The 144179-nt window shown below is 41.2% G+C and overlaps 5 protein-coding genes across 12 annotated transcripts; 3 read left to right on the forward strand and 2 right to left on the reverse strand.

The window, feature by feature from the left end:
- The first annotated feature begins 1066 nt into the window (after positions 1–1066).
- Positions 1067–13059, forward strand: LOC119656788 (phosphoglycolate phosphatase 2). Its single transcript, XM_038063388.1, has 6 exons — positions 1067–1272; positions 5880–5979; positions 6040–6206; positions 6261–6395; positions 6465–6672; positions 12623–13059. Exons 1-6 carry the CDS (start codon positions 1222–1224, stop codon positions 12943–12945), a joined length of 984 nt encoding a protein of 327 aa, XP_037919316.1. The 5' UTR covers positions 1067–1221; the 3' UTR covers positions 12946–13059.
- On the reverse strand, positions 12976–71734 carry LOC119656787 (anoctamin-4). 7 transcript variants are annotated; one of them, XM_038063383.1, is made up of 15 exons: positions 71590–71728; positions 58163–58293; positions 48992–49350; positions 24532–24771; positions 24301–24461; positions 24067–24235; positions 23861–23934; positions 23623–23781; positions 23404–23564; positions 23117–23349; positions 22385–23009; positions 22117–22322; positions 21916–22044; positions 14614–14769; positions 12976–14554 (listed from the first exon to the last, which is right to left on the reverse strand). In XM_038063383.1, exons 2-15 carry the CDS (start codon positions 58185–58187, stop codon positions 14264–14266), a joined length of 2988 nt encoding a protein of 995 aa, XP_037919311.1. In that variant the 5' UTR covers positions 58188–58293; positions 71590–71728; the 3' UTR covers positions 12976–14263. The 7 variants fall into 7 exon arrangements, with proteins under 7 accessions (XP_037919311.1, XP_037919307.1, XP_037919309.1 ...); XM_038063379.1 differs by having other exon boundaries at positions 48914–49350; XM_038063381.1 differs by lacking the exon at positions 58163–58293 and having other exon boundaries at positions 48914–49350; positions 71590–71718.
- Positions 71735–71806: 72 nt separating this feature from the next.
- LOC119656789 (integumentary mucin C.1-like) lies at positions 71807–73437 on the forward strand. The gene has a single exon (XM_038063389.1). The coding sequence runs from the start codon at positions 71940–71942 to the stop codon at positions 72888–72890; it is 951 nt and encodes a 316-aa protein (XP_037919317.1). The 5' UTR covers positions 71807–71939; the 3' UTR covers positions 72891–73437.
- A 10296-nt stretch (positions 73438–83733) lies between these two features.
- LOC119657107 (fatty acid hydroxylase domain-containing protein 2) lies at positions 83734–103952 on the reverse strand. 2 transcript variants are annotated; one of them, XM_038063866.1, is made up of 5 exons: positions 103184–103952; positions 89300–89373; positions 84975–85150; positions 84401–84855; positions 83734–84288 (listed from the first exon to the last, which is right to left on the reverse strand). In XM_038063866.1, exons 1-5 carry the CDS (start codon positions 103360–103362, stop codon positions 84132–84134), a joined length of 1041 nt encoding a protein of 346 aa, XP_037919794.1. In that variant the 5' UTR covers positions 103363–103952; the 3' UTR covers positions 83734–84131. The 2 variants fall into 2 exon arrangements, with proteins under 2 accessions (XP_037919794.1, XP_037919795.1); XM_038063867.1 differs by lacking the exon at positions 103184–103952 and adding an exon at positions 89854–89995 and having other exon boundaries at positions 89300–89677.
- A 6029-nt stretch (positions 103953–109981) lies between these two features.
- LOC119657100 (E3 ubiquitin-protein ligase UBR1) lies at positions 109982–140385 on the forward strand. The gene is given in 23 exon segments (XM_038063855.1): positions 109982–110236; positions 110710–111030; positions 122097–122638; positions 129589–129768; positions 129770–129965; positions 129968–130188; positions 130190–130582; positions 130584–130920; positions 130923–131267; positions 131270–131510; positions 131577–131686; positions 131750–131880; positions 137122–137143; positions 137146–137359; positions 137361–137488; positions 137491–137774; positions 137776–138192; positions 138195–138302; positions 138304–138426; positions 138747–138795; positions 138798–139309; positions 139311–139415; positions 139417–140385. Coding segments are annotated over 22 exon segments (4917 nt in total). The 5' UTR covers positions 109982–110236; positions 110710–110861; the 3' UTR covers positions 139507–140385.
- Positions 140386–144179: the final 3794 nt, after the last annotated feature.

A 144179-nucleotide genomic window follows, 5' to 3' on the forward strand; every position in this document is an offset into this window, starting at 1 on the left:
AGGGAGCGCACGTTCCATGAGAAAATGCGCAAATCGTTAATCCGCTGTCGTTGCCGGATTCGTCGTTGTAAGACCCTGTCCGAGGCTCCTTTCGTGGTTTCGTAACATCGATTTTCCGTGTAGGGTTATCAGCCCCCAACCTGGAGGACCAGTTGGTACATTTTGTCCCGTTTTTAGGCGCGGGAGACTCGCCTTCATCCTTCTCCGTCTGTAGTTTTTCACAAAGAAAGAAACTTTTATTATCTCAGATAAATGAAAAATAAGGGATAAAAGGGAGACTAACGACCATATTTGCTTTGAATATAAAATATGCACAAAGTTTAGGAAAATGTTTCGGAAATTTTACATATCTTTGTGGTCTTAAAGTATGGTATATACTCTCCCTCTCTAAATTAAACTTAATAACAACAATATCAACACTTCCGGACGTTCATCCAAGAAAGAAGAGATTTTATTCAATTACCTGATTTTCCACAATCAGATTATTCTCGACTTTTAAAGTTAAAATTCGTGTAAGCTTTTAATACATCATTTTCTAAATTGCAAAATTGTCAACTATTCGAGCCGCTATTTTAAATTATATGCACGTAACGTGGTAATTAAACCATAGAAAACGTTTACGCTTTGCTGCTTGTTGCAAGCTATTAAACAATTCTAGAAAAACGATAAACATATTGACATCATCCCAATTCCATGTGTACATATTTCAGATGTATGACTTCCTTTCTATTGATTAATTCTGCCCAAGAAGCGTGTCCCCTGGACACCCGTTTGAAACTCCCGCCAACCGTTCTAATTGAAATCATACAAGTATGTCGTCCCCGTGGAGGGCGATGGAAATGGAGTGGATCTTAAGATCAACCGCAACTGGATAATGAGATTGTAATTTAAGAAAGTGGTTTATCAACTAAGTGCATTTCAATTGGGGGTCGAATTTCGCTCCACTGATATAATGGCATCAGTCTCCGTTTTCGAACTGTAGCTAATGCAGATTTGTATGGTTATTTTTTAGATACATGGCATGTATGAATAAAGATATTTGTAATTTGCTAACGGATTGATAAAAAATCAGATTAGTGAGTACATTTGATATTTAAAACTTGATCAGAGTCGCAGTCAGTCGCAGTGGTAGATTGTTCACTATGGTCCCAACATCATAGATATAAGTGCAGTGATTTACAGTGCAGATATTCAAAAAAACCGCAGTCCTTGTGTTTTGTTATGATCAGATCGTTATTCAAGATAATTTGGAATAAAGGTCTTAAATTCAATGTAAGATATCTTAAATTTTTGCTTTCCGAAATAGTTCTTTCTGAGAGTGTCAAATAGAAGTATGCCTTGAAAGTCCGTTAATTTCGATTGTAAAATTAATTAATAAGTAATTGTTAATATAAATATTAACCTAGAGTTCATAGATCAAATAACTTAGTAAATCATCCCCTTGGTTCTATAATATATGAAACACTTCAGTGATTCAACTACCACTCGAAGGTGGAAAGAAAATATTAGAGACCAGCCCTTCTCTGTTGAAAGTTCATCTTCCTTTAGTGATTAAAGTAAGAAGATAACGGTCCCAAAGGCGGATGTGAATACTTGCCCTTGAATTCCGATGTCGTCACTATTACTAGATGAATTGTGGTAATCAGGGAAGCAGAAGTTATTCATGAAAATTTCGGTGGTCTGACGCAGAATGTAGGCGATATGCCGCCTCGCCTATCCACCATGATACGAATTTACAAATGAGGTTAAAATCACGGTGAACAGCGTTGCCCTCAAAGGTTTTCCAATTTGAACTGATTAGTTTGTGTTTCTGCAAATTCACTAAATTTACTTGCTGATAGTAGAGAAGGTCCTTGAAGTTAATACATGGAGGATTACTTTCGTCGTATCCGTAGTTTAAATGATGACAAAATAACGGGCACTTGGTCTCCGAATTGTGCATCTTGATTTGAATCCGTGCCATATTATGGACATTTACATCTTTTAGATCCGTTTTGATAATGCTTCCGGAAAAATGTATAGCCCTTTTGGATTACCATGAGAAGAATCATAATTTATAATGTGGAAATTGTCTAGTCAGTGCTAGGAGTTTGCCTAACTTGGAGAACAAGGTAAACTCGAACTGGATGCCCTGGTCAATAATGACTTCGGCGTGAGATTTATTCCCGACAAGGAATCTCGGCGTACGATTGCGTGGAAATTTCAGTCAAAGGAAATTCGTTATCCGAATGTCTGGGTACGCAAAGACGTGTATTGCATGAAATACTTCCTTGCGAAAAGCGGCCGGAATATATGGCCTACGTCCCTTTTCAAAGGTCTGATAGACTATCTCGAAGATTGAACCGAAAAGGGAAACTGCCGAAATTTATATTTGGAGTTGTCCCTGAAGCTTTGAAGCACTGCGTCTTCCTTATGTGCCTCGGCGATTGCCGAAAAATCGACCGCGGTAGAGATTTTAACCTCCAAAACGCGTGACAAAACGTCTATAACTACATTGTCCTTGCCGAACACGTGCTATTTATCCGAAGTAAACTGGCTTATGAAGTTTAAGTGCCGAACGACAAAGGTGAGAAACTTGTGGTTCGTGAACACTGCGAACGGCCTGCCTTCTAGGGAGTATTAAAAGTATTTTATTGCCATGTACGCGACTAATAGTTCACGATCGTAAGTGCTGTATTTCTGTTGAACTGAATTCAATTTCTTAGAAAAGAAGCTCATCGGCTGGCAGATTTGGTTCACCTTTTGGTGAATGGCTGCACCTACTGCAATGTCCGAGAAGTCGACGAATACGGCTAGGGGTGCATTTGATTGAGGGAATGCCAAAAGTGTAGCGTTCGCAAGCTTTCGTTTTGTTAGCTCAAATGCCTGAACTGCCTGTGTGGACCACGCAATCACGCGTGAATCTTTCGTCTTGGGTCGAAGCAAGTAGGCGTTAAGGATAGTTTGATGTTGTGCGGCTTTGGGCAAGAAACGACGATAGAAGTTTAATATGCGGGGGAAGTCTGCGATGGCCTGAACCTTGTCTGGACCTGGGTGGATTCCCTCAGGGGAAATCGCGTGGCTGTGCATTTTTCAAGACCAACCTCAATGAGACATTGAAAAATGCATTCGAAAAGTTCCAAATATTCAAACTCTGAAGAAGAAGTAACCAAAACATCGTTCAACTACACGAAACAAAAGTTAAGGTTTTGTAAGAAAGTTTGCGCCGTATTGCACAGACCAAAAGACATTCGTGTGAACTCGAAGAGTCCGAAACGTGTTCATATTGTCATTTTCGGAATATACTATGAAGCTACAGGGATTTGATGGTACGCCTTGGCTAAGTCCGAGGTCGTGAAAACACGGCAGTTAGCGAGGTTGTGCGCAAAGTCGTGGGTGCAAATTCCTTGCTTTAAAAATGTGTCAAATTCTTTCTTAGCAACAGCGAGTTTCTGGGGTGGTCAACCAGTAGTGCAAATGAAGTCCTAGACTTCGCTAGTTTGAGTTGATGCGGAATCAGATTATGATTCCGCGATACCGGGAGTATGGAGACGTCTGCGCCTGTGTTGACCAGCTAATGGCGCTTGCACCAGGGATCATATATTGTTAAGTGACATGGAGCTGCGTTCTGAGTGGCCACAGCTAGAGCTCCTAAAGAGCTCAGTTTTTGAAGATATGAACGTGCACGGGCTGGTACATTTTCTTGCTTTGTCGGCAAAGATGCGACGGTACCCGAAAATGGCAGGACTCGACGACTATGCAATCGCCCATTTCGGTTGGCGCACCATGAACGAGCTTGGGACGTACAACCCGAACGCAAAGCCCCCACTGTTGCCATTAGGTTAGGGACGGTAGCCGCGAACGTTGCCACCGTCTACTGAAACTCAACAATTTGGCCGGTGGCTTGCCGCGACACTTCACCGACCACGGGGCGCGGCGGTGCTATTATCAAACGACATTTCCAAAATAGGCGGATTTACTTAGAACGAACGAAGAGTCATCCAAACCCCACAACGAGCAAAAAAACGTGAACGACCGAACAGGAACTAACCCCCGGAGCAGAAGCACTCGGGCCATAGTGCTAACAATAGGTGAAGCCACAAGCACCAACCTGCGAAATGGAAGGAATCAGAAGACGTGATTTTGATTCGCTTAATATTGTCCTGAAATTCCACGAAAACGGCAGCGATGTCGATGTTTCGTTTTGAGAATGTCGATGTTGTTGATGGTTTCTGCTGCCGTTATTTTGTGTTAATGGCTGATGGCTCACAGGCTGAAAGGATGCTGAACGATCAGTTTTGAATACTTGTCTGCGTCGTATCATCAGAGTACGCTAACTTAATACTGTTACAAACAGAAAACTTGCCCGGCGCACAAGCCTGGTACCCGTATACAATGTGACCGGAAGTCGAAAGTTGCAGTGAATAGGTCATACATTAAGAAGGGGCAGAAATTCCATTGTTGGCTAAGCTATGTAATGGAACCTATTCACCCGCAAATTGCCAACGAGTGGGTCGCCCCAAGGGCATTTGACGCAGAACAGTCGAGAAGTAGTATAGGGTTCCCTGGAATTATACTGCACCAAGGGGTAAATGGCAACTATAGTAATTAAATGTTTGAAAATAAATCGTTCACTGGAGACTAATTAACGTGTTTTATCCGGATGCTGACCGATGAGCAAGAATTTTTTATAAGGCGACGTTCCCCCAATCGCGTCCGTCGACCTTTTCAAGCCTTTTAATATTAAAATTAAATTTTGAAAAAAAGTAGAGCTGTATGTGTTTTCCTGGACAATATTAAGGCAAATATTCAGGAGGACACATTCACTCTACTTTTTATAAATACAGATTAAACATATCAACTAGTCTCCAGTGATCCATACATCTTCAAATATTTACTATATTTTTGGGTTACAATATCAATATTTGTCCGGATGGTTCAAATAGTTATAGAGAGCTAGGCTGTCGTAGCGGAATCACACTGGTGGCAGAGGGATTTGTTAACGTGACTCACTGGTGGCAGAGGGATTTGTTAACGTGACTGAATGTCGGATACCAGTCAACTCAGCTGCGAATGAGTATCTGAGTAAAATCAGGGTAATAATCTCGGGCAAATGCAATGCTGACCACATTGCCTCCTACAGTACACTGTTGTGTACCGTCACGGTCTTGAATGAAGTGCTCTAACACACTTCAAGGCCCTGATCCAATCGGGATTGTCTGCGCCATTTTGTTATTAAAATTGATACAATGTGTGCTTGTCCGTCTCTCTGAGACTTATTCCTGGGGCTGGAGCTGCCGTAACAAAATTTTGGCGAGAATATGTAGTCTGTCACGTGCAACGAGTTTCATCATTTTGTGTTAGATTTCAATGGGGGCTCCCTATATACACCAAAGAGGGAGCAAATTTTTTTTCGCCGAATATGGTCATATGGGATATTAAACAACGGTACTTTTCGAAAATGATCTTATTTCTGATATTGGGTGAAACGTAGTGGAGTAACTCAAAATATGTGCTCCAAAAAGTGAAACAGGTCTACTTCTCAAAACATATCCAAACGAAAACTCTGAAAAAAAAATCATAATACAAAAATTACGCTTTAAAATGAATCCCTCTAGGATATTTGCTCAAATAAAGTTAAATTAAATGTGCCCACTACTTTCACCTGTATGGGGAGTCCCCTCCTCTTAAATTCAACATAAAATCATCCCACTCACGGCTTGTGAAGAGAATCCACAGACTGCAAGTTCTCGGCAAATTTCATGAAAATCGGTTCAGCTGTTTCGGAATCGAAATTAATAAGATTTTATTTCGCACACTATCGTTACCTGTCTGTATTCTAGTCGTAGGAAGTACTAACTCTCCCTGTAATAAACTAAGTTTTGCGTATTTTCCAACAGATGCCTTCATCGTGCTCGGTTCGTCATATTCTTGAATTATCCAAGTTCGAAAAAACAAAATTTCTAAACTCCTTCGACATTGTCTTTTGCGATTGCGATGGTAAGGAATAATCTTGTAGTTATTGTGTAAATAGAATACTATCTCTCCTCATTTGGTCAGGTGTGATATGGGATGCAACAACACATAAGCCTCTCGAAGCAGTCGGAAACGGAATCAAGAAATTAAAAGAACATGGAAAGAAAGTGGTTTTTCTCACAAACAATAGCACTCGATCTGAGGAGGATTATGCTAAGCAGTTCCAATCGGTTGGATTAGATATTGATTTGGTAACTATAGATTATAAGATCTTTAAGGCGCTTTTGCAATAAATCTATCTATAGGAAGATGTAGTGCATCCAGTCCGTTCAATCATCACATATCTTAGGCAGATTGAATTCGATGGTCTCATTTATTGCATGGCTACTGAGGCTTTCAAGGATTCTCTGAGAAGTGCAGGATTTAAAGTTATTGATGGAGTAAGTAGTTTTAACTTCAATTGTATCTTATGATGTAATACCCAATTTATCATCTTTATATGACTGTAGCCCAACAAGATACTCGAGGAAAGCTTTTCTGAGCTGGCGCGAAATGTTTTCGACAAGGAGCCAGTTCGTGCTGTAGTTGTAGATGTCGATATCAATTTGTCTTCATCGAAGATGATCCGAGCTGATGTATATTTGAGACATCCGGCATGTATTTTAATAGGAGGTGCCGCAGATGTTAAAATTCCCTTTGGTCCAGCGAATACTATAGGTAAGAACATAGTTAATGCTTGTAGTCTGTTAATAATTATATGCGTATTTCAACTACACAGTTGCCGAAATAGATTGATGACTATTGCACCCTTTATGAGATTAGAAATTAGGCCGTTAGGTTGGAACCTTTTTGAATCGTTTCCTCTCTCTGTAGTCATTTTAATTTTTTTGCCAGTACACCTTCTGCAGTGTACAATATGCCACTGTGGGAAGGATAACTTTAGGCAATAATAACCTGGTTCTGTTAATAATAAGAATAAGAAATTTCGTTGACCCTCTTACGACTCCTCTTTGTTCTTGTTGTGGACAGCGTCACACGGGATATGCAACGTCCAGCGCCCTACACTTTGCTTTATGCAGATGATGTTTTCCTAGCGTCTCATAGCAAAAATGATCTCGAGCAACTTGCCCAAAAATGTAATGGTTCCGTCATGCAACACGGTCTCAGATTGAATCTAAATTTTTGACAATCGATCCCCATGAAACAGACACAATCACTATCAGCGCCAGTAACCTCCCCGGAACAGAACAGCCAATGGAGAACTGGATTGTGAAATTGCTTGTCCCATTAGTACAGCTTGGATGAAGTGGCGTTCCACAAGAACGAAAGTCTTAAATCTAAAATCTACCTCAGTGTAGTCCGCCCTGTCGCTCCCTATGGTTCTGTGTGTTGGCCGACTATAAAAGACAATAAACGGTGTCTTACGGTAATGGAGACGAAGATGTTGCGTTGGACTAGTGGTGTGACACGTTTTGATCACATCTGAAATGAGGATATCCGCGATCGATATGGAGTTACACCGATTGTGGCCAAATTCGTAATTCGCGCTAACGAGAATTCACTTACCAAGATTGGTGTGAACATCGAAGTTGATGGTAAGCGAGCAAACGGGCGACCAAAAAATGGTGTTTCGATACGCACTACGATACGATAACGGTGCACTAGTACAGGATTACAGCACCCTATAGTAGGCAATGTGATTGGCATTGCGCTCGCCCTTGATTATTACATTGATTTGACTTAGGTACTCATTCACAACTGAGTGAACTGGTCTACGAAATCCAGTTACGATACAAATCCCACTATTACCAGTGAGATTCGAACCACGACCTACCGTATGACAGCCTAGCGCTTGAACCATTGAGCCAATCGGACACTGATTCTGATGGCACGTTTATTATCCTTTGTAATGGGAACGATGTGTGAAAATGTCTTATATTTTCGCAAAAGAATAGTCTATTCTATAAGTTAATTTTTTATATCCATTTCATAGGTTAGTAATTACCATAGCAGGGTATTCAGAGTGTAATTTATAATATATTTACAAAAGTTTAGTGCTCATTTTCCCCATTTTCAAAAGGGAGGGAAAATTCGATGAAAATGAGTTTCTTCAAGTTTCTATTCCGACCTCCGGGAGAAAACTTCGCGCGGAGGGAATAACTATCTTTCTTTTCCCTCTCTACCGGTGTGATGGCAAACGGTAAACCGTAAGCCGTTTTGTGAAAAGACTGAAAGGGATTGAGGAAGGCAGATAGGCTGTTAACATTAAACAAATAATAAGTCTTCACTTTGTGGGAGACTAATGGGACAGCTGTTTGGTGAACAATTTTTGTATAAACTTAAAGTTACAAGAAAGTAGGTTGTGTTTTCTCCAGTTTGGTTAACGCCTCTGATAACTGTTCATTACCGAGACATGTCGCATGCCTGCCAAAAACAGCAGACGGCGTCATGGGTGCTAGTCAATTCGATAATGTCGCGTGCCGTGTTGAGCTCTTGACACACTTGGCATTAACAAAACTTACCTTTCTTAGACCCGGCACATTTAAACTAGCACCGAAACGAGATAGTTCTTTTCTGGTTTCAAAATTCTTCCCCGATAGAGATGGCATCAGTCTGCCAACTTTATTCTGGACTAGACTTAGTGATTCCGTTTTCTAAATTTTAGGTTTCAAGTTTTTTCCAAATAAGGCAACAGCACCTTGTAGAGAAGAGTTTCTCATCTTTTTCTAAGTGTGCTTGATGTTGTCTTGTGGTTAAAGGGTAGACTGGGGGAGTCCTTCGGATGTCTCTGCAGAAGCATACCGGTGCCGGAAATTGTCTTGGAGTGGCCTTCAATTGTAATGCGTTTGAGGCATTAGGTCTCGGAAGAGGGCCTCCCTTAAGTCTCTGGAATATAGGCCTCGTCAGTTAGAGGTAGAAAAGCTGACCCGTTCAAATTTTGGTGAACTGCCTCTCCTTGCCTTGATGTGAATGATGTGGGAAGGTGAAAGGTCCAAAACGATCCCCCCCCCATGCGTCTAAGAGCATGTCGGCGGGAAACTTCAGCGGATTTGCAAGTAGGTGCCATTGGGCTAGCACGACCAACTTTCGCCACTTTTTCTATTCTTGGAGTAGCTTTGTCTTTGAGACGATAGTCAATCCACATATCAGTTGTTCCCAGATCATGACCTAACCATCATTTTTCATCGCCATTGAACGGCGACAAAATCAAGATTGTTGGTGGTTAACTTTAGCATAGGCGTTATTCTGGAACTGACGACTTATACGCTTTAATCTTTCGGAGGTTTGTTTGTTTGTTTCTGAGTAGTTGCGCTGAACTCACAACAGAAATGTGTGATTTGTTAAAAATTTAAATTTCGTTTTTCACATGGGAACGTAATCGCTGGTTATGATTAAGTGTGTTCTCTTCGATGACCTCACTAACCAGGAGTTTTCTTAAAGGTAACATCGTGATCGTGATGAGTGATGTGAATGCCAATTTGGGCTCTGCCAACACCTTGTTCGTGCATGTGATGGGGAAGCATGATCTTGGTAACCGTAATAACAATGGTGGAAGGTTTGTAGATCTCCTTAAATCTCACCCTCTTGCCCTTCCTAGAACATTATTCGAGCACAGAGACTACTATAAGACCAGTTTAGCTTCGACTGATTAGCAACGAATATCTAATTAATGCAACCATATCACGATATGCGGTAGATTTAAGTAATGTCTTCTGAATGTGCGTAACAATCTAATATGGCCTTGAAAAGGACCATTATCCATTGATCACTTACCTTCACTGGCATGTTGCGGATGTGTTTACTTCCAAGAGGGCAGAACGTCGACCTTACATTTTTACAGAGCTGCTACTTTCACCTCAACTGAAAATTCAAGATCTTTTCCAAGGGGCGCAAACGGAGGATGACTGTTAAGAATCCGAAGAAGGGCATCCATTTTTTATGCCATCATTGGAGTGGTATTTGCATGCTCTGTTCCGTCGTAGCTGTCGCGAAGATATTGGTTAAAATAATGCTAAAGTGCAGCAAAGAATGTCTGATCGACATAGAGCAGGTTGGAATCCGCTTTGATTTCTTCTGCCGCAGAAATACTCTCATCCTTTGGATCATTGTGGAGCAGTATGGGTAATTTAGTTTACCACTCCACCTACTCTTCATTGATTCCGAGAACGCTTTCAGTGGCATCAACGGACAATGTATCTGTCTGCAGCTCTCCACGTAGCAGGGGCGTTTCAGAGAAATTAGTAGATTTTATCAGAGGGATATGTTACATTTGAAGTTCAAATTGAAATACGCTGGGATTGGATTTTCTGCTCGCTATCAGTGACATTCTTCATTCTCCCTTGGACAATATGTTGAGGGAAAGACGCGATCTTTCTCACATTGACAACGACGAAGAACCTGGGCTAGATGGGTCTGGATAGGATAGTGCTTTTGCAAACAAATAGTCACAAAATGAAGGTACTCAGTCTGATAAGTGGTTGAAGTCCTCCCATTTGTTTTAAAATAATACGCAGAATGGCGAGGGCGTCGAGTAAGCGTTCGCTTTCACTGTTTTAACCAAAATCGGGAAAAGTAACTATCTGAACACCAATATCAAGTTGATGTTGCTTCGCACCAACGATCTCTTTATACTGATATATGAGAGGAACATATAAAAGGTGATCAGTACTGTTACTCAAAAACTCCAGCTTTCATTAAGGCAACCTGCAAGTTTTGAGACCTTATTGCTACTGAAACGTTAACAACGTCTCGGACTCTTACCTCACGGCTAGAATCTTTGGCCATCGAAAACGAACTATGATCGGTTTCTAGAATGTGCGCATGCTCCTCGAAAACGGTAAAGAGGATCCTCAGAATGCTCGCTTCATCCAACCTGAGCGGGAATTCCAATGATATAAGCTGAATATTCTAGGCCTAAGCGATTCGGTGAGGTTCCTAATACATGCGGATACCTCCAAGGAGAAGAGCAATCATTTCGGCCATAAATACATCCAAATGGAGTAAACCCGTGTTGCGTGATGATGGTTCCCCCGAAAAGTTATTTATCACTGTACCTGCAGTTACTGCAGATCTGCTACTTCCACTCATACGGATATCTTGTGAAACCCACACTTTTCCCAGAAAGTGGAGGAAGGGGATAATCGTTGAGATTCAAAAAAGGACACTGTTTTGAGTGTGGCAATTGGAGGGGTATTTGCGGACTCCCTGGTGTTACAAAGATAATAGCTAAAATAGTCATGGAAATCTGGAAAGTTTAATCGAGAGAGCCTGGTTTCCGCTCCAGGTCCTCCTGCATTGACCACACCACAGTCGGATCACTTTGGAACAGTCCGCAGAGTTTAGATCTTTGCTGCACTTGCTGTTCATCGATGGCTCTGAATTGGGAAAGAGGGAAACACCAACAAAATTAAGGTTATTATTATAGTTTCACGGATCATCGAACTCTCCCTATCCGCATTAATCAGCAGAGCATTGAAGGCGCCGGTAATTCAGATTGTATATCTAGGAAGCGTGGCTTCTGCCGATGGTGGTACGGAACTGGATATTACTCGACGCATTAACAGCGCCAGATCCGCTTGTCTAAATCTGGAAATGCAGTTATCTCGACACCAATATCAAGTTAAAACTGTTCTGTGCTAGTATTGTTTCTGTGTTGCTATATGGGAGTAGCACATGCGAAGTGAACTTTACTGTGAAGCCTTCGTGAAGACCTGTCTGCATCATATCATTGGATTACGCTGACCTAATACTATCTCAAACAAACAACTTGGTCGACGCACAAGCCTGACACCCTTACGAGCTGTGATTGGAAGGCAGAAGTGACAGTTGATAGGACTAAGGAATCCACTCTCCCAAGACGGCCGACGAGTGGGTCGTTTGAAAGGCATAGAAGAGTAGAGGAGTGCGGGGGTCTCAGACAGTTGTGGAGGAGTTGTACACATCGCAATGGCAGCCATATACATATATAAATATTGTCACGCGGGATATTCAAGACGCAGCATCTTACACATGGCTTTACGCACATGATGCTTTCCTAGTGGGTAACTAGAAACGAAATTGGCAGTTATTAGCTAAATCTAAAGTTTCTGATCAAAGCGACCGGCACAATCGTTCGCAATGTTCTTTCTTCTGTTAACTGCATTAATGATTCAGGTATGGAAATGATGAACTAGGGATTCAGGGTAAACGGAGTTGGTGAAATATTATGATGTAAGAAGAGAAGAGGCTGAAAATAACTGGATGAAGTTCTAAGGTAATAGGTATGAAGCGGGACGAAATAAGTACAGGGATCTTTCTTGAGCAATGAATCAAGCGATGACCATAAGACGTGAGGGATAGAACTGACAAATATCCTTCCGGCACTGATGAGGAAATATATATTTTCTGGACATTTGTCCGGAGCAGCATTCAGTTTTCAACAATTTTTCGTCTTTAAGTTTAAAGCACTGCCTTCACTATTCCTAACAGTCAATTCAACGAAGCATTTCCCCTTTGGATTCAACATGAACCACTTTTGATTTAATGCTTTCTTACGATTCATTATTGCTGATATTTTTTATTTTAGCTGATGTAAAAAAGTTGTCGTTTTGGCTTTTCAATTTTCGATGCTATCTATATATTTCTGCCAAAGTAATTTAATAATAATAACAACAATAATGCATTTCAGGACCAGGAGCATTTCTTAGAATCCTAGAGCAATCATCCAAACGTAAAGCCCTGACATTTGGAAAGCCAGGCGACGAGTTAATCTCTCATTTGAAAAGGGAGTTCAAAGTTAACGAACCAAAGCGAGTTCTACTCATTGGTGACATTTTGGAAACTGACATTGTATTCGGTAAAATGGGAGGTTTTCAGACGATGTTGGTTCTTACTGGTTGCACCAAGAAGGAGGACATGGAGGTTATCACAAATGAAAATGAAAAACCTGATTATTACGCAGATAGTGTTGCCGATTTTATTGAATTTTTTGAGAGTATTAAGGAAGAATAAAAATATATAAAGGTTTATCAAATATATAGATACAAATAAAAATCATAATTTATTGAGCAGATTGAATATGTTTCACTTTCAACCTATTGGATAATAAATTGATATATAAAAGTATAAATAAAACTATTTTCATTAGGGCATGGTCTCTCTTCTGTAATGTTCGACTGTTTGATGTTTTCATATAGGAAATATTTAGAGTTAGCATTAAAGGCACAAAAGTGTGTGAGATTTTGATATTGAGTATAAAAAGCTATCATAACTTCGTATTTACAACTTATTTCTCCTATGGTTAATTTGTTGTTTTTCATATACACATCCATTGAACTATTATAATTTTCGACTCTCCGTAAGTACTATTGAGTTATCTGTGCAAATAAAGGATTATTCAGGAAGATTCAAGTAAGCATAACAGTGGAATACATAATAAACATGCATACATATGAGGTCCTTTTCAGGCGCTGTACACAAAATTGTTGGAGAAATATATTAAAAATTAAAACGGGCAATTACTGACAAATTAACATTTGGTAGCCGACCATCATTAATAACATCAGAACATCTTGAATAGAAATTAATGTGAATTGATATTTGAAAAAATATACGTTTTTCTAAACTATAACGTGGTAGTACGAAAGTACCCCCGAAACGAAATAATATAATTTTTAAATAAAATGATTAAAGTTCGCTTCTTATCGATTTAGAGAAAAAAAATTTCGTAACTTTTCTAACCTCCGTAGTTTAAACTTGAGTTATATTGTTAAATGCATGTTTTACTGAGTATTGAGTGTATTTTCTTTCTATTCTTTCGGAAAACCAGCATATCTCGAAAATAATTTCATTAATTAATGATTATCGCTAACCAATTACCGTTTTGTTGGAGTAGGAATCATTACATCGTTTGCCGGCAAAATGTGACTTAAATTTTTACATAACATTATGTTTTGAACAAAGTTCGGAAAACTGGCAATTCATTTTTCTTTTTTGACACCTCGTACATTATACTTACGTGTAAGTCATCAGCAGATCCTGATGTAAAGCTTAGTCCGGTTTCATTCCCTTAAATAACGTGGCAATAACATGACTTTTTCATTGTTCCTGTATACATAATGGATACTTAAATTCGCTTAAATTTTAGAATTGCTAATCTTTACATCAGGCTACTGTCTTTAGTCTACAGAGAAATATATACTCTGACCTCCTTTTCGGAAGCTCCAAATAAATTATTCAACATCAAGAAACATACATATATCTGTATTCGAATAACAACTATAAACACTAAACATCTTCATGTAGGTAGCTGTAGACATCATATTACAGTTCACACTGGAGTTGTACGATCTCCAGTTACATCAGGATTATTTCTCCGCCTGCGGAAAGCATACTTGTCATCGCTATCGTCCCCTCCACCTAAGTCAATCTCGGTGAAAACATTCCCGTTTTCCACATCATCCACGCTTACTTTTAGGTGTCCATTTGAGTTGCGATGGGTCTCATTTTCGATGATTATTTCCCGAGTTAGGAATTCTTCACGTTTGATTCGGTCACGCAATTTTCGTGGAGTATCTGGGATCGCCCATGCAACTATCATTTGCACCATTCCAACAATGTTCTACCAAAATGTCATGAATAATTTAGATTTGGATTGTTTGTAAATGTTTCTATACGTACTTGGAAAACAACGATGAAGGCTAGGCGAGCGGCAAGTATGTGCCAGTAGATTTGTGTTTTTTTGTAAGGCTGATCAGACCAAGGAGGATTTCGATACTCTTGATATCGACATGATGTTATGTTTGCGAAAGCTGAAATCATTGGCTCCGTTCCCTCCTGAAAAACAGAATTAGAATGCGGGGAAAATTATATGAGACTGCGAGAGTAGATAGATAGTAAGTGCCTACTGAAATGCAAACGTTGGGGAAAAAAGATATGTACAATATTTTGATTATAAGGGGCTCTTTCGCAAGTGAGCCGATAAATCGGTTTCATCAATCAACTGTTCGATAAGATTTTCTAAACATAATCTATAAATCATTCTGTCCAAGATGTCAAATCTGATTGAATATTACACGTCTAATTAGATTTTTATTCCCCGAAGGATTTTTAAAACAAGTCGGGAAAACGGAAGCTTGTCGCTTCAGGTATAGAAGGTCGATCACAAAAGACCCCAGCTGTGTAAAGCCACTTCATCCAGGTTGCGTTAATTCGTGAAGCAATTTCATAACGCAGTTTTCCATTGGCTGATAGCATTGACTCAAGATATTTAAATCGCTCAGTTCTGTGCAGGTTATTGCCATTGACAGAACTGAGCGATTTAAACATCTCGAGTCAATGCTGTCAACATCTTATTTGTATGGTTTAGGATGCTGTTAATTCGCACGAAATTGATAAGTTTGAACTGCTATAACTCTGATACTAATAATTGGATTTTCATGAAACTTGGCATGCATATGCACGATAGTCTATGCCGATGCAAAATTTAGTACTCCTAGGAATGAACTTAAGGGGGGTGTAAGAGTAAAATTATTTGAGCAGATATCGGAATGGGACATATTTTGAGCCCTAGATTTCATCTCAGCGCACCACCCTGATTTTTTCGAATTTTTGGGCTGTGTAGTTTCCGAAAATGAGTCCTGTCTTAATTTAAGTGCGTACATTTTGACTCTTTACTCACGCACTTTACAATTCACGCCAAAACTAGTATCAGTACTAGTTGAGACCTTTCATTTGATACCCTACACGACTATATCCGGTAAAAAAAAATAAATCCCCCCTTTTAATGTATGGGGATCCCCCTTTAAACTCCACCTAAATTTATGTCACTCACTGCATCCGTGGGATTTCATAGTTTCCATCTGTCCACCAAATTTCGTTCGGATCGGTTTAGCCGTTTTGGAGAAAAGTGCGTGTGGCAGACGGACAGACAGAGAGTGAATCGATTTTAACAAGGTTTCGTTTTAAACAAAAGGAAAGAGAACGTACGTTGAGATATAGATTCGATATTATGAGCGTGAGTCGAAGGGATACTGCCTTAAGTGGGAACGCATAACTTTCGTAAGGCGGTAAATCCAAACCCCAGCCATCTACTGGTAAATAGGTGCGTAAACTTTGCTGAGAATCACAAGGGCTCATTTCATGCGATTTACTTGAAGATCAACGAATGATCATCAGTTAATACATATTAAAATGATATGCTTAAAAAAATGAAACCTACAATTGGTTGTTTAATGATATGGCGCAAATAGTGCTAAAATGCATTCAAGATCTAGGATGAAATTCAAGTAAATTCGAACTAAATGAAATAATTTGTTGTTGAAAAAGAACCATCTAAAACAATTATCAATCCTTTTGCATAAAATTTGAGGGATAAAGTAACGAAAAGTTCAACCATTCTATAACTCTAGGACCACTATAAGTATAAGAAGTAACAAATTTATCGTTGATAAATTTAGCTCGTTCTCACGCTGATAACGAGGTTTTGCATAATCACGGTTTAGTAGTATTCCGTGCAGTGAACTATGCTGTTTAAATGCCAGTGGCGTTATAATATTGCATGTTAATACTGTGAATCTGGTGTACAATCATTGCCAAAAGGGTCTGCATTGGGATTATGACTGAAGAAAATGAGAATACTTTCAGTTTGTAGAGCCCAGGCTTTGAGTGCTCGCCAGGTTCTCTCTATTTTGAGTTATGCGCTCTACTCAAGTTTAACTTACAAACGACAAATGGTTTATTCATTTGTGGAGTAATCTTTTTAGGATTTCACAGTTGTTTATTGCAAGAGAACACTTGGTGGCGGTTCAGCAATGGTTTGGGCAGAGTAGAGTGTCTTTGAAGAGCCTCTGCAGCAGATTTGCCTTTTCTGAGTGGAATTATGCGGTGTTTTCAACGATTAATTATCTGAAATAATAAAAAACTTGTTTCTTTTTCGTTGGTGTGGTTACTTATTCTTGCAAATACCGATACCGACACCGAACTTGTTAGCACTGATGGTTCCCGAAATATCGGTATTTGCAAGAATAAATAACCACACCAACGAAAAAGAAACAACAAGTTTTGTATTATTTCAGATTTGCCTTTCCATGTGAATTTCGCCGAGTATGTGAAGTCCTTTACGGTATTGTTTACTGTTTAAGATAATGCTCGGAATTACACAAGCCATAAAATTGGTCATTTGGCTTGCTTCTGGACGAATCGATGCATTGCAGGTAATCAATGTTTACTGCATTTCCTTTTTTTTCTAGAAGCAATTTTTTCGTTTCGTTTTCCCATGACTAATTCCCATCGCGACTTTAATGCACAAAAATTATCACCGAATTAATCTCAATTTTAAATGATCCCAGTAATCCTAAAAACCCATTTAGTGTTTATTCCATTACATGAATCGCAAACTAAAATTATTATCAACCGTCTATTTTCCTTCTAATTCTTTTTTTTCTTCAGCCTTTGTCCCGTTCACAAGCGGGGTCGGCTCGTCGTGATCGGTTTCGCCATTAGGCTCAATCAAATGTCTGATATGGATTCAATCTCGAGGTTTTTACATCCCCATCCAGTGTATCAAGCCACCGTTGTTTCGGCCGGCCTTTTGGTCGTTTATCATCGACTTCGATGTTCAGACCAATATTGGCAAATGAATTCTCGTTAGCACGAATTACGTGACGTCTCTTCGCAATTTTTTCACGATCGATGCAACCCCATAACGATCGCGGATATACTCATTTCGAGATCATTTTTGCTATTAAATGCTAGGAAAACATCATCTGCGTAAGGCAGTGTATAGGGCGCTGGACGTGAGATGTCCCGGTTGACGATGTCCATAACAAGACAAAGAGGAGTGGTGACAGGGCGTTATTTTGATGAACACCAACAGAGACACGAAGCGGTCTTGATACACCCGCCATACTTCAAACTTTACTTTCCGGATCGTGATAGAGCAGTTGAACCCAGCACACGAGTTCTTCTGGCACTAAGTGTTGTCGTAAAATATACTAGATGAGTTCGTGTGGCACAAGGTCAAACGCTTTCTCTAGATCCAGAAATGCAATGTAAAGAGGGCGATACTTCTCACGGTGTTTCTCCATGAATAGTGAATACGATTGTCAAGAATGCGTTCAAAAGTCTTCATGTTATGGCAAAGTAATTATATGGGACGGTAGTTAGAACATTCTGCTGGACTACTTTTCTTTTTTCATATTGGAACTGTGGTACTTTCTTCTACCTTCCTGAATTACCCGATTAAAAAATTCACTAAGCCACAGTGTTGGGTCACAGCTCTTCGCTTTCCAGAGCTCAGATGTGTTGTCGTCATTTTATTGCCTTATCGACTTCAATTGCGCTGACAGTTAAGTCCTTGAGAGTTTAACGTGAGTACCTGTCTTGCGATCCCACGTCTTAATCCCACGGTCTTCTTAAGACAAGCAACAACGGTACCAGTCTATACCAAGTGCATGGGTTAGCATTCATACTGGTGGATGCAAGACATACGTAAATCTCTACCGAATTAAGGAGTACGGCACCCGTGTTGAAACGCAACACCACGCCGAGGCCCAGAGGTCTCTTCTCGCTTGAGCATAACCACAACCCCCATGAAACTCCCACTAGGGGGCCTACCGCAAATAACCGAGCTGTACTCACATACAACGGGAGTTCACCCGAAGTATAAGAGTCCAGGAGCTATCCCAGTTCCCATGGTACCAGTATACCCCGTGACCACGACGTTTCGTGACCAATTTGCCACTTCAGATGAGTCCCCGTGTACACTCAGGTCTGATCGCCCTGATTAGGCCTTTGGACCATTCGCCTACTGCATCACGGCCGGCAAGCCAAAGTGAATACATCGTCTCTCGGTGCCACCACTATGGAGGTTCTCCTCGACCACTTGGTTTTGGTTCAGCCGACAGGGTTGCCGCCCCGTCTTCCTCACCGCCACCCCTGAGCACCAGTTGCGCTGACAGTGAAGCCCATCGTGTTTTACGTAGGCACCTGTCGTGAGACTTAATCCTACGGTCCTCTTCAGAGACGGATTGATTTTGTGACCACAATTAGAGCCCCGCTGAGACAAGTCACAACGGTACCAGTCTATACCAAGTGCATGGCTTAGCATTCATACTGGTGGATGCAAGAATTACCTAAATCTCTACCGAACTATGGAGTACGGCACCCGTGTTGATACGCAACACCACGTCGAGGCCCGAAGGTCTCTTCTCGCTTGAGCACAACCACAACTACCATGAAACTCCCACTAGGGGGGCCAACCGCAAATAACCGAGCTGTCCTCACATACAACAGGAGTTCACCCGAAGTATGTGAGTCCAGGGGCTTTCCCGGTTCCCATGGTACCAGTATACCCCTGGTAAGGTTTCGTGACCAATTTGCCACTTCAGATGAGTCCCCGTGCAGACTCGGGTCTGATCGCCCTAATTAGGTCTTTGGAGCATTCGCCTACTGAATCACGGCCGGCAAACCAAAGTAATTACAGCGTCTCCCGGTGCCATCACTATGGAGGTTCTCCTCGACCACTTGGTTTTGGTTTGGCCGATAGGGTTGCTGCCCCATCTTCCTCACCGCCACCTCTGAGCACCCAGTTGCGCTGACAGGTGGAACTGACCCAAATGTCGGCAATGATTGTGGAGGTGAAGGATGAGCAAATTCTTCAGTTGAAATCTGCTCAAAGTATTCTCGCCATCTATCCGTTGCGACTCGACGATTGGTAATCAAAGTACCGTTCTTGTCATTAACGCAACAGAAATGTTCGATATCCTGTGTGCGTTCGTTACGGCTCTTGGCAAGCCGATGCAAATCTTTCTCGGCATCCGGAGTGTCCAGTTTATCGTAAAATGTAATGGTCCGCTCGGGTGACATCGACCGCTTTCTTTGCTTCCTGGTTTGCACTTTTACAAATTCGCCAATTGACCAGTGTTTTATCGTCGAGAAACCCTTTGAGATGGCAATGCCAACCCCATATTGAGTGTGTGGGCTACCCAAATAGAGAAGTTTATTGCCATTTTTACCGTTCGCGTTCAATGTCGCAGCTTTTTGACACCAGACCATCGGGTTTCGTGTAGAGGACAGATATCAATGCGCCTTTTCCGAAGAGCTTTTGCGAGTTCCTCAGTCTTTCCAGTTAGGGTACCAACATTTAGCGTGCAGACACGTATTTGTTTCGCTCGGACTAATTTGCTTACGTCCATGCGTCAAGAAACCTTGCCCATTTCTCGACAGGACCAGGGCGCGTCTTGTCGCGTCGACTGAGGTGGACGCCCTAGCATTTTTCCGAGGCTTGTGACTCAATCCGCTCATCTTGTTACTAACGACATGGGATGCATGCGCAAAGAGTGCAAAGGGGATGTGTGAAAATTTTCGGTAAAAAAATCGCCTTATTTTGACGTTTTCTCCCGTTGTACATTCGTGGATCTTTGAATATTGGCGAAATTCTTCATACGAAAGAAGGGACAGAGAAATCAGTTTCCCTCGCTTGTGTTGCCCGAGGAATTCCAAATAGACGAAATTGATTGGGAGCAACGTTTCAAAATGCAAGATGAGATTTGGTGTTTTTTTGAAATTTGAATGTTTTCCGAAATTCAAATTGGAAATTTTTCTTTAATTTTCAATTATCTACCAAATTTCTCCATGCAAAAGATTGAATTTCACTCACTGGTCTTTGCATTTCTTGCACCATTATATCGTAAAATGAGAGAAAACTAGTGATGTTCCACGGCAATTTGTGATTTTTGTAATAAAGTCTCGTAGTTTAGCATTATGCCACGTTGAAAATAATAGTGGTATGGTCGGATGAACTATATAATTGAAGACAATCGTATATTGAAGCACGGTTTTCAAGAATTGTGCCAGGAAAGGCGTTAACTATTGCTAAATTTAACCAAAAAACACTAACATTGCAGACCTGAGGTAAAGGTAAAGTCGTCTTTATTGAAAATGAGGTTCCAGCCAAAAATCCATAAGCAAGGTAATGAGACACGAGAAATCGTAGCGGACACCAACTCTCTAACCTATAAAAATGCGAAGTGGCTTATGAAAGAAATCAGCAACCTCGAAAATTATCACAGCAAGTATTCAGTAAAGAATAGCTTGGAGCTAGTGGAGAAACTTGCTGTACACAAAAACCTGCAGGAAAGCGACTGTCTCATATCATTCGATGTAAAAGCCTTATATCCGAACATACCAACCAAAGAAGCTATATGGAAACTCGATGATTGGCTAACGGAACAAAGTGTGGAACTTAACGAGAGGAAAAAGGCGAAAATCTATGCAAAATTAGCAGCTCTCTGCATGAATGAGAACTACTTCATCTGTAGAGAGCAATTTTACAAAACCACTTCAGGAACTGCAATGGAGAATCCGTTATCCCCCTTGATAAGCGAAAGGTTAGCTGCCCAGAATGTGAAAAAGTGTTTGTATATTGGTTAGACTAAAAAGCTAACCAGGCACCAAACGAAAAAGCGATGACCCTCGAAACATCAAGTCAATGGTAGCAAGGCATATGGTGGAAGAGGGACATACCGTAACGATGGACAACGTGAATATTATAAAGCGGATGCGGAAAACACACCTTTTGGATGCAGCGGAAAACATATGTATCATCAAAGAAGGGAGGCAAGTAACTTTACATCACGGTAAAGGAAACTGCGGAATGACCTTGCTAAAAAAGGTACGCTAATAAAATAGGGGAAAATATGGGAAGCATGGGAGAAATAAAAAACAATTACAGAGCGCTTTCTCCTAAGTGCCTACGTTTCTACTTTAGTTTTAGCATTATGTTCCAGCGGGCGATGGAAACTTGATCGTGACTACGACTCGACCCATACCAATTTATAAATTTTCATAAATTCTTTGACACAACTCACAGCGCTAACAACTGAACCCTATGTTCGGTTATGAGATAAATCATCATAAAGCAGAAAAAGGAAAGTTTCAACGCAAAAGAGTTTTCTTCCATAAGATTTTGATTGAACTTACCTGAAAATCTTTTGTATCAAAATAAGCCAATGTGAAATTTAGGAACTCCATCGGACGTTTTTGTTTATAATTGACGGCCGCGTATACAAGTCGAGGAATGAAGTTCGATGAAAAGGCAATAATGAAAGCCTGCAAAGTAGACAATATATGAATCTTGGAATTAAATTTCCTGTTGAAACGTTATGTAATCAATTAACTTACACTTGATGCGACAGATATTTTTCCGATAATCGACATAATATAGTACCATACGCCAATGTCCTTGACTCGTTGCGCTACTGGACGTCTATAAAACATCAAAAATTTCTTTGCATCCAATCTCATTTCCAGCACATTATTGAAAAGCGCGAATAGTGGTGCTAGCGGAAACGCAACAACGAACAGGGTGATGAAACCATACTGAATGACTGTAAAAGTAAAAGGACCGTTTGATAATTAAAATTAGATAATAAATTATTCGGTTGCTTACCCATCTCCAAATATTCCTCAAACAGCACCCTTGAGTCGCATTGAACTAGATTATAATCCTGTGTCCACTGATTGCATGATATTAACTTGAAATTTTCACCCCGTTCTGATGACAAACCGATTTTACTCGTCACAGAATTGAAAGTTTTTTTCAGATATGGTATCACCATCTCTATAACGGCATTTATAGCTTGTTTACCAACCATAATGATCACAAGTTGAATGCATAACTCCATCAGACAGCCGCCGGGGCTACATTCTTCTTGACGGAAGCTAAAAATTTTATTATATTTGGCTGGATATCCTACGAATTTTCCCTTGAAATAGGCTATATAAAATATGGAGCTGTAGTAGTTGACGAACTGGAACAGATATATCTTCAAAGTGAGGCTCTCATCGTATTCAGTTTGTGTCCGCCGATATTCGATATCAGTTAAAAACACAGCCAAATAGTCGTAAATGTAATTTAAAATTGTAATAACAACCAAGTTTATTACAGCTGCTGTCGCTGGTAGTACCATGATTTTGTATGACATTGAGTCTGTGTTCCCATAGATATTTTGCGAGGTATTTGTCGACATTCTGTAAACAACAACACCGAAGACGGCGGCAATTGCAAGGCATATCTAAACAAACATATGTAGATGAACAAAAAGTGTGAAATGAAATTTATGTTCATATTTGAAACATTTAATCGAGAAATAACCGGCAAAATTCGTGTATCCGTACTTACAAACAAAAACACTATCGAATAACTTATCAGATATCTTGGAAATTTGACTTTCCAGAAAGGCACGTTTGGTTCCAATATTCTATGTATTTCGTTGAATTTGGTCTTTTTTTGTGTGCGGAATTGAGCTAGATACTGCGGCCGAGGATGTTCCGCTCGATGACAATAGTCAGTCAGACCCCACCGATGTATCAAATTTACTGAGTAACGTTTCCATAACTCCAGGTAAAGAGTTGCTGCAAATATAAACCATGTAAGAACTTGGAAGAATGACAAATATCTGGAATTACCCCAAAAAGACATAAAAACGGCGAAGTAAATGGTGAGGTTATTATCAAAAAGGGAACTAATGCGCGAGTAAATGCAAGTCTCATTTAGGTACCAGTAGTCGCATTTGGCATTGCATTGTGGACACATTAATATTGTATTATTCTTACTACATATTTCATCACTGCAATAAAAAAAGATAGCGTTGAGAGCGGTTATCTAAAAAACATCACTCATATTACCTCATTTTATCCGACCCTAAATTAACCAGTCCATAGAAAAAACATATTAACCCTGCAATTGACGCTGGAATAAGCATATGTGTATAAAATCCTAACCATGCAAAATATAGAGCTATTTTCACGCCAAAGTATTCCTTTATGTTATCTAACGGCTGATGCCTAAGGAAGATACAGGGAAAAGAAAGTTATGAAAAGATCATAAGAGGTTCAAAGCTTAAGAAGTTTGCCAACCACTCACTTAATCCATTTCCTTATTGAAGCCCATTCTTTCAGCAATATATATCTTTCACTCCCTGGTGCTATGCCGTCCCCCTAGAGAAAAAAGGAATTGCTTACTTATAAAAAGCCATAATGCTTCCTTTTGAAAAAAATCAATATTAGATGATTCCATTCAAATGAAAGCTCGTAGCCGTGAAAAATTGATGATCTATTGACAAAACCTACATCATGCAAGGGATAAGCCGCTTCGTAAACCTGATCTTCAATTAATTTGTTAATTCCTATGTCTGTATGGTTATCTGCATCTTCACTAAACCGTTGTCTCTCTAGTATGAAGTTTATAATGTTACTTCGTGTTGCTGCATTGAAGAAATTGGGGTTTTCGGCGTCAAATCTAAAAATGTTTAGTAAGGGAATAAATTGTTCTCCTTTTCTTTGTGAACTTCTTCTTTGACTTACAAGAAATTATAATTTCTAGAATATTCTAACATTAGAGAATAATCCCTTTCTGGAAATATATTTCGATCTAATTTCACAAACTTAAAAGGTCGACCAAAGAACGATTTCATCTCTTTCATAATTCGCAGTTCTGGCTGGCAAATACTGTCCTGTTCCCTAAGCTGCAAACGTAAATAAGAAAATATTTGATTAAGCTCCATTGATCTGCAAGAAGGACGTATAGAAACTCACCTTTTTTATTGGCATTTTCATTTTAAGGACTTCACAGTACCGACACAAGACATCGAATGGAGCGTGAATCTTGATGAAGTGAATTTTTTGAGTTTTCTCTCGTTCCAATTGTAGTCCTTCTTTCTCTAGATTCCGTTCAAATATTTGGCGTGTACGAATGTTATCTCGATTTATGTCGTTTCCACGGAACGCCAATATGAAATCGACGGATCTTTCTCCATCTTCGAAACGCCGCCATGTCTAAAAAATGTTATGAAATGTTTGAAGACTAAGAATGTATTTAGCATTATTATAAAGGTCACAAAATAGCGAAACAAAAGCTTGATTTGCTTATAAGCTTCATTCGTAATTGTATGTATATTACTCGAAGTATTCTGAGTTACTAATATGTATATCGTTTGGTTTTGTGAAAATTTAGGCGAGCATGAAACAAAAGCTAACAATTCCACATGCTTAGAAACAAAGAACAACAAAACTTCGTATGCAGTGATTATTCGATAGCGAAGAATATATTTTTCCAGATGTCTCTCATTTGAAGCCACAATTTCTTCCTTATAATCTACTTCAACCTCTCAGAATATTTAGCTTAAGTTACTCAATTTTAATTCAAATATTTAGATTTCACTTCCATATTTTTATAGATAAAAAGTATTACTATTGTTCTTCAGCACGTGACCATAACACCTAAATCGTGACAACACGTCTGAAATTAAATGCAATTGTATGTTTGTCTGAAAAGATTGATGAAATTCTTTTTTATCCTTAATTTCTCCATATGAACTGGAAACACTTTTATCTAGATTTTGCATCAAATCTTAACTAAACCGAGAGTTTTGTCGCGATAAATATTGGCTTCTTTCTAACTTTCTTTTATATAAATCAAGAAAACGTGGTTTTATAATATACTTAAGATTAAGATTACATAACTCGGCCTCCTCACACGAACTACCTGCGGTAGCTGACAAAAAAGTGTCTTCGGACGGGCCAAGAGTGTGTAGGGCCGCCCTGGCAGTAAGCTCATTAAACTGGCGATAGAAAAAGAAGAGGTGGTGACGCTACGTCTATTATCGGATGACCAGCTGTTGGTATCCAGCCAGAAGGTTGTAGCCCTCAAGGGCAGTCGGTTCCAGTTGCAGAATCGTTGTTCTGCAACCAACAACAGTGACTTTCCGGGGCGAGGCGGCAGACGAATTAGGGTTGCTTGGAAACCACTGTCATCCAAGTGGACGTGTATCAGCTATAGTACACCAATCCCGAAACCGAATGCTGGCCAACGCAACCGAACGAAGAAGCCTAGGTCCGCAGGAGCCCTACTTAAGGGCCAGTACCAGAAGGCCATACATATTTTAAGTAAGACTGAGAAGAGTAAGGCGGCCGGTACATTCGATCGGGACGATCGACAACGAACGTTTGGAAAACGAAGTGGGGAGTGTGCAAGAGCTCGGACTCCAAACAACCCCTTTCAACAGCGAAACAGCAACAGAGGGAGTACGCGCTTTCAGCGACGGAGCAGGGATCATTTATGGGTGGCCCTGGTGCATGGTAATTCCGCTAGCGGTAAACCGACGCAGGTGTGGATATGGCCATCGGACATTTCCTGGATGGTAATTGGGAACGAATGTATTTCTTGCTTTGATTTCTTCCAGGTGGTCCGTGGGTTCTACGCGATAACATCCGAGCACCAGACTTTTTCGGTTAGGGTGTCGGTAAGATTAGCGAGGTTTGGTAGAACGTAAAGCTTAAGATCATCCCATACCACGAGATTCTTAGGAGAATGGTTGCTTGCATCTGCTTGCCAAAGATCCGCAGTTCAAGCTCATTCAATCCTTGCGTCTACAAAACCTCAGGATCCCCATGGATGGCTGGGCGGTGAGCAAGGAGGAAGAACCCCTAGTGAACAGCTAATCTTTTCTACTCCGAGTAAATGAGGAATGCTTGGAGGTATCCGGTACCTCCGGCATTCTTCCGGTAAGGCGGAATATTAAGTGCCATTTGGAGTCAGATGATCAAGATCTAATCGACGCCGCCAACGAGCGGAGGAGGTACTAATCGACGGTCCACTGGGGACTGAGAACAAGCAGGTCATGCTAAGGGTAGCGTACATAGATCTGCAACACTCGAAGTACGCCTCAGCTAATCTGTTGGTCTTCCTCCGAAAAAAAAGCATCGACGTTGCATTAATACACGAGTCCTGGATCGGACGAGACCAAACCACTAAAGGGATTCAAATTAAATATTAAAACTTATTCTACAGCACAAGGGACACTGATCCGGACAGACCTAGAACATATATTGTCGCCAGAAAGAGACTGCAGGTTTTCCTGTATCCGGACCTGAGTTTCAGAGACCTTACCGTGGTCAAACTGGAACAGGCGGGAGGGGAGAGTGTATACATCTCCATAGCTTACACGGCTCACGACCGGTTAGTTCTACCAGAAGAACTACGACGTTTGACGTCCATCGTCACAGTGAAAAAAGCCAAGCTATTAATAAGCTGCAAAGGAAATGCGAGGCATTGTAAGTTTTTTTTTCACTTTATTATAAACGCAAACCTATGGGCCTGCAAGAGGGGTAGTGTACAAAAATTCGATTCAACCAGTTCGGAGAAGTGCGACGGTTTTGAGAAGATACTTGATATCACGCTACTAACCAATAATGGGACTTTCAGTATGAAGAACTGGAGAGTGTTTGGCTAGAGATCCTTCTCAGATCATATTTGGATATTTTTCATTTTAAATTTCGCTGTAGAGTTCCTCCATTCTTTCAGGGACTCCAGAAGGATCGACTGGAGGAAGTTTGATCAAGTTATTAAGAACAAACTCTCCGATGCGCGAAATGCTAACAAACGAACTGGAGTCGAAAATCTCGTGCCCTGTAAAATGCAGCAAAAAGACATTGCTACCGTCGTGGAGTGAAGATTTGTCCAAACTCAGGAAGCTTACCAAGGAAGTTTTTAACATATGCAACAGGCACAAATACTGGAAATCATACAAGGATCGCCTGACGAGCTAAGACTTGGCAATTGAAGCTGCCATAAAGCGGGCCTGGCTGAACTATTGCCAAAACATTGAAAGCACCAGCGAGTTTGCGAGGCTCAGTAAGATTCAGGCTAAGGAACGTAGGGGCCAATCCTTTCTTACAAAGTCGGAATCTTTTGGTAAGATCCTGGAGTCCCTAGTCCACTTCTCCGCCAGCGAAGAGGAGTCAAAAGTCTCCTTGGAGTGTAGCCTTGGAGCCCCAGATGCGTGGGATTATAAAATCAACTATACTATAAATATCTTCTCTGCATATAAATCTCAGGGTCCAGATAGCATAATGCCGGTGATGCACCAGAAACAGGGTTATGTCGGGGCTTATAGAGACTTAACGGTCGCTACACTACAAGCAATATACCTTAATTGAAGTAATAAAAAACTTGTTGTTTCTTTTTCGTTGGTGTGGGTATTTATTCTTGCAAATACCGATATTTCGGGAACCACTTGTTCCCTTCATCAGTGCTAACAAGCTTGTTACCACCCACCAACCCACCCACACCAACGAAAAAAAAACAACAAGTTTTTTATTACTAATTTTATTATTAATTAATCGTTGGAAACACCGCATAATTTCACTCTGAATATACCTTAGTTGCCTTCCTGAATATAGAGGCAGCATTCAACAACGTTAGTACAAAAGCAATCCAGGAAAACTTAATCAAAATAGAGTTTGGAGGGAAGCCTTTGGATTGGATAGTATCTAAGAAACAATCCAAATTCAACCTGATCTGGAAAGAAGTTACGTAATCGGAGCTGTGAACAGAGGAACGTCGCAGGGTGGCGCCGAAGTATTGGAGGGTTAAGAATGCCTGTATAGCTTTCTACACCCGCAAAAGAACCTTTGTAAGAAAAATGGGTCTTCTCTAGATGTACCATATGTTATGGGATTCTAGCCGCAACTGGATAATCGCGATTTACGGGTTAGAGCAACGTGGGGCGCTATAGCTCTAGCCAGGTGCCGTGGCAAACACGGGAACAACGGCGAGCAGCTAAATAGCTTTGACTCGGCTTCCAGTGCAGCGTGAATGTTGTAGCACTGGTCTGACCCGTCGAGAAGCTCAACAAGCTAAGAAGCTACCCTCCTTTTTCCTATTATGGAGAAGCCATGGATCGTTCCATCTTAATGTACAGCGACAGACTCTAAGCAAGAAATATAATACAACTAAGTTCTCTAAGATTCAAATTTTCAGATCAAAACTGAGGCTTTGCAATCCTGCTTCTACATCTCGTTCCCCTGGATTTCCACCTTAAACACGCTGTACCATCCAAGGCCGTTAGACTTCGTGAGTTCGGATGTTGGACACCTTGCGGTCAGATTAGCATCGTAGACGAGGTACCTCCGAAGCTCTGGGCATTTCCAAGGGACTATGTGACATACAAACTGAGCTTCAGGTTGAATTTGCTGTGGGCTACCCAACTAGGACAGAGCGCCCTGCGACTCTGTGTGGACATTCCGCAGGTTGGCGAGATAGTCTAGTGATGCAGTAAACAGTTTGGACGACATGCTCGAAGTTACTCTCCTCTGGATTGCCAGTCATAGAAACATAGAGGGGGATGAGCGGCCACACGAACTGGCCAGCCGCATAAAAATGCGTACACTGGCACTGGCCTATACGGGAGAGCCGACTTTGTCCACTATACAATTCGAATTGCGGGGAGGAGGGGGATTGCCAAGCTCTGTGAGTTGGGGCTTAAGAGTACACTCTAAGTCTCCCCTACTTGTCCTAAAACGCAAACTCACGGCAACATGTTCTTCGACAATGGTATCGAGGGTTCCCAGAATGTTCGCTATCTGTAGCTCGAGCCTGAATACCAGCGATATAAGCTGTCCATTCTGGGCCCAAGAGAGCTGCGACCCGTTAATTGAATATCGACCGCTAATAAGTTTCAGATATTTCTAGACTGTGCGAAAGCCATCTTTTTAATTGAAAATATCGTTGAACATTCGGCTGCCACCAAAAATGCTCTTTTCCGGGTGCTAGGTAGGTCGCCCGCCACGTTCTGAATGGGCGTCACAAGATCTCTGACTGCAGAATTTTGGAAGCAGATCGATGAACGGAAGGGAGTCAAGGCTTTATTGATCGCTGCGAGTGCTGGCGAGCATGACACGCTCGAGTTCCGATGCCGTGCAGAATCCCGGGAAGTTCAACGTATTGTGCGCTATGATAAAAGTGAATTTTCAGATCGCAATGATTTCAGAACCATACCATTCTTAGCCATATTTCATCTGGTGGAATTCAGCCTTTTGTGGATGAAATGGTTAGCCAACGTAGCAAGCGAGTGCGAGCTGCTTCTCTAAATAGAGAAAAAATCAACTCGGACTCAAACGGAATTAGGCTGCTGGGCTCGACGATCTACCCGCAGAGTTATTCATCGCTGCACTCGTACGGAAATTTTGGGAACTCGAGACTTTTCCCAGAAAGTGAAAGAAAGGGATGATCGTTAAGATTCCAAGATTGAAAGGTATTTGCGTACTCAATGCCGTCGTAGGGATATTAGCTAAAATTACCCTGGAACGCATCAAAGAACATCTCGAAAGCTTGATCGGCAGAGAACAGGTTGATTTCCACTCAGGATCCTCCTGCATTGATTACATTAACACACTACGAATCATTTTGGAACAGCGCGGAGTTTAGACCTGCGTGCTGCATCGAGGTAAAGTCCCAGAAGAATTAGCGACGTAAAGAGGAGTCCATCAGAGTTGTATCTTGTCACTAATATTATTTGTTCTTGTTGTCGGTGAAGTTCTTCATGCTGCCTTATCCGGAGGACTTAAAGGATTCAAATGGACTGCAGGATCTTTCCACAGACATTTCCACTGCGCTGATGATATCTGCTTGCTCTCTCAACAGCTCATGGTACCTTGACCACATGGCTCTGGACCACCGCACCAACAAAACCAAGGTTTTCAGTGTTCCTATCTGCATTTATAAGCAGAGCATCGAATGTGTTGAACAATTTGTTTATTTAGGAGGCGTTGCCTAAAACGTGAAAAGGCAGTTATCCCATAACTTGCTGGCTAACTTAGACGGTGGAGTCCACTATCACATAACATAAACCCGTGGAGGAGTGCAAGCGTCCCGGGAAGTTCTAGGGGGAGGTGAACCATATTTCAGTGAACCACATCGCCCCATTAGGAGTAAGTGGCAGCTATAAAAAGTTACACGATAAAGGAATTGAGGACAAACGTAAAATAATATATCAAACCGAAGGCTTCATTATTAATTATAAGGAACTGATGGGCATAGTCGTTAAACAGAGGTGACTGAGGCAATGAATTCGGGAAGCTAAGGGTCCGAAACGAACTGTAGTCTACGACGAACAGCATTACTTCATTCATAACTAATCTTGAAGTGCAGTACAAGATGAGTTCCAAAGTAAAAAATATTAAATGTTACTTAATGCACCACGAACGTGGAACATATTTGAATCGTGTTCATACTTGTCTCGAAGCACCTTGAGATGTGTAGGAGAGCACAATATGATATGTGAATTGATAATAAGGTGTGAATTATCTTTTGAGTGAACAATAGAATCTGGGATTCTAACCCGCACCATCTAATGGACTTGGTAATTTATCGCAGCTGAATCAATTCATATTTATCATAAATTTAGCAACCCTCATGAGTAACAATTCATTTAAAACGCCATAAGAAACTCAAGTATTACTTTACAGTCAATATTATCAAATTTCACCTGTTCTAAGTTTGATATAAAACAACGTGTGGAGGGAAACATCGAAGTTGTCGCAGAAATGATGTGAGCAAATTTGTTTGCTAAATTGAATGGTAAACATAGGTTGAATGCTGGTTCTAAGAAGACTACGGCACAGGGTGTTTTTTTTTATAATTTGAAGAAATCCCCTTAGGAATATGGTGAACGGTTGGATTAAGATTGACGATTCCAGCTTCATCAACTCTACACATCACAAACCGGCATTTGACAAATTTTAGGACGTAATAGGGATATTTTTTAGGTAACACTAATTTGTAGTTTCCTAACTAACATTACATTTTTTAGATCGCATCCACAAAAGCAAGTTACTAGACACATATCTACATGCGCTTTATTAAAATCTTCTTTCCACATAAAGATGCGGCGAACCATTTAGTCAAATAATGTAGAATCTTTGTCTGTGTCACATTTCATATGCTGAATTTACCTCTACGCAAATAGTTAACTAAAAAGATCCAGAGATGACGAATCGGATAAGAAAGCACATATGGGAGAGAACTCTCTTAGTGAATCACTTACACCGGTATGATACCTTCCACACTTGCACTGTAACTCTACTAAATTATCATCTTTCATAAATGTATTGTCTCCCATCGCGGCGCAGATACTTTCTACATTTATTCACTAAACACTATATGGAAATCTAATTAACGACATGTTTTCGGCAACGCGATCAGATAAGCACTGTTTCCCTTCGGCCACTACATTTGAGTGGGAACTTTCTTGCCGGTTAGAGCGTTCTATAATTAGGAAGACGTTGCAAAAGCATAACATAAATAAATGTAAATTTTTTTACAATATGTTATTGTTATTCCATTTGACGATATGGTGTTCGACATTTCTGCAAAATTTTCCTTCTCGCACGATGCATTTAGTTTTCATTATGAGGTAAATGGACGGTGATATTCTGTGGTATCCAAAACATGGAGCTGAGTTATTCATACTTAATTTCGTTATTCGGATTCATTCAATTTCTCGATAAAATGAAAATTTATTTTAATATTTGAAACGTAGCTATCTGTAGTGTTTGCCGTGAGTTGCAGTGTTTTGAGTGTTCTCTATGTCATTAATTCGTTGTTTTTCAGTCAATTTCAGATTAAGTTATTATATTCTTCTAGTGGGAAGAAGTGCGAACGATAAGAACCAGCTACTTTTCTATCATAAATATGATTCAGTATAGAATATTAACAGACTAATTGAATAATATAAAGTTTATTGCATAAAAATGGTACAGGGGTCACCCGCGTAAAGCGTTTCTGGTTGTGGTCAAGATTAAATGGTTGCACTCAGCGGATAATACTAATCAAACGTTTGATTGCGGTCAATTAATCTGATGTGGCAAAAATAAAATATTCTTCAAAATCGTATTCGAATTTGAAAATTTGGTGACGATCAAAAAAAAATATTCATACCTAAAGCTTCAAATAGCTTCAATTAATAAAAGATACGTAACAAAGTACGGGTTGTCTATGATAAAGACCTTTATAGAAATCTGCAGTACATAAATGATTGATGTTGTTATTGCTATCATTCTGAAAACTCCGATGCCAAAGAAACAATTCAATGTGGCAAATTAATTATTGAAAATAAGTCACGGGCTTCGTGGAGACAATTTAACCACATCTTTATATAAAAATTTGAATCTTTGGGAGGCACACTATCAGAACAATATATAGATCACATTCAAAATGCACGGAAGTTGTTGAGTTTTGATTGAGTCTGAGAATCTACAAATAATAGTTAAGGTTCCCTTGATTTCAAGACAAATAAATCTAAATACTCAGTCAGATAGGATTAGAGTTGTTCATTGTGAAGGTTTACCACGTGGCTATTTATTCTAATCTCTACCTTCAACACCTTATGCGAGAAAAAATATAAGTACTAACGAATATGAATTTTCAATTTTTTGGCAGAAAAAGAGAAAGCTTTGCCAAGAAATTTTAATACATCCACCGCGTAGTTCAAGATCACATATCATCAGATCCGTATTTACTGTAATCTTTGCAGAATCGAAATATAGCCAAGAAATTAATTAAATGGATTTGCTCTTGGCTATTGCTGGTCTACAGCGATAGAATGATATATTATCCAAAACAAGCAGTTTTATAGTGTTGACTTCACTTTAAAGGCACTTTTCACACTCAGAGCGCATTTAGTAGTGTTTTTAAGGGGGTCATCCCATGTGAAGGTCGTTTTTTCGCTTTTTTTTAGAAATTTTTTGTGAAGAACTGGATAAAGATATAAATTTTTCACCATATATTTAGAGCGCTAATTGGGCTCCTCGGAGCGGCCACTGATACCTACCTACCTACCCCTCGTTGAATAGATTTTGGACTATGGTGGCAGCACATTTTCAGTATGCAGTTTTGAGAAAAACGCATTTAAAAAGTAGAATATGATTTGTAGCCATAAAATTTTAACTGATTATTAATCTGTTATACCTAGTCCATAAGCCTTAGGTTTCTACAAAAACACATGCACAGCCTTGGCTTCAATTCTTGTCCTTTTAGTAAAGTCATTCGAACGTCATTCGGACCGACAAATACCCGCTTTATTACGGCGATCGACATAAATTTGGCATATGACTTATCACGTGTTCAACACTATAATTTCCGAACGACTCCGAATATCAAAAAATCACTTTGCCCATATATTCTACACTATAACTAAATACAATTGACAAATGCGATTCCGCGGATCCGACACACGGGATGACGCCCTTAAAATTGTGATTTTTCAGAACTGAAATAACATATTCATTTGCGATTTCTTTTATTTTGAAGATAAAATCTTCTTAAGTTTAAATGTAGTGTCTCAAAGACAAATCTAGGGAATAATAACAAACAAGTCAGGAAACCGGAATCTAGACGCTTCAGCTATGAAAGATTTTGTTTGTTTCTTATGTAAGTGTGAGTTGAGTGCAGAACTATCCCATTAGTGAATAGCCCGAAATGTATATGTATATTTAGCATTTCAAACTATACAATTTAATGTGATATTGATATTTAGTATTTTCAGTTGCAGTAAGTTTGAGCTACTGTAACTTTATTAATAATAATACGATTTTGATTGGGGTATCATGCTACCACCATAGTCTAGACTATTGTAAATCCTTGTGACTCTAGGATAAACTTAAGGGGGTTTTTAGTCAATTTCTCCAGAAACAAAGTAATGTACTATTATTAACTTAATTTGAGTAGATATCGATATGGAGAGTATTTTGAGACCTGGACACCGTATAGAGGCAGCTTCATGATTTTGTTCAGATTTTTCAGTTGGGTATTTTCCGAGAAAGGGTCCGTTAAAAAAATCATTCTTTTCAACCCCCCGCACTGCCCGCCTTTCTAACAAATATCAAAACTAAGAATGGCTTCGAAAAGTACTAATCGATACCTTTCATTTAGTACCCAACTCCCTTTTGCATGTATGAGGACTCTTCCTTAAACTCAATGTAGAAAAATGTAACTTACTGTAGGCGTTCACAGTTCCCACCTTTTCACAAAATTTGGTGTCAATCAGACGGGTAGACAGACATTGAACCGGTTTTAATAAGGTTTTGTTTCGCAAACAAAATCTTAAAAAGAATCAAGCAATTCAAATTATTAATGGCCGAGCAACTTCAAAAAAGTATCCGAAAAAATGTGGTGACACAAATACAATTCATATGAAAAAGTGCTGTTTTGCGTCTTCTTGTTAGTTGACCTGTATGAAATTTACTGACTTGCTTTCACAAAAAAAATTTTTAAAGAAGTCGGAATACCAGAATCTGGCGCTTCAGGTATAAAGGCTTTGTGTTCATCTTATGTGAGAAACTTTCTACGCACATTTTTCCATTCGTATATGGCTAAAAACCCCAAGTATTTCTTCATATTTTTTCCAAACTACAAGAAATATTTACATATTACAGGCGTAGATGTTATGCTCACCCTAAACAAACATTGCCTATTACCGAATACTATACTTATACATGCACGTACATAAATTGATCGTACACCTATTTTCGATTAACTTCAAGCATAAAAGTACACATATGTGAATATAAAGTACATATATTTTATACCGCTTGTTCAATGTACAAATATATTTATGTGAATTAGGCACTACCCCAAACTTGACATACATATGTCTGTCTCGAGTAATTGATATTAACATATAAACGATTAAAAAGCTAAAATGAAATGTTTCCCCGCGATCCCCCATTCACGTAAGCTCACTTTGTTGTGGTATTGACGAACTGATGTGTTATATACGTCATACTCGTTTTAGAATGCATGAAATTCACACAAAATGTAAAAGTTTCACCTTCAATAACTTTGTTAATAATAGTTGGATTTCCTTCAAGCTTCGCAGAGTTATGCCTTATGTTATCCACACTGCCGTACTTATAGCATGACTTTAATTGGCAAAATTTCTAAAATGTGGAAATATACCATTATTCACTTTATTTGTGCAGATATCCGAACCGGATGTATTTTGAGGTCTAGATTTCGTTTGGATACACCACTGTGATTTTTTCCAGATTTTTCGGTTGGATAGGTTCTGAGAACGAGACCAGTTACACTTTTTCAGGGTCATATTTTGAGGCCCTCACTCCCCTAAGTTTCACCCACTATCAAAAATATCATCAGTTTCAAAAAGTACTAGCTGAGCCATTCATTTGATACCCCACACAGCTACATTCTGTGAAAAAAAAATGCAGACTCACAAACACACTTGCTGTACGTAAAGGGAATAGCAGACCACACGCTCTAACCAGTTTTCGTGACATCTGTCCAGCCCTTAGCGAATAAATCGGATGTGGCAGACAGACGGACAGGCAGACATCGACTCGTTTTAAAAAAATAAGGTTTTGTTTCATACAAAGCCTTAAAAAGAACTTTTGCAAAATTCGACATGGAACTTTGAGAGATGAGAAAATTGCAAATGCTGACTGTGGAAAGTCCTCTTAATTTCTGAAGTGTAGCGCTACCGGTAGGATCATATACGAGAAATATTCTCAAGCAGCAAGCGAGTAAATCCTGCAGATCAAAAAGATTCCATTCATTTGTTGTAAATTTTTCCATGATCATAGTTTTAGGAGCTCAGTGCGTTGCTTTTGTATTGGCTAGACTGTGATTTTGGTGTTGTACTTAGATACTCAGCAGGCAATAAGTAGCTCCCGAAACGAGTACTTATTTGCGAAAATAAAAATTTTATTGTACATCGAATTGAATTACAGCCGAATTGGTTAAATAAGGAGGCGACCAATTACACCAAATAGTTCATCAACTTGTGTTCAAGGTGTGAGGCAGCGAATCAATGCCTGACGACTAGCAAAGCGGTATTATCTGTCCCATACATAAAAATGGAGATACCACACAGTGCAGCAATTATAAAAGTATCACCTTGCTGAGTACCACCTATAAGATATTCTCCGCTATCTTGCTAGATTGATAACCCCATACGCCCAGAACATTGGCTCATACCAAAGAGGCTTCACTCACTTCACTCAAATCAGCAACAGATCAGATTTTCTTTCTGCGGTGAACGATGGAAAAACTGTTGGAATATGGACATCAGTTGCACCATCTCTTCATAGACTTTAAAGCCGCCTATGATAGCATAGCCACGGTAAAACTGTACACGGCCATGAGAGAATTTATTATCCCGACGAAATTGATAAGACTGGCTAGGCTGACCCTGATCAATGTGCGAGGCGATAAAAGCAGCAGGGTCACTCTCAAGACCATTCGACATCAACAACGATCTACGACAAGGGGATGCCCAATCATGCATGATCTTCAACCTGGCCCTGGAAAAAGTGACCCATGATGCTGAGGTAAATGCGAGAAGCACGATCCTCTTTAAGTCCACCCAACTAGTGGCCTGACGATATCGACATCATGGGAAGAACGATCCGAGACGTACAAACTGCCTTTATCCAGATGGAGCAGGCGGCACATTAATGAAGGCAAGACAAAATATATGGTGGCAACGTCAGCACCAAAAACCAACCAACCAACAACATCAAATCGCCAAACGGCCAGACGGTCAAACGGGAAGAATAAAGATAGAAGAATACAACTTTGAGACCGTTGATAATTTCTCCTATCTAGGGTGGAAAATTACAACTGATAACAGCTACGATGATGAAATCCGCGCACGGTTGTTGGCAGCCAACAGAGCCTATTTCAGCTTATAAAAACTGTTCCGCTTGAAACTTTCACGATAGGGTCAAAGCTCTTACTGTACAAGGCAATGATCTTGCCAGTTCTCATATATTCCTCGCAGCCTTGGGTTCTTAGCAAGAAGAATTGCGAATTCTTGGCCGCGTTTGAGAGATCCCACCCGAAAAGTCTATAAGGGAAATATCTATGGTAGAAGAGAAGACGAGGCAGACCCTACCTGAGATGGGCCGATGGCGTTGGCCAGGACGCCAGGCAGATTTTAGGGATATCGAATTGGTGGACCTTGGCGCAAAACCGGGATGTTTGGAGTTCCTTATTAAAGCAGGCCTAGACCGGATACCGGTTGATGATGATGATGAATTTGTTTGTAAAAAGGAGTAGCTATGAGTTCAAGCTCTCCCTACGGCCTTACAAATCATGATTTTTATAAACGAACTTTATTTATCACTTAGAAATATATGCATTTTCTATTACTTTGCTCGGCATTGTAAAGAATCCAAATATTTCAAAGCTATCAGTTCTCGCCACTTGTACTAGGAAGAATGGTGTGATGTATTGAACGATACATTACCATATTACTCGGTTATGTTTTGTAATGTGGTATTAGATAGTTACGGAATTAACAAAAGATATTACACCAGAGGAGTAATATCATTATCACTTTTCTAGTGGGTGGTGATGCGGTAGTGTTGTGATGTTGTAATGTTAAGTGTGTTGTGATGACTAATTCCTAGCGTTAATCACACCTTCACATCGTCCTTCACGGGACATGGCTATTACCTTGTGAGGTCGATATCCTCTCTAGGTTTATCAGTGAATTTACCAAAACATGGAGTAAGTCTAGAAACATTCAATACTCTAGCTAAGAATTTAAGAATATGCATTTAGCATGTCAGATTTAGTACTTCGGGTTGTAAATTTACACGGTAAAAACAACTTTGAGCTACTGTAACTTTGTTACTAATAGTATGATTTTGATCAAACTTGGGGATAATATGCTTCATATTATATTTTATACTACTACCAACTTTTATAACTCTGAGATAAACTTAAGGGGGGCTTTATTCAATTTTCCCAAAAATATGGTAATATACTATTATTACCTTAATTTGAACAGATATCGATATGCAGAGTATTTTGAGGCCTGGGCACCATATACAGGCAGCTTCATGATTTTTTTCAGATTCTTCTGGTGGGTTGTTTCTGAGAATGGGTCCGTTAAAGAAATCATCACTTTCCACCCCTCCCACTCCCCGCCTTTCTAACAAATCTCAAAACGGCTTCGAAAAGTACTAATTAAGACCTTTCATTTGATACCCCACATGACCATATTTGGTGAAAAAATGATACATGTATGGAGACCTCCCCCCTAAATCTCAACGTAGAAGGATATCACTCCTGCATATCTGGGGGTTTGCAGGTCCAAATTTCGTGTCAATCGATATAGCCGTTTCTGAGAAAAGTGCGTGTGACAGACGGACAAAACCTTAAAAAATGAATTACAAATTGTCCTAGAGATTATCATAAGCTATATATATATCATATATTTGATTATCACTACCCGTATTTTACTCTGAATACCTGATCAATGCGCGAATAAGTTTGGTCCCTACTGTATTAAAACATGAGAAGACATTTCGCATATTCGTATATATATCTAATATCTCATTGGCATGCAATCTCAAATAGAAGAATGTAGTGAATTTCCCCCAAGCTAGGATGACTGCTCCATACTTCCAAACCGATAAATTATATATGATGTACATAGCGAAGTTATGTTATCATTTTTGACTGACAACCGTTCATGGCATGATAATATGCATATTATCATGCCTTGCGTCACCATAGGCAGCACTTTCTTCGAAATTCATGTAAAGCAACACAAAAACATAGCCAGATAAAAAGTTCAATTATACTCCCGCTACTGAAAATATGTGAATCATTCTATTTAAGTTGTAAAGATATATACTTAGAGCACTATGGGTTAAAGCAAACTTTCAGAATATAATAATGTAATCCATTATGACATCAATTAAACCTAATTACACAATTCTCGTGACAGGACGTTCGCCCCATTCCAGTTTCCTCAAAGTTTTTCACAGCACCAGAGCCTCCTAGCAATGAAAACCACCTTGCCACTACCGAAAGTTAATTATCTTTACAACGTTCAAAACTGTTCCATTCCGAATACACCTAACTCTACACGGCCACTGTTCTTCAACTAATAACACCATCATTCAACAGAGAATCTAAATGTTTTGTCTACATAATTCCTTATCCAACTCTGCCTCTACTGCTCGTTAGAAACACACCCTGGTGATGCCTACCAGAGTATGTATGGAGTTTCCACTATCGAAATTCAAACTGGAAGCTTGAAAAGTTTGACTCATAGGAAAATATAGTTCTTCAATCCCACTGAGATAAAAAAATCCGATATTTAAAAAGATGGAAAAGTTTAATGCAATTGTATTTGAAGTGGATAACTTTTGAGGAGGATGCAATATTCATGCTATAGAAATCAGAGGGTAATGCACAGAACATAATATAGAAGTTGATGGGCTACGAATTAAAAGCGAACCTAAAGGGAAGTGATTATAAGCAAGGTTATATAACAAGAAAGAAAAGATCTCTCTTTCTTAAGATATAAAATAAAAATAGTTTCTTTTTGGCAGAAGAATAGAGGAAGAAGTTAAGATTAATTTATGGCTTCTTATGTTCGTTGAAATTCATACCTTAAACTGAAATAGTAAAGCAAGTCGGAAACCGCCGCTCGCCGCTTCAGCTGTGAAAGGTTTTGTTGATTTTTTATGTAAGAATATTTGGATACACTATGGTTTCATCTATAAATAGCCCGTAGTGTATATATGTTGAATATTCAAGTCGATCTGGTACTGACATTTTATCTCTTAGGGAGTAGTAATTTGATGCAAAAGAGGCAACTTTGACTTACTGTAACTTTGTTAATAAGAGCAGGATTTCTACCAAACTTTCCAGTATGCTGCTTCATATCAAAACCTTAGTGCAAACTGCAGTAAATTTTCAAAATACAATAATATACTCTTATTAACCTTATTTTAGTGGATATCGTATCGGCGAGTATTTTGTGACTAAATACCATGTACATAGATCACCATAATTTTTTTCAGATTTCCGATTGGGTGATTTCTAAAAATGGGTCCTTGAAGTAATTGGACCCTTTCGAACCCCCACACTCCTCCCCTTTGCGAACAATGTCAAAACTAATATTGCTTCGGAAAAAAAAACGAATTGAAACCTTTCATTTGATACCACACTTGACTAAATTCGATGAAAAAAAATGTTGCAATCCGCCTTAAGTTCAACGTGCAGGAATGCAATTCACTGCATGTGTGGGGGTTTACAGTTTCAACCTTTCTATCAAATTTGGTATCAGTAGACCTAGCCGTTCCTGCGAAAAGGGCCTGGGACAGATAAATAGGCAGATTTATCAGTGGCATTGGTAGATCCAATCGATGCTATAGGGGTGGTGAGAAAGGTTGTATTGCCAAAGAGTGCAATAGAAACCCCAAATACCTACTACACGAAAGGAAGGAGAGACGGATAACCGGCATATTGTCGGAAGTGGTAAATACCCCGAATTTTGGAAAGCGTTAACTGCAATAAGAAAATGAGGTTCATTCAAAAAAAGGATTCACTTGAGCAGACTACCTACGAATCGAGATCGAGTCAGAAGAGTGGCAAAAAGAGCCCACCTATTTACATTTAAGCTGCCAATCCTACGGAGCAAGAGGGAATGCTTTAACGAATTTTGTTCGGAAGCGGACGTAAACCCTTAGAGGAGCGTCTATAGGATCGTAATGGGACGATTCAGAGGTCGCTAATCTCCGCAGATCATGCCACACTGTTCTCTTGTTAAAAATCATCTAGTGGTTATGACCCTTGCAAGAAGAAGAAACTGATAGCTTCCAGCGACCATTGAATGTAACAGCAAGTCCCCCAGCCAGCAGAGACAGCTGCTGAAGATCTAAGGTAAAATAGGAGATACAAAAGCCTCGGGCTTAGATAAGATACCAAATAGGGCCTTTAAACTCGCCGGTAAATACAGACCGGGCATGTTCACTGAAATGTTCGAAGCGTGCATGTCAGAGGCTATATTTGCTGCGATATGGATACAGACGTACTTGGGCTGCATATCAATGAAGGCAAGACAAAATATATGGTGGCAACGTCAGCACCAAAAACCAACCAACCAACAAAATCAACTCACACTGGTCGAACGGGAAGAATAAAGATAGGAGAATACAACTTTCAGACCGTTGATAATTTCTCCTATCTAGGGTCGAAAATCACAACCGATAACAACTACGATGATGAAATCCGCGCATGGTTGTTGTCAGCCAACAGAGCCTATTTCAGCTTACAAAAACTGTTTCGCTCGAAACATCTCACCATAGGGTCAAAGCTCTTACTGTACAAGACAATGATCTTGTCAGTGCTCATGTATTCCTCGTAGACTTGGGTTCTTAGCAAGAAGAATTGCAAACTCTTGGCAGCGTTCGAGAGAAGAATCCTCCGAAGAATTTTTGGCCCCCTACATGAAGATGGACGATTCCGTAGCCTCCATAACGACGAAATCTATGAGCGATGGTTGTGGATAGAATCCGGCTCAATAGGTTACGGTGGGCGGGTCACTTAATCTGTATGGATGAGGATGATCCCGGCCGGAAAGTCAATAAGGGCAATATCTATGGTTACTATGGTAGAAAAAGAAGACGAGGCAAACCCTGCCTAAGATGGAGCGATGGTGTAGGTCAGGACGCCAGACAGCTTTTAGGGATATCGAATTGGTGGATCTCGGCGCAAAACCGGGATGTCTGGAGTTCCTTATTAAGGCAGGCCTAGACCGGATACCGGTTGTTGCGCCGTTGATGATGATGATGCATACAGCAGAAGTTACTATTGTTGCCTAAGGCTGGTAAACCTCCAGCTGAACTACCCTTCTATGGACACTGTAAGGAAAATGCTAGAACGTGAAGCCAGATCAACTATTGATGCCATCAGGGTGATTACTGGCTTAGGCGAAGGCAATTCACGGAAAGGGCAAATATTGTGCTGTGGTGACCCTGGACATCATAAATGTGAATGCATTCAGCCAGTTGGAACCTAATACGGTATCCCCACCTATCTCACAACTATTGTCAACAGCTACTTACAAGAACGTAGGCTCTGGTATGACATGGATGACAGATTCTTAGAAGACTCTGTACTGGAGATGCTGCTGTGGAACATCATGTACAATGGGATGTGGGGTTTTACTTCTTTTGATAAGAAAAATCAGAGCTACGCACAAGAAGGCAGATTAGTAAATTACGATTTAATATTTCATGTCGATTCTTTGGATAAGAATGCTATAAAAGTGGAAAACTTGGAAAACACGCGAAAAGGGACAAAGGAAGAAGATGGAAGTGGGGAACTTTGACATTTCAAAGTATTTGGAATTCAAACGTTATTAAATGCGTTCTCGTATTACTATCTTGATATAACAAATATAATATATGTATGTAATAACAATTTAGACTTTTATTATTTCTTCCGTTTTTTTTTTCTGTATTATATTTCTTACTTCAATTATAGTTATTCTGAGTAGTTATTATATACATAACTATTGAAAGTTGTTAATTTTCAAAAATAATATAAAAAGCATCCCATTATTCTGGGGTTTCCTATACGGCAGGTAATGTGTATTAAATTCAATCAAATCAGAAATTGATATTTCGCTCTCGTGGCAACAATGCCTTTCAGGCAGTGACTTAGATCATTCTTTCACCAGGGATACCGTAACCTTTCCTTCAAGACAACTTTTGAATTCCTTTCTCCGGCCGGAATCATGCTAATCGGTGAGCACGTGAAAATTGTAAAATGAAGTATTGGGAGCAGAACTGTTAAGAAACCCGCCAACATTTCCATAAGGGGTCCAGTAGCATGCAAGCATGTGGCAACAGTCACTAATGCACATGCCTAGATGTGGCTAAACTTACACGGTGACTATTTGCCTCGACTCGAGATCGTCTCTTCACCACTCCTAAAAGTCCAGGTTCATTACAAGTTCAACGCGTGAATAAGGTTTTACACGATAACCCAGGTGACGAAAGTTTGATTGCTACTTAATAAAGCCTTTCAAAAACTGCTGGCATTGCAAAGTCCGAGTTGATGTTTCTTGTCTTTCTTCCATGCCTGAGTTCAACCCAAAATGGTCTGTTGTCAAAGCAGCGATCCTTTCTTTTCAAGAATTTAGTGAGGAGAGCACTGGCTACTGTTGCATATTACCTCTGTGTGAATCAACTTTTAGAGGGTCTATGGCACATTTTGATTCGCTATGGACATGTGTTTTTACATATGTAGGTATCGAGCAAAGATGGTTTAGTGGTTAGAGCACTAAGCTGTTGCATGGGAGATCGTGGTTCAAATTCGTTGGTGGCAACGGAACTTATATCATGACTGAATGTGTACTCTAACGGGTACCATAGTCCTGTAGTGCAAATGTTATGGTTATGTTATGGTCGTGAAAAAGTGCTTTAACACACAACAAGGACCTGATCCAATTAGATTGTTACGTCAACGATTACTTTGACTGTTACTATCACTTTGCGCAATGGGTGAAAATAATGTGTTTAACGCCCGTAAGGGTCAATACCACTGTCTAAGTATTGGCTCCGAAATCTATTCAAAGTTGCAAAGATATAGACATGAACATTTCCATCGATATTTTCAATGATGTATATGTATCCATAATGCAAATATTGAACACTATGGGCATGAAAATCAATCGAAACACTTACATATATGTGCCGCAAACCGACTACAAACTGTATAAGCAATGCGGTGGGATCCTTGCCCGACGCTGCGGAACCGACGTGAAACGGTTAGAAGGCCATTTATCTATATTTTTTCGATGCTTAAAACTAAAAGCAGGGTTTTCTGAAAACCACAAAATCCGAGTTGACCAGACAGATATCTTGAACAATTTTTGTTCGGTGGACAAATTTACATATGTATATTCAGAATTGCTTCATCCTCGACACAACGTAGGATTTTTCCTTTCCTTTTTCATAATATGCACATACTTCCAATTTACTTCGTGCACAAAAGCACGATATGCACATATACAGTATATATATTGAATACTGCTGGTTTAATGTACAAATATATCTATTTGAATTAGCCACTACCCCAAAACTCCATTAGCATATACATATAAATATATACATATGGCTGTCTCGAGTAATTGATATTGATATATAAATAATTAAAAAACTAAAACGAAATGTCTGCCCTCACCAATTTTCGTGACAATCGGTCTAGCCATTTCCGAATAAATCGAGTGTGACAGATAGACAGACATGCAGACAGACAGACGAACAGGCAGGCATCGACTCGATTCTAATAAGGTTTTGTTTCACACAAAACTGTCCCCTTTTTATTTTGAATAGGTTTGATAAATTTTCTAGCAGTCCCGACTATTTACCGATTATGGATATGTTGTTTATTCTTTTTTTTAAATAAATTATTTTTCGACCTTTTTAAAATTGTATAAAATCCAGATCTTCACTATCCTAAATGATATCTTTAATGATGGCAGCAAGTGCAAGCCTTCAAAGCATAGAAATTTGTACTTATTCCAGTCAACGGAATTCTGAAGCTTTCGGTTCTAATTCAAGGAACTCCAATTGCTATAGTGAATTCAATTGTTTTTTAGAAAACATTATGAATTACAATTACGGTCGTCTCATTATATTGAAGTTTAAGTTTATAACATCACCAAAGAATGTACATATTACAATTTAGTTAAATAATTTTAGTGATACTAGGCTAGGCGTTGGCGGTTTTCTCGCCGTAACTTTTATTAACTGTCTAGATATTTTTACTTCTTTATTACTATGAAGGACTACTCCAATTTCTTATTATTTGCAAAATAAACCCTTTTTTAAGTATAGTACGAATGTAATTGTATCTAGTTTGCGCCGTGACGAAAGGGAATATTTTACTACGCTGGTCCAGGAAGCGCAAAACGCCGCAGATAGCAAGTGTATACTGCATCACGAAAGAACTTGCATGGGGTCCTAAATCTCTCGATGGTCCTGTGATGGACGTTAACGGTCCAATCATTACCACAATAAGAAGCAGCTGAAGAGATGGAAGAAACACTTCACCATGATTCTTAAGCATATCACATCTTATGAAGTCCCCCCTATTGTGGACGAAATAACTAGTCACCGTAACATACCCCCAAACAGAAGAATTCACCTCGCAGACCTGTACTTCCACTCGTACCGAAATCTTGGGAATCTGAGATCTTTTGCAGAGAATGGAGGAAGGGGGTAGTCGTTAAGATTGCAGAGAAAAGAACCCGCCATGAGTGCGTCAATTGGAGGATATCTGTGTGCTCCCTGCCGACGCAAAGATAATAGGTAAAATTATCTTGGAAGGCATAAAAAAATACCTCAAAAGCTTAATCAATAGAGTGTAAACTGGTTTACGCTTCTTATTCTCCTGCATTGATCAAATCAACAACGGATCTTTTTGGAAATAATGTTCAAGAAGGCTTGCAAAAGCGTGAACACGGAGTATATCTGGCGTGCTCTACATTATCAGAGCGACATATGATAGCGCAAAATGTCACGTGCTGCCTCGAGGTAAAATTTTAAAAGAAGATGAGGTCCAAAGTGGAGTCCACCAGAGTTGCATCTCGTCACTGATATTATTTTTTCTTGTTATCGGTGATATTCTTCATACTGTGTTATCCGGAGTATGTGGAGGAGTTAAATTGCCTTTCTTCTTCCTTAAATACTTCAACTACGCTGATGACACCTGTTTGCTCTTTCACCGGGCCATGGATCTTGACCAAATGGCTCCGTATTTGGAAATAGAAGCAAGTAGAGTTGGATTGAAGATAAACAGCAACAAAACCCAGGTTCTCAGTCTGCTGGCCTTCGCTTTCTTCCTATCTGTAATAATGGCCAGAGCATCGAAGATTTTGTATACCTAAGAAGCGTATTTTCAGCCATTGGCACCGAATGAGGCTGCCTTGTCTAAAATATGGAAATCCAGTTATATTAATACCAAACAAGTTGAGATTGTTCTATCCTAGTGTTTTTTCTTTGTTGTTGTATGAGAGTACCCTATGGAAAGTGACCACCACTATTATTCGAAAGTTCTAAGCTTTCATAAACGCTTGTCTGCGACATATAATTGAAGTATGCTGGCCTGATATTATTTCAAACAAATAGCTTGGTTGGTGCACAGACCAGATACCCGCTTCTTATGTGATTATAAAGTGGAAGTGGTAGTCACACATTAAGGAGGGGCGGCTACAGCATATAGTGGAAAGCATTGTCCCAAGATAGCCGACAAGCGGGTCCCTCAAAGGAGTTGAAGCGCATTTCAATGAACCGTGTGTGATGGTGCGTAGATGTGGTTGACGCGGTATGTCCCAGTAAGGGGTGGATAGCAACCGTATATTGTTCCACACAAAACCTTAAAAATAAACACTGAGGAAAAATCGATATTTGCAAAAGCATACCGGATTTGTCCCTAATTAAAAACGGTCAACCCACAAGTTGAACACTCAAATTATGGATTTTTAAACTTTTTTTTATCTGATTTTTATGTTTTAGTATTTGTTCCTGCTTTTTCAACTTGATTATTAAAGTTCATCTCTGCAAATTTGCTGATGCACACTTAACGTGAAAGTAAAACGTTTGTAGGCGTGTGTGAATGCAGCTACTTCTCACAGAGAATTAGCTTCGATCACAACTTAAATTTATTAATGGTAACATATGCACCAAATTTTGCACTTTTGTTACCTATTATTCGCTATATATAAACATAATCGAGAACCTCAAAAGAGAATTTATATTTTTTAGGCAAAATTGTAGATATATAGGAAGCGAAGTTATTTTTTATTGTTGGTTTTGTTAACGCAAATCATTAATGAAGAGAATTCTTGTAGATAGTAAATCGATTGAAACTAAAAATCACAAAGTTGAATCTACAGATAATGGCATGGATAATCAGCAAAATGTAACAGAAAATATGAATTACTCACCTGCATACTATCAATGAAATTCTAACTAAGCCTAAACGCACGTTTTAAACTTTTCGCATACTCTCAAGTAACAACATGCAAAAACTTTGAACAAACGAAATCAAGCTTTTATATCGAATTTGTTAGAGATTCGTGTATAAGTATATATCAAAAAATTGCCATTACCCAATCCCGCAAGCTATCATAGTGAATGAAAATCTTTTGTTTTAAAGTTATACGTTGAAATTAAGAACTTGTTTAAAAATTTCAATCAAATTAACTTTTGAAAGCATCACAAATCAAAAATATCAAATCAACGTAATAAAGCCATCCCAAGTGTAACTGTGTAGAGAAAAACAGAAAAGTATTTTAGGATCAATTTTGTAAATAAAAGGAGGAATGTCTGTATGAAATTTTGCTACAACGTGAAGATATGAAGGCATATTGCAGAAGAGTTACTTAAAGACAGGAAGCTGCATTAGCTTTTTAACTCGTGATGGAATTGAATTAAAATTCGCAATGACTAGATTAGGGTGATCTCAGTACCCATCCATGCGTATGCGCTATTTTAACTGGATACATTCAAACTTGAAAGAAGCAAAAATGAACATTGCTCTCACGTCAGCACCTTTATGACTTTACATTTTTTATCTACATGATGTGACTAGATATTGTTTTAGGTAATAACTTGATAGATGAGCGTTAACTTTTCATCCATGAAAGTTTTTTAGCTAACCAGGGTGCGATGCTAATATTCTGCTGACGTCAATATAGGTGCTCTGTCATATCTAATAGTAATAAATATATACATATGAGTAATGAAAGATTTTGGTTATTAAAATAATTAAGATAAGAGTTGCTCCAATATGAAACAAAATTTTCAGTTTTGTGCCAGTTGTAATGGAATTGCTACGCTTATCAGTGCATAAGCTTGACATTGAGAAAGATTTGTGAATAAGTACTTGAAATAAACTCTAACGATCTTCCCATTTGCTTAAATTTGTTCATTAAATTCTTGCTGATTTCGGCCATGAAATATTTTCGAATATAGAATCGTACTTTATATCAAAATTTATTTACTAACCGTTCATTCATTTGAAAGACGTGTTATTTCTTTTCAACCGTTCACTTTTTAAAGAGTTGGAAACACCTTAATAACTGTTGTTGTTTCATAAAAAGTTAATTTCAATCAGACATTCCTCCTCCTTATAGGGAGTGTACTTAATAGGAAAGTTTCGTGTAGTTTTAAAATGAGTACGATAGATAGAAAGTGATTATAAGTATTCAAAACAAACAGAAATAGAAAAAAATAAATACAAAACTAAAATAAAATAATTCGGAAGAACTAGGAAATCATGATCATATAAAATTATTTGCGTTACCCTAGATTTCCACTGGGAATACGTAATTGGCAATTTCTTGTTAACTCTATTATAACTATCGAGAAGGCTGGCAGAGACCTCATCACATTCCGACATTGCACGTCCTCCGCCTCCTCCAACTCCACCTCCATCGCCATAATCACCGCCAGCCAAAGCAATATGACTATAGTAAGGTGTTGAGTTGATATCATTTGATTTAGGATTACGGGAATTCTTAGTTGGTGTTAAAATTGATGAATAATTTCGATTATTAGTTGCAAATCGAGATGGTGTCGGATCATATCCTGGAAGATCATCGGCCGAATGATAGATGGTTTGACGAGATAATGACAAAGATTTTCGATTCGGTTCTGATCCAGCAACAGATATTGTATCGTAGTAGACACTCTCTCTGTCGTCCATTTCGGTGTCAGTGTAGTCGTGATCAGTGGTATTTACTAAAAAATTCAAACAAGCACAACTTTTAGAAAAGATGCATGTTGCAAGTTCATAAAGAGAATAATTTAAAACATTCATAAACACAAGAAAATGTATCGTGATGAACTTTATGGTGAAGAAATGATGAAATGTCAGTTGATATTTACAATATTTTCCTAGCAAAATCACTGTATTTCATTTTTGATACTTAAAAGTGTTGATGTTTACTTTTTTCGCAAAATTATAAGAGCTCACGGATATGTGCAGAAAAGATAAAACATCATCGTGCCAAAGTCATTAAATACATTTATTACCACATTTTCAATGATAAGTTGTCAGACCGAGGATAAGATTTTTACCGCAAACCTTCATTGAGATAATCTTCATGGTATTAGTTACAAAGGGCGTAAAAGAAAGAATTTTGACAACCTTACGAAGCTAAACACCTACTGAAAATGAGTGATTCATGGAGAAGGACTGCACAACACATGTTCACAGGCCGAAGCTGGGTTCCACATTTTTAGTCGATGTCGCTATTATCTGCGACCAATAAGAAATCGCAAACGTTTGGGGAATAGACGAAAGTGGAAAGACTTGAGTGGAAATCGAGATATGTAGCGAGTAGCGAAGCATCATAAACGAAACTTTGGATGTCTTAAGTTCAATTATGTGCAAATTTACGGCTGCCACGTCGCATTGAGAGAAGAACTGTCTGCAAACATGCTGCATGGACTAGTGGGAGGTGTCCAGCATCAAAACCTGAACATTATTGCCGGCGACTACAACGTATGAGAAATAGAATGGGGGAGCCAGGAAAGCAAACGAAACAAGTTAAGAAACAAGAGCTGGACGCTTTAGCTTTCATACCTGTGTATTTTTTTACATAAAAGTATTTGAGTGGACAATCGTCCTAGCTCGTAATGTATATGCATATATTATGTCAGACTATTCACTTTAGCGTAGTGTTGACATTCAAATTCTTAGATTGTAATAAGGTTGCACAGAAGTGACAACTTTGACCCATTATAGGTTTGTTAGTAATAGTGCGACCAAACCACCAAACTTGGTGGGATCATTCTTTATATTATAGCCTATACTCTGACTCTATGATGAAGTCAAGGGGGATTAGCAGTTAATTACCAAAAAATAATAACATATTATTATTAACCTTATTTAAGCAGATATAGGTATGGAGGGTACTTCGAAGCCTAGACACCATATAGTGGCAGCTTCGTATTTTTTTTAGATTTTTTGGCTGATTAACTTCGGAGAATTGAAAGAAATGATCACTTTTCAGTCCCTGCACTCCCCCCTTTTGCAGCAAATGTTAGAACTGAACTCAGAAAAGTACTAATCGAGACCTTTCAACTGATACCCCACATGACCATATTCGGTGAAAAACTGTTTTAGCCCCCCCCCCCCAATTTTCCGGGAATGAAGACCCTCTCTTAAACTCAATGCGGGGGGGGGGGGGGTCCATAGTTCCCAGTAATTTTCATATCTATAGGAGTAACCGTTTCTGAGAAGAGTGTGTGTGACAGACACCGATTTCGATAAAATTTTGTTTTACACTAAGCCTTAAAAAAGAAGGATCTTACTCGAGGCCTTATTCCAATTTAGTCATTATTTAGTAGAGGTTATTGTACATTCCCTACACCGGAATGTCAGCAGAGAATGTACGCATAGTGATGACTAGGCAGTAGGTGCTGCCTCGAAAGAACAAAATCCACATTCTAGACACCCAGATCATTTAATGAGAACCTTTTTAGAGGTGTTGTTACAGTGTAATGATTTTGCTGGAAAGGCTGCATATTCAAGGCCCACACCTAGCAGAGTGGGAAAATTGCTTATTGATGAAAAGGTGAAGCCAATGTCGAAAAACGTCAGCTGCAGTAGGTCCTCACTAGCAACCGGAGAATGAGTTCTAAATCAAACCAAATGATTGCATCTCTTATTAGGTGTTAAAATCGGCAATTAGGACAATATCTGAACAGACATACGCTCAGAAACTAACAGATGGTTTGAAAACGGTATTTTTTACCATAAGAAAATGGAAGTGAACAGGATTTTCTCCGATCCCAAAACCGGATAAGCTAATAGGAAAACCATCATCCTACAATCAACAGGAAAGCATAACATACATATGAGTAACGATAAGGAGTGGTTAGTGTCATACTGATAGTTTCAATTTTGGAAGGCTTACTTATTGAAGTGGCCAAAATAATACACGATGTAACTAAAAAAATCTTCGATGAAGCTATGCGGACGTTCACAAGCGGGGTCGGCTCGATTTTTAATAAAGTGATATATCCTCTAGTTGAAATAGATACTCAAAATTCAGCTTTTCATTTGAATATATCTAATAATTTGTAACAATTTTCTTCAAAGTACCCTTCTTTCGTAGCTCTATTTTGGAATAGATCCACTCCCTGCACCAGCTCGGTCCAAACTTCGTGCCTTTCTGGCTTGTTTAAAGAATATATCTCAGTGTTTCTATGCTCAATAGTTACTAAAGAAAACGATCGCTTCTTCGCAATTATACAGATATCTGCGATCACGCTCAAGTAATTAGGAGAGAAGCACCTTCCCCTAATCCCCATGGGCAAAACTGGTAACCAGGAACAGTGGTAAACCAAACGAGCCGACTTTACCATCCAACAGGAAAATTGTTGAAGAAAAAGAAACGAAGGAGCATTGTGTAATTATGTCTCGATTATGAATATTGCTATGCAAACTAGCCAATGCCAAGAGACAAGTGCAGGAAAAACCAAAGAGAATTTACTGTCTTTTATAATACCGTTGGGCAGTGCCGCAACCACGTACTTGAGGAGGACGATCAAAACCGAGTCTATAAGGGCTCACCCGAAGTGGCTTTTGCTACGTGGCCTTACAGGAGGTACCATAGGAACCGAGATGGCCCTCTGAGAGGCTGTGGGTGTTCAGAGAACCATTTTTGGCCGCAGACCGAAGAGTTTCTTAAGCTTCAGTGCTATGTTCAGTCTCTAATTTAACTTAGTATCTTTCAGCCCACAGGCACACCATTGCCTATGCGCCGTTCATGATTTCGTTCATACCGGAGGGGAACATCCACCAATATTAGTAAGTCATTGGCATACGCGACCACTTTGAACCTTCACCTGACAACACGTCTAGAAAGTGGCAACACGTCTAGAAGGTGACAACACTTTGTTCAACGGATGAGAGGATCCTCATCTGGATCGAGAGGTTTCAGCTGAGGAAAGGAATAACATCAGAAGCTAGTTCCGGCCAATTTAACGTCTTCTTTTTCATATATGCGGATAATACGAACTTCCAATCATATATCCAGAAAGATACTTTCGAACAAACATCTGTTAAAAATGATAGTAAACGTGAAATCAGCGAATTTTACATTAGCAGCAGAAATAATGACGAAGAGCGGGAATTGCAGCCAGAAGAGATTGAATTCCCGTTGCTCAAGTGAACCTTCTTTGCTCTCTAAACATAGAGAATACGCATTTCTGATTAAAATTTTCGTAGACGTAAGTAAAGCTATGAAGCAAGCCGCCCTTCGATTAAAAGAGGTGAACTAAGCCGAGAGAAGGATTTTCCAGAATGTCATATGTTAGGATGCTAAAAGCGTTTGATGGCATAATAAATAAATTGCTGAAAAAAAATTATTCATGGTTAAAAAAAGTTCACAATATGAAAGTTGAATTATGCTGTCGTGGCTATACCTTTGAAAATCAACTTCAAGAAGGGATTGTATGCATTGAGTTTAAGATAAGACGACTCACTAGGATGATTGTTAAAAATACCAGGTTAGGTCAATACCAAATCGAGGAAGTGGTTATTATGATTCCAATTAACGTTGAACAGGAAGAAAAGGCATAAGATGAAAATGGGAAGAAGTCATATGATTGTGTTCGATAGGTAGACAGGGAAATTTTACCATCTAATAAGAGGAAGATTGAAATCACCACAGAGAATGAAAGGCAGGCCAGGATAACTGAGGAACATACATGAAAGACCTCTTCGGCAGGATAGGCTGGGCACGAACAAGGAAAGTAAGCGACTGAGACATTATTTGGCGAAAAAATGCAAACCATGAGGGATTCGAAGGAGGAGAAACTTCTGCTGATATTAGAAAATTCATTTAAGAAGGCCATGTGAGCAAATTTACCACAAGGCAATTTAATCCGCGAGGCGAGGCGAACATGAGCGAAAAACTGGAAATGTGATATTGGAAGACACAGTTCTCTTCCGGTCTAGGCCTGCCTTAGTAAAGAGCTCCTTCAGGGCTTTCCGTTAAGGTCCACTAATTCTATATTCCTAAAAGCTGTTGGCGTCCTCGTCTACGTCATGGCTCCATCTCAGGCAGAGTCTGCCACATCTTCCCCTTCTGTTCTGAAATTAATTTTTTTAATGGACCCACTTAGGGGTCGTTTGCGATCTTTAACGGGTCGCTTACGATACGGGATGTGACGTCTCTAAGGTGCCCGAGTAAGCAGTTGAGACCCTCTAGCTGGCAGTATACGTGTGTCCTAGGTAGTAGCCTCGAGAAAGCTTCTCGGTGAAGAGCGAACTGCGAATGACCGGTACACGTCGGGACACACTGGGAGTCTCCGGAGCCGTCGACAACTCTTTGTTGGGTTCGGGACGACGTTCGACTTCGTGTTCTTGAGGAAGGCCAGGGGAACGGCCTTGTCTGGATCCTTCGAACGAGACGATGCCGGACTTTTGGCGCCGTCTTGATGCTCTGGAGGACGCCATGTGCCATGAAGGCACAGTATAGATCAGCAAAAAGGAGACTCCGCAGCGCTATGAATAAAAGCGGAGCTCGCGGCTGGCGGGTGGCATAATGAGGTGAATGAGGACACGTGGGGACTTGGCTATAAGTTTGTCACCGGGAAAATCGGGGCTCTACGGAGGCCCTGCATACTAAGTACCGACCAGATGGACCACATTTTGCGGGCATTGTTCCCCAGACACCCTGTACGGGTTGATGTAAATAGCGCGGAAAATATCGCGGATTGCCCCCTTTTCACAATGAGAGAGCTCGAAGAAGCAGTTCTCACTATGAAAAACCAGAAGGCCAGGCCAGACTTTGATGGCATCCCGGCGGAAGTTTAGAAACTATGTTCAACGCTTGCTTGAACGGGAGTTTTCTTCCTTGTCGCTGGAAATTGGCCAGAATCGCGTTGATCAGTAAGGGCAAAAGAGACCCGGAGCTCCCGTCTGCATACCAACCGCTGTATGCTTGACACGGCCGAGAAGCTCATTAGGAGGGAGTAGACTCGCTGAAGCGATCCACGCTGCCGGGGACTTATCCGCAAGGCAATTCGGGTTCAGAACAGGGAGATCTACAGTGGATGCTGTTATGGAGGTCGTAGATGCGGTTCATTGAGCCAAGGCACACAGCCACCGATCTCGACGGATAGTGCTCCTCATAACGCTTGATGTCAGAAATGCCTTCAATTCCGTAAGATGAACAGATATGCTAGGCACACTAGAAAAGTCATTTCACATGCCAAGCTATCTCTTGCGGATATTGAGGGATTATCTGAAAGACCGTTCCCTGCTCTATGAGACACTAGAGGGCCAAAGGAGGATGGAAATCATGTCGGGCGTAGCACAGATCCATCCTACGGCCGGACCTCTGGAACGTTTCCTACGATAGGCTGCTGAGGCTCGATATGCCCGAAGAGTCGCGCCTGGTCGATTATGCAGACGATGTTGCGGCACTTGTTGCCGGACACACTGTTGAACACGCGCAAAGCAGATTTGGCATATTGATGCGACAGATAAGCGGATGGATGACTGCTCACGGTTTCAGCCTTGTGCTGGAAAAAACCGAAGTAGTCATTTTGACCAGAAGGAGAATCCTGACCCTGCGTTCCATATCGATCGGCGGGTTGACTATAGAGTCAAAACCTGTGGTTAAATACCTTGGTTTAATGCTCGACTCGAAGATGAGCTTCTTCGAACAAATCAAAGCATCAGCGAGCAGGACTACAGCTGGAGTCACAGCCTTGAGTCGGCTAATGGCAAATGTCGGGGGCCCTATATCAACTAGGAGACGTCTCCTTATGGGAGCAACGCAGTCGGTTCTGCTCTATGGTGCGGACGTATGGGCTGATGCCCTTGACAAGGAGGTGGATCGTAAACGCCTTGCTCAAGTGCAGAGGCGGGAGCCTCGCGAGTGGCGTCTGCTTATCGCACCGTCTCCGAACCGGCTGTGATCCCCGATGCCCTCCTTGCCAAGGAGCCCAAAGCTTTCTATCGCCGTAAGGGCGAAAACTTAAGAGAGGTGGTTGCCCGTAAAGAATGTCAACGCACCCTTACGAGTAGAAACTTTCTTGGCAAAATGAGCCAAGGGGCAGATGGACTGCGCGGCTCATCGACAAATTAGACCCGTGGTTGGACAGAACGCACGGTGAGATTGATTACTTCCTTACCTAACTTCTACGTGGGCATGGAGGTTTTTAGTGTTACCTGCACATAATTGGGAAGGCGCGATCGCTTGATTGTATGTTCTGCAATGGAGTGGTGGACGACGCTGAGGACACCTTTTTCTCTTTTGAGTGGTGGGACGGCTTACGTCAGCAGCTTTATGTAGACGCAGGGAAGCTCTCTCCAGACAACATCGTCAGAGAGGTGCTGAAGAGCGCTGGCAGCTGGAATCGTATGAGCCATTATGTTCGGGCTCTTCTTATTGCGAAGAAGATTAAACTCGACCGGCGGAGGGATCGGACGGTAAGGAGTTCCCTGAACTAACAACTCCCTTCCTCCCCTCCCCTCTTGTTGATGAAAGGAATTCCCTGACTTGAAGGCTCCCAAAAACGGAAGGGCTAGCCCGACGTAATATGTCAAACGGTTCCAGGCTAGTTCTCTGATGACAGGGTGTTCAGTTGGTAGTCCAACAGCGTGCTGTTGCGGGTGTCCAACACTCTGTGCGTAAATGCATTCACGTACCCTACTCCCGAAAAAAAAACCATTATAATTAACAAATGAACATTCTGAATTTAATTTTTTTTAATGGATCTGGTAATTTGGCAGGTAAAATTACTATGTCGGCGCAAAAAAAACATAGTCATTTTCTAACGCGGGAAGTCTATTGCCCAAAAAAAGACTGGCGTCGCTTGGTGCACAGAAATGCTCAAAAAATACAATCACGTGCATCAAATGCTGTATACAATATCTACACTGATGATGCATCATGGATCTATGCATATGATCCCGAAACAAATAATCGAATGTATGGATCTTCCGAGACGAAAAAAAATCCAACAAAAGTTACTTGAGCAAGGAGCACCGCCAAGCAAATGGTCGTCTGTTTTTCGGAAAAACTGAATATGTGGCTACAGTGCCATTTGAAAATCGTAAGACTGTCAACTCCGGTCTTTGGTGAAATAAGAAAAAATAAGCGCAATCGGAGCATAATTCTTCACCATGACAATGGGAGCACATCACATGAAGCAACTGAATATTTGACCAAGCAAAACATCGAATTAATGGGTCATCCGCCGTACAGTCCTGACATAGGACCCGAATGTGAAGGAAAAACCTACGCGGTCAACGATTTTCTACGCTCGAAGAACCAGTTGAAGTGTTCAAAAAGCATGTCTATAAGAAATTCCTTTCGGAATGAAAAAAATGATGTGGCAAATGGTTTGAGCGAATCCAAAGATGTACTGATCATCTAGAGGAATATTTTGAAAAGCAATAAATCTATTTTCGATAATAAATTACTGTGTTTTAATCATTAGGCTAAATACATATGGAGCAGCCTATATATAACCAAATTTGACGCAATCCTAACAAGGAATATTTTAACAGATGCTTGGTGCAGATTTTTAGTTTCCGATCACCAAAAACGCCCTTTTTCTAAAAAAGAATAATTTCTAAAAAAGAATAAATAAATGACGTTCAGCATTAGAAAAATAAAAATAATTAAAAAATAATATTCAAATTCATATAATTTCAAGGATTATAGCGGATTAGAGTGTAGATATGTTGTCGATATGAGAAAGTTCGTAATAAAACGTGATAATGTTTGATGATAAGAATAATCATGAAAATGTTATAAATAGAACTCAACCAGCCTCCGAATTTGAATACAGTCATATTTACAAATAGCAACGTGTAGACATCCCAATTATATCTGGATTAACTTAGCGATTTAAAAGCTGAACCGAAAGTTATAAAAAGAACCCTGAAATGTCTATGAAATGGAATATGATTTATGGATTAAAATCGTAGCTGCAATTCACTTTTCTGCATGAGTATCACGAATATCTGATCACAAATGAATAAGCCTCTCGAAAGTTTTTTTGATCCATTTTATTATTTGCCGCCTTGTTCTCATTTGCAGCTTATTAATGGTGATCATACACAAGAATCATTTGCATCTGATAAACCAAAGCTTAATCACGAAGGCTCCCGTCAGTGTTTTTACTCATACATATATGCACCTATATGGAGATAGTCCATCAACGACTTGTTTTAATGATGTCATCAGCTTCTAACCCACATAAAAAGCGTATCACGTCCGACTCAATAAAAAACTTGATCCAAAAAAATGAACAAATGGTACCAAGCTCATCGCTGCTTCCCCATTTCCCACGAGAACTCACCGGAAGTAACAGGTTTCAGTATGAATTCAATAAATTCTGAATAAACGGAACAATGAATTGTTCTGGGACGCTGTGGATGCATAACATGAACAAGGTGGGACGACAAAGTGCACCGACAAACGAATAAAGCGCAACAGAAAAAACGCACAAAACTATTGACATAAATTTATAGGTAACGAATGATTACAACATGGTGTCATTACGAGTATCTATTTACCGGCTGTATAGCTTCTCGAAGCCATGCTGTATTAGCTTGAATGCCGCCTGCTTCTAACTTGTTGCCGATTCCTCCTCCAGCTAGTTGTTGGCGCTGGTCTATATCCCTTTATCCATACTTTTATGTTTATCCTTGGTTAGATTGTAAATAAACAAGATTAGAAAACAAACTTTTATTGGAGCACAAATAACTTGTATTCAACAATATATTTTGAAGATCAGACTAAAACTGTCTGAAATTTCAATGAAAGTGTGTGAATGTTTTAATGGACGCATAAAACGGCCACTTTAAGGGGGTCATCGCAGTTGGTAAAATGTTTGATGGTAAAATAAAATTGCGAAACTCACAAATGTTATAGAAGGCAATCCTATACCAGCTCGTTTATTCACTAATAACTGATTTTAAAATAAACCAATGTTTTATAGATTCATTTAGCATTGATTCTTAACTTGATTCTCTACAGTAGAAAATGGTCTCCTTTAGCAAACGAACGTTGTAGCTCTGTAGAACTGGTTAAATTTTTTAAAACTTTCACAACCCACATTGATCTTAATAAATATGCGCATATTTAGCGCCATAAGAAATCTTTGCAGTCTAGGCTCTGAATTTCTCGTTTTTTCAACTGTTCTTTGTCTGCCGAATTTCCCTTTAAGCTAAGATAGCTTCTAGCACTCATATAGGGCGGAATTAATGGATGCAGGTAAAATTAATTTGGTTGATTGATTTTCATGAAGTAGATTTTTCGCAATCTATGATGAAAAATTCAATGAAATTTGTATGGGAGTGAGTGGTGGTGAGTAGTGGCGTCGCAATATGTATGATTTCAACGCGAAATTTCGCATAGGAATAAATGGAGGGCTGAACTTTCAATAAAATAAGACACCTCTCTCGCATTTTTTCCACGATCGGTGCAACCCCATAACGATTGCGGATATCATCATTTCGGATGTGATCAAAACGGGTCATACCACTCGTCCAACGCAGCATCTTTGTCTCCATTACCGCAAGACGCCGTTCATTGTCTTTTATAGTTGGCCAACACTCAGAACCATAGAGAGCGACAGTACGGACGACATTGCGGTAAATTTTACATTTGAGACGTTCGTTGATACGGCCATCACAAAGAATACCCGTTGTGGAACTCCACTTCATCCAGGTTACGTTAATACGTGAAGCAATTTCATAACGCAGTTCTCCATTGGCTGTTATCGTTGATCCGAGGTATTTTTTATTGAATGTGAGACCCTGTTCCATGAGGCAATCATTCCATTTTTGGACAAGTTGCTCGAGATCATTTTTGCTAATAGATACTAGGAAAAAATCATCTGCATAAAGCAGTGTGTAGTGCGCTGGACGTTGGATGTGTCGTGTGACGGTGTCCGTAACATGAACAAAGAGAAGTGGTGAGAGGGCGCTTCCTTGATGAACACCAACAGAAGCACGAAGCGGTTTTGATACACCCACCATACTTCGAACTTTACTTTTCGGATTGTGGTAGAGCAATTGAACCCAGCGCACGAGTTCTGCTGACACTAAGTGTTATCGTAAAGCATACCAGATGAGTTCGTGTGGTACACGGTCAAACGGTTTCTCTAGATCCGGAAATGCAATGTAAGGAGGGCGATGCTTCTCACGGTGTTTCTATGAGTAAACGCGCAGCGTGCATTGCGTCAGAAGTTCCGCAGTTTTTGATAAATCCGGCTTAATTCATGGTTATTTCAACGATTCCGCGAATAGGGTTGGTAAGAATGCCTTCAAAAATCTTCATGGTATGGGAAAGTAACCGGACGGTAATTTGAACATTCTGCCGGACTAGCTTTCCTTTTCCATATTGGAACAGTGGTACTTTCTTGCCACTCAGATAGTGCTCTTTCTTTCTGAATAACCCGATTAAAGATTTCACTGAGCCACAGTTTTGGGTCCCTGATTTCATTCGATTTATTGTCTCCTCGACTTCAGTTGCGCTGACATGAAAGTCCTGGGGGAGTTCAACGTGAGTACCTGCCGTGTAGGCGTAATCCCACGGTCCTCTTCGGACACGGATTGATTTTGGGACCACAATCAGAGCCCCGCCATGCAAGCACAGCGGTCCTGGTTTATACTGAGTGCAGACTCAGCATTCATACCAGTAGATGCGAGGCCTATCTAACACCTCTGCCGCAACTAAGGGGTACGGCCCCTGAGTTGTACAGCGCAACTCCACGCTTGAGCTCCGAGCAGCACTGCCCGCGATATAGGCATAACCACAACCACCATGGAACTACCACTAGGGGGCCAACCGCAAATAACCGGGCCGAGAACACATCCTTCAGGACTTCTCCTGGAGCATATGCTCTCAGAGGGCCATCCTGGTTCCCATAGTACCAGATAACCTCCGGTGAGACTTCGTGGCAGAACCACAGATAAGCCCCTTGCAGACCCCGCCCCGCCCTCCTCGAGTACTTGGGGACGGGACTCCCCAACAGGGGAAGTTGCGCTGACAGGTGGAACTGGTCGAAATGTCGGCAATGATTGTGGAAGTGTCGGATGAGTAAATTTTTCAGTTGAAATCTGCTCGAAGTGTTATAGTGTAGCTACAACCGAAGTCAATAGAACTTTTCAGTCAGACGAGTTTCGCCGTATCGGTTGAATTTCACCAACCGAACTAAACACTCGGTTGAGCACGCACTTCTTATCCTCAAGACTGATACTCTTCTAGGTATCAATCGGAAGACACCCACCATAGCCTGCACCGCTGAGCGGAGAAAACTTCTTCTACTAGGCATGCTCCATGCTCTGTTTAACATGCATGCTAAATAAACCAGAAGGGCCTGGTTTTTACAGCGGATGTGAAAACGATAAGGATTTTTTTTTTATTCTACCACCTTAGTATTGGGGTACATTATTTGAAATGAAAATATGTAACGAGCAGAAGGTATCGGAATGTTCACAAGACTATTCCGAGTTGACTTTTGTCAACAAAAAAGACAGTGGCAAGAGGAGTCCCAGGAAGTCCCACAGCGCAAAAGGTCAGCAAAAAATGTCGGAATTTTAAAAAAATACCCGGAGCAAAAAAATTTCTCAGCAATGATAGCAAAATACTGTGAGTTCGACATCACTTCAAGTGGCTTCCCAGACATCAAAGAAAATCAATTGGTCTCAACCTAACGACGTTCAGCTAAACCTACTATCCCGGAAAAAGTTCAAAATGATTGGTGAATTTATTGTTACAAACAGAAGCTGACAAATTAGGGTCTGAAGTACAAATTATGGTTTCTGAAAAGCGCTGCAAAGGAGCTGGAATGTACATATTACAAAAAGTTCTGAAGAAGAAAAAAGCAAGGATTCTCAATTTCTTCTAGGAAATATGGCTTTAATTTCAACGCTAGCCTATTGCCCATAGAGGATGGTCCAAAATCCCAGCACAATTCACAGGAATTATTAATCCGATTCTTCTTCTTCCGTGGGGCTACAAACTAAGCCATACCTTTACCTCGTCTCCACCATGTTCCACCTTGTCCTTTCCCGATTCAATGATCACGTCCCCCCTCTTCGAACCGATTTGTTATCTGCATAAATTGATTCTTCCCATGGTTTATCGGCTGGCCTTTGACCTTTTCATGCTAATATTTCGGAATTCTTTCTTCATCCATTTGCTACAATGTCCAGCAACATTTTGAGAATGATGAGCTTTTTTAACAACTTAATTTATTATTGTGTCGTTTTGCAGGGGTAAATCAAATCTAAGCAATTAAAAACAAGGCGGGAAACCGGAAGCTACACGCTTCAGGTAGCCCGCAATGTATACTTTATTAGGCATATCAAATTACCCATTTTCATGTGATATCGATATTTTGGATTACAGAATGAATTTACACGGAAAAGGCAACTTTGAGCTGCAGTAGCCATGTTAGTAATGGTACGATTTTGGTCAAAATTGGGGATATCATCATACTATAGTCTATATTACTGTAAATTGTTGTAGCTCTCGGATTAACTTAAGGGGGCTTCTAGTCAAAAACATAGTAATATATTATTATTAACTTAATTTGAGTAGATATCAATATCGGGAGTCAGAGTGAAATTATGCGGTGTTTCCAACGATTAATTAATTGAAATAATAAAAACTTGTTGTTTCTTTTTCGTTGGTGTGGGTATTTATTCTTGCAAATACCGATATTTCGGGAACCACTTGTTCCCTTCATCAGTGCAATCAAGTTTTCTTGTTTGCACTGATGAAGGGAACTTGTTTGCGCTGATGAAGGGAACAAGTGGTTCCCGAAATATCGGTATTTGCAAGAATAAATACCCACACCAACGAAAAAGAAACAACAAGTTTTTATTATTTCAATATCGGGAGTATTTTGAGCTCTGGACACCGTGTAGAGGCAGCTTCATATTTTTTTCCGATTTTTCGATTGGGTAGTTTCTGAGAATGGTTTCGTTAAAAAAATCACCACTTTCGACCCCCTACCCTCCTCCTCTTTTCAATAAATGTCAAAACTAATACTGTCGGCTGTATAAGGTGAAGGATATTATGGCATGTCAATGAAAATTATGTAAGAATCTCCTGGCAAGAATATTTGGGTGGTCTTCAAGTCTTTCCCGATAATATGACTAAATATTACGGGTTTGTTGGAGCAGTTTGATGTTGCAAATTTTTGGTCGTACCCCATAGCGGATTTCCGTCCGTTCAGATGAGTTAAACTAATGACTTGTCCAAAGTACCTAATTGTCAAGTTATCAACTGCAATTTCGCCTGTTCAACCAGTAGGTACGTTTTACTTTTTATTTCACTCGATGTGTCTTCTACGTAAACTGTTAATCGAGGCGGAATCCAAGATATCTAATGTTTTCACTTTGTAGAATATTGATTCCATTTAACAAAACGGACAGGCACGTCCTCAGAGTAAACGTAACATAACAACTATTGCTCTCGTTTACGCAAATCCCCAGTCACTGCTCACTGACCGTTTATATAGAACTTCAAGGTATCATACATATTTGCCGGCAGTTTTTTCTAATATTGTACAATAGTCCTTTGTGCCACATTCTGCCGAAAGCCTGGGCAATGTACAGAAAGACGGCGGAACAGTATTTCTTTTCGTTGAAAGCTTGTCTTATTGCCGAAACGATATGGTGAACCTGTTCTGATGTGACATACTCTCCTTGGTCAGTTTTTCAAACACTTGATAGAAAATAAAGTAGGTTTATTGAACAATATGATACTACTTGCGTTAGATCATTTCCCAGTTTCCCCGACCGTAAGTATAACAGAAGATCTCTGTGCGAGGAGTAGCCATTCCGTGCCATTCCCTTAAAAATAGCATAAAACATTTTCCAAGTAAGATTTATGAGTAAAACTTCCTGATTGTTAAAGAGGGCGTAGAGCAGATTGTTGCTTGATTTTTCCATCACGGGTTCGAGGATTCTTCTTGCGACTCTTCATTCGTTTAGTTTTTCTACTTGGTATTCGACATCCGGTTACAACACCAGTGAGATTTGAGCCGCCATCTGGAAATCTGACATTCAGCCCATAAGATAGCCGAGTTTTAACTTGACTATTAAGAGCTCCTTATATTGTCGCCCAGATGGACGATGCAGACAATGCATATATTTAATGCTATACTAAAGTTGAAATTTTTTCCTAATATTGAAATCAATGACGCAACAACAGGGTGTCCGATCTGGGCTCTACGCTTGTGATATCGTGATAGATTTCATCGTTATATAGGCTAAGGAATCATCCCTCCATTTGTAGGGGGTCAAGAATCCTTTGGAGGACTCCTACTCCGGGTTCGAATTCCGATCGCTGTGCAAGTTTTCTGTTCGACTTTGTGTCCGTCCCCGATTCTGCTTATAAGCTTGTCAGTTGCCTGGCATTAAGTGGTTGACGAACAGTTTCATTAAAAATAAAAACGTGGGGTGGGGGAAGGAAAAAAACAGCGAACTGTGCGAATGGTCTATATTCTAAAAAGGAGTGAACAGGAAAGAAACATAGGCCAGTAATTTGGTGGATTTACAAAGGATAGTGCCCCTGGCATTTACATCAGCATCGTGGATATCATTTTCCAAGGCCAGGACAAAAAGGAAGAATGATAGAGCATCCTCTTTTATAGTCACAATTCGATAGTCTCGTTCGCAACGTTAAACAGCCATTGCTTGCGAATGTGCACATCGCCCTGGAATCCCACCTTACGGAAAGAAAATGCATTGTCTCATAAGACGATTTCATTTCGCGTGAAGTTTCCAAGATTATTTTCAAACTGGACAAGTGGACCGTCCCCTCCCCTCCCTCCCTGCTAAATTCAATAGTATATCCGTACCGCAGTCTACTGGGATTTTAGAATTCACTTAATGCTACAATAGAATTTTGAAATGGTAGTAAGAATCTGCTTTTCCATTTTCCTCTCTTCTTACGTATTAATCATCAGTAAAATAATCATTCCAAGTATTTGAATCAGAATGGGTTAGCTCCCCTTAGTGGCAGAGAGTAATCAGTGTATCTGCACAATTACGCGCTCAGCGTGAGGTGAGTACTATGTTTGTATTGTAAGTGAATACTGTAATAGTAAATTCTTTCAATGTTTTCGATATCTGATTTGATTAATTGACTGATATTAAGTTATTAATAGATAATGTTTGAATTTATGCATTGAGTTCGATATATTTTCATTGATTCCATTTCTTTAGAAGTCTCGATATCCTGCTTTTATTGTGTAATACCATATCAAGGAATCTGTGATTTCTTTTAATTTACGTTAAAAGTATCGACTTAAATCTGCTAACTTGTTTTTATTTTTAGTTGAATGCCAATTCACTTTATTCTTAGTCATTCAGATATGATCAAAATAGCAACTTATTGTCAGGTTGCTTCAGATATGGATAGTCATCGGCAGGGGCTAGTGTCGATTACTCATAAAGAATGCAAATATGAAAAGATAAATCCAAAGATAATCGAAAGTGAAAGTGATAAGCGCAACCAAAGAAAAAATGAAACTGCATAAAGAAGGTAGAAGATATCATTGTTTAGCAAATTGCCTAGACTATTCGGTTTTGTTTCGCATCGTTCTAAAAGATTTAGAGAGTCTGTAAATGGTAGACAAGCTCAATGATAGTTGAATCATCAATATGAATTCTAAATTAACAGTCGTTTTGCCTGGAGCTTACTAGCAATGGTCACAGATAGTGTTTAATTTAAAGCGAATTGCCACCTTAGTGTTAAAATAAACTTCAACATTATCTCGCAATTTCTCTCTTAACTTACTTGTCTTCAATTACTTATTAATTGCCAATGAATATTATATTTAAGCTTAACCCGCCAGTTGGGAGGTTTCAATCCCATTTTTAGCTGGTTGTTGCCAATTTCTTACAGATACAAGCGTATTCCGAGGAGGAGTGCGGGAAGTCCTAGAATCGAAGCACATTTCAGCTAACCCTGAAGGTATGGTTGACACACTATACTTCATCAAGGGGCGAATGGCAACTATATATAAACAGTGTTTATAGGCTCATAAAGCTTGTTCATTATCCCCATACCTTTTCTTTTAAGAGCTAAGAGCATACTTCCCTTCTTCGAGAGTGTGCGGTGGACCAGGTATGTATGGCCTTTGTAATGTGGCATTGAGTAGATCTTCAAAATATTGGATTGCATGGCATTGTCCAGAAATAAGCAGCATGGAACTAGTAGGATTTGATGATAGGGCTGAAGGTATTAAATCTGCGTGCATTTGAGGCATTCCACAGAAAGAGAGGTTTTGGCCTGGTGTAATTCCAAAATATATTATGTTTACTTCCTCTGTCTGTCCTCTATATTTCTAAGCGATCAAGCTTACTTTTTTCATGAATCGTATTACGGCGATCTTGAATTAATACCCAATCCTTTCCCCTTCGACTAGGTACTAGTAATTCTCAATTCCAGTCAGATTCTGTCACATAGGGTGTCCTCATTTTTATCCCTACTGGTTAATAATTTATGATTAGCGTACCCTGGGATGCTTGCTCTAGTATTTGTTAGCTTTTCAATTATTTCTTTCACTAGTATACTTCCCACTAGCAAATAGAATCCCTGTCTCCTTTCTGTGGATAACCTTAAGCTGTGTTTATGATAATAGAGTTGGAACCAGTTTGTTCCTCTACTTTACACATCCAGAAGGCAAGGAACATCCCGACTCCCTTTCACGTCAGTGCATTCTGTATTTTCGGAAACGGAGTGTGGTTGAAAGCATGGATATAGCACATAGAGTTACATATATCAGTCAACTGATACAAGGCAGTTTCTATTGATCATCCTTCTTGCAGGTATGTAGGCATAGATAAACGGGATTGCATGCTAGTTGTAATTTTTTTTGTTCCTGTACGGGGGTGTAAAAATCTTAGAAAGGGGTCTAGTATTCATACCCACTAAAAACCACCCTCGGTCTCTCCAGCCCGAAATCTGCGAGACCACCAAATGGGTATTACTTTGCAAGGTGTGTTTGGCTTCACGCCCTCGGCTTCTCGTCCTTTGAGCTTTCCCCCTCTTTACTTTCTTCCCCATTTCCTTATGTATTTTTACAATTACGGAGGATACCACTTCTCATTCGAACACAGCATTTCCGAAACTATACTATTCGGGCTCATGTTGCTTTCCAACGCTTGATTTAAGTTCGTTCTCTTCATTGTGAACTTTGGCAAATGAAACACCACATGCTCTGCATCCTCTGGTGTGCTACTACATACATGACAATTCGGCGAATTATCCAGCACAAACCGGTGCAGATACTGCCTGTAGCAACCACTGTGTCGCGTGAGGAACTGGATAATATGGTAGTTGGTTTCTTTGTGTTTCCGCTGGAGCCATACCCGAATATTGCGGATGAGCCGCGTCGTTCAATGACTTATCTGTTTTGCCAGAGATCATGCGACTCTTATCTTGCCACATTCCTGCATTCTGTATGCCTTTCCATACGTCATTCATGATATATTGTGGAATATACTCCATATTAATAATTTTTTATTCAATATGACGAGTATTTTAGCTTGTATGCTTGGTATTTTATTTTGCTTCTTTTACTTTGTGTGGAAACAATCCACTCGCCTTCAAAATTTCTCGATTTGTTTCTGTATTTAACAATTTATAATGAACCGCTAAGCTCTGAGTGCTCAGAGGCGTTGCCTCTCCCCACCTCAAACACAAATCTCGCTCGTGATAATTCAACTCTGAGCGGCAATGCTAAGTTCATCGATGGAAAACCCGCTAAGGGCAAATCGAAGCCGCAGCGAACCCCGGATAATTCCAACTTTTCGACACAAAAGGTAGCAAAGATGGATCGGCCGACAGCGGCTAAACCTTCATTTGCAGCCAAGGCTATCGAAGCCGATAGATGGGTCTTTTATGACGACACCAATCCATCCGATTGCGATACTGAGCAGTGCGAACAGCTTAGGTGGAGACTCCTCGTACCTGTAAGGACTGCATCCTCGCAAGGTGCGTTGATTTCGTAATAGGTATGGACCCAAATCCAACAACTCCATTTCGAAATCCACAGAAGACAAGTTGGGCGCCGTATAAAACAGAACTGAGCGCCCGAGTTACGATCCTTAGGTAATGCATCAAATCCATTGCTGGAATCGAGAAAACCCAGATGACCAGAGAGAGGAGGATCTTTGACTGGATTTGTTGCAGCAATTTGAAATTTGACATTTTTGTTGCAATCCACAACTGAATTCTGATATTGATCTGATTTATAGAAATCGACAAGCACGTTCTCCAATAAAGAGAGAATATAACGTGGCAGCTTTTGCTCTCGTTCGTACGAATTCCCCATGTCATTAGACACTTGTCAAGTTTTCTCAAATAAAATTCCACAGATTTGAAGGCATCCTCATGGTATTTATGAGAGCTAAGGAGCGCAGTGTCGTCCGTGAAGGTATATATAATCAGATTATCGTCAACTGGCAGATCGGAAACATATATCACATACAATAATGGCCTTAGTACGCTTTCCCGGGGAATACCAGCTTTGATAGGATGATCGAACGACCGACCTTTTATATAGAATCCCAAGATATCATACATATTTGCCAGTAAAATTTTTCTAATCTTATATAATAGCCCTCTGTGCCACGCTCTCTCGAAAGGCTGGGTAATATCGAGCAAGACGGTGGAACATTATTTTTTTGCTGAAAATTTGTGTTATTGCTATGCTTTTCTCAGAAGCCGAATTGATGGTCGGGGATTATATTTCGATTTGTTAGGAATGACAGGATCTTCGATGCCAGAAGTTTTTCAAATACATTTAATAAGGTAGGAAGCAGGCTTATCTGGCGGTTTTGCGACCTTGATTATAACAGAATTTCTCCACATGTTTGAGAAGTGACCAGTATGAGTCATCTTGTTGATGATTTCAATCAGATTCTTGATAGCATGGGGGAGGGGGTTTCTTTAACCATTGCGCCTGTAATTTTGTTGTGGCCACATGTTTTTTTAGGATCGAGTTTTCTGATAATACGAGCTGCATTTTTAAGTTTCAAGCGGTGCTTCGTTTTGGCAAATGAGAATGAGCATCGCGAAAGTTGAACTTGGTTGCGTGTAAGTGTAGCACCTCTCCAGCATCACTTCGGGTCTAGTCAAGAATTCTTAGGCGCAAAGGTGGCGAATGTTCTTTCGGTCTTCTACACACTGTCCAAAAAGAATAATCGGTGTCCGCTGTCGAAATTAAACCTCTGAGGTAATTATGCATACTCTGCTGGTTTTTATCGTACAGAGCTTTTCGTAGGCCTTTTGTTGCCTCTGACATTTCGGTTCTTAGTCTTGGAGAACAATGTGTTTGCCATACACGTCTCAGTTTCCGTTTTTTGTGTATCATCTCTAGAATATGCATTGCGAGCTTGTATCGATTGCCTTTCCTTTGGTGTGATTTTGTGGATAGTCGTGAAGTCAGGTACAAAGTGTTGGTGGAGCTTTCAATGCCTAGGTTGATGTCAGGCTTCGTATTCAGAGGTATTCCATTGGCTAAGTGAGGACTTATATATTTCCGACATTTCACCCAGTTTGTAGGTTTGTTCGTTAGAGCTCCCGGTTTATTTCCTCTGGAACACTGTCAACACATGCGAATGATGGCAGGAGAGTGATCGGATGAGAGTTCGTAACTTGCTTCAGCTGATATCGTTATATATTTAGATATTTTTCGTAATTCCCAAATCGATAAGATCGGGTATTTTGCGGCGGTCGGTCAGCTATTAAGTTGGGTGCTCAATCGTATTTCGTTATGCCGCTCAGAACATTCCAAAGTTCCTTACCTTTTGGATTGACTAGTTTGGAGCCCCAGTGAGTATCTTTCGCGTTGTAATCTCCCCCAGCTATGAACCTATTGCCCAAGTTGAAAAAAAGTCCCATGTGAAGGTGAAATTAATTCCCAAGTACGGAAATCCATTTACATGGACGCAAAAAGTTTCCGACCGACCAGTCTAACGTCCTGTATTCCAAAAGGACTGGAAAGACTAGTAGATCGGTTCATAAACGATACATACATTTCTAAGTGACCATTTCACTATAAGCAACATGCCTACGAAAAAGGTAAATCCACGGAGAGAGCACCTCATGAGCTTACTCCCAAATCTGAAAAGACGACGCGAAAAAAGGGTACGCCTTAGGCGCATTGATGGGCATCGAAGGTGCCTTCAATTATACCTCATTCCCGGCAATTTGTTGCGCGACAAGACAGCATGGAATCCATCCGCTATTAATCAGTTGAATCGTTCACATGCTGGAGTGGAGATAGTCTATTGAGACAGAAAGTCTTAGGGGCTGTCCACAGGAAGGGGCTCTCTCCTGTGTTAAGGCTCCTGGAGGACATAAAGTATTTGCGGACAATCTAGCTTTAATAATTACCGACAAGTCTGCGGATACGATATGTGACCGGTTAAATGCGACTCTACATGTAATCCACACTGGTGCCTCCGCAATGGGCTCACGGTGAACGGTAGGAGACTGGACTAGTTATGTTTACCAGAAACTTCAGATTACAGGAGCGGAAATCCAGCCAATACAAAGAGTCAAGTATTTAGGAGCACATCTCGACTCTAAGCAAAAGTGGAAGCACACTACCCAAGAACATTACCAGAAATGCTATGGTGCTGCAGGACTACCTTAGGTAAGACCCGGGGACTTTCACCAAAACGGATTCAATGGATGTATAGATCCTTAAAAAACCCCATTTTGATGTATGCATGCATCTTCTGATGGTCGAAACTGAACTTTGCTAAAAGCAGGAAGCGGCTGGCGTTGATAAGTTGCCTAAGTATTACTGGAGCAATACCGACCATAGCGCTCGAAGCTATCCTAAATATATCCTACCTTGCCAATGGAAATCCTTTTGAAAAGACTCGGGGCCGCTAGGACAGCAATTTTGGTGAGACATGAAAACTCCAGGAAGGCTTTTAACGAAACCCTTGTCCCCAAACTACCATATGGAAAAAATGGTTTGGCGATTTCGGCTATATGCAGCCAATTTGAGAAGCAGGAGGCGGTCTTGCACTTCATATGCAGCTGCCCGACCTCCTCAGATCTTAGACGAAGACAAATCGGTAAAATTTTCTTTAATGAACGATCCGCGCATTCTCAACGTCTGGATAATGTTCTTAGAGCTTGCGAATGTAGCATGCGGAAGGCCATTGAATAGGCGATTTGCGGGGTAGTACAGAGGACTTAACAAAGGCCTGAGTGCTTGGAGCTGCGACTCCCCTCACCAGACTAAATTAGCTTCATTAAGATATAAACGATTTTTTATTTTCTAAATATTTATTTATTAAATGAAGCAAAATATTTAAAAAAAGCAAAAACCTGAACAATTGGAAATTGGTTAATCCGAGGTGGATTTATTCAAGCAAATAAAGTTGCTTTCCAGCTGGTTCAACATCGCTGAATCTTTTAACCCAAGACCAAAATCTGCGTTCGCGTATATTTATGGCAAACTACGGACAGTAGTGAGGAGCGACCAATTTGGTTCAAACTTATTGTTTGTCACAGAACTTCATTAAGCATTCAATTTATTTATGCAGAAAGAAATTCCATTCCTTACGACAGCCGACAACGAAGGCTACACAAGGCTTCCGACGCAGACAATCCAGCATTTACTTTTTGGTCGAACTCAAAGTGCTTTGACCACAACGAATGCAGGTCAAGGACCGCGACCGATTTGCCCGACGTTATCAATTGAAGGTTATCGCCAATTGGTGGGTCACGTCGACCCCAGCAGGGGTCCCTTGCAAGTTAAGAAATTCAATAAAGCCACCACCGCCCTGCCAGTTTATTATAAACACTTTGACCTCAATCGACACAGTGAAGCATTCATGAAGGCCGCACGGCCAGAATTCGATGAGTTGTCCGGCGCTCGGTTCCGGTTGGATTCGCAGACAACGCACCCACACCTTTTGTTAGTAAATAACGCGGGATTGCAACTTACATCGGCACGCAGAGATGACATCCGAACGACGATAACGGAAAGCTAAACGGGAAAATTAGAAGCAATTCGCTACGCAACTACTAACTACGGTCCCCGCACTTTATCACTTTTCACTGCTGTCACTCAAATCGGCGAATCTTCCAAATGTTTACGACTTTCCAGACTGACGTCATCGACTGGAACGCACCGAGCACGTTCGGCAAGTGTGCAAGCCGTGGCGCAAACCACCCCCACGGCTGAGCTTGATGATTGGGCAATGGCCAGCTGATTGTCAAACTCTCGCGGAGCGGAAACAACTGCAAAGACTCGAAGAAAGAAAGTGAAATTGTGTTGCTGTGAAACTCCTCACGATGGAAATCCGTTCCTTATTCATTTTGGTGGTATTTGTGTGGTGTTTGGGATGCTCCTGCGTGAATTCTGAAAGTGAGATAAAGCACAATGTGACTGTGCCAAAATCGCCAACAACGCAAGAAACCAAATTACAAGTTCCTGTGGAGCCTGTGCAGAACCACACAACAGTGAAAGTGCATCCCGCTACTGCTGCACCCAGTGCTTCATCCTCGCCGGGGGTTGTTGTAATTACTCCCAAGCCTAAGACTACTACAGCCAGCCCGCCTGTGGTTACTTCTGCCGCAGCTTCCGCGGTAACGACAGAACAAGCTGAAAGGAAAGTGAAAGGACGAGAAGGAGTCGTAGACGATAAAAAACAATTGAGCGAAAAGACTGATGCGGGAGCCAATAAGACAATGCCGGCAACTGCTATTCCTACGAAGCAAACGGCTGAAGACAAGACTGCAAATGCCACTTCCATTACTGAGGCTCCGCATAAAGTTGCTGTGAATGCGACGACCCCTTCGCCACCAACGAATGCAACATCAACTACACCATCCACTACGTCAAGTACCACCCCGTCTACAACGACTACGACAACTACCACGACCACTACTACCACCACCACCACAACAACAACAACGACAACAACCCCGAAACCCAAGAAACCCACAATCACTTACAGCATTGAGGACGAACCTTCCATTGCCAATGTGACCCGTGGGAAACTGCACGATCGTCCTGGCAAGTTAAGCGTCGACGAACCTGACCTTCCGATCGCCCAACCATCTATGGACATGGCCATGCCCTCGACCAAACGCAATTACTTTGTTTCGATCGTGGCCCTGATCTTTGCTCTCCCAATACTAATGGGAGCCATCATCGTGATCGTTCGTCGCTTCAAGGACTACTGGTCTACCCGGCACTACCGAAGGATGGACTTCCTGGTCGATGGGATGTACAATGATTGACGATTTCGTTATCGCAGCTGACCTACTGGTATCCGGAAGTATCTCTTTCAATATTTTTCGTTCCATTTCATTGTTTTTATCTAGGAGGCTATCACTTCCAGTAGATTTAAGGGGTGCAATCGTTGGTCAATTATTATGTTGCCAAATTTTTCGCGTAATTTCCAGAGTAAAGGAACAATAAAAAACTATTTTTCATATTAGGTAGTAATGAAAATTCGTACAAACGCAAGAGAGAATGAATTCCGCAAGTTTGGAGACGAAAAGTCATTTTGCAGCTCCATTTTTGTAATGTTTAACTTTTTGGACGATGTTTTGTTCACCTCATCAGTTCTCGAAAATCTAAATTAGAATTCAAGATACACAACAGGTTTCATTGCTAATCGTGATTTTAGGGCGACAATTTTTCATTTCAATATTAATATTCTCTTTTCTACAAAAAGCAACAGGTTCTGTTTTCAATTAAACCTAGTAAATTTCATTTAGCCGCCTATGATAGCATAGCCAGGGTAAAACTACACGGCCATGAGAGAATTCGGCATCCCGACGAAATTGCTAAGACTGACTAGGTTGATCCTGACCAATGTGTGAGGCCAGGAAAGCAGCAGGATCACTCTTTGTGTCCGGATAGCTGAGTGGTTAGAGCACAAGGCTGTCGTACGGAAGGTCACGGTTCAAATCCCGCTGGTGTTAGTGGGATTTGTATCATGATTTGACGTCGGATACCAGTCGAGTTAACTGTGAATAAGTACCTGAGTCAAATCAGGGTAATAATCTCGGGCGAGCGCAATGCTGACCACATTGCCTCCTACAGTATCCTGTAGTGTACCGTTACGGTCTTGGATGAAATTCTTTAACACACTTCAAGGCCCTGATCCAATATGTATTGTTGCGCCAATAGCATTCATTTTTATACAGATTTCTACAATTTTTACAGCCATAGTTGGACAAAATGTAGTTTCATTTATAATCCTACAACTACATCATAGTAGTTCCAATTGGAACATTTACAAGCGATTCTGGGTATCAAACTGATACAGCAAGTAAGCACCTACCAACATCAAGATTTTTCCTATTGATACTGTAAGTTGAACTACATGTTGTACAGCTCTGTTTATATTATTACTTACTGCTTCTTATCAGCGCTCTACGTTCATTCATTTGATCCTTACATCTCCTGCAGTGTACAATTTTGAAAATAGGTTCGGGACAACAAATCAAGCGTATAAGAGGTCTGAAAAATTCAATAAAGTTGAGCTGTATTGATTGGTTCATTTCTGGCGAACAGTGACCCAGAGTGTCTAGATATTCCGAACGAGCCAGGCGTATTCAATTTGTTACGAGATTCTCATACAAATCGAGAGCCGTTTGACCCTCTGTAACTTCTTTGGAAGTGAAGAGAGAAAAGCACTTTAGAAGGTTTTCAGAATCGATGTTTTTATTGCATTAACTTATCTATCCCAAAATCACCATCATCATCAACAACGACATAACAACCTGTCTTAGTATCGACCTCCAGATCGGTTCTGTGCCGACGTCCACCAATTCGATATCCCTAAAAGGTGTCTGGCTTCCTGGCTTACGCCATCGCTCCATCTGAGGCATTGCCCTTATAAACTTTCATCCTCACCCATAGAGATTAGGTGACCCGCCCACCGCAACCTGTTGCGCCGGATTTTATCCACAACCAGACGGTCGTGGTATCGCTATATTTCATCGTTATAGACGCTGCGGAATCGTCCATTCTCATGTAGGGGATCAAAAACTCTTCGGAGAATTCTTCTCTCGAACGCGGCCAAGAGGTAATTTTTTTTTTGCTAAGTCTCCGAGGAATACATAAGAACTGGCAAGATCATTTTGTTGTACAGTAAAAACTTTGACCCTATGGTGAGACGTTTCGAGCGAAACAGTTCAGACTCTGTTGGCAGCCAACAACCTTGCGCGGATTTCATCGTCATAGCTGCTACCGGTAGTGATTTTCGATACTAGTTAGAAATTTTCAATGGTCTCAAAGTCTTCTATCTTATTGTCCTCGTTTGACCAATGCGATTCGGTGTTGTTCGTTCTTTGGTTTTTGGCTCTGATGTTGCCACCATGTACCTTGTCTTGCCTTTAATAATGTGCAGCCCAAGATCCCGCGCCGCCTGCTTGAACTGGATGAGATAGACTGTACATCTCCGGTTGTTCTTCCCATAATGTCAATATCGTCAGCGTAGGCCAGTAGTTGGGTGGACTTGAAGGGGATAGTGCGTCGCAGATCAGTTTTTCCAGGGCCAGGTTAAAGAGGGCGCATGATAGGGCATCCCCTTGTCTTAGACGGTTGTTGATGTTGAATGGTCTCGAGAGTGATACTGCTGCTTTTATCTGGACTCGCAAACATTGGTTACGGTCAGCCTAATAAGTCTTATCAGTTTCGTCGGCATATCGAATTCTCAAATGGCCGTGTACAGTTTTACCCTGGCTATGCTAACAAAGGCAGCCTTAAAGTCGATGGAAAGAGTTTTTCCATCGCTTGGCGCAGAGAGGAAATCTGATCTGTTACTGATTTGCCTGGAGTGACGCTTCTTTGTTATGAGCCGATGATGTCATGGGCGTATGGGGCTATCCAGCCTAGCACAATAGCTTGTAGATGGTACTCAGCAACCTGGTACCCCTATAATTGCTGCACTGTGTGATATTTCTCTTTTTATGTATGGATCAGTTAATGCTTCGTTGCGAATCGTCAGGCATTGATTCGCTATCCCACACCTTTAGCATCAGTTAATAAACCGTTTGGTGTAATTGGTTGCTTCTATATTTAACCAGTTCGGCTGTAATTCCATCAGCTCCTGGTGACTTATGCTTGGTGGTGGCAGCATTTGTCCGTCATCTTCAGTTGGCGGGACCTCCAACTCGCCGATATTCTGGTTGTTGATCAGTTCATCAAAATATTCACCCCATTGCTCCAATATGCCCATTCTGTTGGAAATCAGATTTCCCTCTTTGTCTCGGCAGGATGATCGACGTGTATAAAGTTACATCTTGCTGACTTGTTGGGAAAACTTGCGTGCCTGATACGGTTACTCCCTGCACTTTTCGAGTTCACAGACCTCCTGGTTCTCCCAGGCTTCCTTTTTTTGTCTGCGAAGTCGTTTGTACGCTCGAGGGAGTTCGTGATAGGTGCTCGCGCCCGTGTTCTATCCTAGAATATGCCTAGAACCGAGCGGTTATTGGGTACAGGCTCAGGGCTCGAACCCCCAGGAAGTAATCACTTTATCTCCTTATGTCATCTTGTAATTGTATTTTTAATTACTTGGCATCAGTCCCTACTACGAAAGCAACTGTATTTCTTGTAACTGTATTTTATTTGTAATTAAGAGCGAGTAATGTCTTCTCATTCGGAAGGCAGCTTTGCAAACATTTTTTTTAAACGCCTTTTTATCAAAATCTTTTTTCACATTAGTACTGAGAAGATATATGTCATATCTCAGAAAGCCAGGCGGGGTCCATGAACGCAAAAAACTGTGGCTTTTACTCATATCATGCAAAACATCCCAGTCAGCAAGCCAGAGGGGAATTAAAATCGTTGTTAAAGAAGATATTAAACACGGCGTGGAACATAAAATTGAAGACGAAAAAATACAGCTTATGACTATTGGTGTGCAACTGAAGATCTCCTCGATATACTACCCGCCCCAATCTATCTGTTAAGCAAGTCAGAATATCGGAAGCTCGGCATATCGTGTATAAGGTTTTGTGTTCATTTCATGTGAGCAACCCTCTATGCAATTTAGTCTTTTCTTATTGGTCTTTACTTACTCTCTATGCACGTTTTTCCATTCGTATATAGCTAAGAATGTAAAATATTCCTTCACATATTGCTAAACCGTAAAATATACATCTGAACATACAAATAATACTGATATATACATATAACATATGGATTTCACCGTGTATCGTTTATCCTAGGACCACGAGTAGCTCTCGTTGCATTCTCTTTTACCGTTAATCTGTCTAAAATTTTAATCTTTCCCGCAATAGGAAGCACTTTTTTAAGTGTGACTAAAACGTTAAAAACAAATATCCCCCCATTTGTGTTTACGAACTGCTTCGCGGAATTTGTTTTGTTTACGAGGCTTGATAACGAGTGGAGCCCAGTGCCAGTGGATTCAACTACATACATATTTTTAAGAAGCGCTTCGTTTTCTGTCTTTCCTTAAAACAACAAAAAGTGAGAAAAGAAAAGCTATATAAAATAGAATGCCCTCGCGAATGTTGAATTCGTGAATGCCAAACCCGCCAATGTTGAGAGTTTACTGTATACATACGCATGCCTGTTTCCAGTAATTGATACTAGTATACAAATAATTAAAAAAGTTAAAAAAGGAAATGAAAATATCCCCATGAACCACGTCGTTCTCATAAATTCACTTTTCTGTAATGATGACGTCTTACACGTCTTAGAATACGATAAATTCACGTGAAAAATGTTGACCTTCTATAACTTTGTCAATAATTGTTGGATTTCGTTTAAAGTTTCCAGAATTATGTTTTATATTATTGGCTAGTTTTGTAATTCTAGGATAATGAGGGTTTTCGGGTAAATTTCTAAAATATGGTAATATGTAATACTATTATTAACTTTATTATCGTAAATATGGGAACGGGATGTATTTTGAGGCCTAGATTTCGTTTAGATGCATTACTGTGGTTTGTTCCAGATTTTTCGGTTGGATAGTTTCTAAGAACGAAACTTGTTTCACTTTTTGGGATGAACATTTTGAGCCCTCCCCTATGTTTCACCTCATGTCAGAAAAATAGGTTCAATTTCGAAAAGTATTTACTGCTACTCTAATATCGCACATGACCATATTCTGTAGAAAAAAAACACCCCTCTTCCTTCCTTCAAACTCAACACAAAATGGCATTACTCGCTGTATGCACCACACCTAAGTCGTAACATATTAGCTTCGCTCACTAATTGCAATCCTAATAGATACAGGAAAGATGCGCAAATCTCAGACTTTGTGCTGTTCATTTTGATCGCCGCTGTATCACCTAGTGACACTTCGATTTTCTTCAGTAAGTCTTCACCTCTAAAGCGAGTAAAGCTTTACTCTAGCAGCAGGTCGTCTTTCTGTGTTCGTCTTATACGTGTAACATTTCCACTCAGACCAGTCAGGGAGTTTCGACTTTACGTAAGATCTTTGTGTACAGAAGCTCACTCGTTTTCGTTAGGTTGACCGCCTGTTTCTCATTTACAACCGCTTCTTATTTACTACCTTTTTCGAAGTGGAGTCTTCGGTGCGGTTAGTAGCTTTCTCCGTATGACCAGATAAGTTTCCGTCTTGGAAATTCCAAGATTGTCCCGCCTTTGGTTTCTCCTTTTTCCGTTGGGCGCTAGGAAGATTGTGCCTCTTCGTTAGGACCTCTTTGTCGCTTATCGCTCATTTCCGAGATGTCGTTCACTTCACTATGAAAGACTTTTTTGCAAAAGAGCTTCTGAGGAAAAGATGTCTTTTGCATCGTTTATTTTGTTGTTTGTTTAGCATCAGAAACGATTATACCTGTGGGCTGAAGTTAGACAGGTTGGAACTATGAACCCCCACGCATACGGTGAACTACATTGCTGCAACCTAAAAAAGGGTGCAATATGTTATGTAGGGTGTCAAATGAAAGGAAGTATATCTTCAACTATAGGGAATATGAATTTATCAGAAGATTTAAACTATGTTCTTAGATATTTTCGTATTTCTATAAACAAAAATGTGAAAATTTTGCAACTTTATTGGGAGATTTTTTCCCTATGTTTTAACCAAGATAAAAACTATCACCTAAAGCTTATGCTTATTCAGTCTTGAATATAGAAGTAACAAAATCTTAAATGAGGAAAAAGTAGAAAAATTGCTCTCATTGTATTGCAAACTAATTAAAATTAATTTAAATAAAAAACGAGTGTGACTCTTCATAATTGATAACAATCAAAGCCAAATTGATTAGCAATGATCCTACTGTGTATTTTAGATTAATTTTGACAACCTGTATATAGTTTTAATATTTAATATCAGATGGTGGTTGTTTTCACCGCTGGAGAAAAACAGCCTATCAATTCGTTTGAATATCGCGACTTCCATTCTATTAAGAGATCGAATTACATATATCTATCCTGCCAAAATCTTGAAAGCTTGTAAAAGTTGATATGGTAAGACTGTTGCAAATAGAAGGATTCCGCGCTGTTTTACGTAAACTTTTAACTGCAATTTAGAAACAAAAAATATTTTAAAGGATTTCAATAGGAAACGTATAAAAATATTGTCATAAGTCTCTATTTCAATGTTTATTCAAAATCATTGTGTAGGAAAAAACATAGTTAAGAGCAACAAAGCGAGCAGATACTACGCATACATTATTTTCGTATTTCAAACTGTATGTTTCTATCGAAAAGTAGAAATACATTTTTGCGATCAAGTGCCTTACTACATATATTGTAAAATAACTATCAGTATTCAAGTGCAATGAAATGAGATTGAGCGAACAGATTGCATTTTATTGAAAAAAATATGAAAACAGAATTGTTGTTGATGAAAATTGTAGCTTAAGACATTGAAGTGAAATTTAAAAAGTAACGTAAATGATAATCGTAATTGTGATATGAATGAACAACAAAAATTAGCATGTCGTCTATTTTAAATAGAAACTGATATGAGTTAATTAACGTGTCGAACATTTGAATTTTTTAAAAAAATTTTATTCCTTGAATATGTTTTTTATTTGGTTTTTTGTGTTTTATAAATCTGAAAAAATGTATATTATGAACTCAATAAAGCAATATCGTAGCGATAAATGAAGTGTTTTTGTGTAATTATCTATTTTGTTTTCTGAAGATCATATGTAATATAGATTATCAATACAAAAGGTATGGGATCGATTTTTCCTGGCGGTCCTTGCAATCAAATATATTTAACGGCAAAGCTGATAGCTAACACTAGGCTCCATTTCCAAACTCAATGACATATTTGTTGACTTCAGTGTTTAGATTTTTGGTCACTGCGCACATAGGTCGCTTCAAATCGACCAAAATAATACATCATCCGTACTCCTTAATCTTTTAACATATACGTGTAGGGGTAGTTGAAAATTGGCCCTCTAACAAAGTACACGTTTTGTTGAAAGGCTCACAGTATGGACATTAAAATAAAGTTAAATTTTGAGTTGTCTACCTGATATTTTAGATTTTGATAATTTAGGCAAAAATCAATGTTTCTTGATATATTTAAATAATGTTTAATGTTCTTTAATACGATTCATAGAACTTCAAAAATGAGCTGTTTTGTAAAAAAATTTTATTAAATTTTTATATTCACGAGACATTTTGTAATATTATCGCCTCCGATCCGACAGTGCTTCTTGTTGTATTGTATAGCTCACATTTTGGACTACACGATGACGTAAAAATTGCCTGCGGATGGCAAAGGATAAAGCAACAAAAGAAAAAATAATCGAATTTTGTTTCAAACGCAATGAAGTGGGATTTTCTTTGTTTAAAGTATACTTGGTTCTTCTGGTTTAACAATAGTGACTCGTAGATATCCTTACAATCAGTGGCGTGGCAAAATGGCAATTTAGGAATTCGCCGTTCATTTCAGTCGCAATCAAATTTGGAAATTAAGCATTCGTAGTTCATTCAATCGAATCAACACACCACACAACTCATCCAGTAGCCAATTTTACTACTCCGGAGGTAAATCTGAAAACAACTCCACAAGAATGCATTTTATCGCATTGGCTACAATGTATAAATTCGCGATGAACATCCTTCGACAACGCAATCAATTTTTCAATGGACCGTGGGCAGCAGATGCTTTTTTTTCAGGTTCAAAGAAAGCCGACTGCCACCGGTCTGCACCCGTGCCTACCCAGGGAAAATTCACACTTCTGCTATCAACTGCCAGCTTTTAGGACCGGAAATTTCTATTGCCGAAGGGACTTTGTGACTCAACAAAATTTTAAGCACTCTGTGCCGACTAACTTTCAAAATTAAGTTTCCTTTTCTTTCATAGACTAAGAAAAAGCCTTTTAAAAATAGATTTTAGCGGCCCTAAGCACCGCAAAACTACCAGTGATGCCCAGCGTATTAACGACGTTTCTGAAGATGATGTGCCGAGTTACCCATGGCATCCGATGATAATAATAATAATAATACTCGTTGGCGCAACAATCCATATTGGATCAGGGCCTTGAAGTGTGTTAGAGCACTTCATTCAAGACCGTAACGGTACACTAGGAGGCAATGTGGTCAGCATTGCGCTCGCCCGAGATTATTACCCTGATTTGACTCAGGTACTCATTCACAGCTGAGTCGACTGGTATCCGACGTCAAATCACGATGCAAATTCCACTGCCACCAGTGAGATTTGAACCGCGACCTTCCGTATGACAGCCTAGTGCTCTAACCACTGAGCTATCCGGACCACACGATGATAAGGACTTCGAAAAACAACAAATGCCTACAGATGCCAGTGAGTTCGACGAAATGCGAGCTAAGTTCGAGTATGTCCTCCAGAAAAATGAGAACCAGCGTTCTCAAATCGAGCTACTGACGAAAACAATGAGCGAACTTAGGGACGCAGTGAAATCCCTGCAATCTATGCTCGCGACAGTTTTTCCCACTATCAACATGGGACAGCATGCTGCGCTGACCAAGCCAGCAGAAATTCCAGCTAACTATCCTCCAATGCGCGACCCACGTCAAGCAGCGATCTCGTCAGTGCGTCCAGCGCAAGTAAGCCAAAGCAGGGACTCGACGAGGAGCAAAAAAAAGACCCTTTAACTTTGTCTGTCAGCGGAAAAAGTTCAAAAAAGCAACAGGTGAGTACTAAAAGTGCAAGTGCCTTATCTGCTAGTTTCTTAAAGCCCAAAAAGGAGAAAATTTCTCCAATTACGGTATATAATATTAATGTTTCGCAGCTACCGAAATCACTATAAGACAAAGGCCTATAGACGACCTAAAAACACGATGGGTGATAGAACCCCCATTTTTGCGGAGTCTACAAGGGACCCCGCCATTTTTTTTCGCTCATTAAAGAGCTTAGTGCCACTATAAGAACCCCTTCATCACTTAGAACTCAGTCCATAATTATCTGCGGTCTCCACAGGGAAGCTGAGCCTGAAGAAACTATGGCCGAACTCACTTCAGAGTACCCACTTCTGAAAGTTCGCTCCGTTGCAAATTTTGTGGCCAAACAAGATAAGGCCCTCCCCACAAGGAGAATCCTTCACTTCCTATCAAATCTCAATCTGGTCTTTGTATAGCCAACTTCGAGCCCTCCCAAGAGCTAAGTGAAGTTTTCAAGGTGAAGTACATCCTTCATCAAAATATTACCTTCGAAAAGATCAAACCCATGGAGGAAGTGCAGTGTTACAACTGCCAAAACTTCGGGCATATCGCCCAAAATTGCTTGATAGTGCAGAGATGCGGTAAATGCGCAAAAAGCTATCCGCGTGGCGAATGCTCAAAATAAACGACGGAAGTTTAGTACCGCTGCAACTGCGGCCAATCTGAGCACCCTGCAAGCTATCGTCGGTGAGATGGTAAAGACATGGTAGTCAGACGGGAAGCTGCCAAAACACGGAAACCAACTGAGAAATCTTCAGTAAAGCAAACAGTGATTAAACTTTCACAGAGTTTCACCAGCCAAGGCGTCCCAAGCTGATCCACCAAATTTGGTGGAAAGGAAATAGCACTATTATTAACAAAGGTAGATTAGGTCAAAGTTGTCGCTTCAGTGCAAATTCTAAAATCCTGAATGTCAGTAGCACGCGAAAGTGGATATTCTGACAATAAATGCACGTTACGTGCTAGATACTAATGGGACAAATGTCCACTCAAATGTTTTCATAAAAGAAATACACAAAACCTTTCATACGTGAAGCATCCATCTTCCGGTTCCTCCACTTGTTTAGCTTTCGTATGGTATAAATGTGATACCACGAGTACAGTGATAATTGACGGCCCAGATGCTCAGTGGTTCCAATAGACATGTAAGGTGTGTTATTTTGAGTGGCCCCCACAGTACCCCGGGTCCCGTTCGCGGTACTTTTTACTTCTAATGTCATTTTGCCGTCGACATGGGTGGAATAACACTTTAGATTGGCGTTTTCCGAATTTACTTGCTAAGCCTCTGCCAGGACAGAGTAGATAATCGTAAGCGGTATCATGGCATAAATTTTTATTGAAAAGTGACGAACATAAATCATAATTCGGGTTATTTTAAATTGTAAATATTAGGGTTCCATCGGTGAGTTACACTATTGCTAATATGTAAAATGATGTTTAAATAAACCTAGTAAAAGGGGTATTTTCATTTTGAATATCTAGGAAATGCCAAAGTAGAGTGGGAGCTTCATAGGCGGGGTTTCATTGATATCTGAAGTAGAAGGCCGTTAGGATCGCACCAGGATGGATCGGAAATTCAGATCTAAGGAAGATCCGCGATGGTTTACATCGGGCGGGGATGCTATTCTCGATCGCGGCGCGGAATTTTTCGGATCTACGCATTATTTTTTTACTTTTAAGCACGTCGAAAGTTTCAGCAAGTTTATCTCTTAGATTTGAATTTTCGATCGACCCCATTTCTGTATATGATGTGAAAGGAATTAAGTCTCCAAAAGGACCTTCCCATAATCGTACGACTGTCTTCGGATGGTCAATTTAGTATTTCCCAACATATACGCTTATTACATAGCTTGTATGTACGATTTATGAGTCAACAGTTTCAGAGTCGCAGATTAGTTTGAATGGATTTAATTATATGTGCAGAAAACATGAAAGATTTACTTCCTTTAAAAGTGAAAATTGGCACAAAAATTTGTATTATTCAATAAAATTTATTTCATCAGAAGTTACAAACTGAACTAAATTAATATATCTCAATGACATGCGATGATAATAGCATTCATATATAATATAATCCTTCCATGTCCTGAAGATTATTCAGTTTCCCACTCAAACTTCAATTTTCCTGTTCTTCTGTATTCTCTTTCATTAGAAAACAGAATTTCTCGTCTTGTGACACGTGTACTTATAAAACGGATGAAACGTTTGTATAAATACACCAGAAAGTATATCCTCTGATTCCAACAGTAGATTGCACGAGCCCATTGATTGCTTTAAAAATTTTTGGATGCGATTATGTGATTGTTAGTTCTAGAAAAATGTGTTGTATCGGTGCTATCTCTTAAAATTTTCGAGAAAGTAAATAGCAGTTAAAGAGTTTTCTTCTGTGGGTCGGGAAACGCCTCACGGGGTGGTACGAAACTTAACATCATAATGTGTCTTGTGTAGGCCTTCGTTGAGCGGAACATTGAATCAGTTCCGTGTAGGCGATCTAGGACTCCCAAGACTCCAAAGCAATAGTTGAATCTGAAATGTTTCAAAAGAGTTTTCTTAGAATTGTTTTTAAGATCGCATAGGGCAATAGGTGAATATGAAAATGTTCAAATTTAAATTTGATATTAATTTAAATGTTACTCACTTTAAATGATGAAAGTCATGGGCTTCCGGGCTTGGGAAGAATGGTAAATGGTAACCGGAATGTGCATTCAGTGTCGACAAGATAGCCAGCGCAAACCACAGCCAAGCGGTCGCAACATGACTACCCATTATGAATACGCCCAAAAACGGCGGCAGAATGTTACTAAATATATGCTCGATTGGATGGCAATAGATAGCTGTAACTGCTATCGGGGCAGTCCATTCGTGATGTTGCTTGTGTATATATTTGTAAAGGTACTTATTATGTAGAAGTCGATGTGAGTAGTAAAATCCAGTCTCCTCCAATAGAATGAAAACAGCTAGTTCAAAGCACACCCAATGAAATGTCGGTAGTTCACGTATCGGGGCAAATCCACGAAGGAGCATTGCTTTGTAGCTAATGTATGCGAAAGGAATCCCAACTACCAACTGATTGAAAATAACGGTTTTGATCACCTGTAAAAGAAGTGGAACTTTTGGTAGATATTCAAAGTTTTCACTGATCTACGAAATGATGGCTTGCAATTTGCATCATACCTAGTGCAGCTATGGAATAGCGAGAACAATGAACTTACCTTCATTAGACGCGCATTTTCCACAGGCTCATTGGTGCCTGGCTGAATTTTATATTTTCGCAGGACAGCTGGTTTGTTTGTTACATCCATGAATGTATAAATTCCTCCAAATATCCAGTAGACTAGGATCGTGAAAATTGTTGAGCCCACGACCCAAAGGAAATGTGGGTCTTCGCCTATAAAACAAACATAATGAGCATTTTGAGCAATAGTATAAAGGCTAAATAAAATATCAACGTATTAAAGAAATCATAAATCATATCTGGCCGTCAAAATGTAGTTTAGGTTCTAAGACGAATTATTGCCCACGATAGAGCACAAAATCTGGAGAACACCTGCTGAACCAATACTAATAGCTCTTCTATCAACTCCTATCTCTATCTGCACGTGGTGATTGCTGGGAGTTCTTTTTTAAGGAAAAACTGCAGGCGGAGAAGGATAACGACGAATTTTCCGCACCTATGAACCATACAAACTCTGCCAACTCGCATAGAAAAAGGACAAATTATTTGCGCATTTTTTTTGTATGAAACGTATCCTGTCGTAATATAAGGCTCATGCCACTATGCTTCATGAAATTCACTGGAAAGGGATTGATTTCTTGGAGGGGACCGGCTATATAATATATAATAGTGATTATCCAGTAAAGTATGTACTCGGAGTAGGTTTTCTGATCAGTCGACGTTCTCGTGTTCGAAGAAGCAACCTTATTAACGTTCAAGCCCTGCAGAAGGCACTACAGAGTCAGACAAGGAAACCTTATATAAGGTAGTAGAACGAAACGTGGAAGCCTGCCCCCGGTATGATATTAAAATCATATTTGGAGATGTTAACAGTCAAGTAGGAACGGGGCCTGTATTTCCGCAAAACTACACACCGCATATGCGGATGGCTGCGTGACCAATGGGGAGCTTGATCTCTGACATGTGGATTCTGAATACCTGGGCACTTTCAGTCCCGATTAAAAGCTGCAATACTCCCACCCAGAAATAGGAAAAGAGTCGAAAAGATTGCCGGTTACCAGAAGCCACAGAAGAAGAGAACGTCTGCGCGAATCCTGTTGAAGAGCCAGTACCAGAAAGTCGACTATATTCTGAGCAAGGTTGCGAAGAAAAAAGAAGCCGGAATTGCCAACGAGCGAGGTGAAAGGGACCGAACTAATACCAGGCGACTGTCGAGGAATACACCAGCAAACACCTGGGAAAGTAGCACAACCGATCTCACGATGAGGTCGAACAACAAAACAAGAAGAGCCCAGTGTGTAAGTTTGCAAATAATAAAGTAAAAACGGGCAGCCGACGTGGCACACACTTCGAAAACCTTCAGCGATGTGGGCAGGACTCAGTTACAGATGGCACTGCCGGATGGCAATTCCACTAAAGGCAAACTGCCGCCGGTAGTATGGAGGAACGTTTAGGCCAAACTGTTGGAGATGGCCATAGAGCAACTCCTGGGCGATAAGCGGGAATTGGGGGACGTATTTCCTGCTTTTGTTCTTCTCAGGTGGTCCGTAAAGTTCACGTCTTAGCACGGAAAGACTAATTCTCCAGGGACTTTCTCGGTTCGGCCATCGTTAAGATCGGTAACGCCTGGAAGAGCCAAAAGTTCTATACGATTCGAATTCCAGGAGACCTGTGGTTCTGATTGCTCTTAACCTTATCCAAGCTTGTCCATGCGTATTCAATGAGGAACCCTAATGAAAAGCCTAAAAAACTTCGTATAAATGGATAAAGTCTGCAGATCCTAGAAAAGGCGAACTATAAACTGCGGTTCGGAGGCAGAAATGCAAAATTGAAAGTGTTCCACTCTGCGACACGAGACGACGATTTGGACAATTTGGACACAGTCGACGCCGCAATAATACACAATCCCTGTATCAAAGGTGGAGGTCAAACCATCAAGGGACTCCAAAGTAAATATTGTAATTTATTCCACAGCACATACACACCCAATGGATCGGGACAAACCTAGAGCATGTATCACCCACAGGAAGAGCCTATCCGTATATGAACCTGGGTTCTAGCGACCTAATCGCGTAGAAATTAGTGCAGGCCGCAGCGGAGAACGTTGTATGTATGTATATTCCCTCGGCTTACATGGCTTACAACCGATCAGCCCCTTCAGGGGAACTATACATTTAACGTCCATTATCGCAACGAAGAAGGTCAACCTGATATTAGACTGAGACACCAACGCGAGGCATATGTTTTGTGGCAGCTTGAAACTCACACCTATAGGTACGGTACACAAACCTTCTACTTGGAAAACCGTGAGGGTTAGGAGGAGGTTATTGATATTACCCTACTAACCGACGGCTTTTAAGATGGAGAACTGGAGAGTGTCTGGCCAGAGATTCTTTTCAGATCAGTCTAATACTCGCTGTAGTGATCTCCTATCCTTTCAAGGACGGATCAACTGGAAAAAATTTGATCAAGACATCAAGCTCACTGGCATGACATACAAACTAAAGTCAAAAGTTGGGGATCTATAAAAAGCATATGAAACCGTTTCCAAAGTCTCGTGCCCCCAAAAAAACAGCAAGGAGATGTTGCCACGGTAGTGGAATGAAGAAGTTACAAGTCGGCCATTAAAACTGTCAGTAAAATTCTCGCCAAGGAACATGGGAGCCCTTCTTAAGGCTCCTGGACGGAATCTTTTGTTGAGATATAACGACACATACTTGGGAGTGACTTCCAACTCGAAGCTGCGCTTTAAATCATATTTGCCGGCGATTACTTCTTTCGCGAGTCATCAGCTTTGTTTTCTTAGCAGTGTGGGTTAAATATCTTAAAAAATCGCAAACAGCTTGCCGCTACATATCAGATAAGGACACTCTGTGCATGTTGTGATTATCGGATAACATCGGATGAGACAACATGCATAATTTCGGTACATATATTAGCCTATGAGGCAATATCGCCTATATGAGAAGCAGGACGCGGGCCTAAATAAACAAAAAGGGCGAATGAGATCTTTGGGTGCGTGGCAAATGGCATGTGCCCAGGCAAAGAATGGTCGATGGACGCTTGCCCCCGATTTGAAAGCTCAAGGAGAAACTCCGGACTGAGCCAAAGATCCGTTTAAAGGTGGAAAATCTGGTAATGAAATCGGATATACTGTGGAATGTGGTAGTTGCAATGATGAAATGATGAAAGAACAGAACCGAAATGGAGGCATAGACGGGAAGCTACTGCAATTAGGACCGCGCGAGGCAGTAAGTGCGTCATCGAAGGGAGTAAATTATCCATTTGAAATGCACCAGATTTCCGTAGCAATCCTGCAAAATACTTTAGTTGTTTTGGTTGGATAATTCAAATTTAAAGTATCCAGAAATGGACAATTTTTACAAACTCGATTTTTGGAAAGGTATCCTAATTGGCAGTGAGATCTCAACTTTATGTTGTGAATATTTTTCATGTGTTTGCTCTATTTAGGTTGCCTACGTGTGAAATGCATGGTGCAAATAAAACATTTAAAATAAAAGAATCAAATCAAATTAATTTCTGCTATTGATAAAAGGAATCGTTGCGAAAGATCACGCTAGACTTGTAGACTTCTTAGATAGAAACAATATATTGCGCTTATCACGACACATGACTAATTCTTGCGTTGTATCCAATTCGACCCTGACCGCGTACTCGTTCGGCGAAATTTCGTTTATCAACAAATGAGTTCCGACAGTCCACGCTCCATTAAACAAAGCATCACTATTCATGTTTTTAAATACGTGCACTTGTCGCGCTTGCAGTTTACAGTCATTAATGGATATTGCACTGTTTAGCGAACAAAAGGCAATAATTTAATGGAGAGCAATCACGAGTTTAATGCAAGTGATTGCGGCCAGAGAATAAGCTCATTTATCCACAATAGTCATGCTCACTTTTCTGATTTTAATACTAGCAAATAAAATGGATCAGAAGAAAAACCTGCCATGCGAATGCCTGCAGCAGATGAGTAAGTGAGCTTCAGTGTCTGAAGCTTATTTATCTGATCTTGGAGGCGACCAGCAGATACAGAACAATTTTATGCATATTCTACAACAGAAAGTGGGCTTGAGGTCGAGGAAAGTACAAAAATTCGATGTTTGGCAGAGCCAAATGAATTCAGTAAATTTGCTTTCACTTTTCGGTCGAAATCCGGTGCATACAACAGACATAAATGTGTACTCCAGGCAACCTGGGAAAATGCCTAGGAGTACTACTATGAACATTCTGATGGGGCTGGTAAAAAACAACACTACCGGTTACGTACACCGTGATGCACCACATTTAACGCTCGATTAATATGCAAATGTGCAAAGCAATAAAAAAGTTAATGTTACTCACCTGTTATATCCAAGAATTTATCCCATTGCGATTGCCAGAAGTCTCCGGATGCACCCCAGAACCGTTGAAGATGCCTGCCGGGAAGATCAAATGGTACAGATATTGTGGCATCCATTTCGTCAACAGTTATGAAACTTATTTCCAGTAACTAGTGAAAGCAGAATAGGCACACCCGCAGATTCGTCTAAGATTAATTATTATTCAACCTCGACGTAGTTTCATAGAGCCCACCAATTAAATTAGTTATCAATTTTCTAAAATAGCAGAATATCTTCACGAATGTCAATGGTCTATTCCGGGTCGAAAGTCTATTCTCAGGCCACTATCGGCATCGAGCTTCACCGGCGCCGTACGTCCCGGGCAACCATCGTCGCAGTTCTTTAATCAATCAAAAGAAATTTACAATAACAATGATTACAAAAATGATAAGTAAATATCAGTCGCGAAAAAAAAATCAACAAAAACTCGGGAGAAAATAAACAACGCGGTTGACCCAACAAAGAATCTTTTTTCGCGATACTGACACACCAAGATTTTGTGCAAATTGGTTCTACTTCTCAATATTGTCGCTGGAATTTTTGTCACAAATTTCCGACGAGCTCACGTTCATGCACGGTTTTGAATAATCTCACTTTGTTTTCGCGGTAGTTCTACTTCGTTTGCAGAACGCGCAACCAGCCGTTATACCCAGAGGTCTCAAGTACTTACTTCACGAGACCGCGAGAACGGCTGACTGTTTTGAGAAGCTCATGCTTATATGAAGAATGACCTGAAATTGGTGAGAATGGTCCGGAACTTGCAAATAGATATTCTAAGCTTTGCAGTCGTGTATCTTTCAGACTCGAAAAAAAGATAGCCTCAATTCAATGATAAACGTGTGGAAGTTCGAACAATTATCACGATACCTAACTCCTTCAAGACGTAACACAAGTTTCTACAATTCTCTTAGCTCTGAGGGTGCGCGTTGTTCGGAGGATGACAATTTGGAAAGACAAACAAGTGGAAAACCAGAAGCTCGATGCTTCGAATATGGAAGGTTTTGGGTATTACTTGTGTAAAAATAACTCAGTGCAGAACTGCTCCATTTGCACTTGGCTCGTAATGTACACGCACTTATTATGCTAGACTATTGACTTTAGAAAGATAATTTTGATGGCTCGAACATCGCCACCTCTCAGCCTTGATGAATGCCAGAACTTATGGGGGGGCTAATATAGACTCGGATCACCATCTGGTTGGCATGGTGGTCCAAGCTTGAATAACACCACCGCCCAGAATCACCTCTGACAATCAGGTGGCAGTTAACACTGAAGCAATCCACAACACAGTCCTCCGTTACACCTATAAGAGGAAATGGATGCCTTAATAATCGCAGTCAATAGAGGCTCTGGAGATGAAGCATCATCAAATGATCTTCACAGTCACCTGAAGAACGTTATCATAAACACGGCCACAAACATACTTGGCCCAATCCGCAAAAGGAGTCGAAACGGCTGGTTCTACGATAAATGTAAATTAGCAACAGAACGGAAGAATGCCGCATACCGGAATCGACTTCACAGACGGAAAAAGGAAACTTGAGAGAACCAACAGGTATGGAGGCGACCAATTACATCAAGCGGTTCACCAATTTATGCTCAAGGTGTGGGACAGAATATCAATGCCTTACGACTGGCAAAGAGGCTGTGCAGCAATTATAGAGGTATCATGTTGCTGAGTACCATTTATAAGATATTATATTCTTTATATTCCCCGCTATTTTGCTAGGTCGAATAACCCCATACGCCCACATCATTATTGGCCCATACCAAAGAGGCTTCACTCCAAGCAAATCAGCAACAGATCAAATTTTCTCTGTGCGACAAGAATACTGAAAAAATTGTCAGAAAAGGCTCTAATCAAATGATTACAAATAATTAATACAGTTTTCAGATTAAAATACGTCCCTCGACAATTGAAAGTGGCCGAAGTTATGATGGTCCCCAAATCAAGAAACGAGTCTAGTAGTGTCGATTCGTATCGACCAATATCAGTATTCTCTACTACAGCCAAGTTATTTGAAAGGGTTCTCCTTAATAGACTGCAGGAAATCATTGTGGATCGAAAATGATATTACACCTCACCAATTCGGTTTGCGTGAAAAGCATTCCACAATACAACAAGAGTACAGGTTGACGAATCCGATAGAAAATGCAATGGGAAAAGCAGCTCAGCCATTTTTCTCGAAATCCAAGCAATTGGTAGGGTGTGACACCATGGGCTAGAAATTACATAGGACCCTCCCAGAGGAAGAAACTTCACAAACAAAAAAGAGAATCCGGCTAAAATCATCATAACATAAGATGTCCCACAGGCGAGGTCAAATATTTAGGTATCGATGATTGTTCAGCTGAAGAAGACACATCCTAGGAAAGGACGAGCTTAATACTAAATCATCATCAACGGCGCAACAACCGGTATCCGGTCTAGGTCTGCCTTAATAAGGAACTCCAGATACCCCGGTTTTGCGCGGAAGTCCACCAATTCGATATCCCTAAAAGCTGTCTCGCGCTTACGCCATCACTCCATCTTAGGCAGGGTCTGCCTCGTCTTCTTTTTGTACCATAGATATTGCCCTTATAGACTTTCCGAGTTGGATCATCTTCATCCATACGGAAGTGACTCGCCCACCGCAACCTGTTGAGCAGGATTTTATCCACAACCTGACGGTCGTGGTATCGCTCATAGATTTCGTCGTTATGTAGGCTACGGAAACGTCCATCCTCATGTAGGGGCCAAAAATTATTCGGAGGATTCTTTTCGCGGCAGTTTTTTGCTAAGAATCCAAGTCTCCGAGGAATACATGAGAACTGGCAAGATCAGAGTCTTGTACAGTAATAGCTTTGACCTTACGGTGAGATGTTTCGAGCGAAACAGTTTTTGTAATCTGAAATAGGCTCTGTTGGCTGCCAATATCCGTGCGCGGATTTCATCGTCATAGCTGTTATCGGTTGTGATTTTCGCATCGCAAATCACTTTCTCCAGGACCAGGTTGAAGAGAACGCATGATAGGGCATCCCCTTGTCGTAGACCGTTGTTGATGTTGAATGGTCTTGAGAGTGATCCTGTTGCTTTTATCTGGTCTCGCACATTGGTCAGGGTCAGCCTAGTCAGACTTATCAATTTCGTCGGGATACCGAATTCTCTCAGGGCCGTGCACAGTTTTACCCTGGCTATGCTATCATAGGCGGCTTTAAAGTTGATGAATAGCTCGTGCAACTGATGGCCAGTTTTTCCGTCGCTGGCCGCAGAGAGAAAATCTGATCTGTTGCTGATTTGCCTGGAATGAAGCCTCTTTGGTATGGGCCAATGATATTCTGGGCGTATGGAGCTATCCGGCCTAGCAAGATAGAGGAGAATATCTTATAGATGCACTCAGCAACGTGATACCTCTATAATTGCTGCACTGTGTGATATCCCCCTTTTTATGTATGAGAACCGGCTGTAATTCCATCGGCTCCTGGCGACTTATGGTTTTTAAGCCGATGAATTGCACGGACTATTTCTTCTATGCTTGGTGGTGGTAACATCCCGTCCGTCGTCTTTAGTTGGCGGAACCTCGAACTCCCGATATTTTGGTTGTTGACCAGTTCATCAAAATACTCAACCCATCGCTCCAATATGCCCATTCTGTCGGAAATCAGATTTCCCTCTTTGTCTCGGTAGGATGAGCATCGAGGTGTATAAGGCTTCATCCTGCTGACTTGTTGATAAAACTTCCGCGCCTGGTGCGGTTGCTCCCTGTATTTTTCTAGTTCACAGGTTTGTTTGTTCTCCCAGGCTTCCTTCTCCGGTCTGTGAAGTGGCTTCTCCGCTCGACGAAGTTCTTGGTAGGCCTCTGCGCGTTCTTTGAGAATGCAACATTACTCGATATATAGCATTCTTCCGAGATAGTGGTCCGAGTCTATATTGGCCCCCTATGTGTTCTGACATTCATCAAGGCTGAGAAATGGTGGCGTTCAATCAGCACGTGGTCAATTTGGTTGAAAGTGGTCGCGTCTGGAGAGGCCCATGTATGTTTGTGGACTGCTTTCCGCGCAAACCAGGTACTTCCAACAACCATTTCGTGCGATAATGCTAATTGAATAATCCGCAGTCCGTTATCATTTATATCCCTATGTAAGCTATGGGAGCCGACGTATCGCCTGAATACAGGCTCCGTCCCTAATTGACTGTTGAAATCTCCAAGTATGATTTTGATATCATACTTAGGACAGGCTTCGAGGGTCCGCTCAGGTGCCTCATAGAAGATATCCTTCTCCGACTCTGCAGTCTCCTCTGTAGGGGCGTGGAAGTTTATGAGGCTTATATTTCTAAACTTGCCTCGCAAACGCAGAGTGCATAGCCTTTCGCTTATATTTCCAAAGCCGATAACAGCAGGTTTCATTTTTTGGCTGACTAAAGAATCTACTCCTACTCCTACATGGTTTACTGGATGGCCGCTATAATATATGGTGTAGCGGCTCTTCTCCAGGAAACCGGTCCCTGTCCATTGCATCTCTTGCGACGCTGTTACTTCAGCCTTATATTGGGACAGGGTATGGGCTAGCTGCTCAACAGCATTCGGTCTGTACAAGAAGCGCACGTTCCACGAGAAAATGCGCAAATCATTAATCCGTTGTTGTTGCAGGGTTTGTCGTGGTAAAATTCATCCTGTTAAAGGCTCCTTCTGTGGCTTCGTAACATCCCTATCCAACCCCCAACGTGGAGGATCAGTTGGTAAATTTTGTCCCATTTTTAGGCACGGGAGACTCACTTTCATCCTACCTGCAGTTTTCATGAAGAAAGAACTCGCAAAGATCACCACGTGGAGGTGGAGATAGGGTTTGGTAGCAAAGCTGCTGGTATTGGTTCAGCAGGCGTTTACCAGGTTTTATGCTCCATCGTGGGTACCAATCCACGTTTTGCCCTGGGACTTATACTACCTTTTGACCGCAAGTATACTGGCTCACAATAAGCTGCTAATTTATAAGCAGATTCTAAGGCCCATATGGACGTACGGTATCCACCACTGGAGCTGTGGCAAAGGATCAAACTTGAAGGTCATACAGACTTTCCAAAATAAAGTGTTTAGAAGTATAGTAGGTGCTCCCAGGTTCATTCGAAAGTACAGTTGGATGGTGAAGTCATCAAAGATAAAGCAATTAAGCATAACCACCAACTACGATCATACGAAAATAACGAAGTCCGAAAATTGACTGATATCACTAATATGATGAGACGACTGTAAAGAATAAAGCCAAATGACTTGTTAATCTTATAACCAAAGTGCTGGGGTTGACCACAGGGTTTTCTCTCAATAAAAACGAAATTTAAATATGCAAAGGAAGCTGCTGGATGGCGCAATTTCAGTCGTAGCTTGGCAGGCCTGGCAGTCAGGAAGACGTATATTAGGACACTCGCTGGAGCAATACGTGCTACCAGGGGCTTATCCTCAAGGTAGTTCGATTTTAAAGTAGAGAGATCTGCAGTGCATGGTGTCATGGAGGTTGCGTACAGCCACCGACTCCAACAAGCAATGTTTCTCGTATGGCTCTTTAGCTCTAGAAATCTCTTCAAATTCGAATGATGAGCCGATATGCCAGACTAGAAAATGATTTCAATGTGCCGGCCTACTTCTTGCGGATATTCTTCATGTCATTGTCATTTTTGCTAGGCCGACTAATATTCTATAGCAAAAAAGCGGCACAATATTCTTGCTCAACCCTCCTTGAATTCTCTTTATGCATTGATGCCTTCTCTTTCTGATAGCACGGATTTTTCACGAGGAATTTTGGAGATATGTATTTTTTTTAAATAACTTTCGTTTTTTTGGGACTATTGTTTGCCGGGGTCCGGATGTTAACCGACTGGTACCTCAAACATGAAATTGAGACGCAGCTTTTTGGACCCTCAACATTGCTCTACTAGCAGGACGTTGGATTGGCAAAAATAACGTGGTTCTTTAAGGAATATTGATCAGTTATTCGAAAATCTTTCACGAAGCGTCATTTTAGAACCTTTTGCACTAAATTGACCTCAACACATTAACTAATTTACAATAGAAGCTCTCTTCAATTTGCTAACCCATCCATGCAATGGAATATTTACCGGTAGTGATCTACGTAAACAATTCTCTCTCCTTGAAGAAATCTTATTGACCAAAACACTCTGCAGAGAAAGATTTTAGAACGTAGAACCCTATCGTTGGGGGGAACATATGAAACCCGTTTGGGAGCAAAACGCAGAAGAACATGGAGTTTTAATTCTATTGCTCACTATTCCCGGGGCGGCTTTCGCTCTTCTACTGCATATCAAATACCAGTTGCTTGAATAATAACGAAACAACTTAAGATACTTTAGCCTCTAACTCCGGGTATTCATAAAAGATCTGCGCTCCGGTGCGCAATTGAAATTAAGTACACGTGAGTGACGTAGGTGCATATCTAATCACGCCAGAACAAAGAGGGTTTTAAGTTGGGGACTGATTTAAGTAACCCGAAATTGATATGCATGCTATGTATATATAAAAGCAGCTAATGTGTACATTTATCTAAATAGGTTTCTCGCAAACATCTGTGAAATAATAGATGTTTGATAGCGAGAGAAAGAAATTGATGGTTTTAATAATTTTGTTGGGGGTTTATTTTGTAGTACTTGCGTGATTTAAATTGAGAATTATAGATAATCTGGCTTGTTTTCATTCCGCCTTAGCTCATTACTTAACATATTAGGATGTTTTTCGATCGACTGTAAAGTAAGTTGCATCTCAAACTAGATAAAATTTAAAGATATCCAGCAATTATAATTAGCCTGCCTATCTCTACGAGCATTAGTGCAGCAATTTCAATGAAGAATAGATTAATACTTTTTTTAAGTGTTTGTGTTAAACAGAACCTTATTAAAGTAATTTTACCATCTATTTGTCGTTCAGGTGGACTCTTAAATGAAGGACCCATTCTCAGAAACTAATAAACAACTAATACTAAGTAAACTTTTCATTTTGACGTGAGACTAAGATATGGTCCATTGGGGTGCAGTAAGTTTGGGGGAAAGACGGACTTCGACCTACCATAACTATATTAATAATAGTAGGATTTCAACCAAACTTGTCAGTATAATAATATTGCTTACATTACTGCAATTTTATTATTTATTATTATTATTATTTATTATTTAAGTGATCCGACTTGGATCGCTTTTAATACTCAAAGTAGTAAGAGACTTGGGCTAAAGTAGTGCCCCAAACATCTTGAAATGTACGGAAACAGAATTGGAGGTCAAAGGCTGTTCAACAAAAGCCTGTCTTAGAGGAGGCATCCTTGATTTTGCTTCGAAGTAAAATTGTTGAGCTAAAGGCAAGCACAACGTGCACTAAGCAATCAAGGATTTAGTCAGGGTGCTCGGAAGATGCAAAAGTATTGAAGGAAAGGCCTAAAATTACTGTAGTCAACGCAAATAGCACTCAATCGTATACTCGTAAATGGACGTACTAGGGTACGGGGAAAGAAAGATCAATATACAGAAAACCAGCATGTTTCCAAAAAATATATAACGCCCACTTTGAGGAAAGGGTAGGTGGGAAAAAAGCAATGCCAATTTCGTCTATCCTCCAAATATTGGGTTGGGAAAAAAGAAATGTCGTATTAGTGATCGAAATTCGACGCTTATTTAACATACTTAGAATTATCTGATTTAAGTCAAATATGCGCCGTTTAGTTCTCAAACTTGTTGCCATTTAGAAGGCAACTACATTGTCCTCTCCTTATAAACCCCCCCCCCCCCCCTCCTTATTTGCAAAAAACTCAGACAGCCAGTTTTCGGAAGCTTCTTTTGAGGCCAATTTAGTAGCATGGACCGGAAGAGATGGTAATCACTTGGTGCCAGGTCCGGACTATACGGTCGGTGCGATAGGACATCCTATCCGAGCTCCCGTAGCTTCTGGCGGGTCATCAAAGATGTGTGAGGCCAAACGTTGTCCTGGTGGAACATAACACCATTCCTATTGATCAATTCTGGCCGCTTTTGGTCAATCGCTTGCTTCAAACGGTCGAGTTGCTCACAGTAGAGGACCGAATTAAGAGTCTGGCCATAGTTGAGCAGCTCATAGTGGAGATGATTCCCTTCCAATCCCACCAAACACAAAGCAAAACCTTCCTTGCCGTCAATCCGGGCTTAGCGATCGTGTGGGCCGGCTCGCCGCGCTTCGACCACGATCTTTTTCGGTTAAGGTTGTCGTACGTGATCCACTTTTCATCACCAATCACCATCCGCTTAAAAAATGGGTCGAATTGTTTCCATTTCAGCTGTGCATCGCAGGCGTTGATTCGGTCCAAGAGATCTTTTTGCGTCAATTCGTATGGCACCTAAACGTCCAGCTTTTTTTGCAATCCAATCTTCTGCAAATGGTTCCAAACGGTTTTATGGTCTATACTCAGTTCCTGGTCAGTCGAACGAATGCTCACATGCCGGTCTACTTGGATGATTTTGACGATTTTACCGGTTTCTACGACGATTGGCGTACCAGTACGGGGTGTATCTTCGACATCCACTACATCAGAACGAAATCGATTGAACCAACGCTGTGCTGTGCTGTGCCCATGAACTTCACAAATTTTTTAGCCGCCTTCGTTACATTTTTACCTCTCAGGCAGTAAACACGTAAAATATGACGAATTTCTTGCTTGGTGGACTCCATCTTTGATGCGCTATAACTTGAGACTGAAACGCACGACCACAACACTGCCAAAGAGACATTTTTAGCACAGATTGTCGTCTTCAAATCGCCGTATAGTATGACCCGGTACAATAAGTACAACACAAGATATGTTTAAGTGCACAGCAGCATACAGCATTTCTTTTTACCCAACCCTTGACTTGACCAGAGAGCATGTGATCAAGTCAAGGGTTTTGTTTAACCAATTGCCTATCGATTTTTAGAAGGAAATGAAACTCTGGCCCATCCTGTGCTCTGCCTTCATTATTCTGTCCGAAATTTGCAAATGAAGATATCTCAATAGGATTTTCAAGTTGAGGCTGTTCTGCGCCAATGTTCTCTGTGTTGTAATATGGGAGCAGCACATTGTAAGTGATCACCACTGTTACATGCTCTTATGTATATGTGGTTGACAGTATTCCATGAAGGGGCAGCCCTCGCCACGTCTTCCTGAGGAGCCTAAACTCCTCATCTACTATTCGGTGCCAAGTGTTTCTAGGGCGACCACGCCGGAGTAGTCGATAATATAGCCAGCAGCGGAGTTGTTGCCATTTCTCAAAGTGTGGCCTATTCACCCAATTTTCAGCCTTTTAATCAATGCGTCTATCGGTAGCTGACATCACTGGCAAGCGTTGGCGAAGGCTTGGAGTTTTCGTATGGGAGATGCCTTTCCAGGACTCTGATCAAAAACCAGGGACCAGCAAGAGAACATCTGAGGTGAAAATATCAAACGTCAGAGAGGAGATAGGCCTCAGTAGGCCAGGTACTAAATGGTATCTGTGTTATCTGAAGCAAGGCCTGAAACTAGAAACTAGGGGGGAAATGAAAATTGGAAATGAGCAAAGACAATGGAAGCCTTTAAACCAATGAAACAATCCGAAGAAGATAGTATTTTTCAATCAATAATCCAGAGGTCTAGAAATCATCTTAGGATCTCTCCAAGGGTATGAAGGCGAGTGGTCTTTATTTGGAAAGCGGGAAAAAAGATTCCTTTCACAATAAATCTTGTAGACTAATCTGCCTCACATCGTTTGTACGCAAAGCGGTGGAGAATGTCATAGATAACTATTTAGAACTAATGTTCTAATACATAATCCTTTACATCCACGTCAACAAGCTGCCGCGGTCACCTTACAGCCATTAGATTATGAAGGATAAAGGTGAAATGAGTTACAAAGGTTAAATATTTGAGAATTAAACTAAACCGAAAGCTACTCCGGAAGACATGTTGGAGGGCCGGAATGTACGGGAACAGCAGTGAGGCAGGGAGTTGCCTAAATCGGAAGAAGGTTGATATTCTTTCTCGGTAGTATCCGGAATTACCGATAGCAAAGGATAACATGACAATGAGGTTTCATCCCGAAAAGAAGTTTGAAACAAACTCGAGCCATATTGGGTTAGAAGGCAAGGAACTAACGCACGAGCTGGCCAGGAAAGGAGCAGTAATGCCGCTATACAGACCAAAGCTTTTCTGTGGAATTGGAAATGGGTTCATGGCTATGGCGTTAAAAAACGAAGAGGAGAGAGAGCTGTACTGGGTGACCCTACCAGGAATGAGCCTATGCTCGATGGGGGATATGAACCCAAGCGCTCGAAAGATTGTTTGTGTTCTAGAGCCCATACCGACTTCCCTTGACAGTATTCCCGAGTTGTCACAACTTCGGCAGATGCCGGAATTTATATAATACTAGCACTAAATGCCGAACAATTAGACTCGGACCATCCTACTTACTTAAAAATAAATATAAAGGACCCTGGTGGTGGAGGCCGATAGTAGGTTAGCGGGAGAATCCGTCAAGAACTCCTTGCAGCATCGAACACGTATGCAGACTAGCGTCCTTCTACCTGGCTTGAACCAGACTGTGTGAGACTCCCATCAACAAGGAAAGCCGTGATGGATCTAGGCATAACACCTATAGTTGACAATGTTATCGGAACTACAACTACCCTCTGGTTTCCCGAGCCAGCGGCTCATAATTCATCTTCTTCTCCACATATTTCCGTTCAATGTTACTATTATGGGGGATACCAACATCAATGATATACTCGGACCGACCAGTCTTGCCAGACATGCTGTAAGTGCTGCTTGTAGTTGATATCGGTAAACCGGACATGCTCCCGTGGTTGGCCTATGCTTGTATGCAAGGTGTTGATGAATCACCTTACATACAGCATTATGCCTGTTCGTGTATTGCACCGGCGCCATAACAGTGCAACCCGAAATAAGATGATCCAACGGGTCTAACGCTGAGCCACACGTTCAGCACAAGTTGCTCTCTACTTGTTCTTTCATTATGAGCTTCTAATAAGTTCGGGTGGCGACTACGCCGTCTTAAATGGCACGCATAAATCCCTCCGTCTCAGCAAAGAGCTCCTCAGTAGACAATCATCTGGTCGACAAATGGCTGGCAGAGGCAATGCACGTGTTTGTTGTGCATTACTTTCACCTTTATCCATCCGCTCCTGGTCTGACTCCGCTCCACTCAGAGGATTGAGAAATCAACCTTCAAGTTAAGCTGCATGCAAGGGACAATTTGGGCGTAGTAGTCCGTATTCGCTGTTGAACATTTTCCAGATCGGTTTTCGTCCACGACAATATTCCGAATGCATAAACCAGTGATGGGATAGCGAATACATTCAATACGATCCGATTTCAGTACCAACTTTACACGTCACAGTAATTCGGACAGCAGAGCATCCTTCAGACCACCAACGCAAGCATGGGTTCCTTGCAGAATTCATAGATACTTGTAGAAATTTGTCTCGGTCATAGCTTGGATCTGGAGGTCACCAATCCCCTTTTCCGTTGGCTTGGATTCCACCCTTTTCTAAACTAAGTTCCATCCGGATATTACGAGAGAAAAGGGGAAAATTCCTCACACCAATTTATGACCTGGTTTATGCTATGTGCCAAGCGACCATATATACTGGTAAACTTTTTATACCAGCAATACTGCACCACGATCCAGACCTTGGTTTGTCAAACCTCCTTTTCGGTAACGGCCGCAGAATCCATCCCCGGCATATTGGCATGGCGGGTGCCTTCAGCGGTAATCCACTTAGCATGATCAACATGCAACCCCAAAGTCCATCCCAATATTCTTTCGCTTCTGTTACTGAAAATTGCGCTCTTTGGACGTTCTGTTGGGATTCGTCTAGTGATCTGAAAAAACTCCGCTGGTTCATCGCGTACCAAAATGTCTTCTGAACACGTTTGGAGTGACTTTCGCTATATCGTCGTAATCGGCTGCATACGACAGAAAGTTTATATTTTAGTGGGTCTACGGGTGTTTCATGGCGAATGACATAGTTCCGATTAATCTTCCGAACTTTATTCGTCATCCGTCTGTTGGGATTGCCAGTGCTGATTTGAGTCAGCCTAGCAATATCCTGCCCTATTGAGTAAAGCCGACTTTCCAGACGAATTTTCAATGGTGGATTTCTTCGATCAGTCAAACCAATAATGTGAAAGCGAATCTTATGACCGTGCAAGCTGGCAGCCATTATTGCATCACAATGCACAAGTGATTGTAATCGCAGCAGCGGCATATCAGCGCACAGGCAAGACGCAATCTCATCATTGATCTGAGATAGAATTGTCGGAGTTGTTGGAGATGCATAGAGTCTGGGAATGCCTTGTCTATGGGAAGGCATCATTTCAGAGAATTCTATTACGCTCTTTGAAATTCCAGACGGCGAAGGAGACTGCTTTGGTAAGTACTGAAACTTTGCCCCCAGTGCGGGGTGGTGTTGTTGATGCCGCTGCCTCTGCTGCCTTCAACATTTGGTGACTAGCTTCCGCGATCAATTTAAGTCGAACGCGTTTCCTGATGACGGGCGGGATTGTGTCGCTGCGAATAATAAATCGATACTGGTCTGTGACTCGCTGCATAGCTACGTGGATGTGTTGCGGGAAACGAATGAAGAACCTCTGGTGCAACAGGGGCGGTAAGTTCTTGTATCTGGTTCATATCCGCAGTCCACTTCATCCGCTGCCAACGCGAACCTGCTGAAGTGTTCGCGATTATGGTAAAACAGTTACAGTAAACGCAGCCATGCTCCTAGTTGTCGAGCCGCGGTATGATTTCAGTTCATTACGGCAGCGCGAACCGAAGGGGGGTAACCAGCGGGAGTCGTCTGACGACTCGTTGCAAAAGACTTGACTAGCGTCAGAGAAAGAAAGTGCTTTTGATGTTGGCTCCCCGATCAAGAGGGAAATTCGCCAACTGCTAAGGAGCAGTCGGATAAAAAAAGCATACTGTAGTGAGTTTGGGTGGTAAGCTTCTCGCTCCTGCGAGTAGATGTGGATGTAATACGCAAGCGAAGTCATGTGGCCATCAAATGATGATCTCGCTCGAGACCGATGCCAGCGTCTCTTTTATTGCGCATACGCAGAATACAACTCCTAACTCGACTGCTGATCTCGATGTAGTTCAGTGACTTAACAACGAGACAGTTGAAGCTGCAGGGGGTCACAGACCTCCCTTCATTAGCCTTATGGTTGCCAAGGTTATACTTTCCTATCAAGGTGTTCTTAGAGCTCACCTTGGCATTCAGATCACACATCACCATCGCAATGTTCCCTTAACAAAGGCTCTCCTCGACTGGATTGAGCTACTTATAGAAATCCTCGTTATCCTTTATATAAGAAGTGGTGGGCGTTACATTTTTGCTCAGCCGACAACTCCACCGTTACCGAACAGTGTTCGCAAATTAGGGATCGAATGATCGCCGCCGAACACTCAGTCCGATTCCGAGGCATGATAGTTGCTTGGAAAGCATAAAGCAAATAGGAGTCGTTTTTTTACGTCATGTAGGGAATGCTTCAGTGAACTCCCAGGCAAAAACTCACAGAGGAGTTTCCACTTCATTAGGACATCAACTTCCCGGCCTAACAGTAAATACTATCTGCCCTTTACCCTATCTTTTCTGAGACGCGTAGGTGTTGCATCGCATCAGGCAAAGATATTTTAATGAGTGATAAGTTATGATGGGACCCGAAGACCTTTCGGTTCTAATGATTTTTTATGGTTTAATTCCAAGATTTCTAAGACATTCCTTGGTGCCATTCAAGATTTGCTCAAAGTTAACGATTTCGTCAATTCGAATCTTAGACTTAAAATTATATTTTATCTTCACTCGATATTTACCATGTGAGAGTGTTCCGGAATGCAGCGAATCCCACTAGGAGCCATGTAATGATGAATAGAACGCTGTACAGGGACGAAAGCCAACTGGGACGCTGCACATCGGACTGAGATCTTGACGTCGAGGCATGCTTTGTTCCCTTAGCCTTTGTGTCCTCCGCCTTAGGCTGGGTGTCGGTCATCGTTCGCGCTTGTAAGTCCTATTTATAGCAACCTCAAGCGACACAAATGGCTCAATGCGTAAAAAGCAGCGAATGGAACCGGTCAATATTTCCGACAAACTCTCACCTCAGGCTCGTCTCCTTCAAGTACTTGACCTTGATAACGAATTTCGATTTTCTCAAACCGGAGCGGATCGAAGACAAGAGCTGGGCCCACACATAAGAATTCCCCGAAGAAAACCAGTGAATTTTCCGGCTTCCTGTCTACAACGCAAAATATGAAAACTACTTTTCTTATTCGGCCACCGACCGCGCAATTATATTCACTTCACGGAGGAATCGAATCTGTGTCTTTGTTCGCAGCTGCGATACCGAAAACTTTGTTTTTCCTCCAAACCCTCCGTTGCCGTAGGGACGGAAAATCATCAACAAGTCGATTTCCGTTCTGAACGTTTGCAAGCCGAATCGGCCGAACTGTGAACTAAGCGGAGTCTGCCGGACAAACGGTTTGCAATCGTCCTATCCAAATGTCAACTAAATTTTAGAAGGAAAACGCGAACGACCTCCCGCAAATCCACATGTTACGGAAAACGCAGCTGCTGTTTTTGTTTTTGTTTACATGCAACGAAAACGTAAACAGAGGATGCGCCTACCAGACGCAAAAAACAGACAATGACATCTGATGGAAGCTTTTAGTGGCTTCTGGAACAGCTGACTCAAAGGATTGGAAAATGGATGGAAGCTTTTATGTGTAGAGAAACTGTCGCGGAAATGCAGGGACTGCACTTCAATGTTACCCTTGGCTGGAATTATTATCGGCTTTGCTGCCGTTCATCATGTGTTTACTAGTTCGACCGAGTAGCCAGAGGAATACGCTTTAATGCTTCGAGTTAGGAAAGTGGAATCATCTCTTGCCGCGCGCCTAAAATGTAGTAAGAAAAATTGAAAAATTGAACAATTGTACAGCGACCCAAAAAAGTATTCGACATGTTATTGTGTTTGCAAATATCCTTTAAAATATCAAAAATTAAATGCAGCAATAAAAGATGCTTGTCGACGTCACAAGCCATGGCTTACCTTCCCCTCTAACACTTTTTGTAATTATAAATACAAATTACGATAGCAAAGGAACTATTATTATTTGCATATGCACAGGTTAGCGAGCAAAAAATTATTCGACATCACGACAGAATTTTGGAAAGCAGGTGATAGTTTTGAATGTTATCACGAAGGTAACATTCAGCTTATGAGAAGTATTGTCAATTTCTTCGACCAGTGGTATTCTCCCGCCACTGATCATCGTGCAACTGGAATTTGAACTTTCTAGGATTCTGGGAGCACAGGAGATATTACTTATAGCCATTATATTCAATTGGTTACAAATAGACAAAGAATTATAACCCTTACAATGTCTTACTCACTCTACAATTTATTTCCATTTTTTAGAATAAAGACATTTGAAACTTCAAATATGGCGTTTTTTTTCTTTACTGGTTTTATCGAAATTTCGGTAAATGTTTCTTCTGATGTGATTGGAATGTTTACAATATAAAGAATGGTCCAATAGTTTGGAATTACCTTTACATTAGAAAATTCTAGTGCCTCCTCTGGAGACATATAAGTGCAGGAACTTTGCAGTCTTGCAGATTACTCACTGAGAAACCTATCAACACTCTTAGTAGTTAGGGATAAAATGCTCTACTAAAAATGAGAACACGGAGAATTTTAAGGTCCGGTATGGATAACCGGCGGGAGTCGTCTGTCTTGGTGACTGGGTCGGGCTCCCGTAATGAATAGCACGGTGTCGAAAACGCTAGTCGTGGTGCGATTTGAAGTCTAGGCGCCACGACGACCAGCAGCTGTTTCGCTACAATCAGGGGGCGACCACTTCAGCAGGTTCGCGTAGGCAGCGGATGAAGTGGACTGAAGAAATGAACCTTTTCACCATCTGCTCCTACTACGAAATAACGGCGGGGGCGGGTACAACATCTTACCGCCCTCGTTGCACCAGAGATTCATCGTACGTGACTGTGCAGCGAGTCACAGACTAGTACCGCTTTATTACTCGCAGCGACGCAATCCCGGCCATCACCAGGGAGCGTGTTTGACTTGAGGTCAAACTGGTAACCAAGAGTCGATGGGGGCAGAGGCGGTGGCATCAACAACACCACGCCGCACTGCAAGCAACAGTTTCAATACTTGCCCAAGTACTCTTCTCTACCGTCCAGCTAAGGTTTCCGCTGAGGTTCGGGACGAATTCCAAAGAGCGTGTATAGAATTCTCGGAAATGGACTCTTTGCATAGACCAGGTATTCCCAGGCTCTATGCATCTCCGGCAATTCAGAGGATTCTATCTCAAATCAATGATGATATTGCAGTTGTGTATTTCGGTGCAGTTATGGCTGTCAGATTGCACGGTCAGAAGATTCGCTGTCGCGTTACTGGCTTCAGTGACCGAAGTGATCCACCATTGACAATTCGTCTGGAACGTCGACGTGACTCACTAAGGCAGGACATTCCTAGGATGACTCAACTCAGCTTTGGCAATGCCAGCAGACAGGTGAAAAATGAGGTGCAGAGGGTTTACAGGAACTATGTCATCCCCAGTGAAACACAGGAACTTTCTGTCATATGCAGTCGGTTACGACGATATGGCGGAAGTCATTCCAGACGTATCCAGAATGCAACATACGCGAGGAACCAGCAGAGCTTTTTCAGATCTCTCAACGAATCCCAACAGGGCGTCCAGACAGCACAGTTTTCGGTAAGGGAGACGAAAGAATACTGGGGTGGACTTTGGGGGTTAGCCGTCCAGCATGCAGAGTGTACCATCGCCGAAGGCGCCCGCCATGCCAATACGCCTGGCATAAATTTTGCAGATGTTACCGAAGAGGAAGTTCAACGAGCATGGTTTTGCAATAAAGTATGGCCTACGTGCTAAGTGGGAACTGACATACTTGATGTACTTAGATGACATCAGTCTGTTGCGAATAATAGACGTGTTCAGCGGTGATATTTGGATAGAGTTTGGATTAGACAAGTGTCGAATCCAAGTCACCCGCATCACGAGCCGCATGTCGAACATAGCAAGCTATGCCAGAGGCAGACTTCTACAAGCATCTAGGAATTCTGCAAGGAACCCATGCTCCAGTTAGTGATCTGAAGCATGCTCTGCTGTCCGAATCCCTGTGACGTGTAAAGCTGGTACTCAAATCGTATCTCGCGGGGAAGAATAAAATAAGCGCATTGAATGTATTCGCTACCTCTTCACTGGCTAATGCATTCGAAATATTGCGATGAACGGAGCCCGATCTGGAAAATGTGCGGCATCATCCAAACTTTGCCGTGGAGCGGATGAACCACAACAGCACAACATCATCGCAAGGTCGACTCGTTGGGCGCTTATTTTTACAGTAAAGAACAGGCGAGTCCCTTGAATGCGGTTGTCTGTAAGGCAGACTGTGGACTGATTCCACTTAACTTGAAGCATCGATCTTTCAATCTTCTGAGTGGGAGGAAGTCGGACCAAGACCGGATCGATGATTGGAAGTCGAAGGCAATGCACGGTAAACACGTGTCATTTGTCGATTTGTATTTGTCGAACAGATAGCTGTGTGCTTGGGAGCTCTTCGCTGAGACGGAGGGGTTCACGTGTGCCATTCAGGATGGCACGCTCGCCACCCGAGCTTATAAAAAGCTCATCATGAAAGAACGGGCGTTCAAAGTTTTTGAAAAGATTCCTCCACTTTCTCAATATTAGCGGAGATACGGGCATTTAAAGTTTTCCAGAAGATTCCTCCACTTTTGAGCCATTACCTCAGCACCTAGGCCTGCAACTTATATACCATTTCAAAGGCCCAATCCCCCTATAAACAAGTGATCACGAATTAAGCCCCTTTCCTCGAAATTCTCAATATTAACGGAGATATGGGCGTTTAAAATTTTTCAAAAGATTCCTCCACTTTCCGGCCATTTTCAAAGCACCAAGACCCTCATCGTATATACCATTTGAAAGGTTTAATTCTCCTCTAAACAAGTGATATCAAATTTGGAGAAAAGGTGCTTACCCTAGGAGGCAACGCTGATTGGTTTTGCGGACGACCTGGGGCTAGTTGTAATTGCAAAGCATCCCGAGGATGTGGAGCTGTATGCGAAGTCATTCATGCCATCAAGTAATGGTTACGAATGGCCAAGTTAGACCTGGCGGACGAAAAGACGGAGGCGGTCCTCATTGCCAACCGCAGGAAAAACAATACGGTTAACATGCGGGTTGGTAATCGTGAGGTCGTCTCAAAATCAATTGTCAAATATCTGGGGGTGATGATCGATGCCAAGCTGAGTTTCAAGGTACACTTGGATTATGCGTGGGAAAAGGCAGGAAATGCTATGAGCAAGCAAGGATGATGCCTAACGTGGTAGGACCGAAGTATAGTCGAAGGCTACTCATCGCGGGAGTGGTGAAGTCGGTCCTGTTGTACGCTGTCCCTGTCTGGGCGGGAGCGTTGAACCACGCTGTAAACCGGAGGAAGATAAGTCCGGCATACCGGCCAATTGCACTAAGGTTGTGCAGCGCATTTAGGACAGCGTCGACGGAGGCAGTGTGTGTCATCGCGGGAAAGATCCCTATAGATCTTCTAGCGAGCGAGGGACACTGGCTCTACGAAAAACGGAAGGCAAATCCAGCCGAGGTAAATGCGAATTTTCGAAAAGCCATCAGGAGAGAATTGTGTGGTAAGTGGCAACAACGGTGGGATAATTCCGACAAAGGCGGGTGGACCCATACATTGATCCCGTGTATCGAGAAATGGGTCGACTGAAAGCACGGAGAATTCAATTACTACCTGACACAGTTCCTTACGAGACAAGGGGGCTACAGGAAGTTCTTGCATCACTTCGAGTTGGACGAGTCTCCCAACTGTCCTGAGTGCGGTGCTACACCCCAGGACCTGGAGCACATTATGTTCCATTGTCCCAGATTTCAACAGCAGAAAAGGAGGTTGAACAGCATCTGGGACATCAAGCCCTCCAACCTGGTGGAAGAGATGCTGAAGTCGGGGGAAAGCTGGATGGCGGTAAATGAAGCAGTAGCCGTGGTGCAGACAAAACTCTTGGAGTTGGATCGAGCTTGGAAGGCGGCGCGACATGGACGTGCTGGTGTAGCAAACCAGAGTCTCCCCGCGAAGTTATACTTCACGATGGTCCCGCGGGGAGGGGCGGAAGAGAGGGGGTAGTTTTAGTGGGTGCGAATCCCACACACTGCTGCAACCTGGCGCAGCAGCGTCTTTGTAAGATTACCACCTCCATCCATAAAAAAAAAGTTATAGTAATATACTATTGTTAGCTTTATTTGAACAGATATCGGTATGGAAGGTATTTCGGAGTCTAGGCACCATATAGTGGCAGCATCTTGATTTTTTGAGATTTTTCGGTTGGGTGGTTTTCGAGAATGACCCCGTTAAATAAATCATCACTTTCGACCCCCCACACTCCCCATCTTTCCAACAAATGTGAAAACTAATACCGGCTTCGGAAAGCACTAACCGAAACCTTTCATTTGATGCCCCACATAATTATATTTGATGAAAAAAAATTGCACACCTCCCTTTTGGAAAGTATGGGGACCCCCCGTACTTCCTTAAAGCCTATGTAGAATTATGTTATTCACTCTATGCGTAAGCGTTCACAGCTCCCACTTTCCACCAAATTTATGACGGACAGACAGACAGTAATAATAATAATAATCGTTGGCGCAACAATCCATATTGGATCAAGGCCTTGAAGTGTGTTAGAGCACTTCATTCAAGACCGTAACGGTACACCACAGTACACTGTGGGAGGCAATGTGGTCAGCATTGCGCTCGCCCGAGATTATTACCCTGATTTGACTCAGGTACTCATTCACAGCTGAGTCGACTGGTGTCCGACATCCAATCACGATAACAAATTCTTCTGCCCCCAGCGAGATTTGAACCGCGACCTTCCGCTACGATAGCCCAGCGCTCTAACCACTTGAGCCATCCGGACAGACAGTAAACCGATTTTAATAAGATTTTGTTTTACACAAAACCTTAAAAATGACAGACAGTTGCATCCCATCCACGTTACAGCCGCCGGCCAAATGCAGACTATTCAGACGTAACTGGCAGCAAAACTGTACGTGGATGGCACGCTTTAGAGGGGTTCGACTGAGATATACGCTATGAGCTTTTACAAGTGGGACGATGGTGGGCTCAAATATTCTTAGTTAAAAATTGGGAAAATTTTCCATACCTAAAGCGCTACTTTCGGTTTCTAATCAGTTTCATAATAAGATTTAAATATTCTTTTGAAAAGATTGCCGATAAGATTCTCGTTAATCTGTTGTTCGGCGTTACTATTGGGCATTATAAGTGAGATCTGTGCCAGTGTGGTATGGAGGATGAAAACTATTCGTAACGCGAACTGGGTGGATATACCGAAAGACAATTCGAAATTTTTCGTATTAATCGGAATTAAACCAATTGGATTTGCGGCAGTCAAAGTCTTAATGACAATGAAAATTTCCTTGCGGATGTTCTCTCAGAGTTGCCGTCCTTCGAGCAGAAACGTCCCATTGGGATTTGCAAACTCACCACATTCACCAACGGTGTCGTAGTGAGCTGCGTACAACGTGAAAGCTAACAAGAAGAAGAAGAGGAAAATTTCTCGTCGATGGAAAGATGTACTTTTCATCGTCGTCTTAACTGCAAAATTCTCGAGTTGAAGTCCGCTGAGGCGAAATTATCAAAAGTTGTCCGTTTTTAAGCGTTGTGCCATCGTCGAAGAACCAGGTCGAGAAGCGCAAGTGGTCCAAATTGTCGCGAGGAGCAAGCAATTGGTGTCCGTGGTTGCTGTCAAAACTGAAGAAAGCGAGTGGGTTCGTATCTTGATTTTGGTCTATGTGTAGTTTCCCTTGTTACGAAGGAAAACAGACGGAGTTTCCGCGACCTGCCTTTGTGAGTGATATTGGTTTGTTCACGCGTCGGGACGTCCTCTCGCCTGGCAGCAAGGCTCCCCGAGGGAGTGAGTTGTGCTGAGCCCGTCCCGAGATAACGACACGGCGGGGCCTCCAACGACGACGTCGGATGGCAAAAAGAAAATACAAAAGCAACGAGTGACGACATTGACGGGCAATTTCATTGACGTTTCGCGACTGAAATAGCCTCCAAAACGCTCGCCCGAGAACGCGACACGGAAAAGGCAGTTTTCTTTCTTTCAATGCGTGAAAAGTCGGGGACTCCGGACCGTCATTTGGGTTAAAGAACTGCGCGTCAGCCTGCTCGCCAGCATTTCGCCTACATTTTCGGAATTTTCCCTACTCATTGTGGCCTTTCCACTTTTTTCTTGCAGTTCCGCGACAGTGCTCGTGACGTGATAAAGAAAAGTTTTCGAGACTTTGGAGAAAGAGTGGAATCTCGCCGAGAAAGGGATTCGTGGGACCGTTTGACCAGGTTGCTTGGCCGAGTGATTTCCATGCCTAGCGAGCGTCCAACCACCTGAAGATGATCAACTTTGAAGACTCGACGACGTCCGGCCAGGATGCGGCCGAGAAACCCTTGAAAGACTGGTGCGCCAAGTTCGAGGCAGGACTGTTGACCAGTCCCGAAATGAAGAAGTTCTTCTCGGAGAATGCGCCACTTTACGCCGAACTGGAAGCTGACGGGGATTCTGGTGAGTGTGTTGTTTGGTTTCTAAGCTAACTTAAACTAGGGAAGAGTCTGGGGACCTTAATTCCCCCGGGGGACAGGTTTTACGCTCATTGTCACAACGTCACCTAAATCTAGGCGAGCAGAAGCCCTCACGCCCTTTTGCAGCACCTGAAACAGTCACGTAACCATCGATCTCCATCAGCAGCTTGGAGTCTTCTTTCACATGGGCCTCGTCTCCCACTGCACGCAGCGTTTCTTTGTTATGTACTGGCTCGCATGGCTCAAGAGCCGCGCGAGCGATGAAAGTGAAAGTAGCCGCTGACCCGACTGCCGCTCGAGCTGCTCGCTACAGTGGATTCACTTATGTGCGGCTTTCATGCTGTTTTTTGCGACTTTGTGCTCTTCAGCGTTACATATTGACTTTTTTGCGAGTTAACTGAGGAACTCGGTTGACTGTAATTTCGAGATAAATTTATCTGTCGTGAATTGTTGAGAGATACACGCGTGGCGTGGCGACACGGGTGTTTTGATCGCGAGGCCAATGAATGTGGACTCATAGTTACCTGATGAGTTGTTTTGTTGTTATTGATCATGAACACTGCGTCGCAGAAGTTTTAAGACATTTTTGAGATATGTGAGTGCAAGCTGGGATTCGCGACTAAACTAATGATGCTGACACCCAGATAAACTCCATACCAAGTAAACGGTATTTCATGGCGTAGATGGGGCTTAAAATCAAATTAAGAAAACGCATATTTCAGGACAAATGTTTTATTGAAAACTAGCTGACCCGGCGAATTTGGTATCGCGACAGAAGCAATGAATGTTGTGTTAACTTATTTGGGAAGAATTGGAATTGGGATTTTTAGTTTGATTTTTTTTTTGATTGATTAGTAGTTGGGCCATGATGGTATGAAATGATTGCAGCAGATTTTGTAGTGTCCAATCGGCTATTGGTCTGTGGTCTGTACTGTAGTGGTTAAGAAGACTAGGGACCAAAAGAGGGTTGGACGAGTCGTCCCTCGTTCCTTAGCATTCCGTGGGGTAGGGTCGCGAAAACGATAATTTGATAATTCTTATTGGCGCGATACTTCCTCTAAGAGAAGTACTTGTTTGCGCGGTCCCCGTGGCTCAGCTGCAGGGTGCGCGGGCCCTACAACTACTCATTCCCCAGGAACCTTCTCGCCTCGAGGAGAGGCCATGAAGATAATTCAGTGGTGTCTATATATGCTGGCTTAAGGGGGTCAGTGGAAATGGTTTTCTCAATGCCATTAATATTGATTATGATTAATCGTTCATCGAAGCATCATGCAACTCGATGTGGTCCACTGTATGGAGACTCCAGTGGTTGCTTTACAGAATACACCCTCTTAAGGACGTGCGAACACGGTTGCAAATCCTTAACGGTAAAAAAGCAAACTTTTTTATGATGAGCAATCGGGCGGGGTCGAAAGGTTCTAGCTTGCTCTCGAAGCTGCTTTAAGAATATTTGTATATGGCAAGGTTGATCCTATGAGGCGAAAAATCCTCTGGGAATTCGGATCAGCTCACCGTAAAGTTACTCTGCAGGAGAGGTTTTGGTGCAATCTTTTACAGCTGCGAGCAGACCTAGCATGACTGTTTGAAGAAGATATATCACATGAGCGCTGTCTTAGACAGCGGTGCCTGCGCTGTAAAATGCCAGCTTAATCAAAGCTGAGAATAGCGAATCGAGTTGCATGCCTTGGTCCATCGTTATTTTTAGTGGAGGACCGTAGTGGCCAGTCCAACAGTCGTAGAATGCGAATGCCACGGTATCAGCTTTGATGTTGATAAGTAGGACGGCCAGAGGCCATCTGCTGCATCTGTCAATTAGTGTCAGACAATATCTGAAGCCGTTGACATGAGGTGGGACTATTAAGTCCAAGTGCACATGATTGACGGTGTATTTCGATTGTGTCTGGCAATCTTGGATCGTTGGCAAGCGATGCATTCGCGGGTTGATTGCAAGGCATCCTTGCGTATGCTGGACCATACAAACGTTTCACGTAGCATGGGCAAAGTGGCCTTACCACTAGGGTGCGAAAGCCAATGTACGTCATCGTCATTTCTCAGAGCATCTGGAAGGAAGCAGCGGATGTGCCCGGTCGATATATCGAAAAGAATGCTGTATTCATTGACTACCAGTGGCTGCAGCTTAAGTGGGGTTTCGGCCTGAAGAGTGGCGCTCGAGGTGGATTGCGCCTCGTGGATGGTCGCAGCACTTAAGATGGTTCTCATCGTGATTGCTGAAATGCAACAGAGGGCGTCTGCCATCGGATTTTCTTGACGTCGGATACGTGTGAATCGAAAATTGAACTGGGAAAAGTAACTAAGATGCCGACACTGACGTGGTGATGCTTTGCCAAGTCGCTGGGCAAAGGCGAAAATGGGCGGACAATGATCCGTTTTTACTGTAAATTGCGAGCAGCTCTTGATCCTAATTTTGGTAGCATTTTTCAGATAACGCTAACTTCTTCGAAAAAAAACTCGATTGGTTTCCAAACGTTGTTCACTAATTACTGCAATACTCCCCCGACGGACGTATCAGAAGCGTCAGTGATGAGTGAAGCTGAGATGATGGTATCTTTACATGCGTCCTGCAAAGTCCAGGAATTGCTGTTTTGTACTTCTTCATTTTTGAGCCTTTTAAAAGTTGCTGGAACGGTGCTTGAACGGAAAAGGCGTTTAAAAGGCACGATCTTCAATAATTAATAGGGCCGAGAAACCGCCTCAGCTGTTCAAACTTTCTAGGGTTTTTTTGGAGAAGGGTAGGCGGATGCGTTTACGCATGGACTTTCGAAACAGTACGCCGTCTGACTACCAATGAAACACCTGCCATCAGAGAACTAAGCTCGAACCGTTTGACATATTGCTTCGGGCTAGCACTCCCGGCTTAGGGAGCCTTCAGGTCAGAGATTCCTTTCTCCTACGAAAGGGGAAAGCAGGCAGCTAGCTCAGGAAACTCCTTGCCATCTGGTCTCTCCGCCGGTCGGTTCTTCGCAACAAGAAAAGCCCGAACATAATGCGCAACATAGCTCCATTTGCTAGCGCTCCTCAGTATCTCTTTGACAATGGTGTTTAGAGAGAACGTCCTTGTGTCTACATAAAGCTGCTGATGAAAGCTGTCCCACCTTTCACAAGAGAAAAAGATGTGTTCGGTGTTGTTCACCACTCCATTGCAGAACATATAATCACCATGCATTCGGTTCAGCCACGGATCTATATTGTCGCATCTGCCTCTTGACTCATTTTGCCAAGAGGGTTACTACTCGGTAAGTGTGCGATCGCGGGCAATAATCTCTCTTAAATCTGCGCCCTTGCAGCTGTAGATCGCTTTACGTTCCTTAGCAAGGAGGGTAACGGAAATCACACCCACGATCACCATTACGGCCGAGACAGTACGATAAGCACAAGCCACTCGTCAAGATGACTATTCCGGTTTTTTTCTAGCGGAAGGCTGAAACCATGAGCAGTCATCCATCCGCTCAGTCGTCGCATCAATATGCGAAGTCTGCTTTGTAGCTGTTTAACGGTGGTCCGTCAACATCTGCCGCAACGTCATCTGCACAACCAACCAGGCGCAGACTGTCGTGAGAAGCATTCCAGAGATTCGGCCCTAGGATGGATCCCTGTGTTATTCTTGACGTGACCTCCATCCTCCTCTGGCCCTCTAGTGTCTCATAGAGTAGGGAGCGGTCATCCTCGCCACGTGAAATGTGGTTTCTAATGTGCCTGGCATATCTGGCTATCTGAATTGAAGGCTTTTTGGACATCAAGCCTTATGAGGGACACTATCCGTCGGGATCGGCGGTTTTGTGCCTCGGCTCAATGAGTCGCATCCATGGCTTTTATAACAGCATCCACCGTGGATCTCCCTGCTCTGATCCCGAACTGCCTTGGGGATAAGCAGCGCGGATCGCTTTAACGAGTCTACTCCTGATGAGCATTTCGAGCATTTTTCCGCATGCTTCCTCGCAAGCGTGCACTTTATGGCGCATGCTTCCTCGCGGGCGTGTAAACATAATACCAAACGGCGGTGCTTATGACACTTCCTCCGTAGGTCGACAATTTCTGCCGTCCACTAGTACATAGAATGCTTGTTACGGCTAGAGCGTGGATCTGCTGTTTAGAAAAACTAGTCCGGTTCTCGCTGCCACTTCCAGGATCGGTTTCCTTCTGGAGTCTGGCTGAGGTATTCAAGGCCATTCAAGGCCCCTAACATTAAAATCATCTCTTACCAGGATTCGACTCTCCGTGTCAGAGAATCAAGCGGCCTTTGTCAAAAACACGAAGTCGAATGTTGTCCCGAACCCAGATGGCAGCGGTACCCGATAAGTCGAGATGCCATTAAGCCGTAGTAATGCTCGCTGATTAGCACTAGATCAAGTTTTGCAGCAAACTTTGCTAACAATGAGAACGGTTGCACTCCAGTTAATGTTAATTTGTGTACACATAATCCTTGCAGAGAACGGATTTCTTGCTTTAATTGTAAGTCGTCGCTTTGGGTTTCTTGTCGGGTCCCAATTAAGAGTTTTAAAAGAGTAGTAACGAGAAAAGATGTAAGGGTACTGTTTTTTTAGAGGTTGGACTATTCTGGCAGTACTGCCTTTTTCGAACTATTATACTAACCCCTTTAGACAATCACAAATATCCATAATTGGTACCAAGATTCGAACTCCGGGCGTAAAATCTAGATCGCGAAACTGTCGCTTCAACCACTTTTGGTGGTCAGTCACCATTGCAATCTAAAGAATATTCCAGAAATTCTACCATTCGCAATGCCATAATGTATTTCATAAACAGATGAAAAAGTTGAACAATGCACAGCAACATCTATCATCAACTTGAACCTCGTTTGAATAGCATTTTGCTGTTTTCTTTTTTTTTGCTTTGAATCAAGCAGTAACTAAATAGGTGTTCAGCTTCTGATCTTATCACTGAAATATTGATTGTTTTGATTCACTTGGACAACGTCTGCAACTTCCTTATCTCCTACTTTTTTTCTCAAAATCCAATTATCAATCGGCGTTAAGTAATTAATCTTTCTAATTACGTATACTTGATTGCACGGAGATAATGTTTATGATTATTTTTCACTTGCATTGCTATCATTTCTACTGCTGTCGGTTATCAAACTCCAAATTATCAACGAATTATATTTCTAGAATGTTATTAGTGATAACAGTGGAGAAATAATTACTTTGATTTATTTATAAACTATTAATATATTTACGGTAGAGTGGGATGGAATAGAATTGTATGCAATGTTGTTGTTGCTAGTTTAACATAGTGAGAATTTTCAACATTTAACGGAAAATAGAAAAAGAAGGGATGAGAGATGCCATAAATCTCTACGTTCAGCGTAGCCCGTCAATCAAACCTGCTCCATTGCCACTGCTTCTAGGCATTATGTTCCAGCTCCCCCATCACTTGTCGAGAAACTTGCCCTCCACTGTTCTGCGCCATGTAGCTCTAGAGCGACTCACTCGTAGGCCATTCTGTAGCAGTGGATTCAATTGCATTGACTTTTCTTAATGTGTGAAGTATTCACTGCCACTTTCGCCTTTTAACGTACACGAGTATCTGGCCCGTACGCCAGCCAAGTTTTTCATTTGCTGTCTCCGATCAAAGTAGTACGATGATACGAAAGCCGTGAGTTGAAGAAAGCGCAGATCTTTCGGCGGTCCCTTTCCTTGTGTTATTCCTATGCACAACAGAAAACATTAGCGCGGAAAAACTTCAACAATGTTGGTAAAACAGACGATGACAGTACCTAAAGTTGAAGAAAACAGACGAGTACGGTTGTGTGCAGGGCAGAGGCAACAGACGCAGCTTCACCTCTGCCCTAAGGGATCAAATAACACCTTTAGACTACTTCGGTCACGCTGATTCCAGGGCAGAGGTGAGGCAGTGTCTGATGAGTTGCCTCTGCCCTGGACGGTTTTTTTTGTGTAAAAGGAAGTCTGCGTCTGTCTGACTGTCACACGCATTTTTCTCGGAGGCGGTTATAGCGGTTAACACCAAATTTTTTGGAAAGATGAGAACTGTGAACGCCCACGCATATAGTGAGTTACAAAATTCTACATTGAATTTAAGGGAGGAGGGTGTACATTTTCCTTCATCAAATGTAGTCATGTGGGGTATGAAATGAATAGTCTCGGTTAGTACTTTTCGAAGCCGGTCTTAGCTTCGAGAGGTGTGGAGGTGTGGAGTGCGGTGGTCGAAACCGGTCATTTCGTTAACGGACCCATTCTTAGAAACTACTCAACCGAAAAGTCTGGAAAAATCAAGAGGCTGCCACTATATGGTGCCTAGGTTCTGGAATAACCTTCATATCGATGTCTGTTCAAATAAAGTTAATAGTATATTACTATAATTTTTAGTAATTTGCTACAAAATCCCTTAAGTTCATTCTAGCATCACGGAATCGATTCAGCAATTTAGGGTATAACATAGAGCATGATCGTACCAAGTTTTGTGGAAATCGCAATATTGCTAATAAAATTGTAATTGGTCAAAGTGTTCGTTTCTTTACAAATTCAAGACTGAATGTGGATAGTCTCACATAATATATGTATATATTGGGTTGGGGAAAAAGAGATGTCGTATTTGTGATCGAAATTTGACGCTTTATTTAACATTTAAGTCAAGTTATTTAAGTCAAGTTATTTAAGTCAAATATGTGCCGTTTTATTCGCAAACTTGTTACCATTTAAAAGGCAATTTCATTATCTCCCCCTTATAAACCCCCGTGGCTTCTGGCGGATCATCAAAAATGTGTGAGGCCGAGCGTTGTCCTGGTGGAACACAACACCATTCCTATTGATCAATTCTGGGCGCTTCTGGTCAATCGCCTGTTTCAAACGGTCGAGTTGCTCACAGTAGAGGACCGAATTGAGGCTCATAGTGTATGATTCTCTTCCAATCCCACCACTTAGCAAAACCTTCCTGGCCGTCAATCCGGGGTTGGCGATGGTTTGGGCCGTGCTTCGACCACAATCTTTTTCGCTTGAGGTTTTTGTACGTGATCCACTTTTCATCATCAGTCACCATTCGCTTCAAAAATGGGTCGAATTCGTTCCATTTCAGCAGCGCATCGCAGTCGTTGATTCGATCTAAGAGATTGTTTGCGTTAACTCGTGTGGCACTCAAACATGCAGCTTTTTTGGAACCCAATCTTCCGCAAATGGTTCCAAACGGTTTATACCCAGTTCTTGGCCAATCGAGCAAATGCTCACTACTACCGTCTACTTGGATGATTTCGACGATTTTATCGGTTTGCACGACGATTGGCCTACCACTACACCAGAACGAAATCGATCGAACCAACGCCGTGTTGTACGAATCGTTACAGTATCGGGCCCATAAACTTCACAAATTTTTTCGGCCGCCTTCGTTGCATTTTTACCTCTCAGGTAGTAAAAACGTAAAATATGATTAATTTCTTGCTTGGTGGACTCCATCATTAACGCGCTGTAACTTGAGACTGAAACGTACGATCACAACACTGTCAAAGAGGCACTTGTAGCACAGATTGTTGTCTTCAATTCGTCGTATAGAATGACCCGATGCGATAAGTACAACACAAGATATGTTTAAGTATCGCCATCTATTGACAAAATACGACATTTCGTTTTCCCCAACCCAATATTACCCGCTCCGCAGCGTCCAGATTCCGGTTTCTCGACTTGTTTTCGTTCAAATTTTGGTGTTAGCCCAAAAAGGGGGTCTATGTAGGGTGAAAGTTTCTCCCCAATTGGTCAGGTCCGCCATCAGCGAATTGCGGATTCAGGACCCCCTCAATTACAAAAACAAATAACTTAATGTTGCTTTTGAGATAGGGGCATTCTAAAATGTTGGGTAAAACAGCGAAGGTGGATTTAGAACGGAAACGTAAAAACAAATAGGAGTGCGATGATCAGTCAGAGTGAGAACCTAGACTTTACTGGTATTTATCTTCAAAACGACTGTCCTTGCCTGGTCCAAATCCAAAGCCATCTGGCCAGGGTCCATGACTCATAAAAAGTGCAAAAAAGCAGATGTTAGCGTAGTCGAAGCGCTTGCGGAAAGAGGACATCTTTCATTGAACATCCACGTTCTCCACCAAGACAGCATAATGGACGTCACCGACAAAGAAAAGAGAAAGTTGGTGACAAAATGCAACCCTGCCGGTCTCCGCTTTGAACTTCAAATATCTCAAAGATTTTTCCGTGGAATTTCATACGAAAATATATCGCTCTAGTAATAGTTATTATTTTCTCCAGAATACTCCCCCTGTACGCTCCCTGTTAATGTTGTCGGAAGCCTCAAAATCGGAGAAAAGCTCTCATCAATGATCCGAAGGCTGTTTATATGGTCGTTAAATAAAATGGAAATCAGCCGGCTCTATGTCAGCCAAGCTCTCAAGGTGTTCTTTGACGCGTTCCAGGATTATCTTAGAACAATTCTTCCAATTATGGTACTCGAGACAGGTGCCCTTCCTCAAAGTTTTAACTATCGATACTTGAAAATAAAATTAGCCTAAAAATAGTTGTGTAATGCCTCAATGATGCATTTACTAACTAATTTTTTAGAGGTTGGATTCAAAGATAAGAAAATAAAGTGAAACAATAACTCAATATGTATGCCCGGAATCTCGGCCACGTCAAATTATCACCTTGCACCCGCTGTCAAGTGCTACTTTGATATATGAGATAAATATACTTTTCTCCATACATTTAACACCATTTTATATTTTTTCTATAAATTCACTGATAATTTTGATGTGTTCATATTTACTTTGTAATGTTAAATTTGCGAATGTTTGCTATCAACAGTTGCGTTATAATCTTCATTGGAGCGATTCCGCAAACATTGCAAGGCAAAATTTTATTTTAATCCCAACTTTAATCGCATCCAATGATAATTTTAGGAATGGGTTGTGGGAGCGCTTCAAAGTATTGTAACGTCACAAAGCCATTGCGATGACTTGCATAAATGCACATGAACGAGTGCATTTAGCGCAAGTAAATAAGTTCGTCAGACTTTATGTAATTAAGATTGAAAAGGATTTGGTTGCTATAGTCTGAAGAAGAAGGACCCAGGCCACTCAACATTGCAAATGCATTTAGAACTAAATAATTCTACGTAATTCAGACTAAACTCTGCTGAAGTATATCTGGAGAACCCGTGAACAGTTTCGACACTATTCTCTTTATCTAATATCTGCTCCGAGGCAACCAAGGGAATAAAATAAGTAATGCAGAAAAGTGATCTTGCCCCGACACCTACAAAAAAAAATATCAACTTAAACAGAAATTAGAGTTTACAATAAAAGCTACTGTAGCTGTAGACGGAAGCAATCAGATCAAAAAAATCGAATCACAATATTATCATGGCCAATTACAGAATGTTGCACTCAGTTCAAGATGCTGGATGATGGAAGTTAGATGTTTTACAGATTATGAGTAAAATCATCCAATATTGCCTTTCGAAATATCGCCACATTCAGCCTATGTATAATATGTCATAATTTGAAAAAACTTTAGGTCATCTCTGGCGATCCAGAAACGATTTGGTTCAAACATTGTGTTCGGAAAGACTAAATTTAGAGATAAAAAGCTTATGTAGTCGAGGCTATTTAATCTTCTATGCTCCAAAGTCTCCTATGCTGACGATATCGACATCATGGGAAGAATCACTCGAGACGTACAAACTGCCTTCATCCAAATCGAGCAAGCGGCGCGAGATCTTGGGTTGCACATCAATGAAGGCAAGACAAAATATATGGTGGCAACGTCAGCACCGAAGACGAACCAACCAACAACATCAAACCGCACTGGTCAAACAGGAAGAATAAGGATAGGAGAATACAACTTTGAGACCGTTGACAATTTCTCCTATCTAGGGTCGAAAATCACAACCGATAACAACTACGATGATGAAATCCGCGCACGGTTGTTGTCAGCCAACAGAACCTATTTCAGCTTACAAAAACTGTTTCGCTCGAAACATCTCACCATAGTGTCAAAGCTCTTACTGTACAAGACTATGATCTTGCCAGTCCTCATGTATTCCTCGGAAACTTGGGTTCTTAGCAAGAAAAATTGCGAACTCTTGGCCGCGTTCGAGAGAAGAATCCTCCGAAGAATTTTTGGCCCCCTACATGAGAATAGACGATTCCGTAGCCTACACAATGACGAAATCTATGAGCGATACCATGACCGTCCGGTTGTGGATAAAATCCGCCTCAATAGGTTACGGTGGGCGGGCACTTAATCCGTATGGATGAGAATGATCCCACCCCGAAAGTCTATAACGGCAATACCTATGGTAGAAAAAGAAGACGAGGAAGACCCTGCATAAGATGGGGCAATGGCGTAGGCCAGGACGCTAGACAGCTTTTAGGGATATCGAATTGGTGGACCTCGGCGCAAAACCGGGATGTCTGGAGTTCCTTATTAAGGCAGGCCTAGACCGGATACCGGTTGTTGCGCCGTTCATGATGATGATGAAGTCTTCATAAAACATTCCAGTTCAGAAATAATGTAAATAACCCGCACACACACTGAGTAACGACCGCTTCAAAATTATTTAGTTTGGATAAAAGTCTTCTTAAAGTTTTTCAAACAAGAAGAGTGGAAGGATAAATCGTTCCCACATATCATCTATTTGAGAGTAAACGTTTCATTGGCATATGACGTCACTCCATTATCATTTTCTCAATCAGCTGGACCTTGAATAATTTTTCTAAGTAGATTCATGCTCTGTACCCTGCACTCTTCGTGTCAAATGTCTCCAGTTAATATGGTGGCTTCCCTACTTTTAGAATGAATCCATTTCGGTATAAATTTGTTACGTAAAGGCCCTGCATTTCACTGATCCTCTTATTGGTGTTTTATTTCACCCTTTAAGGCCTAAATATTCAAGCAAAGTGAAATATTGAAAAGGTTAACAGCTTAGACCAGTCAATCTACCCGATTACGTGTATAATTTTATTTATTAATAAATCATCAGTTGGAAACACAATACATGCTATTTACCAAATTTCTCAAAATTAATAATAATTCCGAAATTTCTTCTTTTCAGTTCGCTATGTTTACAACGAATCAACTGCAAAGACCAAAATAATCGAGCCACTTATCGAATTCATATGTGGTAACGATCCGCAACGGTTAATAGAAAAGCTAAAATCCGAAAGCAATGCCCCATCAGTGTGCGGTAAAGTATTTCGAATTGGCGAACCAACATATAGCTGCCGTGGATGTGGTATGGATTCAACATGTGTTCTATGTGTAAATTGTTTTAAACAGTCAGCGCATAGATATCACAAATATAAAATGTCCACATCGGGCGGCGGTGGCTGTTGCGATTGTGGCGATGTGGAGGCTTGGAAGAAGGATCCATACTGCGAGGAACATATACGTGGAATGAGAAAACCGCCAAAAAATTCAATCATTACCAATAGAATGAGAGAACGTTGTGATATTGCTTTTCGCGCCATACTTATGTACTGTGTCAAGTTTTTGGAGATTGAATCTCATGCTAGTCTTGAATGTTTGGATGGTGGAGCTGATGAGGAAACATTTTGTACAGTACTTTATAATGATGAAAGTCATACATTTGAACAGGTGAGTTTATTTCCATTGTTGATTTTGCAGCCGTAAGACTAAAATTAGTCGGTCACCCAAACAAACAATCTCCTTTGAGCCGTAGTACATAGTATTTCAGCTTGTTATTTGTAAAGTATATTTGCAAACTCATCTCTTATTCATTCGCTCTATGTTTGAAATTTCGAGTTTTATCAAGGGTGGGAATTTTGAGGGTACGATTCCCGTTATTTGTTGTTCAAAAAACCCAAAAATTTATCTTTGGATTCGATGCTAATGTTCTGCCATGAAGTATTGCTTGTTTTTAGTAAAGGAGCAAGCCCATTCTATAAGTACCCCTGAGGTGCATGCTATTCTTCTCTTACATTTCTTCTTCCTTAATAATATAAATTTCTTATTGCCAGGATAACAGGGTTCTACATAAGGAAAAGAGTACTCTAAAATTTAACTTTTATTCTAAGCTCCTATACTCTACATAATAGTATCGGCATTTTTTTCCAAGAGTTAAAAGAAGAAACCATTATGAAGATCATTGAAATCGTTTTCTAGAAAATTACATATGTATGTTTTATACATATTAGCATTAGCTAAGTGTAATCAATAGTCAAACGTGCTCTGGCTCTCACCCCTTATCATAGTTTCTGTAGTATGATCGTTCCAAAATCTGCAATTAGGTGACGTATAACTTTCATTTTTTGTGTATTTGGTTCCGATCGTCAATATAGGCCCCATTGTCCTTCTAAACCATTTTGTTTAAAAAAGAACGAAAAAGTGGTTTCGTCCAGGGCAGATGCAACTCATCAGACGCTGCCTTACCTCTGCCCTGGGAGCAGCGTGATCGAAAGTAACGACAGGTGGTAATCACTCCACTTAAATATAATCGCAAATACGTAAGGGGTACGAATTATATTCAAGTGAAATCCCTCAAGTTCAGACCTAAACCAGGCCGAAAGTTTAACTCACAAAAGAGGAGTCCGTGGACTACAAAGAGGAAGTAAGTTGTTTCCCAAGTGGTCCGGTTCGTCACCAAGTGGGTGCGGACTCAGGACTCCAAGTATCCTCAACATTTTATTTATTTTTCTGGCTAAGTATTGAGTCCATCTCACAATGACAGCAAAATTTGTTTTTCGGTGTCAGTTGGAGTTCGAACGTAAAGCAAAATCGACGAAGAGAGGTGACACCTCTCAATTCAATTTATATCGTTAATTTTAAATTATGTTAAACAAAAAATAAAACATAATTAATACTAAAATTAAATTAAACAAAGTGTTTAAATTACAATTGGTGACCCCGACTTTATCTGAACACGTAACCTTCTGATCTGAAGTCAGTCAGTCGGTCAATCAATGGCAAATGGAGACCTTGTGGCGACTACAGATGTCTAAATGCTCAGACGATTCCAGGCTGTTATCCCATCCCACTCATCCACGACTTTGCGCATAACCTCGCTAACTGTCGTGTTTTTTCGACTTTGGACTTAGTCAAGGTATACCATCAGATCCCTGTAGCTCCTGAAGACATTCCGAAAAGGGCAATATGCACACCTTTCGGACTCTTCGAGGTCACTAGGATGACTTTTGGACTGTGCAACGCATCGCGAACCTTTCAAAGATTAATCCACTCTGTCCTGTGAAACCTTAACTTCCGTTTCCTATATTTGGATGACGTTCTGGTCGCGCCTTCCTCTGAGTCCGAGCATTTAGAATACCTCGAGTGCATTTTTCAACGTCTCCTTAAGGCCGGTCTTGTTCTTAACGTTGAGAAATGTAAATTCTTGCAATGGTTTTTTTGTCTGATTATGTGGTTCCCAGGCGGTTGAGACCAACAAACAACAGCTGGTGAATGCTACACTTCTGGAATTTTTCAGCAAGATTCGTCGATGCCTCAGACATGGCCGTGGGTGCTGCTCTTCACCAAAAAGTGAATCAAATCTGTTAGCCTTTTCCAAACAGCTCAATCCCGCTCAACGGAACTGCAGCATCTATGATGAGTTACTCGCCGCGTACCTAGCAATTAAATACTTCTGGTATTCCCCTGAAGGCAGACCCGTCACATTATTCACGAACCATTAGCCACTCCCTTTTACTTTGAAACAAAAGCCCGACAAATCGTCCTCTCGCCAACTCCGGCACTTGAGCTTTATCAGCCCGATCACTAACGACATTCAACACATGTCTGGAAAAGATACGTGGTTGCTGTCACGTGTTGCAGAGGTTAAGATCCCCGCCACGGTCAATTTTTCGGCGATCGCTAAGGCGCAGAAGTTCAGAAATAACCATTTAGGTTAGTTTCCTATTTTCGGCTCAACATCCAGTAAATACTGGGAGACTTCAGACAAGGGACCAAGGTCATATATTCTGGTCAATTTACGAAAAGAAGTATGTCATGCCGTTCACAATCTGGTGCACCCAGGCATTCGGACAACGAATCGGTTAGTCACCGCAAAGTATTTCTGGCCGTCCATGAACAAGGACGTTAATTCTTGGGCACCGCATACCAGAAGTGCAAAACTACAAAGCGTGTGGGGAAAGAAGTAGGAGTGTTCCTTCGGTCCACCAAGCGTTGCCACAAAATCCACCTCGACACCATTGGCCCTTTGCGAGACTCATACGGTTTCAGATATTGCTCCGCAATGATCGTTAGGTTCATGCCGTGGTTTGAGGCAATACCTGTGAAAGACATTACTGCACAATCTTGTGCAGAGGCCCTCTGTCAAGAATGGATTCCTCGCTTTGGTGTGCCGGGAATAATAATCACCGACCAGAGAATGCAGTTTGAGTTCTACCTTTTCTCCCACTTAGACAAACTCCTCGATGCACGATGCTAAGGACACTCAAGACCGTTATAATGACCCAAGACGACCCTTCTTGGTCGTTCTTCTTGGCCCCTCCGAACAGCCAAAACCTAACTGAATATTTGTCTCAGTTGTGGCAACTCACTCATAGCTATAAGAACCTAACCGATATTCATACTTCACTGAGTTAACTAGGGCAAATTTTACCAGCAACGCTTGAAATTGGTATTAACCTTGTCCGTATCAAATATTTTTCGCCGAGAAATTTTGTTGTTGCAGCCGTCCTCGTTTTGACTTGACGTGTTATCTTGCTGTAGACTCCAGGTCTTCATTATTTCTAGGAAATAGGGATGGTTTTTGTGAGATTATTTCACAAATATCCAATTATTTTCAACAGTAATAATTTTTACCCTATCAAGATTACTGTCTTCTTCGTCAACGATTTCCTCAAAGCAATGAGTGATTCGCGCAAAAAATCTCCATTCGAAGAACTTCAGAGGAAATCTGCATATTTCAAGCTTCTCGGCGCAATGATAAGAACTTTGGGGCTCTGGTTTTCCAGCGATCTTCGCTCTGAGTCATCCACAATAAAATCAAGTTATAGCGACAAAATTAAATAAAACAAACAATTTAAATGAAGTCACGGCAATGTTTTTATTGATTTACTTATTCGCAAAAAGCTTGTAATGATCATCCAATATCAGTACCGGTTGATAGTGAACACAGTTGTTTGCGTATCTTGAAGATGAATCTCTCGTGGATTTTCTTCGCTCTAAATCCTCTGGTAGGGTGGTCGAAATTGTTGAGCATCGACCTTTCAATCTCGTTACTCCGGATTTGAATTGTGGTCGTCGTGAATGTTTGTATTCTTTTTTGTGTCGCACCACTGCTATAAGCTTATAAACTTGCTCAACATTTAATGTGATAATAAAACTGAAGCACAGTCTCATTGAAAACTGGGATTCTGTGCATGCCCTATACTCCACAGGAGAGTGAACAGGAAACCACAAATTCTGTAATTTGGCTTGTTTGCCAAGCCATTTACCCAGAAATAAGCCTAATCATTCAAGATGATTGATTGCCCGTCGGGTTCTGTCGCTAATTTTTCTGAAGCCTAATTAGCGAGCGCGTTGGGTCTTAGTTCTTGGATGAATTGACCTTTAATTGGATGAAAATTCGACGTTTAAAGGAAGCCCAAGCAAGTGCATACGACGCGGAATAGATTGTTTAGGATTTCCTCCCATACGAAAATATTCTTTAATTACCTTATGTTTCTCTGTCGTGTAAGCACATTATCGGTTGTTTATGGATTAAATCGCCAAATTTTACAAATGAAGCTTTGGAAAAAATAGCCGCTATACACTGTCAAAATTCGAAAATGCCTCTTAAAAAACTCTTTATATAATTGCCATTCACCACTAAATGGGCTATGGCATGTCATTCATCGCTATGCTGTTCCCTGAAATGTGTTTCCGCTTTCTCCAGGACTTATCGAGAAGACTACCATCGTTCATTGTTCTACACCATGTACCTCTATTCTTTCGATCATTCAATAAATTCTTGCTATATTATAGCAGTCTTCAGTATTTGTCCCGTTCAGATCGGTTGCGCCATACACTGCCACGGTTGATTTTTCTGCAATCGCCAAAACACAGAAGGATCACGCAGCGCTTCAGAACCTCAGGGACAACCCAAAAATAAATGTCAGGAGTTTCTTCTTTTAGGTTCAACTTCCGAAATAATAGTCTGCGAGACCTATGAAAAGGCGTAGTCCATATATTCTGGCCGCTTTTTGCAAAGAAGTATTCCATGTAGTACACGATCTTGCTCAAACAGGCATTCGGAGAATGAATCGGCTGGTCACAAGCAAACATTCCTGGCCCTCAATCAGTAAATCGCGTGCCACGAGTATAAAGTTACCAAGCACGTATAAAAAGAAGTAGGCTCATTCCTTCGGTCTACAAAGCGTTTTCATTCGATCCACATCAATATCATTGGCCCCTGGCGAGATTCGCATGGCTTCAAATATTGTCTCACAATCATCGATAGGTTCACGCGGTGGCTTGAATCCAATGGTATGCTGAAACGCTGGTATAGGACATTGAAAGCCGCTATAACGGCACAATGTGACTCTTCGTGGTCGCAGGTCATGCCTTTTGTTCTGCTTGGCCTTCGTACAGCCCATCGTGAAGAGTTTGTCGTTAGCTCCGTCGTGCTAGTATACGGTGAGAATTTGAGACTCCCCAGTGATCTTGTGTTCGTTACCAGATTAGCCCTTTCTACCACTGGGCTTTTGCACTTGCTCTGGGACGCCGTAGCAAAATTAAAATCACCCCCGGCGTCTCGTCATTCTCCGACGAAGGCTAACACCCCCAAGGACCTGGACGTCTGTTCACACGTCTTGGTTCTCGTGGATACTTTCCGAAAGGCCTTGCAGCCATCATATGAGGGCCCATATGACGTATTGAACAGAGGTGAGCACTTCTTTAGGCCTAACGTCGACGGCAGGCCCAAGAACGTCTCCGTTTCCAGGCTAAAGTTTTTTGTTTTCGGGGTTGAGGTCTCGAGAAACAAAGGTGCATGGCGCCTGAGATTCGATTTGCGCTTCTAGAATTGGCGTTTGGTTTTGTTGCTGACACCCAGGCTAACACCTGCGTGCATGCGACACACAAGTTGCTTTCAAATCACTATCGAGCGTATCAAGCCACCTTTGCTTCGGCCGGCCTTTTGGTCGGTTCCTATTGACTTCAATGTTCAGACCAATCTTGACAAGCGAATTCTCGTTAGCCCGAATTACGTAACCATATCATCAAAAACGCTTCTGTCGCAATTTTTTTTCACGAGCGGTGCATATCAATCACGAATATTGGGTGTCCCGTATGACAGTGTCCATAAAAAGAAAAAAGCGGAGTGGTGAGAGGCCGCTTCCTTGATGAACACTAACAAGGATACAAAGCGGTTTTTATATGCCCGCCATCCTTCGAACTTTACTTTTCGAGATGTTCTACCCTCAGCCATAGTGTTGGGTCCCAGCTCTTCGCTTTCCAGAGCTCAGATGTGATATTATCTGGTCCTGTTGCTTTCCCTGATTTCATTCGTTTTATTGCTTTTTCGACTTCAGTGGCGCAGACAGGTGGAATTGCTTGTGGTAGTGGACGTTGAAATCTGCTCGAAATATGCTCGCTAACCATTCGTTGTGGCTCGTCATTCTATAAATAAAGTACCGTTCTTGTCATTAACGTAACAGAACTGTTCGATATCCTGTGTGCATTGGTGTCGGCTTTTGACAAGTCGATACAGATCTATCTCGGCGTTCCGAGTGTCCAGTTTATCGTATACATTTTTTTAATAGACCCCTTGGGTAACAGCGATCGCTTTCTTTCTTTCTTCCCGATTGGCATTCTTGTAAATTTGCCATTCAGCCAATGTTTTATTATTGAGAAGCTTATGGTAGAGGTGTTTCTTTTCACGAACTTTTATTTGAATATCGTTATTCCAAAGACAAGTGTCTGGGTTCATGAAACGCTTACTAGGCTTGGTAACCCCGAAGGTTATATTTAATGTGTTTTCTTGGTCGCATTTTAGCACCATTGCATTGTTTTTGTTTTGCTTATGTACAAAGTACATTGTCTCAAACCGTCCTCCTTTATCTGGGCTTCGGACCAGCATGCTATTTAAATAACATGGCCAAGTTAACTTCTTACTATATTATTATTGCGGCCAGTGAACTAAGTCTTGCTATAACTTGGTCTACTGCATTACAATGAGCAAGTCAATAACTTTAGACTTATCCGTCACGTTCAAACAGAATTCTCAAGGACCTGCTTTTAAGCAATCATATTTAATAACCAGAAGCTATAAATTATCTGAATCAGGTTCAACATAGGTCTAGGTTTTATGAGGTTCATTCGTTTTTAGCTTAGTTGATGTTTCCCTTTTTGAAAACTTCAATTTTACTCCTTTCAGTCTTCATCGTTTCAATCCAGTTTAAATAGTTTTTTTTTTTAAATTTGGACTTACTCAGGCACTGATACGTTTTCAGCTTTTCTAAATCGTTGGTTCGAGCAGTTAGTACGCGAGGGTTGAAAATTTATCTGTTTTTGGATGTCTTATACATCAAAGGAAAAAATATCAAGTTTGTAGTGCTACTTTGTTCACCTGCATTCTTTTTTTTCAGGTAATACAAACTCTAATCAAGATCTGCAAGTGCAATCAAAGAGACGCCATGGAATTCGTAACGAGCATTGATCGCGAGGGTCGTGCTGTAGTAAAAGTGGATTCATTTGAAACTTGTGTAGCACTCAAGGAGGCAATTGAAAAACAGCCGATGCGCCATTCAACGAGTGTTAGTAAGTCACCCTCTCCGAGTTTCGGTGTTAAGCATCCGCGCAGTATCGTGTCAACAGTTCGCTTTGCAACTATTGACATGGTTCCAAGAGTTCCTCACACTCCACGTAACGTTTCGTGAGATTTTCGCCACAGCCGTGAGTGACAAACTTTGCCCCCAATATAACATAGGACATATTTTAGAGTACGACTGGAAACTCTGGAAAACTGCCGTAGTTGTTGGCATCGTTTGTTTATTTCCAGTATGCTCATGGAGTATGAAAACAAGAAGATATTGGCCATCGAATTTTCCAGACATTATGCCACAATCATTCAAGACTTTATACGTGATGATCATGATCACTCGATCTCAATAGTGTCGTTGAGTGTACAGTTGTTTACAGCCCCAACAATCGCTCACTATCTCATCGCTAATGAGGGAATCTTCTACAAAATTGATGCACACATTTTACTGCGAATCTATATCGAAATATGTGCAGAACAAGACCCTCCAATTCGCAAAAAATACAGCGAACTTGAACGTATTCAAGAGAGCGGCATATATTTTATATGATCTTCGTTACATTTTGAGCTTTAAACCCGACTGTTGGGTACCAGAGCTGCGGTACGGTTTCATAGAGGGAGTGAAAGTTTTATTGAGACTTTTGAACGTCATGCAAGGAATGGATGCAGTTCAGCGTCAAACTGGGCAGCATATGGATTACGAACCGGAATGGGAGTCTGCATTCAACTTGCACATAAAATTGGCACTGGGAATATCACTCGTTCTGGATTGGTGTTCTGTCGATCGAGAATGCCTAATGAAAGTGTATCAGCTTGTCATGAAGCATCCTAATGGAAAACGAGTTTATTGTTAAGAATACAGTAATCGAGGAGAAGACGTTGGCGGGTCATGTTGCTTCCTGCATTATGTATGATGTTGCATCAAAACCTGTTTCAATACATTTGCCATTAACCCGCTTCTTTGCTGGAATTTACTTGCATTTGGGAAAGTTTGGATTGAACTTTGACAACGCTACAACGATCCAGAAACGGACGCCCGAAGAGATTATTGAGCCTGTGCTTTGCACCCAAACTATGATAGCCCAAGTTCATGCTGGAATGTGGCGTCGCAACGGATATTCACTGTTGCATCAATTATACTTTTACAGAAATGCCCGATGCGATCAGAAATGCTTGACCGCGATATTGCAGCTCTCCAGATAGGAGCTGCGTTGATTGAAAGCAATCAGTATTTGATTCACATACTCAATAAATTTGCCCTTCTCGAGTGGGCTGATCCCGGCTACGAATCAGTCTGCAGAAACTATACAGACGACGAATACATGCGGCAGTTAAATATGATCGATGAATTCTTGGAATTGCTTATTGTTATTATCGGTGAACGCTACGTACCTGGAATTGGTGATGTTACCGAAGATGATCGTATTAAGAAAGAAATTATTCAGTTGCTTTGCATTAAAAACTTTTCGCATTCGGAACTGAATCGTTGTTTCCCAGATTCAAATAATGAAATGGCTTGGAGGACGTTATTGAATCAGTTGCCACATTCAAAAAGCCACAACAAAGCAATGCCAAGGGCGTTTACGAGCTTAAAAATGAATTCTTCGATGATTACAATATGTACTTTTATCACTACACCAAAGAGGACAAATCGAAGTCGGAGGAGAATCAACGCTTACGGCGTAAAAATAAAAATCAGCTAGTTTGCTGCCCGCCACCAAAACTGCCAAAATTAGCAGAAGGATTTGTGTAAGTTTTTAGTTTGCCTTTATTTAGAGTTGAATGTCTGTTCTCAATCGAGGTTTTCCTTCACAGTTCCATTGCAAACCTTCTTCAATGCGATGTCATGCTGTCGCTGATGCATACAATCCTAAGTCGGGCTTTAGATTTAAATGCAAAGAGCTTCACGGAAAGTCATTTACAAAGGTGAGGGTGTTTATTTGAATTCACCACTCGAAAGTTTATTGATTGATCTCTGATTTCCTTCCAGACTTTACATCTTATTGGCTATGGATTACAAGAGGAAGAATCAAGTCACTATCCATTTTTAACGTTCTATGAAAGAGCCGTCGAGCAAGGTATATTGAGCCTTTTGGAAAAATTGACTCACAGTCCCAGGGTAAGTAAAATCGTATCAGATAGTCTAGTAATGATAGCGGGTTGAATAAAAAAGTTGCATGTGGGGGCACATTGGAGATCAGATTTCTAAATTGACGAGCTGCATTCGCTGCTTTTATATCTTTAATCTATGACCCCAAATGAGAAACATAATTTGCGATAGATTTTCGCCCATTGGAGATAGAATTTTGACAATTTGATTGGTATACTTCCAACCTTTAATGAAACCTAAAAATCTCTCCACGTTATCTTATTGCATCTTCTTCTTGGAAGTGATGTAATCCGCGAAAATTTTCACATCAACCTGTTTTTGTCTTTAGGGATCTCAATTATTTGATATCCGCGTTTCGAAAGGAACGTCAAAGAAAGAGTCTTTTGAGTGTAAAAGAAACTCCACAGCTTATACATAATTTGTCATCGTCCTTGGATCGCTTTCCGATTTTGCACATAATGGAACTTTTTTCCAATGGTTTGGCATTAATCAGCGAAGGGCTGATTGAATTTTGAGGTAATTAAATCCGGAATGAGTGAAATCATGGGTTGATCAAGTTGGTTGAACGTCAGTCTCTGATTTCCGCCCTCTTGGCTGGAATCTTTGTTCTTCATTGATGTTGTCCGCCTTTATGCTGCCCCGCTTCTGATTACCTGCACATATTTACAGGGCTGTTGAAGTATGTCATATTGTCACCTGTTACTTGGGTAAGCGCTTTATCTGCAAAAGGATAATCTGGGAGCAGGGGTCAGGAGCGGCCATCACCGAAGACTTCTTGGTGGTTTGGATAAAAAAGAAAAATACAAGTCTACGAGATTACCAGAGAGTTACGAGAGACTAAAACTTCGATGAAGTTTCTCCTGAACATGTAAATCGAATTTACCGTCTCAGTCATGGTTCTTGAGGTCCTAACCATCGGAGGAAATGTTATGCGCTATCATTTCTCGTGTGAAGGCCTAAGCATTTTCGCCAAAAAATACATTATCATTCGAGATGATGGTGCTGCACTGGATGAACGACGTGGAAACAATAAGAAATTATATTTTCCAGCAAGGCTCGATGCCCACTCATACGTAGCATAGAGAGTCTTGGCTTTGCTCCATACTTACCTGTCCTACCACTAGTCTTAAAATTTGTCGCGATGGTCAAGCCAATGGCGCAATCTCCTTGACAACAACGTGTGGGAGCATAGTTAAAGCAAAGATCAGTGCAAAATCCCATTACACCAATGACGCCCTAAAGGCCACCATTCTAATCTGATGTTCAGGTATGAAAAATTCAGACGGAATCCGGGGCCACAACAAAGCTAATCAAATTCATCAGAATGAGAATTTGTAAATCCAACGCTCAGGCAAAGTAAATAGACAAATGCTCCGGTATAGGATTGGAGAAAAGCCAACCGTTTAAATCGCGGCCCTAAGTTACGAGGTAGTTAACTCGCGCGTGTGTCGCCTAGATAGATTTCTTGTGCATGCTCCTAAATCACAGGCATCACATACACGACCCTAACACCAGAGGAGATGGGTGAAATTTTTCACGCGCAAGTGATTGAAGAACGTCGAACCTGTGTAATGGTTTTCTTCCAACTTACAAATTCATGCAATGCCCGGGGAGACTGTTATAAATATCTTGGAACGGTGGATAATGGGCACCGAAGATGTCCCGAAGAAGCTTAACAGGACAGTGGAAAAATTGCCCAGAGGCTAACTGAGATAAAAACAAACTAGGAAACAAACACCAAGCAAATAAAATGAAATACATGAAATGGACGCGATCAGCAAGCGGATCACACATGTAAATAAAACTGCATACACTGCCAATATTAGAAAATAAAATGTTTACAAGAAACAACTTTATTTTAGCGCTTCTTATATCACAATAGCGAGACATGGGCGAGAAAACGTTGAGTCCTCAAAGCAATCTTAGAGCCAACGAGGTAAGATCTATTAAATATCGTGAGGAACAACTTGTCATTATCGCATAATGGCGAAGTGAGCAATTAGAGCGACGAACGCACACAATTGTAAATTACAGTCGGTCATGACTTCAAAGGACAATTTTTTAACATATACCAAAAAGTTGTGTTTGGAAGTCAGAGAGTCGGTAAAAAGTCAGGAGTGTGAGTGGAAGGCGGTAAATAAAAAAAAAAAAACAATTATAACCATAAGTTTGTTTGATTGTTGTATTGGATTTTTTCCTTTACTCTTTCCGCCGCTCTTTCCAGTCCTCGTTTCTCTCACGTATCAGCTGTCTTAGCCTGTCGTTTCGCTTCGCTTTAGCCGGCGTCACAATGAACGCTACACGATTGAATCATGCACTTGTTCGGCTGGATGGCGAGATGAGCTTTTCACCAACGTGCTCGAGGACAGCTGAAAGAGCAGCTTATAAGATGCCTGTCAGTAAGTGAGACGGCCAAACTTAATCATTTACTGACGGGTTGGTGACCATGCGCCAAGCTAACTGCTGAGCGAAATGAAGCAGTTGGGTCACCACCGGGCTGCTTCAGTCTTTGCGGCTACAGAGGCTTCCGGAGAGCACACGGGTCATCCTTGCATGTGTCACCGTCTGCATCCACCTCTTGAAAAGGACGATCGGTTCCTAGGTCGTCAGCACCTTCGGCAAGTACCGGGTCATGCTGGTACTACCGTAAATTCACCGAAAAGGACTCAAATGTACCAGCCTGTTCTCTTTCTCTTGAAAAATCTAGACTTGCCTGGAACTCTTGCAGCGACTACTCGAAACGCAGCACCACGTCGCCTAACAATTTATGATCCCTTGAACCGGCTCCACTACCCAGTCTATACAGGCGTTGAAGTCTCAGTTTTTCTCGTATTCTGGAATTATAAATTAACAACGCCATCGCTAAGCCTCGCTTCAGCAAATTCCACGTCGATCCGGACATATGGCTGCTGGTAGTTAGACATGGCTCTAGGACTTCGACGAGCGTTTTCTTGGTGTCTCATTATCATGGACATCAGCATTCCCATCTTAAGCGCAGATTTCCTGTCCTATTATGGGTGGCTATTGGATCTACACAACACGTCCCTCATTGACCTCACAATTTACCTTAGATCAACAGTTTTTGAAGACGTCGCCGACCATGTTTTTGCGTACTTCTTCAAAAATACAAAAAAAATACTGAGACTTAGTCAAGATCTATGATCAAATCCTTGTAGCTTCCGAAGACATCTGAAAAAAGGGAATATGCATACTTTTCAGATCCTTCAAGTTCACTAGGATGAGTTTTGAACTGTACAATGCGTTTTGCGCCGCAATCATCCACTCTGTGCTGCGAAACTTCTACTTTTGTTTCATATATTTGGATGATGTTCTGTCGCGTCTTCGTATCTTGAGTGGATTTTTCAACGTCTCCTTGAGGCTGATCCTAGCACTCAACGTTGACAAATGCAAATTTTTACAATCGCAGGTAAGATTCTCCGGCCACCTGATAACGTCTTAAGCATCCAACCGGACCCAGTCAAATTGCAATTTCCACTTTCCTTACGTCGTTTCTTGCAAAGGGTTCGCCCATCATCAATCGATCCTTAACGCATATTTGTCTGGGCCGAAGGACGAACGGCTCTCGCCTGATTGTGTGTGCAAGACTACGAAACATGTGAGGAAAGTATCTATTTCCGACGTGTTTCCTCGGTCCCAATTAATTGGCCCTTTGTGAGATTCACACAGTTTCAGATATTGCCTCACAATTATTGATAAGTTCACGCGGTAGCCTGAGGCGATACCTCTGAAAGACATTTTTGCACAATCGGAGTTAGGCAAACTGCCAAGTCTCAGACGTTACCGACAACGCGTACGACTCGCAATGCAAGAGGATTCTGGAAAGATGGCACAGTCGAAATTCCAGCCACTCGTCCTACTTAGCGTCCGGACAACGAATCGCGAAGAATTTGCTGCAAGTCCCGCGAAGCTGGCATACAGGTAGAGAGACTCACCAGCGAACCTGTATTCGACATTAGGTGCTCAAAGACGCAATAAGGAAAATGAAGCCGGGGAGTGTAAAGGAGTCTCGTTTGGTGATATTCAATGTTCCAGACAACTCTAAACTCGTGTTTTCATTTTATTTAGAGAATAGAATTGCCAAGCCGTAAAATTTCGGTTCCTAAGACTGTCGATAATTTCTCTCTTTGGATACCACCAAGTAGAAAAAAGGGAATATAGGTATTTTCTTTTTTCCGCTTTCTTAACCTTTACTATTCACTTTCCCACGTACCTAAAATATCTTTTTTCAATTATCTCGTTCCCATAACATTTGGAATGTAGTATTCACGGCTAGCCCCAAGATGGTGTCGTAAACGGTAGTTGCGCCTGATCTAGATTTCAAATTGCCAACAGAAATTTCCATAAACTCGAGAAGTTATTTATCCTGTCAAGTCCGACATCCAACAAATGACACACGAATACTTATCGCTGATTTACATCGTAAGCGCGATCACAACGCGTTTAGATAACTTTGTACAGCTCTTTCTTCACAACTCTCGCACCGCATTGAAAAGTTTTCCACTTTTTACATACAACGTTTTCAGAACTGGTAATGAAGAGTGAGACAAGTTGAAAAACAGAATAACTGAAAGCAGAAATTATTACAACTGCCTAAATGTCTGTATTCTCGGCAGAACACTGATTTTTTTAAAGCCCTGCCACAACATAATTTTGTCAAAATTCACTTCTCTCACCCTACTGTTTCTTCACGACCTTAATCTGTTTTCCGCTGTATCGTCACCTGTAGAGTGTGGCTCCCTACAATCTTGATCTATATCATTATCATATCAAAGCTCCACCCAAGACCTCTGAGATACTCTTGGCAATAACCTCTGCTTCGACATCCACCGCCTCCGAAATCGCCAATCGGGCTCCCAAATTGTCAGGCTTTATACAACCCTCCTCCTCTAATTTTTACTCTTTTCAACTCTCCTCCGAATGCTGCTTCATGATGTCATGACTCTCTGGTGATTGTGATTATCTCGCCATAGAAAAGGGGCGATATAAATTCACCTGTTCCCTGTTCTATAAAAAAAATCTTCCCCGTCACGACTATCTCTCCCGCCTCTGCTTTCTTAACCTCCCCTCCCTACAACAAGGTAGGATCTATCTCCCTTTATGTACCTTTTTCAACCATTCTACTTCGAAATATGCAAAAGAAGGAAAACGATCTTAACCAACTTTATTTAGTTACATAAAATTACTATAACTTCTCGGAAATTAACTTTGAAATTATACTTTTCCTTTCAGGTCGAAGCTCACCGCGACTTCATATTTGGACTGTTAAGAAATTTAAAGAACTCCAACCAAAAGTAAGCGAAAATGAAATGGAAACTGACCGACCAAATGAGCCGATGACAACAGCTGAGGCGGAACGTCGCGAAAAGGAAAAACGTGCTCGCTTGGCTGCGGAGCGACGTGCGAAATCATGGCGCAAATGGCAAATGCACAGGAATAATTTCATGAAATCAAATGCAGAACTGTTTCGCCAGCACTAGCACATCGTACGCTTCCAATGATACAATGGAATGGCAAGAGCCAGCCGATGGGGAGGAGAATAAATCATTCATCGTCTGTGTAGGTCCCAAAAGAAAAATTTATCAGCCCGAAGAGCAGAAATTCAATGTATCCTTTGCTTTGAGGATTGCGTAGTTAGCAAGGATGGACCATGTTTAGTTTACTCTGCCTTCATTCAGAAGTCGAAGGTTTTGATTACGAATGCAGACAACAGTATCCCACCTTCTCCCCATGTCGGTACTTGTGGCCATGTTATGCATGCATCTTGCTGGAAGGAGTATTTCGAAAATGAAATTCAGAAGGAGAACCGTCGTCCAAATCGGAATCGATCGCCCAATAATTATCTGATTGACAAAAAAGAGTTTCTTTGTCCATATTGCAGATTGTCTAAGCAACGGCGTGATACCCGTATCTCCACCGCTCTGCAAGTATACGCCGACGGTGACAAGTGATGAATGTCCAGAAAAGCCCGACGTGATTACCTTTGATACCTGGGTCTCCATCATGCAAGACTATTTGGAAGATTTGTACGTAGTGGAGCGCAACATTGATATACAGGACGGCAAGACAAAATATCCCGAAGCTGGCGAACATTGCCGAGAAATACATGGAAATTGAAAATTTCTTGAAAATTACTCAGCCAAGCACTCGCGTCGATATTTCAAAAAGATGTGGTCACATTTTGCTGAAATTTTTATGGACAGCGTACAACGTGTTTGCCCATACGAACACACAGCGGAGGAGTGCGAACCGTTCCTAGTCGCATGGAGTTCTTGTGCGTATACCATTCAATCCTTGGAGATGTACTTTACGAGCCTGTTGACAAACCACTGAAAGGAGAAATGTCGATTCGACACAAAAGTTGCTTGTCAGGACTAATTCGGGTTTGTAGCTTACTCGGAGCCTGCATATCCGAGGTTCGTTGGTGGTAAACTAATGATACACTTACGAGGAATCCTGGAAACGGTCTTCAAACACAAAGGGTCATCTGTAGTGGAATGGGACGTTTTTTCACATGCTGATCGTTCGCCCTTTCAGGTTCATGGAAATGGTTATTGATTGCCCGGCAGAAGACACATATTATTCCGACTGGAGACTACTTCGAGTACTACTTCTTGCAGCTGATGTTCTTAGGAAATGTGGCCAAGGCAATTGTCACCTATCGGAACGATAACACGCCAGGCATGGAGGTGGATCCGTGCGAAGAAAACGATGAAGCGACAACCTCTGCTGCGGAAAGAATAGAAGCAAAATATGACGGAATGTGAGCTTCTATAAAAAATACAATATTCAACTGAAGGAGATGGATAGCGCGACGGAAGAAGTTACAGTTTCGTCTGCTATGGCGAAACGCATAGTTTGAACACGTCAAACAAGAATGTAAAACTTTCCTGCGTTGCTCCTGCCTGCTTTCCATTTCATGACCGATGTTGAATTCCCTGATCAGTTCTGTGATCCTTTTGGTGATACTTTCGAAACAATGTGCAAATACTTAGGGTTAACTCCAGAAATCGAAGTATACTTCGATTCGGAAAACGTCTACTTAAAGACCTTGGAGTCATTTGGTTCACATCCAAACATTCAGCAATGTGGAAACGCTAGCAAACGCCTCGAAATTGTCCCCTGCGTGGCTCCTGTGCGGCAACTCGTCCATCTGCCCGACGACTACAGCGATCTGATTAACTTTGTGTCCGACTTCACATGTCCAAGCAGTCCTAAAGAGGAGTCGAGAAATCCAACGATGTGTCTAGTTTGCGGGGCGATGCTCTGCTCGCAATCGTATTGCTGCCAGCCAGAATTGGAACGCAACGGAACCGTCGGTGCTTGCACACACCACGCCCACTACTGTGGCGCCGGGATTGGAATGTTTTTGAGGATCCGCGATTGTGAGATATTGTTGTTAGGAATCGGGAAGGGTTGCCTTCGTTTCACCGCCCTATCTGGACGAGTACGGCGAGACTGATCAGGGGCTCCGTCGCGGTAACCCTCTGCGCCTGTGCCACGAACGATACAGCAAATTACATTTGATGTAGGTTGGGACACGGCTTGCACGAGGAAATCGCTAGACTAACCGAAAACACTAATTCTGTGATAGCAACACAATGGCAACATATTTAGTCTGAATTTTTATTTGTTTTTCAAGTGAAGCACACTAACCACGCTCTTTATCCGTTGTCCCGATTTAGTGTGAAATATAAAAATTTAGATATAAACTTCTAGAAGATGCTCTCATCATCGAATACATGCGAATAGATATCTAATTTAATTGATATATATATAGTAATCGTAGTTTGTTTCTTTGGTAGTAGTTAGGCTGTTTTTACATTTGTTACTTTGAATTCTTGATTGTCCGCCTATTTGGTTCCGATTCCCTGAAATACCGTTACACTCTACTTAGAAAAGGAAATGTATAATTTGCTTTTTGTAAGAGTCTTTGAAATGCAAACCCCATTCTTTGTAAAATATTGTGTTCTTTCGGTTTGTAGAATTTCGCCTTTGTTTGTTGTAGTTTGAATTCGACATGGAGTTGTTTGCCCCGTTCTGTCTCATATTTCGTATTTAGTTTGTGAAATTCAATTTGTACATATTCCTAAAAAATACCTACTGTGAAAGGTTCTCGACATCCATCCGGAAAATTGATCGTTCGACGCAGACCACTCAATTGACAAGTTCAATAGCCAGGAAGCGGCTAGAGTTTGATTATAAAATGAATATTTGAATTTATGTGCGAATATATGAAACAATATTATGTTAAACAGGAAAAATAGAGTAAATTTAATCTAACCAAGAAGTATGATGTTTCAGTAGTTATTTCTTAAAGAATGTATAAATCTATTGCAGCTAACAACAAACGTTTGCGACAAGTGAGGCGAAATTGATTGCTCTTAGTGATAAGCCGAAACTGATATAAATTGATTACATTATGGAGATATATATATTAAGCATATAATTTAAACTAAGTGGAAAATATTAAATAATTAACTGAAACTATGAAAATATGTGTTTTTTTTGCTACTCTTTTCTTGCTGGATATGTCAACCGTCAAAAGGCCGTGTTTAGTGTTGCATCTGTTTCTCCCCTCTTTACAGCGTCAATCCTTAAAACTCTCTATCCGGACTTGCTGCGCTACTATCGTGAGGATTCTCAACTTTTATCATCCATTTTCAACTCTGCTCTTTTTTATGCAGTGCGTGGCTTGCCCGCACAGGCCTTGCTCCTTGGTTGCCAGTTTGAGGCCGTTCTTATGTCGCTTGCGCAGTTTGAACTGCTATCAATTTTTCTTTTGAGCCTTTCCGTTTTTTCTGATGTAATAATCGTCTTGGCAGAATCCTATCTTTCTTGAACATTTGTCTCGTTCACAATGGGGGGTACCTTTTGGTCGCATTACCATCGACGTGGATGGAGCATCCACCAATCTTGGCAAGTAAATTCTCGTTAGCGCGATTTACGAAACCATACCATCGAAGACGCTTCTCGCAATTTTTCCACGATTGATGCAATAAAGTCGGATGGGTGGGATCAAGTCCGGGCTGAATCATCCTCATCCATACGGATAAGTGACCCGCCCACGTAACCTATTGAGCCGGATTTTATCCACAACTTGACGGTCATGCTATCGCTCATAGATTTCGTCGTTATGTAGGCTACGGAATAGTCGATCTTCATGTAGGGGGCGAAAAATCCTTCGGAGGATTCTTCTCTCGAACGCGGCCAAGAGTTCGCAATTTTTGCCACCATGTACTTCGTCTTGCCTTCATTAATGTGCAGCTCGAGATCTCGCGTCGCCTGCTCAATCTGGATGAAGGTAGATTGTACATCTCAGGTTGCTCTTCCTATAATATCAATATCTTCAGTGTAGGCCAGTAGTTGGGTGACTTGAAGAGGATGGTGCCTGCTGCATTTCCATTATCTTTCTTCCGCGACGTGATATGTAACTGTAAATTAGATTTAAGTTGTTTGCTAGGTATGGTTGATTTTGTTGTGTTGCGTAGTGTAATTGGAGTGTACCAGTAGCTCGTCTGGCACTTTGTGCCCACGAATTGTCGTTATTCATTCACTTTGTCCTTCATTACTTTCCACTCTCGAATTTTTGAGAGTCATTCAACTTTACCCTCGAACGTGCTGGTAGTTTCTTCTACACGTGAAGAACACAAACGCAAATTGTCAGAAGTTCTTCATAATATGCAAATTTTAGATGTTCAAGGCAAATCCAAACGTTCTGACAACCTTTTATCTTCAAGCTAGCCTTCTTATTTCTATTTGTTCGTGCGACCAATAACATTTATTTCTATGTAGTGAAATTTTCATCTATTACACATCGTATGACGGGATTGCCCGAATTGAACCATCGAAGTTTCGTGTTACCTGTTATCTGCGAAGATTCACGCAACTTTCACTCTACCAAATACCATCCTAATTAATTTCAGTCCATATTCAGTCGATACCGTTCCCACCAGAGGTAGTTAGAAGTCTAATAAAAATTTTAGTATTTCTCTTTTTTTTTAAACGCAATGACACATACGTATATATACCAGCACCACCGGTTTAATTTATGGACGTAAATATAATTAAATGACGTGCATTGGGTACTTGTTGAACATCCGAAGGATAGCGGTATTCCTCAAATTTCGGCTATTTCCGAGATGTCCCACCTGGAAAAAAGTCCCAATAAGACTGTTGTCGATCAAACTACAAACGTACTACAACAGGATGAGAACTTTACGGTCACCTGGCTGGAGGAACCATGACTCTATGACTAAACACCGTCACAGCGGGCTACACTAAGGGGTCTGCAGGAACAATGAGCTCATCCAAACACCAGCATAATCGGAATTGCCAGCTAACAAAACCATGGAGGCCCAAACTTCATCACAGAGTACCCTCGACTTACAAACTCACACCGCAACTCTGCACCACTCTAAAATTTACTCTGCTCCACGGACTTAGTGAAAATAGTTACCTGAATTCTCTAAACTCTCTTCTCGCCATTACTTTTCCACTATTTGCATTTTCCAAAATGCTACACTTTACTTTTAAATTCACCCTTTGCTATTCACATATGTAGGTCCACCGACAACTGAAGGATATCCTTATTTTAAAAAGCCTTCCAAATACCTTCTACAAGAAATGTACGCGGCCAAGAGTTCGGATTTTTTATTGCTAAGAACCAGGTCTCCGAGGAATACATAAGAACTGGCAAGTTCATAGTTTTATATAGTAAGAGCTTTGACCCTATGGTGGAACAACAACAACAACCGTGCGCTGATTTCATCGCCATAGCTGTTATCGGTTGTGAGTTTCGACCCTAGATAGGAGAAATTTTCAACAGTCTCAATGTTGCATTCATCATCATCAACGGCGCAACAACCGGTATCCGGTCTAGGCTGCCTTAATAAGGAACTCCAGACATCCCGGTTTTGCGCCGAGGTCCACCAATTCGATATCCCTAAAAGCTGTCTGGCGTCCTGACCTATGCCATCGCTCTATCTTAGGCAGGGTCTGCCTCGTCTTCTGTTTCTACCATAGATATTGCCCTTATAGACTTTCCGGGTGGGATCATCCTCATCCATACGGATTAAGTGACCCGCCCACCGTAACCTATTGAGCCGGATTTTATCCACAAAGTTGCATTCGCCTATCGTGAATCACTTTCTCCAGGGTCAGGTTGAAGAGGATGCATGATAGTCTTAAACCTTTGTTGATGTTGAGTGGCCTCGAGAATGATCCTGCTACTTTTGACTGGCCTGGCATATTGATCAGGGTCAGCCTAGCCAGTCTACTGAGCAACATGATACCTCTATAATTGCTGTACTGTGTGATATCTACCTTTCTATGTGTGGGACAGAGAATGCCTCGTTACCAATCGTCAGCATTGATTCGCTGTTCCACATTCTGAGCATAAGTTGATGAACCACTTGGTGTAGTTGGTCGCCTGCATATTCAACCGATTCGGCTGTAATTGTATCAGCTCCTGGCGACTAATGATTTTTAAGCCGATGAATTGCACGGACTGTTTCTTTATACTTGATGGTGCCAGTGTTTGTCCGACATCTTCAGTTGGCGGGACCTCTAACTTGCCGATGTTCTGGTTGTCCAGCAGTTCATCACAGTAGTAAGTAATCAGGTTTCCTTTTTTGTCTCGACAGGATGAGCATCGAGGTGTATAAGGCTTCATCCTGCTGACTTGTTGGTAAGACTTCCGCGCCTGGTGCGGCTGCTCCCTGTACTTTTCTAGTTCACAGACTTGTTGGTTCGTCCAGGCTTCGTTTTTCCGTCTGTGAAGTCGCCTCTCCACTCGCCGGAGTTCGTGATGAGTCTCTGCGCGTGCCCGCGTCCTTAGAGAATGCAACATTGCTCGATATGCGGCATTCTTTTGTTTCGTTGCTAGCTTACAGTCATCGTCGAACCAGCGGTTGCGACTTTTCTTGTGGCTGGGGCCTAGTATGTTTGTGGCCGTATCAATGATAACGTTCTTCAGATGATTGTGAAGATCATTCGTTAATGCTTTATTTCCGGGACCTTCGGAATTTCCTTTCCTTGGACTTAAAAATCATTATCTATACCTCAAAAAAAAAAAAAGAAAAAAATGCGCAAACCTTGCCTACATTGTTGAACGCATCAGCACCAATAAACTTCTATCTAAAGCTTCGGTTCTTGAAAAGATGCTTAGGTCAGTGGATTCAGATCAGTTTGAGCGTTTTCTTGGTTTTATATTTTATTATTCACGATCTCAATAGAAGCAACAGAAGACATGTTATTCTCTCCAGTCGCTTTTAATTGAAAGTGCCAAG

The sequence above is a fragment of the Hermetia illucens genome, chromosome 5 (assembly GCF_905115235.1).
Source record: "Hermetia illucens chromosome 5, iHerIll2.2.curated.20191125, whole genome shotgun sequence".
NCBI lineage: Eukaryota > Metazoa > Arthropoda > Insecta > Diptera > Stratiomyidae > Hermetia > Hermetia illucens.

Coding starts and splice junctions, on each gene's coding strand:
- LOC119657107 (XM_038063866.1), bottom strand. CDS start 103,362: ATGACCGACACCCAGCCTAAGGCGGAGGACACAAAGGCTAAGGGAACA. Junction 89,374..103,183: donor TTCCGGAACACTCTCACATG/GTAAATATCGAG, acceptor TCTTCCCGGCAG/GCATCTTCAACGGTTCTGGG. Junction 84,856..84,974: donor AAAATGCGCGTCTAATGAAG/GTAAGTTCATTG, acceptor CTTCTTTTACAG/GTGATCAAAACCGTTATTTT.
- LOC119656789 (XM_038063389.1), top strand. CDS start 71,940: ATGGAAATCCGTTCCTTATTCATTTTGGTGGTATTTGTGTGGTGTTTG.
- LOC119656787 (XM_038063379.1), bottom strand. CDS start 58,187: ATGGCTTCGAGAAGCTATACAGCCG. Junction 22,323..22,384: donor TGAGGAATATTTGGAGATGG/GTAAGCAACCGA, acceptor TTACTTTTACAG/TCATTCAGTATGGTTTCATC. Junction 14,770..21,915: donor TTGATACAAAAGATTTTCAG/GTAAGTTCAATC, acceptor TCTGTTTTTCAG/GAGGGAACGGAGCCAATGAT.
- LOC119656788 (XM_038063388.1), top strand. CDS start 1,222: ATGATCAGATCGTTATTCAAGATAATTTGGAATAAAGGTCTTAAATTC. Junction 1,273..5,879: donor ATAAAGGTCTTAAATTCAAT/GTAAGATATCTT, acceptor ATTTTCCAACAG/ATGCCTTCATCGTGCTCGGT. Junction 6,396..6,464: donor GATTTAAAGTTATTGATGGA/GTAAGTAGTTTT, acceptor ATATGACTGTAG/CCCAACAAGATACTCGAGGA.